We start from the raw sequence: 142,599 nt of genomic DNA on the forward strand, positions 1-142,599 counted from the left end.
GGAGGTTCCTTTTAACAAATGTAGATTTAAGAAAGTCACAAAAATATAATTAAAGCCATATTTATCAAAATCTGGAATCATATTTATACAATTTTATGCTATCTATTTCTTTGCACATGTTCTTTGTCTCAATTTATGGAACACAGTATTTCATGGCTTTGACCTACACTGAATGCAAAATGTAAATATACGAAGGTATATTTTAAGAGTATGAAACCTAAGAAGAAGAGCAGTGTGGGTATATGTGTTTATACACATGTCTTTTGCAGAGTTTAGAAATGTTCAATCAAAACTGGTCATTCCAAAACTTTTGATGAGTTACTAACTAAAAACCTTAGATTCAGAAAGTAAATCTAATTTGTTTACTTTTCATTGAATTCATTTCTCCCATATTTCATGAATCCTTGTTTTGAGATTCTTTCCATGCAGATCCCGTTTTGCTTACTGGCCTGTTAATTATGAAAAATCTATTTTGTGGGGTTTTTTTTAGTTCAAAATTTATGAACTTTACTTATCTGCTCAAGGATTTTAAGAACAGCTTTTATTAAATTTCAAGGAGGTCAGAAATTAGTTTCAAGATGAGATTAATTTCCCCATGAGCATATTAATTTGATCTTGTTTAATATGTTCCATTACTTCCTTCTTTATTTGAGAGGAACACTAAGAGAATCTTTTTTTTCTGATTGTTTCTTTCATTTCTTATAATTGACTTCATCAGGGTTAAACAGTTTATTGTGACAATTGATCAGGAGAAAATCCGGAAATTTCATAAGTGATCGTGTTGCTTAGGCAATTATAAGAAGTGAACAAATACACTGAAGCTGATGGGTGCATGATAGAGTATCTGTAATTAAAAGAAAAATACTTCAGGGGCTTCCCTGGTGGCTCAGTGGTAAAGAATCTGCCTACTAAGGCAAAGAGTCAGACATGACTGAGCAACTGAACAACAAAAACAAGGCAGAAGACACAGGTTCGATCCCTGATCTGGGAAGATCCCTCATCAGTTCAGTTTAGTCCCTCAGTCGTATCCGACTCTTTGCGACCCCGTGAACCTCAGCACGCCAGGCCTCCCTGTCCATCACCAACTCCCGGAGTTCACTCAAACTCATGTCCATTGAGTCGGTGATGCCATCCAACCATCTCATCCTCTGCCGTCCCCTTCTCCTCCTGCTCCCAATCCCTCCCAGCATCAGTCTTTTCAAATGAGTCAGCTCTTCACATCAGGTGGCCAAAGTATTGGAATTTCAGCTTCAACATCAGTCCTTCCAATGAACACCCAAGACTGATCTCCTTTAGGATGGACTGGTTGGATCTCCTTGCAGTCCAAGGGACTCTCAAGAGTCTTCTCCAACACCACAGTTCAAAAGCATCAATTCTTCTGTGCTCAGCTTTCCTTATAGTCCAACTCTCACATCCATACATGACCACTGGAAAAACCATAGCCCTGACTAGACAGACCTTTGTTGACAAAGTAATGTCTCTGCTTTTTAATATGCTATCTAGGTTGGTCATAACTCTCCTTCCAAGGAGTAAGCGTCTTTTAATTTCATGGCTGCAATCACCATCTGCGGTGATTTTGGAGCCCCAGAAAAATAAAGTCAGCCACTGTTTCCACTGTTTCCCCATCTATTTGCCATGAAGTGACGGGACTGGATGCCATGATCTTAGTTTTCTGAATGTTGAGCTTTAAGTCAACTTTTTCACTCTCCTCTTTCACTTTCATCAGGAGGCTCTTTAGTTCTTCATTTTCTGCCATAAGGGTGGTGTCATCTGTATATCTGAGGTTATTGATATTTCTCCTGGCAATCTTGATTCCAGCTTGTGCTTCATCCAGCCCAGTGTTTCTCATGATGTACTCTGCATAGAAGTTAAATAAGCAGGGTGACAATATACAGCCTTGACGTACTCCTTTTCCTATTTGGAACCAGTGCATGCTGCAGAGTAACTAAGCCCGTGCACCACAGCTATAGAACCTGTGGCCAGAGCCCACAAGCCACAACTCCTGAACCCTCTTGCACAACTACTGAAGCCCGCACACCTGGAACCCGTGCTCCCCAACAAGAGATGCCACCACAATGAGAAGCCCGCAACCGCAACCAGAGAGTAGCCCCACCTCACTGCAGCTAGAGAAAAGACCACACAGCAATGCAGACCCAGCACAGCCAAAGATAAATAAATAAAATCAGTTTTGAAAAAGAAAAAGAATTCAATAGATTGAGGCTATAATCTGAAGAGGTAGAAAATACACAGGATGAAGAATTCTTCGTGTGGCGAGAGGGTACCTGCTGTCGTGGGACACAAACTGAGACTCTAAATTTAGGAGAAAAATCTATGTGTTTTATTGCTGAGTTATCTCCAGTTTTTGTATTTTCCTTGTAGGTATTTTTGCTACATGAGTCACATTCATGAGCCTTCCTTGTCTGTGTTATGACTACAGAGTTCTCAGTGTTCTCACACGTGTCATCCGTGCAGGACCTGATAGGATTTTATGAGTGCTTTTGAATTTTTCTCATGCATTGAGAAATTAATTTTAACTGCAGAAATTGATGCCACTTAGGAGATTTGAATGCAACTTTCTGATCCCTTAATTGAGATAAAAGGGGAAGAGCATCAAGTTCTAGAGGTTTCATTCAGGCAGTTACAACTGACCAAGATGTGCAAAAACATCCTTTAGAAAAAAAAAAAAAAAAAATATATATATTTATTTATTTATTTATTTTTGGCTGTGCTTGGTCTTCATTGCTGCGCAGGCTTTTCTGTGGTTGCGGTGAGCAGGGGCTACTCTCTAGTTGCGAAGAGGGGAGCTACTCTTCCTTGAAGTGTGTGGGATTCTCACTGCGGTGGCTTCTCTTGTTGCGGAGCACAGGCTCTAGGGCACACAGCGTTCAGTCGTTGCAGCTCCTGGGCTCAGTAGTTGTGGCTCCTGGGCCCTAGAGCACAGAATCAATAGTTATGGTGCAGGGGTTTAGTTGCTCCAAGGCACGTGGGATTTTCTTGGATCAGGGATCGAACCTGTGCCTCCTGCATTGGCACAAGGATTTTTTTACCCATTGGGCCACCAAGGAAGCCCCAGATGCTGTGTGTGATGCTGTTTTTCTTAGTGAGGAACACACCACCCATTGAGAGCACACATGAGAGCTCTCTGGAAATGCATGGAGGAAACTGCAAGGAAGCTCTCTTTGATCCTTCCAAAGTCTTAGGCTGCTAGTGCAGGGGAGGGGGGGGATGTGTTCTGATGAACAAATGACAGATATGAGAATGTGGCAAACACAGTAGGTTTCTGAGAATCCAGAAAATACAATTCTGTCCTCCTGAGAAGAGAGTTTCTGGGCAGCACAGAACACTAACACCACTAGACAGAGGTTATTATACTTTCCCAGACTTAGATCTGGGAAAAATGGAAACAGTGACAGACTTTCTTTTCTTGGGCTGCAAAATCACTGCAGATAGTTACTGCAGCCATGAAATTAAAAGACACTTGCTCCTTGGAAGAAAAGCTATGACAGTTCAGTTCAGTTGCTCAGTTGTGTCTGACTCTTTGCGACCCCATGAACTGCAGCACACAGGATTCCCCGTCCATCACCAACTCCTGGAGCTTGCTCAAACTCATGTCCATCAAGTCGGTGATGCCATCCACCATCTCATCCTCTGTTGTCGCCTTCTCTTCCCACCTTCAATCTTTCCCAGCATCAGGCTCTTTTCCAATGAGTCAGTTCCTCATATCAGGTAGCCAAAGTATTGAAGTTTCAGCTTCAGCATCAGTCCTTCCAATGAATATTCAGAACTGCTTTCCTTTAGGATGGACTGGTTGGATCTCCTTGCGGTCCAAGGGACTCTCAAGAGTCTTCTCCAACACCACAGTTCAAAAGCATCAATTCTTCGGCACTCAACTTTATGTTCCAACTCTCACATCTGTACATGACTACTGGAAAAACCATAGCTTTGACTAGACAGATGTTTGTTGGCAAAGTAATGTCTCTGTTTTTTAATATGCTGTTTAGATTGGTCATAGCTTTTCTTCCAAGAAGCAAGTGTCTTTTAATTTCATGGCTGCAGTCACAGTCTGCAGTGATTTTGGAGCCCAAGAAAATTAAGTCTGTCACTGTTTCCATTACTTCCCCATCTATTTGCCATGAAGTGATGGAACTGGATGCCACAATCTTAGTCTTTTGAATGTTGAGTTTTAAGCCAGCTTTTTCACCTTCCTCTTTCACTTTCATCAAGAGTCTCTTCAGTTTCTCTTCACTTTCTGCCATAAGGGTGGTGTCATCTATGTATCTGAGGTTATTGTTATTTCTCCCGGCAATCATGAATCCAGCTTGTGCTTCATCCAGCCCTGCATTTTGCATGATGTATTCTGCATATAAGTTAGATAAACAGGGTGACAATGTACAGCCTTGATGTCCTCCTTTCCCAATTTGGAACCAGTCTGTTTTTCCATGTCCAGTTCTAACTGTTGCTTCTTGACCTGCATATAGATTTCGCCGGAGGCAGGTAAGATGGCCTGGTATTCCCATCTTTTTAAGAATCTTCCACAGTTTGTTGTGATCCACACAATCAAAAGAAACATAGCGTATTAAAAAGTGGAGGCACCACTTTGCTGACAAAGGTCTGTATAGTCAAAGCTATGGTTTTTCCAGTAGTCATATACAGATGTGAGAGTTAGACCATAAAGAAGGCTGAGCGCCAAGGAACTGATGCGTTCAAACTGTGGTGCTAGAGAAGACTCTTGAGAGTCTCTTGGACTGCAAGGAGATCAATCGGTCGTAAAGGAAATCAACCCTGAATATTCATTGGAAGAACTGATGTTGAAGCTGAAGCTCCAATATTTGGCTACTTGATGCAAAGAGCCGACTCATTGGAAAAGACCCTGATGCTGGGAAAGATTGAAGTCAGGAGGAGAAGGGGGATGACAGAGGATGAGATGGTTGGATGGCATCACTGATTCAATGGGCATGAGTTTGAGCAAACTCTGAGAGATAGTGAAAGACAAGGAAGGCTGGTGTGCTGCAGTCCATGGGGTTGCAAAGTGTCGGACATGACTGAGAGACTAAACAAGAAAGCACCTGTTAAAACTTACTATTGGGAATACTTTTAGGGGGAGAAATTTATAAATTTCCATCTTTCTGTGGACATTTTTCTATTTAGGCTTTCTGTAACTACCTGGGAATGGGTCCATATTGGTAAAACATATTTTGGTGGAAAACATCTTTATCACCACCTAGACTTCCAAATTAGTTGGCACTGAGTTGGACAAATATATACAATAATTTTTAATATAAAAATTGCTATCATCATGGTCTTCCTTTTAATTATAGGGCTTAGAAATCCTCAGGCAGTTTGGTTCTATTTCTCTGATCATACTTAAGCGATGCTGAAGCTCAGGGGTCAGGAAAGAACTCACTGTTGGGTAGAAAAATTTCTCAGAGGAACAGAGAAGTCAGCACAATACAAGAGTTTCATTGCCAGGCTCTCAGCTGTCAACTCAGCATTTCCTGCTCATTCCATATGAGAATCTATCTGCCTCCCCAAATCGTATAACAGAAAAAGCCTCTCAGAGCACTGCAGTGGTCTCTTTGGGAATGACAAGTTGATTGTAGTTTTTTGGGGGGAGGGTAATTAACAGTTTTTAGAAAGTTAATTAAAAGTTTTACACAACTATCCCCTTGTTCCATGAGCCTACCTTCTCATTGCAGCTAAAAGTGAAAAGATAATCGCAATTCTGAGGGAAGAGGAGGTCGTGGAATCACAAATCCATATCTAGGGGTGTGACAGCCTCCATCTAACACAGGTGCTGATTTTCAAACAGCACACCTCCTCCCACAGTGTCCTGGCAACAGAAAGGAGTCAGATACCCATTTTCTATTTCAGTCTGAGAAGAAGAGTCTGCAGACAAGGAGTATCAGGAACTGGGATAAGTGGTTATTTCAGATAAAAAAGAAATTCTTCAGGGTTCAAATCTAGTCCAGTGCCAAAGCCACACAGAAAGGATTCTGACTCTTGAGCTGGACCAGTAAAGAGAGGCCAGGACTAGAGATCCAACAGCAATCCACGACCGCTCTGAATTTATAGTGTGTAATTTAGTGTAATCCACAATGACCTTGATTCCTGGCATTGAGTGTGAGTGACAATGCAGCTTGACTTTTAATTTTCTTAAGAACTGTAGGGTTTTTTTCTTTTGTTTATTTTTGGCTGCACTGAGTCTCCACTGGTGCATGGGCTTTCTCTAGTCGGGGTGAGCAGGGCCACTCCTTGTGGTGCCCAGGCTTCTCACTGCAGTGGCTCCTCCTGCTGCAGAGCACAGATTCTAGGTGCTCAGTCTTCAGTATTGAAGCATGTGGGCTCAGGAGTTGCAGTGTGCCGCTCTAGAGAGCAGGCTCTAAAGTGCCGGAGCACAGGCTTAGTTGCTCAAGGACATGTGGAATCTTCCTGGACGGACCAAGGATTGAACCTGTGTCCCCTGCACTGGGAGGTGGATTCTTATCCACTGTGCCACCAGGGGAGTCCGTAAGAACTGTAGTTTTGAACTCAGTCTGAAGTTCAGCCTCGTTTACTGAAATCAGACATTAAATTTTGGGGGTTATTGCAGGTGTGCGTGACTATGACCTTCTGCATCTACTAACGAGTAAGATGAATCTACAGGTCACTTAGTCCTGTGCAGAAACGGTGAACCCAAATGTCAGTTCCTGGTATGAAACTGTTTGCTTTATCTCTGAGTATATGAAGTGCTTAATGGAGATAGTAATTGTTACCTCCTGAAAATGTCTTATGTCTGTTAAATTCATGAGACTGTTTTCCCTATTGAAGAAAAGGAATCAGCACATAAGAAAAATGTACATTTATAGTAATGAGTTTCAGATAGCCCCAGTCAGGCTCAAACATACCATGATACTTTCACTCATCTAAAAATATTCTACTATCAATTGTTGCTGTTGTTTAGTTGTAAGTTGTGTCTGACTCTTTGTGACCCCATGGACTATAGCCCACCAGCTTCCTCTGTCATTGGGATTTCCCAGGCAAGAGTACTGGAGTGGGTTGCCGTTTCTTTCTCCAGGGGATCTTCCTGACCTAGGGATTGAACCCATATCTCCTGCATTGGCAGGCAGTTTCTTTACCACTGAGCCACCAGGGAAGCCCGAAATATAATGACACATTACCAAAAGAGCTCAATATCTATTTAAACTTGGGAGAACAGAGCTACCTGGATTTGTCAGATATCACAGTGATTAAATGTGCTAGATTTGTTACGAGCCAAGTCAGGTTTCAGTCCTTTCTTGCCCATGCTGGTTTAGTTGCTAAGTCATGCCAGGCTTCCCTGTCCTTTACCATCTCCCTGAGTTTGCTCAGACTCATGTTCATTGAGTCAGTGATGCCATCCAACCATCTCATCCTCTGTCACCTCCTTCTCCTCCTGCCCTCAATCTTTCCCAACATCAGGTTCTTTTCCAGTTAGTTAGCTCATCACCTCAGGTGGCCAAAGTATTGGAGCTTCAGCTTCAGCATCAGTCCTTCCAATGAATATTCAGGGTTGATTTCCTTTAGGATTGACTGATTTGATCTCCTTGCTGCCCAAGGGACTCTTATGAGTCTTCTCCAGCACCACAGTTTGAAGGCATCGATTCTTTGACACTCAGCCTTTTTTATGGTCCAACTTTCACATCCATACATGATTACTGGAAAAACCATAGCTTTGACTATACAAACCTTTGTCAGTGCTATCTAGACCTTCATAGCAGTGATTCACTCATTTATAAGAGCTCTTTTTTCCAGATTTTTTCTGCTTTTATTTCACTATAGGGTGACTACCAGGATGGGCATTTTTGCCTAATTTGGGGTTAGGAAGTCTGCTGGTGATGATGGCAAGAGGTGGGGCCAGAGCTTTTGGCAGTGGTTACAAAGGGGTTTTTCCAATACTCACATATGGATGTGAGGGTTAGACCGTAAAGAAGGCCGAGTGCCAAAGAATTGATGCCTTCGACCTGTGGTGATAGACAAGACTCTTGAGAGTCCCTTTACAGCAAAGAAATCAAATCAGTCAAGCCTAAAGGAAGTCAACCCTGAATATTCATTGGAAAGACTGATGCTGAAGCTGAAGCTCCAATACTTTGGCCACCTGATGTGAATAGCCAACTCACTGGAAAAGACCCTGATGCTGGAAAAGATTGAGGGCAGGAGCAGAAGGGGGCGACAGTGAATGAGATGGTTGGATGGTATCACCAACTCACTGGATATGAGTTGAGCAAAGTCTGGGAGATACTGAAGGACAGGGAAACCTGGCGTGCTGCAGTCCATGGAGTCGCAAAGAGTCAGACACACCTGAGTGACTGAACAACAACAAGGGGGCTCAGACAGTTCCGGAGATGACCTTGTTTCTGGGCTCCATGACTGTGGCCTTGGGGCAAGACTCCACAGAGCATGGTTGATTTATAATGTTGCAGTAGTTTCTGCAGTACAGCAGAGTGAATCAGTATACATATACATATGTTTAGTCTCTTTTAGATTCTTTTGCAGCATAGATCATTACAGAGTACTGAGTAGAGTCTCCTGTGCTGTGCAGGAGGTCCTTATCACTTGTCTATTTTACATATAGTAGTGTGTATCCGGGGCTTTCCTGGTTGCTCAGACGGTAAAGAATGGGTCGGGAAGATCCCCTGGAGAAGGAAATGTCTACTCACTCCAGTATTCTTGCCTGGAGAGTGCCACGGACAGAGGAGCCTGGCGGGCTACAGTCCATGGGGTCACAAAGAGTCAGACACGACTGACAAGTAACACTTTCACTACTTCAGCGTATGTATATCTATCCCAATTTTCCAATTTATCCCTTCCCCACTTCCCCTCAGTAACTGTGTTTGTTTTCTGCATCTGTGATTCAATTTTTATTTCATATATAGGTTCATTTGTACAATTTTGTTTAGATTCCACATATAAGTGATATCATATGATATATATCAGATCAGATCAGATCAGTTGCTCAGTCATGTCCGACTCTTTGCGACCCTATGAATCGCAGCACGCCAGGCTTCCCTGTCCATCACCAACTCCCGGAGTTCACCCAGACTCACGTCCATCGAGTCAGTGATGCCATCCAGCCATCTCATCCTCTGTCGTCCCCTTCTCCTCTTGCCCCCAATCCCTCCCAGCATCAGAGTCTTTTCCAATGAGTCAACTCTTCACATGAGGTGGCCAAAGGACTGGAGTTTCACCTTTAGCATCATTCCTTCCAAAGAAATCCCAGGGCTGATCTCCTTCAGAATGGACTGGTTGGATCTCCTTGCAGTCAAGAGTCTTCTACAACACCACAGTTCAAAAGCATCAATTCTTCGGCCCTCAGCCTTCTTCACAGTCCAACTCTCACATCCATACATGACCACAGGAAAAACCATAGCCTGGACTAGATGAACCTTTGTTGGTAAAGTGATGTCTCTGCTATTGAATATGCTATCTAGGTTGGTCATAACTTTCCTTCCAAGGAGTAAGCGTCTTTTAATTTCATGGCTGCCGTCACCATCTGCAGTGATTTTGGAGCCCAAAAAAATAAAGTCTGACACTGTTTCCACTGTTTCCCCATCATGGAAACCTCTTAGTAAAATAAAAACAAGAAGGTAATATATCTCTGTGGAAATGAATAATAAGTGGACAAGATTAAATTTCACTTGGTGTAACACATGTGGCCCATGCCTCATTTTTTTGTGCAGGAAACTCTAGCTCAGAAGGCAAATATCCTTCATAGAGAACTGGAAGGATGGCCACCAGAGATTTTGTAATAGAATTGATCTTCCTATCCCAGAATATATTTGGAATCCTGGGAAATTTCTCTCTTCTTTACCATTATCTCTTCCTTCACTTCACCGGATGCAGGCTAAGATCCACAGATCTGATCGTTGAGTATCTGCTTATAGCCAACTCCTTGGTCATGTTCTCTACAGGAACCCCAAGGACAATGGAAGTGTTTGGGTGGAAATATTTTCTCAATGATACTGAATGCAAAATTGTTTACTATATCCAAAGAGTGGCCAGGGGAGTGTCCATTGGTAGCATCTGCCTCTTGAGGGTCTGCCAGGCCATCACCATCAGTCCCAGGAACTCCAGGTGGGGACAGCTTAAAATGAAAGCTCCCAAGTACATTGGATCCACTATTTTCCTCTGCTGGGTTGTGCGCATGCTGATAAATATTCGATTTACTAGGTATGTGAAAGATCAATGGAGTAACAGAAACATCACAAAGAAGAAAGATTTAGGATTGTGTTATGGTTTGATTCATAATAGAATCAAAGTCTTACTGAATGTAGGATGGTTTTTACTTCCTGCTGTTTCATGTCTGGTGTTCATGATCTGGTCCAGTGTCTCCATGGTTTTCATCTTGGACAGCCACAAGCAAAGTGTGCAATACATTCATAGGATCGGCATCTCTTCAAGATTCTCCCTCGAACCTAGAGCCACCCAGAGCATCCTTGTCCTGGTGAGCACCTTTGTGTCTTTGTACAGTGTCTCCTCCATCTTTCACATTTGTTTGGCTCTTTTTAACAATCCCAGCTGGTGGCTGGTGACTCTGCTGCACCCGCTGCACGCTTCCCAACTGTAAGCCCCTACATTCTCATGAGTCATGGTTGCAGAGTACCCAAGCTCTCCTTTCCTTGGATAAAGATGAAATAATCACTTAATCTTACGTTGTTCAGCCACTAAATTGTGTCCGACTCTTTGCAATCCCGTGGACTGCAGCACACCAGGCTCCCCTGTCCTTTACTATCCCCAGGAGTTTGCTCAAATTCATGTCTATTGAATTGGTGATGATATATAACCATGTCATCCTCTGCCACCCCTTTCTCCTTTTGTATTCAGTCAATTTGCATGGCCAAAGTATTGGAGCTTCAGCATCAGTCCTTCCAAAGAATATTCAGGGTTGATTTCCTTTAGGATTGACTGGTTTGATCTCCTTGCAGTCCAAGGGACTGTTAAGAGTCCTCTCTAGCACCACAATTTGAAATCATCAGTTCTTCAGCGCTCAGCCTTCTTTATGGTCCAACTCTCACATCCATACCTGACTACTGGAAAAGCCATAGCTTTGACTAGATGGACCTTTGTTGGCAAAGTAATGTCTCTGCTTTTTAATATGCTGTCTAGGTTGGCCATAGCTTTTCTTCAACAGAGCAAGTGTCTTTTAATTTTGTGGCTGCAGTTGCCATCCACAGTGGTTTTGGAGCCCAGGAAAGTAAAGTCTGTGTCTTGTTAGGGTTCACAAGGGGCTCATAGTGTATAGTTTAAAAATGGCCCATTGTGGTGACCTGACAAACAGGGGATGAAGTCACAGTGACCAAATTGCCCTGGTGGCATCCTGTTTTTTCCTTAAGGTGATATCCTGTTTCCCCCTGCTGGTGCCAGTTTCTCAAGACTATGTGACCCCCCAACCATGAGACCCCTTCAACTCCCTGATAACAAGACCCCAGCTGCGGGCTAAAGATACACTAAGGGCCCCTCCCTTTGGGGCACAATTTCCCATCAATAAGGTATAAGAAGAGTTGGCTGTAAAAAGAGAGAGCACTGGCTTCTCTCTAAAGTCAACCACTTTCTCTTTTCCTATAATAAATCTTTCTCTGCCTGACTGCCCAGCTTGCTCTCTTTGTCTCTATGCTTGTCTTACATCACTGTTTCCTCTTTTTCCCCATCTATTTGCTGTGAAGTGATGGGAGTATGTGTCATGATCTTAGTTTTTTGAATGTTGAGCTTTAAGTAAAAAAAAAAAAAAAGAAACATATCATATATCAACACATATATGTGGAATCTAGAAAAAAAGGTATAGATGATCCTATTTGCAAACTAGAAGCAGAGACAAAGACATAGAGAAGAAATGTATGGACACCAAGGGGGGAAAGGGTATGAGGGAGATGAATCGGGAGATTGGGATTGACACGTATACACTATTGATGCTATGTATAAAAGAGATAACTGATGAGAATGTACTCTATAGTACAAGGAAGTCTACTCAATGCTCTGTGGTGACCTGGGTCAGAAAGAAGCCCCAAGGGGAGAGGGTATATGTATATGTGTGACTGGTTCATTTTGCTGTGCAGTAGAAACAAACCCAACTTTGTAAAGCAAGTGTACTCTAGTAAGAATTAATTTTTAAAATTTCAGTGTTATCCAAGGATTGGCAGAGGTGGGGCTATGAATATTCTGTGTCTAGAGGATTTTCTGGACTGTGAAAACTATTTGTGGAACCTTTTATTTTTTTTACTGGTCAGTTTTTTAATTCAAAGAACTTGAATTCTTAAAGAATAGTCAATAACATGGGTACCAGATGTCTCAAGAAATATTTCAGTCCCTTGAACTCCATGTACCATTGAACTTGGAAGTATTGAAAAGTACATTGAGAAGGGTCTTTGGTTTTCATATTATTAAGTCTGACTACCATAAACCTCTTAGCAAAAAACATAGGCAGAACACTATTTGACATAAATCTCAACAATATCTTTTTTGATCCATCTACTATAGTAATGGAAATAAAAGCAAAAGCAAACAAATTAGACCTGATTTAACTCAAAAGCTTTTGCATAGCAAAGGAAACCACAAATAAAACAAAAAGCCCACAGAATGGGAGAAAATATTTGTGAAGGATGTGACTGACAAGGAATTAGTCTCCAAAATTTACAAAGAGTTCATGTAACTGAGTATCCAAAAAACAAACAATCCAATCAAAAAATGGGCAGAAGACCTAAACAGACATTTCTTCAAAGAAGACATACAGATGGCCAAGAGGCACATGAAAAGATGCTCAGCATCACTAATCATTAGAGAAATGCAAATCAAAACTGCAATGAAATATCACCTTACAACAGAATGCCCATCATCAAAAAATCTACAAATAATAAGTGCTAAAGAGGGTCTGGAGCAAAGAGAAGCCTCCTTGGTGGGAACTCACTGTTAGAAAGAATGTAAACTGGTACAGCCAATGTGGAGAAGAGTATGAAGTTTCCTTTAAAAAAAAAAAACTAAACAAAAATAAATGGAAACCTTTAATAATGGACACATGTCATTATATGTTTCTCCAATGTCACAAACTGTACAACCCTGAAAGTGAGCTACAAGGTAAAGTATGGACTAAAATACTGATGTCACTATAGATTCATCAGTGGTAACAGAAGTACCCCTATGGTGGAAGATAATGATAAAGAAGGAGGTTACACATATGTGGGAATAAGAAGCATATGAAAATTTCTGCACCTTTCTCTGAAATTTGTTGTGAAACTAAACCTTCTCTAAAAAAATCTTTAAACTTAAAAAAATACATTGTTATTGGTTCTATTCACACTTCATAGTTAAAAAGATTTAATGCTGTCAAATAATATTTAGAAAATGGGTATGTTTCCCTTGTTTTATTTTTACCTCAATTAATGCACTTTATAGATGTGATAAAATATCAGGTAAAGAGTAGAGAGAGAACAAACTATAGCCACATAATCCTTTTCTTTTGTAAAAAAATATCTATTTATTTGACTGAATCAGGTTCTAGTTGTGGGAGCATGGGCTTAGTTGCCCTGTGGCATGTGGGAGCCTAGTTCCCTGACCAGGGATCAAACCTGCGTTCTCTGCATTGCAAGGCACATTCTGAACCATTGGCCCACCAGGGAAATCCCTCAAACAATTCCTAAAATGTAGAAACACACATACAATAGGGCAGCAACACCAAAAAAAATTCTCATCTGCTAATTCAGTTACAGTGTACCTTTTTACTTAATATTAATCACTACTTCCTTTGTGTATCATCAAATACACATTTATGGCATCATTTCCAAAGGCTTTCGTCCCTTCCCAACAAACATTTTAATCCTCCATGACTGCCTTTGGTTCATTTTCAAAGAAAGCTATGATGTAAATACCTTCGTGCCCCTGGTCTCTGAAGATGGAGGCCCCCTCACCTGCGGGTAGATGGTCACAAGGCTAATCGTTTTGTGAATGAATGTGGGCCCAGGGGGTCTCCCCAGGTGGCTCAGTGGTAAAGAACCCACCTGCTGATGTTGGAGACCCAGGAGACGCGGGTTCCATCCCTGGGTCAGGAAAATGCCCTGGAGAAAGGAATGGCAACCCACTCCAGTATTCGTGCCTGGGAAATCCCAAGGGCAGAGGAGCCTGGAAGGCTATAGTCCACAGGGTTGCCAAAGACTGGGACACGGCTGAGCTACTGAGAAGGAAAGTACGTGGCCCCAGGGAGGGGAGGGGGAGACAGGACCCAAAGACTCAGGGTAACTTTGGGAAGATCTCGGAGAGCAAGCCTCACCACACCCCACACACACACCCCCCGCAAGGGCATCATGTGACTTTGTGCACCACTCGCCTCCCACCTCCCCTTCCCCAAGCTCAGCTCGAGGCCACGGAGGGCCGCCCCCAGGAAGAGCCCCTCCCCGGGGCATCAGGCGGAGGGAGCCGGTGTTTTCAGAGGTTCCAGCCCCGCGCCCTCACCGGCTCAGGGCTCCCAGGTGTGCTGTGTGGGATGGCTCCAGCTCAGTGCCACGGAAGACAGGTGTTACAGGAGCAGCGACAGCACCCACAGGGGGCTTGTTCAACGTGTCATTTCACGGGTTCCCCTCAAACTGGCTAATTCGTAGCTTCTTAGACTGGGGAGGGTTTGTATCCACTTTAAAGCTGCAGAGAAAATCTTTAGGCAAGCGGTTCTCATCTGGGGTCCCAGGAGGATCCTCTTCGCAAACTCCGGCCCCTGGTCCTGGAGGAGCATCAGCGCTGCTTGTCTTCCTGCTCCAGGCGAGGCCCGGGCTGAACACGGGGCTTCGGGCGCGTCTGTGAGAGCTCAGAGCCAGCTTCAGGCCGGGGCGGGCGGCGGGTTCAGGAGGGGACATCAATGCCGCTCACCTCTCCCGTGTTGGCAGAATCCGGGGAGAGAACACGTGTGGACAGCAAAGGAAAACTTGACGTGCGTCTCAGGGAGGAGCTGATCGTCCTGAGTCTCTCCTGAGACGAAGGGCAGGAGAGGTGGGCCCTCTCAGCTTTTCAAGCTCCTTCTGCCTGTGGGCGTGTTGCGAGCAGGCGAAGACGCTGTGCTGACGCCTTGGAAGGTGTTATCTCATGATGCTGAGGTGATCCTTCCCCATGACCTTGAGGAAAAAACAACCCAGGGCAGGAGGAAATGGCAGCTTCTCCGGTAAATGTCTGTCCTGGATCAGAGGCTATATCTGCTTTTCCTCCTGAAATGCCCTGGATTAACAGTTTACAAACCTTTCATTCTCTACTTCTGATGTTGCCTATTGACATGGTTTTCAACTGCTAATTTTTTCCCCTTTTATTCTGATGATGGTCAAGATCAGGGCTTTAGAATGTTTCTCCCTCACGTCCCAGAGCCTTTTCTCAGGTGTCTGTCAGCATCAAGGCTGCCTGGAGAACTTGAAGCATTCTCACCAAAAAGTAATGACTTTCCTTGTGGCTAAGAATCCTCCTGCCAATGCAGGGGACACGGGTTCCATGCCCGGCCCGGGAAGATCCCACGGGCCGCGGAGCAACTAAGCCCATACCCACAAGTACTGAGCCTGCGCTCTGGAGCCCAGGAGCCGCAGCTACGGAAGTGTGTGCCCTGGAGCCCGCGTGGCACAAGGAGAGAAGCCCCCGTGGCACAACGAAAGAAGCCCCCGCAGTGAAAAGCCCATGCACCACAACTGGAGAAAAGCCCGCACAGCAACCAAGACCCAGCACAGCCAGAAATAAATGAGTAAGTAAAAACAGAAGGGCCTGGGATTTAGGAAGACTGCTGGTGACCAGGGCTGCTGGGGAAGACCTATGAGGAATTTACATTTGCTTATGAACTTGCAGGCTGTTATCTAGCACGTGTGCTTATGAGAATAACTGGTGTCAAAGCAAGGCACCTGTGGGCTTCTGGTCCATACACATGATGCCAAGGCAGCAATATCATGGAGCACTGTAGATAACTCTCAGCAATACTCCTAGGCAATCCATATTGTAACCATCATAATGTCCCAGTAGTTAAAAATGAGGAAATGACACACTGTACCATTTATGGAAAATATGATCTCAAGTTATTTGAGGGTTATGGCCAGTAGAAAAAGGGAATTACTATGAGATGTCATTCTCTGTGCATCCTAAGTCACTTCAGATGTGTCCGACCCTTTGTGACCACATGGACTGTAGCCTGCCAGACTTCTCTGTCCCTGTCTTCTCCAGGGAAGAATATTGGAATGGGTTGCCCTGCCCTCCTCCAGGGGATCTTCTGGACCCAGGGATCGAACCAGCGTCTCTTATGTCTCTTGCACTGGCAGACAAATTCTTTACCACTAGCACTACCTGGGAAGACCCATGAGATGTCATCCTACTGTGTTACAGATACTTTCTAGTCACCATCAGTTAATGACGACTTAAAAAACCCCAGGGGGATGATAATGCTTGTGTTAATGTTAACATTGGTGGTGGAATAGGTATGTGCATACTCAGTTGTGTCTGACTCTTTGCAACCCCATGACTGGAGCCCACCATCCTCCTCTGTCAATGGGATTTCTCATGGCAAAAATACTGGAGTGGGTTGCCATTTCCTTCTCCAGGGTGTCTTCCCTACCCAGGGATCAAACCTACATCTCCTGTGTCTCCTGCATTGGCAGGCAGGTTCTTTACCACTGAACCACCTGTAAGCTTGTTACTGATGAGAACACTTCTTCAAATATACATCAAGTTTAATATAAGAAAAGCCATTCACTTTTATTGATTAACATATAGTAAGTTCACACATAATCTAAATAAAACTTTTCAAAGTTTACTCTAATCTTTGATCAAAATACAGATTACAAGCATTTGGAAACATTCTTGTTCTTGTGATACAGTGGTCAGAGAAATGTGATATTTATGGTTTACAAAACAGAGAGAGCAGTTATTTAGTTAAACAAGGATGTACATTAATTACATGACCTTTCAGGAAAAGGTTACATATATTTTTCTTGGGTATCTGTGAAGATTTCCTGATTGTTACCATGTCAACTAAAATTCATGACTTCTAGTTATTGCTGTTATAAAAATACATCAGGATTTCAGTGAGCTGCCATCTTTATATCCATAAAAAACCATTGGCACAACTATTTAAAATTTCGACTCTGTCTTACTTTAATACAAAGTATTATTCTCTGAACACTTAGCTAGCGGTGACATAGAGGGATGTTTTAAACAATGACAATCATCACCTCCGTTTAGACTTCCACTGTACATTTCACATTAGAGGATCCTTAATAGTACATAAAAAAGTAGATAAAAATTATTTCCACCTATATAGAAGGGTTTTGTTTAACTTTGAGGCAGCAAAGATCAAGAATATTAGTTTTAAAAAAGCATATTCACATACACACTAAAGGTATAGCACGTAGTAATTTGAAAGTTGAGTTATATTAAATTTCACTTTCACATACTGTCAATATGAATAAGGATACAATGATAATAATTATGTTGTCCAACATCTTTTGCCTTGATCCTATGGTCCAAGTAACAAATAATTTTCTAAGTGTTTTAACTTTGGATTATTTTCTATAATATCCTGATTTAAAGTAATACCAGAAAAGGGTTATTGACTGAATGCTATCTTTGATGAATTCTCTGATATTTATGTAGACCTGAGTTTTTAAATTCATTTTGTACATTTTTTACAGCATTAAGCATTCTTCCCAGTATGAACTCTCTGGCATTTTCTGATGTGTGTGCTTAGGACAAACCTCTTTCATCACTTCCTACGTTTGTAGGGTCTCTCTCCAGCACATGCTCTCTGATGCTGAGTGAGGTGACGGCTCACTTCAAGGCTTTGTCCTATTATTTATATCTGTAAGACTACTTGGCAGTATGAATTATTTTATGGCAAGTAAGATTTGAGTGCCAATTAAAAGCTTTGCCTCATTCTTTACATTTGTATGGTTTCTCCCCAGTATGAATTCGCCTATGTCGACTAAGGTTTGAACTCTGATTAAAGGCTTTGCCACATTCTGTACATTTATAAGGCTTCTCTCCTGTATGAATTCGCTGATGTTGAGTAAGTGTTGAGTTTTGATTAAAAGCTTTGCCACATTCTGTACATTTATAAGGCTTCTCTCCAGTATGAATTCGCTGATGTTGAATAAGTGTTGAGTTTTGATTAAAAGCTTTGCCACATTCTGTACATTTATAAGGCTTCTCTCCAGTATGAATTCGCTGATGTTGAGTAAGTGTTGAGTTTTGATTAAAGGCTTTGCCACATTCTGTACATTTATAAGGCTTCTCTCCAGTATGAATTCGCTGGTGTTGAGTAAGTGTTGAGTTTTGGTTAAAGGCTTTGCCACATTCTGTACATTTGTATAGTTTCTTCCCAGCATGAATTCTCTGATGACGGGTAAGGTTTGAGTGATGATTAAAGGCTTTGTTACATTCTGTACATTTATAAGGCTTCTCCCCAGTATGAATTCGCTGATGCACAGTGAGATATGAACAACTATTAAAGGCTTTCCCACATTCTCTGCATGTGTGAGGCTTCTCCCCAGTATGAATTCTCTGATGCTGATTAAGATTTGAGCAACTGATAAAAGCTTTGCCACATTCTTTACACTTGTATGGTTTCTCCCCAGTATGGATTCGCTGATGTTGATTAAGTCTTGCACGTCGGTTAAAGGCTTTCCCACAATTCTGACATTTATATGGTTTCTCCCCAGTATGGATTCGCCTATGTTGATTAAGGTTTGAGCTCTGATTAAAGGCTTTGCCACATTCTGGACATTTGTAAGTCTTCTCTGCAGTATGAACAGTGAGATGTTGAGTAAGGCTTGAGGGCTTGCTGAAGGTTTTGCCACATTCTGCACATTGGTTAGATTTCCCTCCGGTGTGGATTTTCCTGTGTCTATTTAGATTTGATAATTGAGGAAAGACTTTCCCACATTTATTCCACTTGCAGTGTTTCTCCTTAGCATGAATACTCAGATGTTGAGTAAGTTCTGATGACTGGTTAGAAACTTGACCACATTCACTAAATTTGTAATTATTCTCTTCAATATGTATATTCCCATCTGTAATAAGATTTGAGCTTTGATAAAAGACATTTCTACATTCATCACTATGGTTCTCTGAATATAGAGTTCTCTGATGATTCATGAGACCTGAGTCTTGGTCAAAGTGATTCCCAGGTTCAAGGCATGGGTAGATTCTGGCTCCATCATAAATACTGTTGTAATTATTGAAGGTGGAGCTCTGGCTTAAGGCCTCACTCGTGGGATTACACATGGAAGGTTGTTCCGCATTATCTGTACTATGATACCCATTGAATGACGGCAGCTGGACAAAGACTGTCTCATTATTATTGACATTACAGATATTGGAATAGGGAGAAAATGTTTCTTGGTGGAAAAATAATGAGCCTTCACTAAAGGATCTCTCAAACTGATCATAGTGAGATTTTCTTCCTTCATTTTCAAATCTCTGGCTCTCAGACATGTATGACTGACTGTTTAATTCAAACCTATATTTGTACTGGTTTGAGTGATTATTTGTAGCATAGACTAGATGACTTTCCATGTTTTCAAAATTTCACACCAGAGAATATGTTTTTTTTTTTTTAAATCATGTGGGTTCTTGCTTACAAAAACATATGTTTCTGCAGAACTTATTGACTTCAAATGGAATTTTTCCCAATTTGATGCATATCCTCAATTTCTTTTGGCAATCATGTTTTCATCATGAATAATTGTCCCGATTTGGTTACATCTAAAACAACATCCTTTTGGCCCTTCACAGCCCCCCTTACTTTCCCAGTCTTTCATTAAGTACACATTTCCAAGCTGAGAGCTCTCAGAATTTCTGAGCACATTACACATGAATCTCCTATGCACGGCTTCTTTGGGAACAAACCCTGGGTGTCATGAGAAGATATCGCTGAAAGATAACAAATAACGAAGATCCCACTTAGTACCTTGAGTGAATATGCTTTACAGTTGTACACAATATTGACAAACCCTTAGCTATATTAATAAGAGGTGAGATGCAAAGAAGATCAGAAGTATAAATAATGGCACTGTACATGTCACATAGAACAAAAAGCAACTCTACCAGGTTATGATGAATGATACTATACCAAAAAGTTGAATACCTCCAAGGAAGATTCAATTTTGAGAAACACAGAACACCTTAGATGTTAGCATGAGTGAATTAAAAAATTATAACACATCTACAACTATTAATAAGAGTAAAAAAGTAATTAAAAAAATCCCTGGAGTAGTTGAGTTAACTGGAAAATTCCAACAACATTTCAAGAAAAATAAATATCAATTCTCCATAAGGGATCACCATGTACACACTGCTATATTTAAAATGGAGAGCCAACAAGGTCCTACTGTCCTGCACAGGGAGCTCTGCTCAATGTTACGTGGCTGCCTGGATGGGAGGGGAGTTTGGGGGAGAACGGATACATGTGTATGGACGGCTGAGGCCCTCTGCTACCCACCTGAAACTATCACAACATTGTTAACCGGTTATACTCCAATACAAAATAAAAGAACAGTAAAAAATATTTCTGTGAGTTAATAGATATATTAAATGGTTTTAGCACTGATGAGTTGGGGTAAATGCACTTAAAAATGTCTAAAATTTGTTTATAGAAGAAAAAATTGGGAGGTAGAAATTGGGGGTTACATTTTATGATTTCAGGGACTGAGAATGAACTTCAGAGAGCCATGTTTGAAGTTTCCATTGGAAATTAGAAAGCAGGAAGCATATACCTGCTCCAAGTATTTCTGGAATTTTGTCAACTAATCCCAGATCTCCACAACTCTTTTCTGACTTGAGGCAGAGACGGATATTTGGAAAGGCCTTAAGGCAGAGTTTGTCAGAACTGTTAGCAGCTTTTCCTAGGTCCCCCAAAGCAGCGAGAGTATGCAGGTCCTCATAGACCAGGAGGAAGGTTTTGGCTCTCAGTGAAACTGAGGGAAAACCCACTGGAGCTGAAGAAGATGGAGATGAAACAGAAGAAGAACGGGGCCGGTCATGTCCCTCTTTGGCAGACATAAACCCAGGCTTCTCATTCTAGTGAAGCAGGCCTCCCCAAACCATCTGAACATGTCTGGCTTCTTCTGTGGTCTTTGGACCTCTCACCTGTGTCATCCGCTTCATTCATTCACACCTAGCACCGGGATTCTTCCTTTCCTCCAAAGGGGACCTGCTCATTAGAAAAATGAACATAATTAGGACTTTGGGTTTAACATATACACTCTAGTATACACAAAAATAACCAACAAGGATCTGCTGCATAGCACAGGGAACTACTCTCAATATTCGTAATAACCTATAAGCGAAAAGGGTCTGACTTGACTGATGGAAACCTCTCCTTACAAAACTCGGTATCTCTCCTGAACACTGTTGCGTGTTCATATTTCAAAGCCAACTAGCAGCAAAGAGACACTAGGAGGAAATGGAGTTTCCACCTTAGCTGTGTTGGATTGTGCACCTCCCTCACCACATCTTGCCAGGATTTTATTAAAGATAAAGAGACAAAAATGGAACTTGATGGTGTGGGAATCTAGCAGAAAACACCCGAATTGGTGACCATCAGGTGTTATGGGATAAACTGGTGTCACGTGCGAGAAACACTCAAGAAGACAGGTGGTCACTGCTCAGGTACTTTCGGCAAAAATAAGGAAATGTCAATGTATCTTGAAAAAATTTCACTTTTCTGCATTTTTACTCCAAAAATACCTCCCCCGTTCTGCATCCCTAATAGCGCATTTAAATAATAGACCTTTCTTACCAATGCAGAGAATAGTCAGATTTTTGTCAAAAGTCTCTAAGCAACTCTAGACCATTAAGGTCATCCTGTTTCAGTTCATTGCAGTCCCTCTGTCCTGTCTGACTCATTGCGACCCCACCCCATCCCAACAGAAATTCTGCACATCAATGCCTTCCCTTGTCGGTCTTTCGAAAAGGGACTATTTTGAAAAACTGAAAGTTGTTCATTCACACTGGGAATGCTTCATGCCCTGTAGGGAGCCTGGAGGCAGACAAGGAGAAGAGGCTCGTGGAGAGAGAAGAGCCTGATTGTGACCCATAAAAATAAAAGAAAAAACAGTATTTAATAGTCAAAAACCACCTCACCAGGCAAGAATATCAGAAAAAGAGAATTAAAGAGTTGTATGTTTTCAATCCAGGGCATTTAAGGAGGAAAAAGCAGACACAGCCTCTAACCTGGATCAGGACATTCACCTGAGAAGCTGCCATTTCCTCCTCTTCTTCCTGCTGCCCTGGGTCGTTTTCGCATCAAGACTGTGGAGGAATCACCTCAGCGTCATGAGATTACACCTTCAGAGGCCCCAGCACAGCTCATTCGCCTGCTCCCAACACCCTCACAGGCAGAAGGACCTTGAAAAGCGGGAAACGCCAACCTCTCCTGTCCTTTGTCTCAGGAGAGATTCAGGACAATCAGCTCCTCCGTGGAGACCAATCTATCAATTTGTTGTTGTTGTCTACTCTTCTTTCTTCATATAAAGTCCCCCAAATTCTGCTAACATGGGGTGTGTGGGCTGCACTGACTTGCCCCTTTAAAGCTCATGCAGAGCAGAAGTTGTTGCCTCTGCTTGGACTGAAGCCAGGCCTCAGCTCTCACAAATGGACCAGGAGCCACGTCCTTAACCCAGGCCTCCCCTTAGAATCCCCTGGAGCACTTCCTACACGCCACACTGATGCTCCCACAGGACGGAGAGAGAACTCTGTGGGAAGGGCACCGGGGAGGTTATCGCTTACCACTGGTCACGTGACCCTGATGGGAAACAGGTGGAAAACCACTTGGCCAAAGATTCTTTCTGAACCAGTTCAGTGTATACAATCCCATGAGGTCAGAGCCCCACTCTGAGAGGTTATGAATCTGCAGGTCTGAGGTGGGGCCATGAAATGAGTCTTCAGCAAGCTCCCTGTTTGTTCTGATGCTTCTTCCCCAAGACCCACACTCAGGAGCCCTGAGCTTCAGCCCTCACACTCAGCACAGCTGAGACCTCTCAGGAGGGAAGGGTTTAGGTCAGGAATTTCTTGGAGAGGTCAGGCTAGAACCAAGCAGAGATAGCTCCAGTACTTGGGGTTCAGGCCTTTCTAAGGGACCCTGGGTGAAGTGCTGTGGGCTCCCCAGGCTGAGCGTGGATAGGTCCATTCAAACCAAGAGGAGCAGGATTCTGGTGAGCTCTGAGGGTGTCATTGAAGGGGGGTCTGTGCAGTAGACCCTGGGGTTCAGCAAGACTGCTGGTCTCAAGGAACGGGGTCATCTAGTGGAGGTGCTCACAGGACTGGCTGGTGTGAGTTCAAGGACCTGCAGGCTGCCTGGTCCCCAGACAGACACTGAGGCAGCAACAGCACGGAGCAGTCAGGGAGGCTCTCAACAGTACTCTGTATGGTCCTTCTTATTAGAACCGTCACAGCGTCCCTGCAGTTACAGAGAGGGGGCGGGGGAAGGTACATTGTAGAAATTATGGAAAATATGTGACATTATTTGAGGATTAAGGCCAGTAAGGAAACTAATTGTTACAGATGCCATCCCTCTGTGCTACCTAATGGTTTATTGTCACAATCTCTCCCCCGTAGCCTTAAAGAAGGTGGGAGAGGTTAATGGTGGTGGTGCATTAACCATTCATTACACATCAACTTTATCACCAGAAACCATTCAATTTTATTAACTAACATATATGAATATCACATATAGAATAAAACCTGTTACAATCCACTGTGTGACCTTAATTAAAATACAGATTTACAAGCATAGACAACAATATTCATTTGTCTGCTACAATGATCTGAGAATTGTGACTTCTATGGTTACAAAATGGAGGCTAATCATTTAATAAACAAGATGTAACTAGCTACATGACTTTTCTGGGAAGGCTTTCGCATACTATGGTATCAGAGATGTCGTTATCCCAAGCATGTCAACTAATATTCATGACTTCAGTTGATATGATAAAGATACATTAAGATTCCAGTGAACTCTCATTATCTTATCCTTAATAAGCAAATGACATAACTATTGAAAATTTAGAATTTTGTCTTACTTTGATACATAGAATTAGTTCCTGAACACTTACATCATGGTGACCTATAGGGATGTTTCACATGAATGACAAACACCGCCATTTAGATGTTCAGTGTACACATTACATTGCAGTTAATCTTAATGGAGAATAAATATAAATGACTTCTCCCTAGGATAGAAAGGGTTCTTTTATCTTTGAGGCAGCAACCTTCACATACATTAGAAACAAAGCATAGCATGGAATAATTTGAGAGTTGCATTACATTCATTTTGGTTTTCAAATAATCTCAAATCATGTTGATAGAACCAGAATACATTGCTAATAATTATACCTTTCTAAACACCAACCGTCTAGTCAAGGCTATGGTTTTTCCAGTGGTCATGCATGGATTGAGAGTTTACTATAAAGAAAGCTGAGCGTAGAAGAATCGATGCTTTTGAACTGTGGTGTCGGAGAAGACTCTTTGAGAGTCCTTTGGACTGCAAGGAGATCCAACCAGTCCATCCTAAAGGAGATCAGTCTTGGGTGTTCATTGGAAGGACTGATGTTGAAGCTGAAACTCCAATACTTTGGCCACCTGATGCGGAGAGCTGACTTATTTGAAAAGACCCTGATGCTGGGAAAGATTGAGGGCAGGAGGAGAAGGGGACGACAGAGGATGAGATGGTTGGAAGGCATCACCAGCTCAATGGACATGGGTTTGGGTGGACTCCGGGAGTTGGTGATGGACAGGGAGGCCTGGCGTGCTGCGGTTCATGGGGTTGGAAAGAGTTGGACATGACTGAGTGACTGAACTGAACTGAACTGAAACACCAACCTTTTGTCTGGTGATGCAGAGCAACATATCAATTTTCTATCTGTCTTAACTATGGATTACTATCTACAGTAATTCTCCTCCAGGAACTTCAGAAAAGAGGAATTGATGAAATGTTTTCTTATACATTCTTTGATATTTATTTAGATTTGATTAAAAACTTTGTTTTAACATCATTCACTTATCTTTCTTGTATAAACCCTTTCCTGTTTTCTAAACTAAATTTGGGATGAACCTCTTTCATCACTTATTACATTACTAGAGTTTCTCTCCAGTATGTACTCTGCATATACATTAAATAATCAGGGTGATGATATACAGCCTTGACATAGTCCTTTCCCAATTTGGAACCAGTCTGTTGTTCCATGTCCGGTTCTAACTGTTGCTTCTTGACCTGCATACAGGTTTCTCGGGGCAGCTAAGGTGGTCTGGTATTCTCATCTGTTTAAGAATTTTCCACAGTTTGTTGTGATCCACACAGTCAAAGGCTTTAGTGTACTCAATAAAGCAGAAGTGGATGTTTTTCTGGAATTCCCTTTTTCTATGATCCAATGAATGTTGGCAATTTAATCTCTGATTCCTCTGCATTTTCTACATCCAGCTTGTACATCTGGAAGTTCATGGTTCACGTACAGTTGAAGGCTGGCTTGAAGGATTTTGAGCATTACCTTGCTAGCATGTGAAATGAGCACTATTGTGCAGTAGTTTGAGCATTCTTTGGCATTGCCCTTCTTTGGGACTGGAATGAACACTGCCCTTTTCCAGTCCTGTGGCCACTGCTGAGTTTTCCAAATTTGCTGGCATACCTAGTGCAGCACTTTCACAGCAGCATCTTTCAGGATTGAAAAATAGCTCAGCTGGAATTCCATCACCTCCACGAGCTTTGTTGGTAGTAATTCTTCCTAAGGCCCACTTGACTTCACACCCCAGGATGTCTGGCTCTAGGTGAGTGACAACACCATTGTGGTCATCCAGGTCATTAAGACCTTTTTTGTACAGTTCTTCTGTGTATTCTGGCCACCTCTTCTTAATCTCTTCTGCTTCTGTTAGGTCCATGCCATTTCTGTCCTTTATTGAGCCCATCTTTCCATGAAATGTTCCCTTGGTATCTCTAAGTTTCTTGAAGAGACGTCTAGTCTTTCCCATTCTATTGTTTTCTTCTATTTCTTTGCATTGTTCACTTAAGAAGGCTTTCTTATCTCTCCTTGCTAGCTTTGGAACTCTGCATTCAGATGGGTATATCTCTCCTTTTCTCCTTTGCCTTTCACCTCTCTTCTTTTCTCAGCTATTTGTAAGGTTTCCTCAGACAACCATTTTGCCTTTTTGCATTTCTTTTTCTTGGGGCTGGTTTTGGTCACTGCCTCCTGTACAATGTTGTAAACCTCTGTCCATAGTTCTTCAGGCACTCTGTCTATCAGATCTAGTCCCTTGAACCTACTTGTCACTTCCACTGTATAATCATGTTGTTGTTCAGTCGCTCAGCCGTGTCTGACTTTGCAACCCCATGGATTGCACCACACCAGGCTTCCCTGTCCATCACCAACTCTGGAGCTTGCTCAAACATGTCCACTGACTTGGTGATGCTATCCATTATCTTGTTCTCTTTTGTCCCCTTCTCCTCCTGCCCTCAATCTTTCCCAGCATCAGGGTCTTTTCCAATGAGTCAGCTCTTCACATCAGGTGGCCAAAGTATTGGAGTTTCAGCATCAGTCTGTCCAGTGAATATTTGGGGCTGATTTCCTTCAGGAAGGACTGGTTGGATCTCCTTGCAGTCCAAGGGACTCTCAAGAGTCTTCTCCAACACCTCAGTTCAAAAGCATCAATTCTTCGGCGCTCAGCTTTCTTTATAGTCCAACTCTCACATCCATACATGACTACTGGAAAAACCAAAGCTTTGGCTAGACAGACCTTTGTTGGCAAAGTAATGTCTCTGCTTTTTAATATGTTGTCTAGGATGGTCATAACTTTTCATCCAAGGAGCAAGTGTCTTTTAATTTCAGGGCTGCAGTCACCATCTGCAGTGATTCTGGAGCCCCCAAAATTAGTTTAGTTTTTATTTCGTTACTCTAAGAGGTGGATCCAAACAGAGTTGCTGTTTATATCAAAGTGTGTTTTGTCTTTCTGTCTGTCCTACCTATATTTCCCTCAAGAGGTTGAGATTATCAGCCCTCTTTTGAGCTCTTTCATCAATTTGGAGTTTCTTTTTCTGGCTGGGTTCAGGGAGTGTGGTAATTGCATTCTCTTTTCACTTGAGAGACCTCCGCACTGTCCTACAGTCTGGCTGTTAACAATTGACATTGCCAGCATCCAACATGTAGGAGGGGTCCCTTCTCTCTACAACCCTTTCCAGCGTTTATTAGTTTTAGACTTCTTGCCAATGTCCATTCTGACCTGTGTGAGTTTTGATTGGCATTTCTCTTAAGATGTCGCCATGTTGAAATATTTTCATATGATTTTTAAAAAAACAGTGTGGGTAAAACTGACCTCTCGAGGTTGTCCCCTTTGACCGACTGCCCTGTTTCAAATTCTTTTTTTAGGAATTCTTTTTTTAGGATCTCCCCAAGGACATTTGTTGAGAACAGATGTTTTTTCCTTACAGCCCCATGAAAGTGAAGTCGTTCAGTCATATCCGACTCTTTGTGACCCCATGGACTGGGGCCTACCAGGCTCCTCCGTCCATGGGACTTTCAGTCAGGAATACTGGAGTGGGTTGCCAATTCCTTCTCCAGGGTATCTTCCCGACCCAAGGATCAAACCCAGGTCTCCCGCATTGCGGGCAGACGCTTTACTGTCTGAGCTACAGAGCTCTAAGCCCCGCAAACATGGTGAATGTGAAGTGCCCATGAGCACAGGTTTTTCAGTCGTTACCAGAAGTGTCCACAAGGTGGCAGCATTTCTTCCTGCTCCACTGTTGAGTTTTTTGTTGTTTGTTTTTAGTGTTTATTTTCGGTTCGAGTAGAGTTGATTTCCGATGTGTTGTTTTAAGTCTACAGGAACTTGGTTTAGTTATGCATGAACGTATGTCTATTCTCTTTCAGGTTCTTTTCCTATATTGGTTCTCTCGGTGTGTTCAGTAGACTTCCCTGTGCTATTCCGTTATTTTGGATTATCTATCTGATAATAAGCAGTGAGTATGTTAATCCCAACCTCTTAATGTCTTCCTTCCCCTACCTTTAAAAAAAAATCGTGAGTGAGTTTTCTGTGAGCCTGTTTCTGTTTATAAATTAGTTCATTTAATGAATTTATAGATTCCCCCTGTAAGTGATGTATTTCTCTCCTTCTCTAATTGACGTCACTCAGTATAATAAATCTCTCGGTCCATCCATGCTGCTGCCTGTGGCATTTTTTCGTTCTGCTGATGGCTGAGTGTATTCGGTGTACAAATGAACCGTTTTCTCTTCATTTCTCTATTGATGGACATTTTGGTTGATGCTCTGTCTTGGATATTGTCAACAGTGCTGCCCTGAAGAGAGGGGTGCATGTATCATTTTAAATTAATGTTCTTTCCGGATCTAACCAAGGAGTGGGCTTGCCGGATCGTGTACTAAGTCTATAGTTAGTGTTTTAAGGAATGCCCATCCTGTTGTCCTTCGTGGCCGCACCCGCCCATTTCCACTGCTGCCCACAGTGTAGGAGGATTCCCTGTTCCCCTCGCCCTCGGCAGCGTTTAATCCTTGTAGATCTTTGGGGGGATGGCTGTTCCGAGGGGTGTGAGGTGATACCATGGCCCAGTTTTGATTTGCATTTCTCCAATAGTTCGTGATGCTGAGCATCTTTTCAGGTGCTTTATATGGCCACCTGGATGTCTTCTTTGGACAAATGCCCATTTAGATCTTTGGTCCATTTTTGCTAATGGGATGATTTTTTAAATATATATACATTGAGCTGCATGAGCTGTTTTCATATTTTGGAGATAAATTCCTTGTTTCTAAATTCATTTCCAAACTTTTTTTCCCCCATTCCGAGGGTTTCTTTTTTTTAGTTTGGTTTACAGTTTTCCTTCCAGTGCAGAAGTTTTTGAGGTTCGAGAAACTCAACTCAACAAAACCTCAAAAGCTTTTGAGGTTAGAGAAAATCAACTCTTTGGTTGAGTTTTAATTTTTCATTATTCTAAAAGTGGATCCAAAAGAGTTTGCTATGGTTTATGTCAAAGCTTGTTCTTCCTGTAATTTTCTCAAGAGGTTTAGAGTAATTGTCCCTGCATTAAGCTCTTTAATTGGTTTGAAGTTACTTTCTCTGTATGAGGATAGGGAATGTCACAATTTCATTCGCTGTTATCTTGTTGTTATCTTGTTACCCTCTCCTCTGAATGGACTGTTAACAATTTAACTTGGTAGCATCCGTGCAGGAGAATTAATTCCCTTTTCTCCAAAACCTTCCAGCATTTATTGTTTGTAGACTTTTTGACAAAGGTCATTTTTGACCAGTGTGAGGCAATACCTCATAGTTTTGATTTGCATTTTGGTAAGATTGCAGGGTGTGGAGGCTTTTCATGGGATTAAAAAAAAAAAAAAGTGTGAGTAAAACTAATATATCGAGATTGGCCTCTTGACAGTCTGCCCTCTCTTTTGAATTCTTTTTCCAGGACCCACCCGAGGACATTTATTGAAGACGGGTGTTTTTTTTCATTAAATCCCTGCTGCTGCTGCTGCTGCTGCTGCTGCTGCTGCTAAGTCGCTTCAGTCGTGTCCGACTTTGTGCGACCCCAGAGACGGCAGCCCACCAGGCTCCCCCGTCCCTGGGATTCTCCAGGCAAGAACACTGGAGTGGGTTGCCATTTCCTTCTCCAATGCATGAAAGTGAAAAGTCAAAGTGAAGTCGCTCAGTCTTCGCGACCCCGTGGACTGCAGCCTACCAGGCTCCTCCGTCCATGGGATTTTCCAGGCAAGAGTACTGGAGTCGGGTGCCATCGCCTTCTCCGTAAATCCCTGCAAGCCTGGTAAATAACCAAGTGCCCATCCGCCCAGGTTTTTCAGTTGCTGTTACCAGATGTGGCCACAAGGCGGCAGCATTTCTTCATGCTCCGCTTTTGGTTCGACTTTAGTGTTTATTTTCTGCCTGAATACAGTTGATACCTGTTGGGCTTGTTTTAGGTTTACAAGAACTTGATTCAGTTATACATAAATGTATGTCTATTCTCTTATTTTTAGGGGTCTTTTCCCATATAGGTTCTTTCAGTGTTTTCAGTACACTTTCCTGTGCTATTCAGTAGGTTTTTTTGGATTATCTGATAGTAAGTAGTATGTATGTTAATTCCAACTTCTTAATGTCTCCCTACCCTTCCCTTTTTTGAAATAATCATAGGTGAGATTTATTAGTCTGAGTCTATTTCTGTTTATAAATCTGTTCACTTGAAAGAACTTACAGATTGCACCTGTAAGTGATGTAATATTTCTCTTTCCCTGACTTCTCTGAGTAGGATAAACCTCTTGGTCCATCTGTGCGGCAGTTAATGGCATTATTTTTGTTGTTGTTCTTTTTGATGGCTGAGTGTATTCCAGCGTCTAGATGGATCAGTTCCTGTTCATTTCTCTCTATTGATGGACACTTTGGTTGAAGCTCTGTCTTGGAACTTGTGACTAGTGCTGCCATGAAAACAGAGGAGCAGGTATCACTTTAAATTGTGATTTTATCCAGATCTGAGGGAAGGAGTGGGCTTGCTTCATCAGGTGGTAACTATATTTAATGTTTTAAGGAATCTCCATACTGTGTTTCTTGTGGCTGCACCCACCCATTTCCATCCCCGCCCACAGTGTAGGAGGTTTCCCTGTTCCCCTCAGCCTTTGAACCATTGAATCTTTGTAGATCTTTTGGAGGGTGGTCATTCTGAGGAGGTGAACTGATACCTTGTTGCAGTTTGATTGGCATTTCTCTAACAGTGATGCTGAGCATCTTTTCATAGGCTTTGTGGCCATCTCGATGCCACCTTTCAAGATACATCCATTTAGATCTTTGGCCAATTTTTTCTCTTAGGTTGATTGTATTTTGCTGTTGAGCTGCAGGAGCTGTTTGCATGTTTTGGAGATGAATACGTTGCTTTTAAATTCGGTTGCATTTTCCCCCTGATGTTCAGAGTTGTGTTTTTCTTTCGTTTTGAGTTTCCCTTGCTGTGCAAAAGCTTTTGAAGTTAATGAAGTCCCTTTTGTTGAGTCTTATTTTTCATTATCCTAAAAGTGGATCCAAAAACAATTTGCTGCGATTTGTGTCAAACCGTGTTCTGCCTGTATTTTCCTTAAGAGGGTTAGAGTAATCGTCCCTCAGTTTAGTTCTTTAATGGATTTGAAATGTCTTTTTCTGTCAGTGGTTAGGGACTGTGAATTTCATCATTTTTCACTTGTTTAAGGAACCTCCACCCTCTCCTCCACACTGGTTGTTAGCAATTTACTTTGCCAGCATCAGTGTAGAAAGGTTCCCTTTATTCCACAACCGCTCCAGCATTTACTGTTCGTAGACTTTTTGACAAAGGCCATTTAACCAATGTGAGGTGATACTTCCTTGTAGTTTTGATTTGGGTTTTTATAAGATTTCATGATGTGAAGGCCATTCATGTGATTTTTTAAAAAAACCAGTGTGAGTAAAACTGACCTCTCAAAGTTGGCCTCTGGACCGTCTGCTCTGCTTTAAATTCTTTTTCCAGGACCTACTCGAGGGCATTAGTTAAGGACAGGTGTTTTTTCCTTACATCCGAGCAGGCCTGGTGAATATTATTAAGTGCCCATCAGCGCAGGTTTTTCAGTTGATGTTACCTAAAGCGGCCACAAGGTGGCAGCATTTCTTCATGCCCACCAGAGCCTTAGGGCAAGTCCTGTTCCGGGTTGTTAATTAGAATGGATCCACCCAAGGCTGTGTCTCCTTCCTTCTTCTCTCTGAGCCTTTATCCCCCGACAGATCTCAACGATTGCCACACCACTCTGCAGAAGAGCTGTCCTCTCAGTGGGGTGACCCTAAGGAAGGAGGCTGGAGGTGGGAACCCTGCCACCAGGAGACACGGAGCCCAGAGTACTTTGCAAAGCTCTTCCAGCCCAGAGACCCCACCATCCTTTGGGGGCGCTAGGGTTGGCTCTGCTGCAGGAGGGTCCCCTGGATCTGCAGATTGTGGGCTTATGCAGAGGGGAACAGGCAGTCCATGTCCATGGGGGTGGGGGGGTGGGGGGCTGTTTGCCTGGCAAACCCTCCCCAGCGCCCTCAGCCCCAGGACAGTCCCGCCTGGGGACTCAAGCCTGCTCAGACTCCAGGGATGTGACACCAGCCCAGGTCCCCAAGGCCAGAAGGGAACAGAGTCAGCAGTTTTCTCTTTTTTTAAAAAAATGTTTTTGAATTGTAGTTTACAGGTGACTTACATTGTGATGGCTTGTACAGAAACTTGATTCGTTTATTCGTAGAAGTACATATATTCTTTACTGGTTTCTTTTCCCATAGAGGTTATTTCAGAGTTTTGAGAGGGTTTCTTGTGCTCTGTGGTGGGTCCTTGTGGATTATTCTAGAAGTATAAATAGTAGTGTGTTTATGTTATTCTCAACCTGCTAGTTTCTTTCCGCCCCACACATTTCACTTTGGGGACTATAAATTTATTTTCTAAGTCTGTGAAGCCGTTTCTGTTTTGTAAAGAAGTTCACTTGTATCCATGTTTAGGTTCCACCTAGGAGTGGTATTATATGATATATGTTTTTTCCAAATGTAAACAAAGGCCCAGAAGGGCGTCCTGTGTGAGTGATGTAAGTCTCCTCTCACTGGGCTCTCACCCAGGACTCCGGCACTGCTTACCCCGTGTGTGGTACTTAGTCTCTGTCTTAAATAAATAAACTGCTTCTCTGTGTGCTTGCCCAGACATTCTGCCCTGTCCCTAATAGTGAACTTTGTATCTGTTTTTACAGGGTTTGCCTCTTTGAGACATTCTTGCTTTCAAGCAGAGGAAAGACCCAGGGTCACTTTGCTTCTGGCCTCTGGCCCCTGCTGGTCTGGCAGCGAGGACTCCTGGTTCTCATCCAGGCTCCTCACATTCAGTGCAAGACGGCTCACTGCTGCCTGCAAGACCACTTGGTGCTGAAACCCGAAATCCAGGAGTTCAAGGTTTGCATTAAAGCAACACTGGGATGGACATGATCGAAAGGAACATCGATGGACATGAGTTTGAGTAAACTCTGGGAGTTGGTGATGGACAGGGAGGCCGGGCGTGCTGCAGTCCATGGGGTCGCAGAGTAGGACACGACTGAGTGACTGAACTGAACTGAATATTGGGAAGATAATGTTATATGTGGCCAGGACTCTCTAAGACTACACTGAATTTGATTAGGTAAATAAATTTGGTGATTAATAGTAAGCTGTGACCAGACTGGGATTTGGTTTTCTCTCCCTATTAAGAGAATAAAGTTTTCTTAGAATGTGGCTCTTGATAACAGTCTATATAAATTTCTTTGCCTTAAAGTGATTTATATTTGTTTTTAAAATCTTTGGTTACTTTGGTGAACTAAATATTACTTCACAATGATCTATGAAGATTGTGGTACATGTAGATAAAGCTAATTCTGCTTCTACAAAGAATTAACCCCTCGTTGTCAGACTTTTGTTTTCCTGATGTTCTTAGGAGTTGGCAATAGTCTCCGAAATCAAGGAATTTACAGTGGTAAACACACTGTAACTGAGTCAGGGCCACGGGAAATCCAAGACGGCCACTCAGCTCTCCCCAGCTCCCGGACAGACCTCATTTATATTTGAAGGCTTCCAGCCTTTCCTGGGTACATGTTACACGTTTGATGGCCTCACAATGGGAAAAAATAGTTTAAAATGTGTTTTCCACTTGGGGTACATTTGCCACAGTCTCCAGTGATCATGGCACCCACTTCACTGGACACACCGTGCAAGCCTTAACAAAGCTTCCCAAACTTCTCAAAGCCGTCACTGTCATCATCACACTCAGTCATCAGGCAGGGACACAGAACAAAGACTAATTACGTGGGGCTACATCAACTGCTAAACTGATTATAACGTTCATGACCTTTGGGGTGACGCATTACTGGCTTCCACTCTTTTCAGGTATAAAGAAGCTCTTCTCCTCAAGCTACGTAAGACTTACAACAGTTTGGTAATTTACACCTCTGGGTAAAGATTCAAACATTTTTTCTTTTCTCTCTGCCTTGTCCCTCCAGAAATTAGAGACACTTGGGTTCTGAGCAGCCTTATCAGGTAAATGAAAAGACCATCTCCTGACACATACAAGAATCTCAAAGATTTGAGATTTGGGGGACCTTTAGAATAGAGAACGGAGAAGGCGATGGCACCCCACTCCAGTCCTCTTGCCTGGAAAATCCCATGGACGGAGGAGCCTGGTAGGCTGAAGTCCATGGGGTCGCTAGGAGTCGGACACAACTGAGCGACTTCACTTTTACTTTTCACTTTTCTGCACTGGAGAAGGAAATGGCAACCCACTCCAGTGTTCTTGCTTGGACAATCCCAGGGACGGGGGAGCCTGGTGGGCTGCCGTCTATGGGGTCGCACAGAGTTGGACACGACTGAAGCGACTTAGCAACTTAGCAACAAGAGAGAAAAATCCACTTAGTCAAAATCTGATGGCAAGCCTCTGGCATGACTTTCTAGGCCTTGAGAGGCCTTTTGGGAATTTTAGTCCAAGACTCCTGAGGAATTACAGCAGAGACCATGTAGAAGAAGCTGTGTGGTCAGTACACCAAACTTATTTTTAAAACAAATTAGTCTTGGCCTAGTTTAATAAAAATGGGGGTAATTTTAGGAGAAAACTTGTTTCATTAAATATTACATTCTAGTTTTGTTAATTCAGGTCTATGTTTACTAAGACTTTTCCGTCTTAGTAAACGTAGGACCTGGATTACACTGGCTGCACTTCGTCCAGGTTCTCAGATTCTTGCCTGTGACCCTACTAGCACTGCCAGCTGTGTTATTTCTTGTTCTGCCTGCTTTCGAGTTGCTTCTTGCATTACCAAATATACGACTGAGCCTCTGATAACACAATGATATCATATCATTCCTCATGAGCTCAGTGATGGTAGTGGTTTAACCCTAAATATGGAAGAAGCTCCAAATGGGAATGCTTTCATGGGCCACAGAGGCTGGAGAGACAGGTGGCCCAGCGGCTCCCGGCTGCTGCTTTGTGGCCTTGTCCAGTAACGGCGCACTGAGTGGCCTGTCAGTGGAATCTCTGCCAGGCCTGGGAACGAGCGTGCCTAGCACCATGGCTCAAAATGGATGTGAGATGCCACCAAAACCGTCATCAAACCTCCGGCCATGAGGGGGCCATGCTGACAGGAGACTGGCACCGCCGTCTGCTCCTGCGAAGATTGAATCAGGGGCCTCTGCCGTGGTTGGCCTTCAGCACACCCTGAACGGCACTGAGGTGGAGGTCAGGAAGGAGGCCCCGTGCTCTGGGGAAGCCGGCAGAGCAAGCCTTCAGACGGTTAGATGTCTTCAGGAAAGATTCTCATGAGCCCAGATTCCTGCCTCTTCTCATGCCTAGAGAAGCACTAAAGTCAGTAACTGTGACAACTGCTTTGGGTTTTGTGATTTTCTTTGTGTTATTAATAATACCACATCAGACGTTAAACTCTATTTAGATAAATCTAGACAACTGGCTACCAGGCTAAAGGTCTCCTTGAAGTGCCAGGTCTGGACTGGAACTCAGGCTTACTCTCCTGGAAAAAAAAAGATCTATTTTCCTTATTACTGCTCAGGTTGTCACTCCTCCAACGACTTGAAACTGAGCCTGTCACACCCACATCAGTCACTCTGGGCTAATACAGGAGACATCGGAAGTATGTAAGACCACGCAAAGGCTCCGTTCCTTTGGACAGGACACCACCCGTGCTGACTATCTGGACCAGGATCAAAACTGCTGCAAAACATAACCCGATTCTCACTCCTGCTTGGGCCCCTGGTCACAGTAATTCTGTTACCGATCTTCAGCCCCTGCTTTTCTAAATCTCCTTGTTAAATTTGTCTCTTTCAGATTACTACAGTTTCACATCAAGATAAGGGTAATGCAGAGATTCCAGTCCATCCTTGGAACAGATCCTGAGAGATTAACACCAGAAGTCACCCTGGGGCCCCTTCATGAGACAGGGTGAGAGCTCCGTGACCCCAGCAAGGTGGGGTCTACAGTCCCATGCCAGCCTGAAGAAGCTCCAGAAGACAGACCTTTGCCCTTCATATTCCCAATAAACAATTTTATTTTTCATGTTTCTCAGAGGGATTTGAGGTAGGAGATAGAAGGGCCCCCAGGCTGGAAAGCTGGAGTCTGTCAGGTGGAGTAAAGTTGAAGCTCTGTTCTCACCAGACACTCCAAGGACAAAGCTAGTGGCAGAAGCTGAGCCCTGCTGGGGTCAAGAGATAAAATGCCCATTCCTGAGGACAAGCAGAGCTTCCCTCTCTGCACACGCGCAGGAAGGCTGCTTGGAGCTGAGAAGACCATGTGGCCCCATCCCATAACAAGTGTGGACACGCACCGCAGGCCTCTGTGGTGGGATCAGTGTGAGGGAAAAGTTGCACATGCCTGCTGGAGAGGGTCCAGGGACGAGTGGGTGGGGAGGGTGGGACCCTGGGGAGAGGAGGGGAGGGGAGGGGAGGGCGGGACCCTGCGGAGGGGAGGAGAGGAGAGGGGCAGGGGCCCTAGGGAGGGAGGGTGCGGTGGGACCCTGGGCAGGGAAGGAAAGGGGTGGAGAAGCAGGGCGGGGCTGGCCCTGCCAAGGTGGGGCCTCCGGGGAGGGGGTGCGAGGTGGGGCCTTAGTGATTTGGGTCTCAGGCTCTTTGTCCACTACCTTTCAGAGAACAGTTGTTGAGTGTAGGTTTTTGTTTGTTTGTTTAACAGGTGCCCAGGCTTGGTGAGGGCCTTCCCAGGTGGCTCAGCAGTAAAGAATCTGCCTGAGATGCAGAAAAGGCAGGAGACGTCACTGGTTGGTTACCTGGCTCAGGAAGATACCTTGAGGAGGGCCTGGCAACCCATTCCAGAATTCCTACCTGGAGAATCCAACGGACAGAGGAGACTGGTGGGCCACAGTCCATCGGGTCGCCAAGAGTTGGACACGACTGAAGCGACTGAGCACACACGAGGGCTGGTGGGTGTTAACTGCACAGCAGATGTTTACAATTGCTTTACCAGGGTCAGGATTAAGTCAGAACCAGAGTCATACCAGAGTGAGGCCTAAGTACGTACCACAGTCAGGCCTGAGTGTGCACCAGAGTCAGGCCTGAGTGTTTCCAGAGTCAGGCCTCAGTGTGACCAGCGTCAGGCCTGAGTGTGACCAGCATCAGGCCTGAGTGTGACCAGCATCAGGCCTGACTGTTTCCAGAGTGTGGAACCGACTCCTCCTGATATTACTCACTTAGGCCTCACTCTGGTCTACACCAAGGCCTGACTCTTGTACCCACTCAGGCTAGACTCGGGTCCACACTCAGTACAGATTCTGGTCCACACTGAGGCATGGTTCTGGTCCACACTCAGGCCTGACTCTAAACCACTGAAGACCTGACTCTCGTCCACTTTCAGGGCTGACTGGTCCACGTTAAGTCTGACTCTGGCTCACACTGCGGCCTGGCTGTGGTTCTCACTGAGGCCTCATACTGTTCCACACTACAGCCTGACTCCAGTCCACACTTAGGCCTGAGTCTGGTCCTCAATTAGGCCTGACTCTGGTCAAGGCTAAGGCCTGGTTCCACACTAGGGCCTGAATCTGCTGCTCACTAAGGCCCGTACATCATAAATCAGTTCAACCCCAAATAAGTTATAATCAGAGCTGGCATGAGCTTAGTCAGAAACTAACAGAAAATTTCAGAGCTATTATCCAGCAATAAAAAATAAATTAAAAAATCATATATGTGTATAAATTTTCAGTGCTTGGGCTCCATGCCTGCAGAGAGAGCTGGAGAAAAAGTAATATTTTAGAAGACAGCCACACCCCAGCGATATCGGCAGCTCTAGGTTCAATAACCAAGACAGCGAAGCAACCTACGCTTAGAAGGAGAGATGACAGATAGAAAAGATGCAGTGCAGATACACAGGGCGATATTATCTACCACAATATGCAATGAAATCGCGCCTCTTCCAGCCATGGTGACAGAAAACATATGATCGTGATCTCGGGGAGACAGCAGTGAGCGCGCCTGGAGAGGGATCTCGGCTCCCTGCCCGGAGCTGAACCAGGGTGCCCTGGATGAAAAGCAGGACTGCCAGCCATGAGACCGCCGGTGACCAGAGTGTAGAAGCAAAGTGACCCTCGGTCGTTCCCTGGTTTGAACCCAAGAATATTTTAAGGAGGCAAGAAGCATAAATACGTATAGAAGTCCATTATTATTGACACAGCGTAACATCTCGGAGAGCATAGAGAAATGCAGGGTGTTTAAGAGAGAAGCAGCTCAAAGACAAAGAACTGAGAGAAGTGTATGTGTCCTGCGGAGGAGCCCAGGAAGAGGTGATGTAAATCCCTCATTTAGGACCGTCCTTCTGGGTCTTTGGTCACCTTTGAGCAATTACCTTGTCTCTTTTTTCACACCTGACTGGTCCCTGCACCCTCTCCAAGATGTGGGCATGACATTTGCTAAGATTGATCCCCCACAGAGGCCTGTGGGTGCATGTCCACACTTATTATGGGATGGGGCCCCCTCCCTTTTCGGCCATCAAGGAGGCTTCCTGCCCTTGTACAGTGAAGTCTTCTTCAACCTGAGGAGTGGGCACCGTATCTCTTTACTCCCACAGACTTCAGCTTCTGCCACTAGATTTGCCCTTGGAGTTTGTGAGTGAGAACAAAGCTTCAATTTCACTCCAGACAAATACCAGCTGTCCAGCCCAGAGGCCCCTCTATCTCCTATGTCAAATCCTGCTGAGAGACATGAACCCCAAAAACCTTTATTGGGAGGCTGAAGGGCGAAGGTCTGTCTTCTGTAGCTTCTTCAGGCTGGCACGGGGCTCATAGACCTTACCTAGCTGGGGTCATGGAGCTCTCGTCCTGTCTCATTCAGGGGCCCCAGGGTGACCTCTGTTGCTATCCCCACAGGATCTGTTCCGAAGAGTAGCTGGAACCATTGTCTTGATGTGAAACCATTGTAATCCGAAAGAGACAAACATAACAAGTGGATTTAAAAAGTCAGGGGCCAAAGATCTGTGATTAATTATCACAAATTATTGTGAGCAGGAGCTATAGCAGGAGTAAGAACCAGGTTATGTTTTTTAGCAATTTTGATCCTGGTCCAGATCAAGTCAGCACGGGTGGTGCCCTGAGCCTTTGGCGTGGTCTTACATACTTTCGATGTCTTGTATTAGCCCGGAGTGACTGATGAGGGTGTGACAGGCTCAGTTTCCAGTAGTTGGAGGAGTGACAACCTGGACAGTAATGTGAAAAATCAATCACAATTTTTCCCAGGAGAATAAGCTGGATTCCCAGTCTAGACCTGGCAGGCACTTCAAGGAGACCGGTAGCCTGGTAGCCAGTTGTCTAGTTGTGTCTGAGTAGGTTCTAGCTGCTGACGTGGTATTCACATATTAATTCACATATTAGTCAGAGCAGTTGTCACTGTTACTGACTCTAGTGCTCCTCTAGGCATGAGAAGAGGCAAGAATCTGGGCTCGTGAGAACCTTTACTGAGAGCATCTGACTATCTGAAGGCCTGTTCTGCCAGCTTCCCCAGAGCGCAGATGCCCCGTTCCCGATCTCCCCCCTCAGTGCCTTTCAGGGCTGCTCAAGGGCAGCCGCTGCAGCGGGTCCTGATTGAGTCCTAGCAGAGGCAGACGGCAAGTGCTGGTTTTTAGTTGGCACGGCCCCTTCGTGGCAATTTGACCGTGGTTTTGGGGGCGCTTCATGTCCATTTCCTCCCATGGTGCTAGGAATGCTCATTCCTAGATCTGGCAGAGATTCTGCTGACAGGCCCTCAGTGCGGTGTTACGGGACTAACCCAAAAAACAGGAGCCAAGAGACGCTGGATCACCTGTCTCAGCAGCCTCTATGGTCCGTGAAAACATTCCCTCTTGTTGCTTCTTCCCATAGCTACAGTTTCACCGTTACCCTCACTGATCGCATATCATCATTTTATCAGAGGCTCAGCCACACATTTCCTAATGCAAGAAACAATTGTGCAAAGCAGGCAGAAGAGGAAATAATGCAGCTAGCAGTATCAGTAGGACCATAAGAATCTGAGAACCTGTTTTAAGTACAGTTAGTATGTCCCAGGTCCTCTGACTTAGTTTGTTAAATAACTGTAGCCTGGTGTTAATCTCCTGGCTGTAGACCATGGAGATTCTGACCCTTATCCAAAGACTGATTACTGAGATAAGTTTTAGAAATAAACTTAGAGAGCTCCTTAATAATTCAGTTAACTCTCATCAGCATTATAACATAAACGCAAGGAACTATGTCATAAGAGTTTCTTAGTAAATATAGACCTTAATTAACAAAACTGGAATTTAATATTTAGTGAAACTTTTTTTTTTCTAAAATTGCCTCTATTTTCATTAAACTAGGCCAAGACTAATTTGTTTTAAAAATGTTTGGGTGCTGACCACATAGGCTTCTTCTACATGGACTCTGCTGTAATTCCTCAGGAGTCTTAGACTAAATTCCCCAAAGGCCTCTCAAGGCCAAGAACTTATTAATTTGTTCTACTTTCCCCCATTTATAAATGACTGACTAGAGAATAGAATTATCATTACTTTTTTACAACAAAAATGTTTCCAGTCTTTATATCTTCTCTCACTGACAACACATATCCGACTTGCCATACACACTGAAACATTTTCCTTGTCACTTTAGTAGATTTGAGTCCATAATTTTTAATCTTTAAAAAATGAACCCCTAGTGAAAATCAAGAAGAAAGCAATTGTGAACTCTCTGTTGCATTGGCAGTCTCTGATTAGCAAATTCAAGAACATATTTTAGAACCTCTAACAACATGTATTTTTTCAAAGTAGTTTTTCTCAATGTAATACAAGGCATGTGTCTAATAGATATGTGTCTGTGTATAACTGAATGAAGTTCCTGAAAACCAAAAACAAACACAACATCGGAAATCACTCCGGAAGTCTACTCCAACAGAATATAAAAATTTACCAAAATAATAGAGTGGGGCATGAAGAAATGTTGCCACCTTGTGGCCACTTTGGGTAGCAACAATTTAAAACCTGTGAAGATGGGTGCGTAATATCCCCAGGCCTTCAGGGATGCGAGGAAAAAACACCTGTTGTCAACGAACGACCTTAGGTAGATCCTGGAAAAAGAATTCAAAACCTGGCAATTGGTCAAGAAGCCAACCGTACTCACACTCGTTCAAAATAATCACACGAAAAGATTTCAGTATCACTAAAACTTCCTGCTGCTGCTGCTGCTGCTGCTAAGTCGCTTCAGTCGTGTCCGACTCCATGCAACCCCATAGACGGCAGCCCACCAGGCTCCCCCGTCCCTGGGATTCTGCAGGCAAGAATACTGGAGTGGGTTGCCATTGCCTTCTCCACACTAAAACTTACAGAAATTCGAATCAAAACTACAATGAAGGTATCACCTCACTCCGATCAGAATGGCCACTGGCAAAAAGTCTGCAAACAATAAATGTTGGAGAGGGTGTGGGGAAACGGGAACCCTCTTACACTGATGCTGGCAAGGTAAGCTGTTAACCGTCAGCATGGAGGAACAGGGTGGAGGTTCCTCAAACAAGTGAAAAGAGGATGAAATTACTACACTGCTTAACCCCATGCAGAAAAACATACGCCAAATCAATTAGAGATCTAAATGGAGGGATGGATACTATAAAGCTCTTGAGGAAAATATACAGAACATGCCTTGATATAAATCGCAGCCAGTTCTTTTTGGATTCATTCTTAGAATAATACAATAAAATAAACAAATGGGACCTTATTAACTTTAAAAGCATTTGAGCAGCAGGATAAACCATAAATGAAAGAAAAAGAACCCTCAGAATGGGTGGGGAAAAAAGTGTTTGCAAATGGAGATACAAGGAATTCATCTCCAAAACATGAAAACAGTCCATGCAGCTCAATTAAAAAAAAAAACAATCGAAAAGTGGGCCAAAGATCGAAATGGGCGTTTCTCCAAAGAAGGCATCCAGGTGGCCATAAAGTACGCAAAAGATGCTCAGCGTCCCTAATCGTTCAGTTCAAGAGAAATACAAATCAAAAGTTCAATGAGATATCACTTCACACCAGTCAGCATGGCCATCTCAAAAATTCGACAACAATAAATGCTGGAGGGGGTGTGGAGAGAAGGGAACCCTCCTACCCCGGGTGGGAATGTAAATCAGTGCATCGACTCTGGAGAACAGTACGGAGGGGCTTTCAGACACTCAGCAACAAAGTACCACGTACCCCAGCCATCCCATGCCTGGGCATGGATCCTGGGAAAACCAAATCTTCAAGATACTGCACGCCAACAATCATGGCAGCACTGGATACAATCGCCAAGATACAAAAAAACCTAAGTGTAGAAGGACAGGTGAACGGTTAAAGAAGCCGGGGTACAGACACACAAAGCGGCATTACCCAGACACGAAAGGATGACAGAAAGCCACTTCCAGTCACAGGGAAGAGCCAGAGACGTCACACTAGGGGAAGTAAGTGAGACAAAGTATCACCTGTTATCGCTTCTAGGTGGAATCCAAACACGGAAACAAATGAACTTCTTTACAAAACAGTAACAGCTTCATACACTTAGTAAAGAAACGTGTTACCAAAAAGGAAAGGCCGGGTACAGGGAGAAATATTTGTTGAGAATAACATATACACACTATTAGTTATAAAATGCGAAGAGTTGACTCAGTGGAAAAGACTCTGATGCTGGGAGGAATTGGGGGCAGGAGGAGAAGGGGACGACAGAGGATGAGATGGCTGGATGGCGTCACTGACTCGATGGACAAGAGTCTGAGCGAAGTCCGGGAGTTGGTGATGGACAGGGAGGCCTGGCGTGCTGCGATTCATGGGGTCGCAAAGAGTCAGACACGACTGAGCGACTGAACTGAACTGAACTGAATCCATAAGGACCCACTGTAGAGCACAAGGAACCCTACTTTGACTGTAAATAACGTATATGAGAAAAAGAACCCCAAAAGAACATATATACATCTATGTATAAATGAATAATGTTGCTTTACACATTAAAAAAAAAACAAAAACCCACAACAGTGCAAATCACCTATATACTCGAATTTAAAATAAACATAACAGGAAAGAAAGAAAGCCAAAAGAACTGCTGACTCTGTTCCCCTCGGGCCTTGGGACCTGGGCTGGCGTCACACTCCTGGGGCCTGAGCAGGCTGGGTCCCCAGGCGGGGCTGTCCTGGGGCTGAGGGCGCTGGGGAGGATATGCCAGCCAATAAGCCCCCCACCCCGGTGGACATGGACTTCCTGTCCCCCTCTGCATGAGTCCACAGTCTCCAGATCCTGTGGGACCCTCCTGCAGCAGAACTAAATCTAGTGCCCCCAAAGGATGGTGGGGTCTCTGGGCTGGAAGAGCTTTGCAAAGTGCTCTGGGCTCCGTGTCTCCTGGTGGCAGGGTTCCCAGCTCCAGCCTCCTTCCTTAGGGTCACCCCACTGAGAGGACAGGTCCCTCTGCAGAGTGGTGTTGCAATCATTGGGATCGCCTGGGGGATGAAGGCTAAGGGGGAAGAAATAAGGAGACACAAGCCTTAGGGCTTCCCAGGTGGCGCTAGTGGTAAAGAATCCACCTGCCAATGCAGGAGACATAGGAGAAGCGGGTTCAATCCCTGGGTCGGGAAGATCCCCGAGATGGATTCTCATTGACAACCCAGAAACCGGATTTGCCCTAAGGCTCTGGTTGTCCAGGTAACCAGAGCGGGCATGAAGAAATGCTGCCACCTTGTGGTCATTCCCCGTAACAACCACTTGAAAACCGGGGCTGTTGGGCTCGGCTCTAAATGACACCAGCCCTAAAGAAATCTTCCGGGGTAAATCACATGAAGAGAACTCAAAACAGGGCTGACTGTCAAGAAGCCACTTTCCAGAGGTTAACTGTACTCGCCCGTAGAAGGTAAAAAGCCCATGGAAAGATACTCAACATCACTAAGTATTAAAGAAATGCAAATTAAAACTACCATGAGCCATCTTCTCACACGGCTCAGAACGGCCATCCTCAAAAGATCTTCGAAGTTAAAGTGCTGCCGAGGGCGAGGGGAACAGGGAACCCTCCTACACCGTGGGCAGGGTTGTAAATGGGTGGGTGCAGCCACAAAGGAAAATATCTGGAGGCTCCTTGAAACACGAAATAGAGAGTTACCACGTTTTCCAGCAATACCACTCCTTGCTTTGATCTGGAAAAAACTCCTAATTCAAAGGAATATGTACATTTCTATTTTCAGGGCAGCACTACTCACAATAAGCAAGTCAGAGCATTAACCAAAATATCCATCGACAGAAAAATGAAGACGAACTGGCCCATCTATACAGTGGAATACACTCAGAAAAAAAAAAAAAAAACTACCATGAGCAGCAGCATGGATGTACTGAGAGATTATCACACTGAGGTATGAGACCAAAGACAAACATCCTAAAATAGTACTTAAAGCTGGAAGCCAGAAATTCATGCAAATGAAACAATTTGCAAATAGAAACAGACTCAGAGTTAAAAAAAACAACTCATGATTATGTTTTTAAAACGTTGCAGGAGGGATACACTAAGAGGGATTAAAATGCTACATTACTATGCATCAAACAGGTAATCTAAAAGGACCAGCTGAAGAGCTCAGCAAGTTGAAGGAAACACACTGTGATAACCTTCCCGGGAAAAGACCCCCCAAAAGAACAGCGGTACATCTGTTTATGACTGAATCAAGTTCCTGAACACCTAAAACAAACACAGAGTCGGAAATCAACTCTATTAGAAAAAAATTAATTACCAAAAAAAGTGGAGGATGAAAAATGCTGCCGCCTTGTGGCTGCTTTTGGTAACAATAGCTGAAAAACCTGTGCTGACCAGTCCTTCAGGCACGTTAAGTAAATACACCTGTTCTCAACAAATGTCCTGGGGTAGGTCCTGGAAATAGATTTCAAAACAGGGCAGGTGGTCAAGAGGCCAACGTAACTTGTTAATAGCCAGGACAGAGGACAGGGAGGAGGGTCCTTAAACAAGCAAAAAGAGAATCAAATTACAACACTCCCTAACCATTTAAAGAAAAACTCCAAATTAGTTAAAGAACTAAATGGAGAGACAGTTACTCCCTACCATTAGAGGAAAGCATAGGAAAAACAGGCTTTGACATAAATCACAGCAAATTCCCTCTGGATCCACCTCTTAGAATAAGGAAAAAATAGAAATAAGAAAAACTCAGCAAGGGACCTCATTAACCTTAAAAGCACTTACACAGCAAGGGAAACCATAACGAACAAAAATGACAACCCTCAGAGTGGAAAAAAACTTTACAAGCAAATATATCAACAAGTAATTCATCTGCAAAACAAGCAAACAGCGCATGCAGCTCAATTAAAACACACACACACACACACACACACACACCAGAAATGGGCCAAAGATCTAAACGGATATGTTTTCAAAGAATGTATCCAGATCGCTATAAGGCACATGAAAAGATGCTCAGCATCCCTAATGATTGGAGAAATGCAAATCAAAATGACAACGAGGTATCAGCTAAAATCACTGAGAGTGAGTATCCTCCAAAAGGTCTACAAAGATTAAACTCTGCCAGGAGCTTGGGGAAAAGGAATCCTTCTACCCTGGGGATGTAAATAGGTGGGTGTGGCCAAGAAGGAAACCAGCATGGAGATTCCTTAAAACACTAACAGGGAGTTACTAAAGCCCTGGAAGCCAACTCCTTGCCTTAGATCCGGAAAAAATAAAAAATTTAAATGATATGTGCATGTACCCTTATTTTTGCTGCTGCTGCTGCTAAGTCACTTCAGTCGTGTCCGACTCAGTGTGACCCCATAGACAGCGGCCCACCAGGCTCCCCCGTCCCTGGGATTCTCCAGGCAAGAACACTGGAGTGGGTTGCCATTTCCTTCTCCAATGCATGAAAGTGAAAAGTGAAAGTGAAGTCGCTCAGTCATAACTGACTCTTAGCGACCCGGTGGACTGCAGCCTACCAGGCTCCTCCGTCCATGGGATTTTCCAGGCAAGAGTACTGGAGTGGCGTGCCATTGCCTTCTCCGACTTATTTTTAGGACAGCACTATTGACTATATTGAAGACAGAGTGTTAAACAAAATGTCCATCGACACAAAAATGAAGGTAACTGGTCCATCTAGACACCGGAATACATTCAACCAGCAACAGAAGGAGACAGTGGCCTAGATGGACGGAGGGGACGTAAGGAAAACACACCTCTCCTCAACTTGCGTCCTCGGGTGGGTCTCGGGAAAAGAATTCAGAACAGGGCAGACGGTCAAGAGGCCAATCTTGAGAGGCGGGTTTTAATCACAGTTTTGTTTGTTTGTTTGTTTAATCAAATGGAAACCTTTCGATACGAAGTAATTTTAGAGAAATTCAAATAAAAACTACAACTAGGAATGAGCTAGTCCCAGTCAGAATGGCTAGTGTCAAAAACTCTACAAACAGTAAATGCTGGAGGGGTTTTGGAGAAAAAGAAATTCTCCCACATTGATGCTAGTAATGTCAATTGTTAACAGCCAGAGCAGAGGATGGTGTGGGAGGCTCCTGAAACAAGTGAAAAGTGAATGAAATTGCATTTCTCCCTAACCTCATACAGAAAAGAAACTCCAAATCGATTAAAGAACTAAATGGAGGGATGGATACTCTAAACTTCTTGAGGAAAATATGGGCAAGACAGGTTTTGGAATAAATCCCAGCAAGTTCTTGGTTTCCCTCTTAGGATAACAACAACAACAACAACAAAACCTCAACAAAAGTAACCTCATTAATCTCAAAAGCTTTAGCACAGCAAGGACAGCCCTAAATGAAAGAAAAAGACAACTTAAATTGGGAAAAATGGATACACTTGATTTGGAACACGTGTACCCTGTCACGGATTCATTTTGATGTATGGCAAAACCAATACAATATTGTAATTATCTGCCAATTAAAATAAATAAATTTATATTAAAAAATTAAAATAAAAACAATTTATTCATCTCCAAAAACATGCAAACAGTTCATTCAGCTCAACATCAAAAATCAATCAATAGAAAAATAGGCCAAAGATCTAAATAGGCCTTTGTCTTCAGCTTGCATCCAGCTGGCCACAAAAAGCTCATGAAAAGATGATAAACACTACTGTTAAAAAAAATGCCCATCAAAACTGCAACGTGGTATCAACGCACACCCCTCAGAATGGCCATCTTCCAAAAGCTCTACGAAGATTAAATGACGCGGAAGGCGAGGCAAACGCGAAGTCTTCCTACACTGTGGGCGGGGATGTTAATCAGTGGGGGCGGTAACGAAAGAAAGCAGTGTGAAGATTGCTGAAACACACTAAATATAGTTACTGCATGATCCGGCAAGCCCACCCACATTGCCTTAGATCCAGAGAAAACCATAATTTAAAATGATACTTGCAACCCTATTTTCAAGGCAGCAATATTGACAACATTTAATAGCTTCCCCAGTGGCTCAGCTGGTAAAGAATCCACCTGCAATGCGGGAGACCTGGGCTCGATCCCTAGGTTGGGAAGATCCCCTGGAGGAGGGCGTGGGAACCTACTGCGGTATTTTTGCCTGGAGAATCCCCAAGAACAGCAGAGCCTGGCGGGTTACAGTCCATGGGGTCGCAGAGAGTCAGACACGACTGAGCAACTAAGCCCAGCAGAATAAAGAGCATCAGTCGAAATGTCCATCAATAGAGAAGTAAAGTCACTGACCCATCTACACACGGGAATCACTCAGCTGTCAGAAAGAGCGAAAAAATATCATTGTCAGCAGCATGGATGGACCGAGATTTATCATACTGAGTGAAGTCAGTCAGGAAGGGAAAGAAATATATCACTCACGGGTGGAATCTATAAATTCATACGAATCAAAGAATTTATAAAGAGAAACAGACTCTTAGACTTAGAAAACCAATTTATGATTATTAAAAAAAAAAAAAAAAACAGGTACAGGGAGGGAGACAGTAAGAGGTTGGGATTAACATATACTTACAACGTATTGTCAGATAGATAATCCAAAAGAACCTCCTGAATAACACAGAGAAGTCTACCGAACACCCTGAAAGAACCGACCTGGGACAAACCAGAAAAAGAACAGACACAGTTCTATGTAATTCAATCAAGTTCCTGTAAACCTGAAACAAGCACAACAGCGGAAATAACTCTAGTCCAAGAGAAAATAAATATTAATTTAGCCAACGGAACAGCGGAGCGTGATGTGCTGCCGCCTTGTGGCCGCCTTTGGTAACAACAGTGGGAAAACCGCAGACGGGCACTTAACATGCACCAGGACCAAGGGGCTGTAGGATACACCCGTCCTCAACTCATGTCCTCGGTGGGTTGTGGGGAAGATTCAGAACAGGGCCAATGATCACACGGCCGATCTCAAAAGATCAGTTTTACTCACATTGTTTTTAAAAATATCACATGAAAAGCTTTCAACATCGTGAAATGTTCAGTTCAGTTCAGTTCAGTGGCTCAGTCGTGTCTGACTCTTTGCGACCCCATGAATCGCAGCATGCCAGGCCTCCCTGTCCATCACCAACTCCCGGAGTTCACCCAGACTCACGTCCATCGAGTCAGTGATGCCATCCAGCCATCTCATCCTCGGTCGTCCCCTTCTCCTCCTGCCCCCAATCCCTCCCAGCATCAGAGTCTTTTCCAATGAGTCAACTCTTCGCATGAGGTGGCCAAAGTACTGGAGTTTCAGCTTTAGCATCATTCCTTCCAAAGAAATCCCAGGGCTGATCTCCTTCAGAATGGACTGGTTGGATCTCCTTGCAGTCCAAGGGACTCTCAAGAGTCTTCTCCAACACCACAGTTTAAAAGCATCAATTCTTCGGCACTCAGCCTTCTTCACAGTCCAACTCTCTCATCTATACATGACCACAGGAAAAACCATAGCCTTGACTAGACGAACCTTTGTTGGCAAAGTAATGTCTCTGCTTTTGAATATGCTATCTAGGTTGGTCATAACTTTCCTTCCAAGGAGTAAGCGTCTCTTAATTTCATGGCTGCAGTCACCATCTGCAGTGATTTTGGAGCCCAAAAAAAGAAAGTCTGACACTGTTTCCCCATCTATTTCCCATGAAGTGATGGGACCGGATGCCAAGATCTTCGTTTTCTGAATGTTGAGCTTTAAGTCAACTTTTTCACTCTACACTTTCACTTTCATCAAGAGGCTCTTTAGTTCTTCTTCACTTTCTGCCATAAGGGTGGTGTCTTCTGCATATCTGAGGTTATTGAGATTTCTCCCGTCAATCTTGATTCCAGCTTGTGTTTCTTCCAGTCCAGCGTTTCTCATGATGTACTCTGCATATAAGTTAAATAAGCAGGGTGACAATGAAATGTTACAGAAATGTAAATCAAAAAAGTACAAGGAGGTATCAGCTCATAACGGTCAGAACGGCCTTTGTCTATAAGCCTTAAAAACGATAAAGGCTGGAGAGGTTGTGGAGAAAAGGGAGCCCTCCTACGCTGATGGTGGGACTGTAAGTTGCTAACAGCCACGATAGAGGACGGAGTGGAGGTTCCTTCAACTTGTGAACAGTGAAAGAATTTACTCCTCTCCCTAACCGCTTACAGATGAAGGAATTTAAAATCGATTAAAGAATTTTATGTAGGGACGATTCCTCTAAATCTCTTGAGGAAAATATATGCAGAACACACTTTAACATAAATCACAGCAAGTTCTTTTTGGATCTATACTCAGAATTATTGAAAATAAAACTAAACTGAAAAAAAAGGCACCTCATTAACCTAAAAAGGTTTTGCACAGGAAGGGAAACCCTAAAGGAAAGAAAAAGACAACCCTCAGAATGGGAAAATAAATGTTTGCAACCAAAGTTAAAAATAAGGAATTCGTCTCCAAAGATGCAAACTGCTCACGCAGCTCACGATAAAACAAAATTCTGAACCCAGCAGGAATACAGGCAAAGATCTAAACGGACATTTTCCAAAGAAGGCATCCAGATGGCCATAGAGCGAGTGAAAAAATGCTCAGGACCACACTTACAGAAATGTCAATTGAAACTGCAACCAGGTATCACTCACACCTCTCAGACAGCCCCCCCAAACCTACAAAGATTAAATGCTGCCGAGAGCCAAGGGAACAGGGACTCCTCCTACACTGTGGGCGGGGAAGGAAATGGGTGGGTGTGGCCACAGGGAAAACAGTAAGGACATTCCTTAAAACACTGCTGCTGCTGCTGCTACTAAGTCGGTCAGTCGTGTCCGACTCTGCGACCCCAGAGACGGCAGCCCACCAGGCTCCCCCGTCCCTGGGATTCTCCAGGCAAGAACACTGGAGTGGGTTGCCATTTCCTTCTCCAATCTTAAGACACTAATCATAGACTTACTACCTGATCTGGCAAGGCCACCCCTTGCTTTACATCCAGAGAAAATCATAATTGAAAATGACAGTTGCACCCCTGTTTTCAGGGCAGCACTGTTGATTCTCCACCACAGAACATCAGCGAAAGTGTCCATCAATAGAGACGTAAAGAGGAACCTGTCCATCTAAACACCGGAATACACTCAGCCATCGGAACAAATGAAAAAACGTCATTTTCAGGAGCATGGATGGACTGAGAGTTTATGATACTGAATGAAGCCAGTCTGAGCGGGAAAGCAAACTCTTACACACGAGGGGAATCCATAAATTCCTCAAATGAACGAATTCATAAGCAGAAACAGACTCACAGACGTAGAAATACAAGTTTATGATTTTTTTTAAAGGTTGTGGGAGGGAGACAATAAAAGACTGGGATTAACAGATACACACTACTTACTGTCAGATCATCCAAATGAACCTACTGAATAGCACAAGGAAGTACACAACACACTGAAGGAACCTATATGAGAAAATACTCCGGAAAAGAACAGAATAGATGTACCTCTATGTATAACTGAATCAAGTTCCTGTCAACCTAAGACAAACATAGCAGAAATCAACTCTACTTCAATAGAAAATAAAAACAGCAGTAAATAAATTAACGGAAATAAATAATTGTGAAACACAAGGAAATGCTGCCGCCTTGTGGCCGCTTTTGGTACAACAACGGAAAATCCTAGGCTGACGGCACTTCCTATTCCCCAGGACTGAGGGGCTCTACGGAGAAGGCAATGGCACCCCGCTCCAGTCCTCTTGCCTGGAAAACCCCATGGACGGAGGAGCCTGGTAGGCTGCAGTCCATGAGGTCGCTGAGAGTCGGACACGACTGAGCGACTTCACTTTGACTTTTCACTTTCATGCATTGAAGAAGGAAATGGCAACCCACTCCAGTGTTCTTGCCTGGAGAATCCCAGGGACGGGGGAGCCTGCTGGGCTGCCGTTTCTGGGGTCGCACAGAGTCGGACACGACTGCAGCGACTTAGCAAGCAAGAGAGGCTCTAAGGAAGAAACACCTGCCTCAAGAAATGTCCTAGGTGCGTCCGGGAAATTTTTCAAAACAGGGCAAAAGATCAAGAGGCCGATCTCCGAAGCTCGTTTTACTCACACTGTTATTAAAAATATCTCATGAGAAGCTTTCAACATCGTGAAATGTTATAGAAATGTAAATCAAAACTACAGTGAGGCATGGGCTCATACTGGTCAGAATGGAGTCTGTCAAAAAGTCTTAGAAAAAATAAAGGCTGGAGAGATTGTGGAGAAAAGAGAGCCCTCCTATGCTGATGCTGGGAATGTAAGTTGTTAACAGCCAGGATACAGGACGGGGTGGAGGTTCCTTAAACAAGGGGAAAGTGAAAAAATTTACATCTCTGGCTAACCGCTTACAGACAAACTCCAAACCAATTAAAGAGTTAGCTGGAAGGACAATTACTCTAAACCTCTAGAGGAAAATATAGGCAGCACACACTTTACATAAACCACAGCAAGATTTTATATATATATATATGCTCAGAATTATTCAAAATAAAACTTTTAAAAGGCACTTCATTAACCTGAAAAGATTTTGCACAGGAAGGGCAACCCTGAAGGAAAGAAAAAGACAACCCTCAGAATGGGAAAATAAATGTTTGCAACCGAAGTGAAAAACAAGGAATTCATCACCAAAGATGCAAAGTGCTCACACAGTGAAAGTGAAAGTTGCTCAGTTTTGTCCGACTCTCTGTGACCCATGGACTGTACAGCCCATGGAATTCTCCAGGCCAGAATACTGGAATGGGTAGCCTTTCCCTTCTCCAGGGGATCTTCCCAACCCAGGGATCGAACCCAGGTCTCCTGCATTGCAGGCAGATTCTTTACTAGCTGACCAACGAGGGAAGCCCCCCACAGCTTATGATCAAAAAAACAATCAACCCAGTAGAAAAACTGGCAAAAATCTAAATGGACATTTCTCCAAAGAAGGCACGCAGATGTCCATAAAGCACATGAAAAGATGCTCAGGACCACTCTTACAGAAATGCCAATCAAACTGCAATCAGGTATCACTGACACCCCTCAGAAGAGCCATCCTCCAAAAGATCTACAAGGATGAAATGCTACAGAGGGCAAGGAAAACAGGGAATCCTCCTACACTGTGGGCGGGGATGGAAATGGGTGGGTGCAGCCACAGAAGAAAACAGTATAGAGATTCCTTAGAACAGTAAACACAGACTTACCGCATGGTCCAGCAAGCCCACTCCTGGTCTTAGATCGGTAGAAAGTCAAAACTGAAAATGATGGTTGCACCTCTATTTTCAGGGCAGCATTACTGACAATATCCAAGACAGAGCATAAAGCAAAGCGTCCATCAGTAGAGAAATAACGAGGAAACTGTCCATCAAAACACGGCAGTACACTCAGCCATTGAAACGAATGAAAAAAAAGTCGTTTTTAGGGGCATGGATGGGCCGAGAGATTTATCATACTGAGTGAAGCCAGTCAGAGAGGGAAAGCAAAGGATGACATACAAGGAGAATCTATAAATTCCTCACGTGAACTAATTCATAAACTGAGACAGACTCACAGACATAGAAACACGAGTTTACGATTTTTTTTTAAGTTTGGGGAAGGGAAACAATAAGAGATTGGGGCTTACAGATACACACTACTTACTGTCAGATAGATAATTGAAATGGACCTACTGAATAGCACGGGGAAGTCTACTGAACACTCTCAAAGAACCTGTATGGGAAAAGACCCCGAGAAAGAATAGAACAGATGTACCTCTGTGTATAACTGAACCAAGTTCCTGTCAACCGAAAATAAACACAACAGAAATCAACTCTACTTCAATAGAAAAGAAAAGTTAACCATAGTAAATAAATGCATAATTGTGCAGCATAAGGACTGCAAGGAGATCCAACCAGTCCATTCTGAAGGAGATCAGCCCTGGGATTTCTTTGGAAGGAATGATGCTAAAGCTGAAACTCCAGTACTTTGGCCACCTCATGCGAAGAGTTGACTCATTGGAAAAGACTCTGATGCTGGGAGGGAATGGGGGCAGGAGGAGAAGGGGACGACCGAGGATGAGATGGCTGGATGGCATCACCGACTCGATGGACGTGAGTTTGAGTGAACTCCGGGAGTTGGTGATGGACAGGGAGGCCTGGCGTGCTGCGATTCATGGGGTCGCAAAGAGTCGGACACGACTGAGCGACTGAAATGAACTGAAGGAATGTAGACACAAAAGTTTGTCCTTTCCTCCTCCTTGAGAATTCCAGACCCCTCTCTCCTTGGGGACCCCCGGACTTCTTATCAACCTGCCTAGGAACTGACTGTCTCACTCTTGAGTGAAGTCTATGGCCACATCCCGGAATGTCAGCCGTCCCTGAAATACAAAGGACATATGCCATGTGACTGTGGGAAGACTTCCTAATGTGATCCAGGATGAAAACAGAATGTACAGAGAACTAGTTTTTCAATGAGAACAGTGACTGATGTTATACAATAATATACTTTTTTACGTAGTAATATGCTCTACCACATTTCTAACCTGAAGAAAACAGGATGACAGATGATCCACAAAGCCACTTGGGCTTCCCTGGTGGCTCAGATGTTAAGAATATGTCTGCAATGTGGGTGACCTGGATTCGATCCCTAGGTTGGGAAGATCCCCTGGAGAACAGAATGGCAACCCAATCCAGTATTCTTGCCTGGGGAATCTTATGGAGAGAGGAACCTGGCAGGCTATAATCCACAGGGTCACAAAGACTGGGACGTGACTGAACGACTATGATTCATTCATTCATGCATCTGGGAGAAAAATTATTAATGTGATCAACAGAGGCATATTTACTTTTAAGGGTTTTCCTTGTGTTCCACAGGATAAATATCAATCAAAGCAGGAATATTTTTAAAAAGCATATTGTGATTCAAGAGTTCTAGGGTGGGGCCACAGTTTTCCATCTTGAACAAGCTTAGTTTTCACTAAATGTCTGGTTGATAAATGGCCATTGTGAATAGCACAGAGGTAAAAGAGCCATGGCAAATAGCCATGGCATCCAGTCCCATCACTTCATGGCAAATAGATGGGGGAAGAGTGGAAACAGAGAGACTGTATTGTTTTCGGCTCCAAAATCATTGCAGATGGTGACTGCAGCCATGAAATTAAAAGACGCTTGCTCCTTGAAAGAAAAACTATGACCAATCTAGACAGCGTATTAAAAAGCAGAGACATTACTTTGCTGACAGAATTCCACCTAGTCAAAGCTATGGTTTTTCCACTAGTCATGTATGGATGTGAGAGCTGGACTATAAAGAAAGCTGAGCACCAAAGAATTGATGCTTTTGAACTGTGGTGTTGGAAAAGACTCTTGAGAGTCCCTTGAACTGCAAGAAGATCCAACCAGTCCATCCTAAAGGAAATCAGTCCTGAATATCCATTGGAAGGACTGATGCTGAAGCCGAAACTCCAATACTTTGGCCACCTGATGCAAAGCACTGACTCATTGGAAAAGACCCTGATGCTGGGAAAGATTGAGGGCGGGAGAAGGGGACGACAAAGTTTGAGATGGTTGGATAGTGTCACGGACTCAGTGGATACGAGGCTGAGTAAGCTCTGGGAGTTGGTGATTGTCAGATGTCCTGCAGTCCATGGGGTCGCAAAGAGTCGGACACAACTGAGCGACTGAACTGAACTGAAAAGAGCCAGGTACAAATTCATAGTTATTATTGAACTTTATGCACTTTATACAGATTTTACAGGTTTACTAGATTAGTAAGCAGAGAAAACAATCCTTTTGACTATTTCTGAACTATATAACTTTCTAACAGTTTTTTAATTTTTAATCTTGAATGAGCCACATAAATAATTTTAGACAAAAAATATTGTTGTTCAAAATTGTTTGGAATATTTGATCAAATATTCAGAAAATGGTAGAGCTTGGGATTGACTTCAATGGGTCTGAACTCGATTTTATGTAAGAAGAATTAAGTCAACACAGAGACCTGACTGAGTGACTGAACTGAACTGAACGCAGAGACCACCCTAATGGATATTTTACCAGTTGAGGTAACTGGCAAAAATATAAAAAACAGAAAAAATGTCATATACTGTTAACATTTTCACGCACACAAACATACACCAGTTGGGAGACAAATTATTCATGTTTATAAAATCAGGAATAGATTTCTGTGCTTAAATCTTATAATTTATTTGTGGCAATATTCTGTATTTTTTAAATACATTAGGGTGCAAAAACACATAATGACATAACTTAGAGCTCTTGGTTCTGAATCTTTTATTCCTTTGAAAATCTCTATCATTTTTGTTGAATTTTTAGATTTAACAGTTAAACATACATAAATAAAAACATTTTTGTAAATATTGTAGAAAATAGAAAGAAGTGATAAGAATTCTGTCTGGAAAATGAGTGCAGAGTATATTACTAAGAGAAATGATCAGACCTGGGCTTGAGTGATGAAAACCTCCATTCCCAAAATTGCAAGAACCTTACTAAACACAGGTGAGTGTTCATTTTCCAAAGCAAATGGAACTAAGAAGGCACACTTTGCTACATTAATTTCGGTAGTTTATACACGTCACCAAGTCTTTCAAAAATCCTTATTAAAGTAAAAAAGCAGGAATATCACACTTGCAATATCACAGAAGCACCTGAACCAGGGAACGTGAGGTGTAGTGGGATAAATGTTAGCAGTGATCTGAATCCTGAAAAATATCAGTTTTATACAAAATTCACTTCTTATATAACTTCCATGTTCTATATCCTAAGACTACACTTAAGAGTGAGTCCTTCCTACCAATATAGAGAAGGGTCTCATACTTTTCTCCTTCTTTTCCCCAAACTTCCTGGGGAATTCTGGACCACTAAGGTAATTCTATTCATAAGGACAATTTCTTAATGCTGTTCTAAATGTCTGAAGTTGCATATATATGTAAATTCATCATTAATTTCCCCTACTTCTCTAAGATCCCAAGACTGAACCACATGCTAATGGGAATCTCAGAACCTAGGCCTCCCCTTGTTGATCTCTCACAAAGGGAATATTTTCAGCAGTTGAAAGGCACTCATTCAGGTTGAGAATTTTTCATGCTTTATCGGAGAAGGCAATGGCACCCCACTCCAGTACTCCTGCCTGGACAATCCCGTGGATGGAGGAGCCTGGGAGGCTGTGGTCCATGGGGTCGCTGAGGGTCGGACACGACTGAGCGACTTTACTTTCACTTTTCACTTTCATGCATTGGAGAAGGAAATGGCAACCCACTCCAGTGTTCTTGCCTGGAGAATCCCAGGGACGGGGCAGCCTGGTGGGCTGCCGTCTATGGGGTCACACAGAGTCGGACACGACTGAAGTGACTTACCAGCAGCAGCACAGAAAGCCAGGATACAGACAAGGGAGACAAGGTTCTGGGACACAAGGTGGAAGTGACCTAAAGAGCCGGTCCTCACTCTAAGAAAAGGAAAAAAGAAGAAGTTGATAACAAACACCCCAGGCAGAAACTTAGAGGCAGAGAACTAAAGGTTTGCAGGTTCCCTCAGTTCAAGCATTTTAGGGGAAAAGCAGACACAGCCCCAGACCCAGGACAGAACATGTACCTGAGAAGCTGCTCTTTCCTCCTCTTCTTCCTCCTGCTGTGTCTTCTCTGAGGATGTTATGTAGCAAACACACCTCTGCATCTTGGAAAAATACCTTCAAAGGCACAGCTCTTTAACCTGCAACCACCACAACTACAGAGGACCTTGAAAAGCTGAAAAAGACCCACTTCTCCTGTGCTGTCTCAGGAGAGATTCAGGAACAATCTCTTCCTACTTGGAGACCAGACTGTGAACTTATTTCTTGATTGTTCTCAGAGAGAACTCCTAACCCTCTGCTCACACAGACCATGTGAGCTGACTTCCCTGGTCCAAATCCAGCTAGACCAACGCTGCTGCCTCTCCTCAGACTGAAGCTAGGCCTCAGCTCTCACAGATGGACCAGCAGCCACGTCCTTAACCCGCGCCATCCCTTAGAAGCCCCTGGAGCACTTCCCACACACCACACTGATGCTCCCACAGGACCAAGAGAGAACTCTGTGGGGAAGTTATCGCTTAACACTGGTCATGTAATCTTGATAGGAAACCAGGTTGAAACCACTTAAAGATTCTGAACCATTTCAGTGAATATGAATCCCTCAAGGTCAGGTCCCCGCTCTAAGAAGTTATAAATCTGGAGGTCTGAAGAGGGGCCATGAAATGAGTCTTCAGCAAGATCCCTGTTTATTTTGATGCTTCTCCCCCAAGACCCACACTCAGGAGCCCTGAGTTTCAGCCCTCACACTCAGCACACCTGAGACCTCTCAGGAGAGGTTCTAGGGCAGGAATTTCTTAGGTCAAGGTTAGGACCAAGCAGAAAAAGCTCCAGTATTTGAGGTTCAGGCCTTTATAAGAGACTTTGGGTGAAGTGCTGTGGGCTCCCCAGGCTGAGCGTGGATGGGTCCATTCAAACCAAGAGCAGCAGGAATCTGGTGAGCTCTGAGGGTGTCACTGAAGGGGGGGCCTGTGCAGTAGACCCTGGGGTTCAGCAAGGCTGCTGATCTCTAGGTGGGTGGTCATCTAGTGCAGGTGCTCACAGGACTGGCTGGTGTGAGCTCAAGGACCTGCAGGCTGCCTGCTCCCCAGACAGATGCTGAGGCAGCAACAGCACAGAGCAGTCAGGGAGGCTCTCAACAATACTCTGTATAATCCTTATTAGAATCATCACAATGTCCCAGAAGTTACAGAGAGGGGGGGAAAAGTACAATGGAGAAATGATGGGAAATATCCAAATATTTGAGGCTTAAAGGCAGTATGGAAACTAATTGTTACAGATATCATCCCTCTGTGCTAACAAAGAGTTTATTGTTAGGTATTCTTCCCTTCAACCTTAAATCGGTAGGTTGACACTTCATTCCACACCAACTTCCTCACAAGAAACCATCCAGTTTTATTCACATGTAATATCACACAATCAGAATCAAACCTTTTCCAACCCACTGTGTAACTGAATAAAATACAGATTACAAGCATAAACAACAATATTCATTCCTCTGATACAGTGATCTGAGAACGGTTATTTCTACGGTTACAAAATGGAGGCTAATCGTTTATGAAACAAGACATACACTAATTACATGACTTTTCTGGGAGGGGTTTCCATACATTTCTAGGGTATCAGAGATGTCTTTATTTGAAACATGTCAACTAATATTCATGACTTCTGTTGATATTATAAAGATACATCAAGATTTCAGTGAACTGTCATTGTATTTTCCTTAAAAAGCAAGTGACATAACTATTGAAAATGTACATCGTACTTTAATATGTGGAATTACTCCCTGAACACTTACCTCATGGTGACCTATAGGGATATTTGACATGAATGACTAACACCTCCATTTAGATGTACATGTTACATTAGTGTGTCCTTAATCTTCTAATGGAGAATAAATAGAAATGATTTCTCACTAGGATAGAAGGCCTTGTCTTATCTTTGAGGTAGCAACCATCAAAACCATAACTTTGCATACACACTAGAAATGAAGCATAGCAGCATGGAGTAATTTGAGAGTTGAATAACATTTATTTTGGTTTTCAAATAATCACAAACCGTGTCAATATAAACAAAAATATATTGCTAATAATTGTACATTTCTAAATACCAACACGTCCTTGTGATCCATACTAACATATCAGTTTGCTATCTGTTTTAACTATGGATTATTGTCTATAATACTTCTCCTGAAGAGGAACTTCAAAAAACAGGATTGATGAAATGCTTTCTATTGTGCAGGCTTCCCTAATAACTCAGTTGGTAAAGATCTGCCTCCCACTCCAGTATTCTGGCCTGGAGAATTCCATGCACAGTCCATGGGGTTGCAAAGAGTTAGACACGACTGAGAGACTTTCACTTTTTCTAGTGTGCAATTTCTGGTATTTATGTAATTTAATTTTCATTAAATACTTTTCTACATTTTCTCATGCCATTCCTTATCTTTCTTAAATAAATGGTCTTGTATTTTCTCAAGTGTATGTTTAGGACAAACCTCTTCCATCACTTACTTTATTACTAGGGTTTCTCTCCAGTACATGCTGTCTGATGTCTAATGTGGTGAGAGCTCTGATTAAAGCCGTTGCCACTCTCCTTACATTCATAAGGTTTTTCCTCCAATATGAATTCTCTGATGTTGAGTAAGATGTGAGTGCTTGATAAAGGCTTTTCCACATTCTTTACATTTGTAAGGTTTCTCTCCAGTATGAATTCTCTGGTGTTGAATAAGACTTGAGTGGTGACAGAAGGCTTTTCTGCATTCTGTACATTTATAAGGTTTCTCTCCAGTATGAATTCTCTGATGGTAAGTAAGACCTGAGTGCTTGCTAAAGTCTTTGCCACAATCTTTACATTTATAAGGCCTCTCCCCAGTATGAATTCGCTGGTGTTGAGTAAGAGTTGAGTTCTGACTAAAGGATTTCCCGCATTCTGTACATTTATAAGGTTTCTCTCCAGTATGAATTCTCTGATGGTAAGTAAGACCTGAGCACTGGTTAAATTCTTTGCCACAATCCTTACATTTATAAGGCTTCTCTCCAGTATGAATTCGTTGATGTTTAGCAAGAGTTGAGTAGTGACTGAAGGCTTTTCCGCATTCTTTACATTTATAAGATTTCTCTCCAGTATGGATTACTTGATGTTTAGTAAGATATGAGCGTTGTCTAAATGCTTTGCCACAATCCTTACATTTATAAGGCTTCTCTCCAGTATGAATTCTCTGATGGTAAGAAAGACCTGAGCACTGGTTAAATGCTTTGCCACAATCCTTACATTTATAAGGCTTCTCTCCAGTATGAATTCTCTGGTGTTGAGTAAGATTTGACTTCTGATTAAAGGCTTTGCCACACTTTGTACATTTGTATGATTTCTGCTGCATATGAGTTATCTCATGTTGAGTAAGACATAAGCTACAAGGAAACACTTTGCCACATTCTTTACATGTGTTTGGTTTCTCCCCTGCATGAACTCGCTGATGTAGACTGAAATGTGAACACCTAAAAGTGGCTTTGCCACCTTCCTTACCTTTGTAAGGTTTCTGCTCTGTATGGATTCGCTGATGTTGAGTAAGATTTGAGTTCTGATTAAAGGCTTTGCCACACTTTGTACATTTATAAGGCTTCTCCCCAGTGTGAATTCGTTGATGTCGACTAAGATGTGAGCAAGACATAAATGCTTTTCCACATTCCTTACATTCGTAAGGTTTCTTGCCAGTGTGGATTTGCTGATCTTGACTAAGCTTTGAATTCCGATTAGAGGTGTTGCCACACTCTGTACATTTGAAAGGTTTCCATCCTGAATGAATTTTCCTTTGTCTACTTAGACTGGATGAGTTAGTAAAGGCTTTCTCACATTTCTTACACTTGTAACTTTTCTGCGGATTCTGAATACTCTGCTGTTGAGTGAGATTTGAAGACTGATTAGAAACATCACCATATTCACAATTATAAGTCTTCTCTCCAGTATGTGTACTCTCATTTAGTGGAAGACCTGATATTTGATACAAGATATTCCTACATGTACTATTTTTAGAATCTTTGTCTGAAGATTGAGGTCCCTGATGTTTCATAGGGTTAGAGTTTTGTTCAGTTTTATACCCAGTTTCATTGCATGAGTGGTTTCTCACTCCATCATAAATATGCTTGTAATTATTGGGGGTAGAGCTCTTACTTAAGGCGTGACTCGTGTTATTACACGTGAGAAGTTGTTCCGTATTAACCGTATCATGATGTGTATTGAACAATGATGGTGGGATTAACTCTCTTCCATTATAATCAACATGACACATTTTGGAACAGAGAGAAACTGTCTGTTGGTGGAAGCATAATGACCCCTTGCTCACAGATCCCTCAAACTGATTATATTGTGAGTTTTCCCCATCATTTTTAAATTTCTGGTTTTCAGACGTGCTTGAATGTATGTGTAATCGAAGCCCGTGTTCAGAGTAGTTTGAATGAGTATTTGCAGTAGAGACTGGATGACTTTCCAGATTTTCCACATTTCCCTTCAGAGAACGTGTACGTTTCAAAAAATGATTGAAGCCTTTGCTTGAAGAGATACACTTCTCTGCAGATGTTGATAATGGAAACGGGTGTTTTCCACAATTTGACTCACATTGCTCATTTCTTTTGGCAGTAATGTCCACCTTGTGTGAAACTATCTCAGTTTCTTTATGTCCATATGAACATCTTCTAGATCTTTCACATATCCCCGTATATTCCTGGTCTTTCATTAAATGTTCGTTTCCAAGGTGAGCTCTTTGATAAATTCCTAGGTTTGCTTTTTGGATTAAATTTTCTAACCTTGGATTCTTGGACATCAAACCACGGGTGTTGTGAGAAGACACAGCTGAAAGATACCAAATAAAGTTTTCTTATCTACTATTCTTATCTACTGGGGCTGGTGCGAGCTCAGTTGGGACAGAAGGCGAGCCTTCTCTGTGGGAAGAGAACATGGCAACAGTCTGTGGCAGCAGGACAGACTGAGACCTGTACACAGGGTACTGACCCCAGCCCTGCCCACCCAGTCTGAGAGGGTGTCCACCAGTGCAGACAAGGGCTGGGTGCTGGAATGTGGGGTCTGGAGAGCAGACCCAGGCAGAGGACTGCTGTGGGCGGTGAGGAAACGTCCTGAGGGGATGGGACAGAGGGAGGAGTTCTATAAACAGGAACGCTTGTGGAGGAAGCCTGAACCACCATAGCACAGAGCGCCATTGTTGAGTGATGCCCAAAGGGAAGACCCACCATTGCAGCCCCTCTCGCCCTGTGCTGGCCCCTCCTCCCCCAGCACTAGGAAGGGCCACCACCCCAGTGGGCTCTATTGAGCTCCAGCCACAGCCTCCCCCCATGCACCTCCTCCACCATCAGCAGACTCCTGCGCTCTGGGGCAGCCTCTGGAGCAGACACCTGTGGGTGGGCCACACACACAGAAGGAGCTGAAAGCTCAGCTGAGCCCCAGGGTTAAAGGAAGAAAAACTGAAGTCTCTCCTCACGGTTACACAAACCATGCTTTTATACCTGCAATTGGCTTTGTCAACTCAGCCCGTATAGAGCATCTGAATGGACAACCAGGGCTCCCCCAGTCACGGGAGTGCAGCTTTAGCAGCTGTAGACTTTGTGGGGTTGTATACTAGGGGGTGGGGCCAGGCCAGAGTCTGAGCTGCCCCCATAGCACCACAGTGGGTCCAGCTCCATGAGTGCAATTCTGGGACCTGAGTTCACTGGATCTATGCTGGTGTTCCAGTGAAAACAACATCTGAGAGACACCAGAGCAATGTGCCAGCATGCCCATGGTTGAGGGGGAGCCAAGAGCAGTGCCAACATGGGGTCACAGGAGACTCACAGCACGTGAGCACACCCCAAGGTGAACATCCCCAGAGAAGCAATCCTTGGTGGCTTCTCTCCCAGTGGGCGTGCTCCAATCTTAGCTGCCTTGACCACAGATCAGAATCACAGTGAAGAAACAGATCTGGGGGCTCGACTCCACCAACCAGGGAGCAGATCCCACCACAGACAGGGCAGTGACAGCCACAGAGCCAAGGGGAAGCTCCCCTCAATATCCAGGGGAGGCTCGGGTCACAATAACAGCAATCAAAGCCCAGATCAAGGGGTTAATGGTCCAAGCCTGTGGACCAACCTCACCCGCCAGGGGGAAGACAACAGAGCAAGAGGAGCTAGGATCCGGCAGCCTGCAGAACAGACCACAAACCCAGAAAATGTGACAAAATGAGAGGACAAAGAAGTATGGTGTACAGGAAGGAGCAAGACAAAAAGCTACAAGAACCACTAAATGAAGAAGAGACAGGCGGTCTAATGATTACTTTTTGACTTACGTCATCTTGAATGCAGATGCCCCTAGGTGCCCTCTAATTCTTTAGCCCACTTCTTACTTTAGCATGTTCTAGTAGATGTTTCCATCTAAAAATCATAAACCATACTGACGTAGGTCTAATCAGAAAGCGAGGACATATAGGACAAAGTCTGGGGAAGCTGATAACAAGATTAATTAAATAAAGTAGTTGTTCTTGAGAAATTAAGAAATGAGACTTTAAAAATATGGTGGGAACACAGGGAATGCTATCAATGCTCTGTGGAGATCTAATTGGGAAGGAAATCTAAAAAAGAGTAGATATCTATACGTTAAATGGATTCTCTTTGCTGTACAACATTGTAAACCTGTTAGACTCCAATAAGAACATTTTAAAAACAGTATATTATCTAAAAATTGTAATAGTTTGAAACCATTAAAAATATGGTGGAAAATGTTTTAAGCTCTTATGCCAATTTATTTGAAAATTCTTTGAGTTAATTGAATATATTTAAGTCTTTTAGCATTGAGGAATTGGGGCAAATACACTTACTATTTCATATGAGTTCATATGAAGAAAACAGAAACTTTGAAGTAATCCTGAGATATGCATTCTTTCTCTTTAGGGAGGTTTTGGTTTATACAGTGAAGAAATTACTTGAATTTAAAAGTTATAAGATCATATTTGTAGCTTCCAGTGTTTTAGAAATTATAAGTCAGAAAAAAAAACAAAAAACAAAAACAACCCACTGTCCCCAGTATTCCTAGAACTGTGGCAGTATGTCTACAATTCCACTCACATACTGCCACCTAGAGGTAGAAACAAACTTTAATAGGAGCGTCTTAGAGTTTTTCAGAAAAGTGCCATTTTCCTAGGACCCCCAAGAAATGGAATAGTAACAGATTCATTCAGGTTGTCACAGGCCAAGAGCATTTCAGTTCTCACTGCGATTGAGAAAAGTAATCACTGGACATGAATTCAGGAATGATTTAAGAGACAGAATGGGGCAGGTGATATCTGCCTATGACAGCAACAGAGCAACAGAAAGAAACCCAGACTTCTCTAAAATCATTTCCACTGAAGCAGATCTTCCCAAACCACATGACAAAAGATGAATTCCTCACTGATCCTGGGACCTGTCGTTGAGTCATCGGCTCCATCCATTCACACCTACCTGTGTATATGGCTGGTGACTCCAGTCTCCTTACATCCCAGGGATTCTTCATTTGCTCCAGAAAGGTGACCAGGTCCAGCTTAGAGACCACAAGACCTGCTATCAGGAAAAGGAATATTTGTTTTGCTAGAGATTCATCAGTTTCCGATCTAATATGTATTCAAGTGAGAAGAGAAGGCACATGTGCTAAATCGCTCCAGTCATGTCTGACTCTTTGCCACCCTATGGACTGTAGCCTGCCAGGCTCCTCTGTCCATGGGATTCTCCAGACAAAAATACCGGAGTGGGTTGCCACGTCCTCCTCCAGGAGTTCTTCCCAACCCAGGAATCGAACCCACTTCTTTTACGTCTCCTGCATTGGCAGGCGGGTTCTTTACCACTAGTGCCATCTGGGAAGCCCAGAGAAGGCGTGGTAGAATGTCAATACAGCCCAGAAATAAAGTATTTGGGGACATCATTTCCTAGGCTGTATTAACATGCCCTGGTGGCTCAGCTGGAAAAGAAGCCACCTGCAATGTGGGAGACCTGTGTTTGATGCCTGGGTTGGGAAGATCCTCTGGAGAAGGGAACGGCTACCCATCCCAGTATTATGGCCTGGAAAATTCCATAGACTATTTCATGGGGTCGCAAAGAGTCGAACATGACTCTAATCATGACTCTAATCTTGCTCATTACATTATTAACATTCTAGAGAAGGCATGGTTGAATGTTAATATAGCCCAGAAAATTATATCCCCAAATACTTTATCAAAAGCACTTTTATAACTAACAAATACATAAAGAAAAGATCTTGAGATTCTAGTCAAGTACTACTAAGGCCAAAGTAAGTAATAGTAGAAATCTGATTTCTAAAGGAGAATGGCACCCTTTTATACCACAAAACCTACAGAATTACCACTAACCTAGAAGGAGGAGGCAGATTACATCAAGGAAAAGTTAGAATCATAATCAATCATCATGAAGTCTTCTTTCTCAACTCATAAATAATCCATTTTTCCCATAGAAAGCAAGGATCTGAAACTATTATAAGAAGCAGAACATTCTAGGAAACATTCTAGAAATGCAGGAACCAAAACCTTGTGGGTAGATAAGGGATTCTGGAAGGCAGTTATCCTCACCCAAGGAGGCCAGGTTCCTGTAGTTCTCTAACATCACATCCCTGTACAATTCCCGCTGATCGAGGTCCAGGCATTCCCACTCCTCCTGGGTGAAGTCTATGGCCACATCCTGGAATATCAGCCGTTCCTGAAATACAAAGTACAGATGCCTTGTGGCCATGGGAAGACTTCCTAATGTGACCCAAGATGAAACCAACAAGAGAAATGGTTTTGATTTAGGAGAATGTCTGGTGTTACAGCAGCAGCAGCTGGTGTTACACATGAATATAATTTGTACACAGTAATATTTTCTACCACATTTTTAACCCCAAGAAAAGAGGATGAGATACGATCCATCAACCACTACAGAAATTATTCTGATTTGGAAGACAAATTATACAATAATCAGATCAACATTGGCATATTTATTTTTGAGTGCTGTACTCAGTTAACAGAGGATAAACTGTCTATCAAAAGAAACAGGAAATATTTTTTAAAAGCACTTCCTGATCCAAGTGTTCTGGAGTGGACTCAGTGTGCCACGTTTTTAACAAGCTTATTTGAACTAGTAATGTTGAAAATTCTGCTCCATGAGTGACAATGTCTGAACAGCAACGAAGTAGAATAGTAAGGAAAGAATTCATATTTAACTTTGAACTTTAAGTGCTTTACAAATTTTACAGATCTGATAGGATAGTAACCTTGGCGACAACAATCATTTTAACCATCTGGTATATGCTATATATCTTTCTGACAGTTTTTCAGAATCTTGAACAGAAATAATTTAAAATCAATAATGTTGCTGTAGCATCTTTTGGCAAATATTTAACAAACATTCTTTAAACGACAGGTTAAGGGAAGGGGGAGCCTGCTGGACTGCCGTCTATGGGGTCGCACAGAGTTGGACACGACTGGAGCGACTTAGCAGCAGCAGCAGCAGCAACTTTTACTTCAGTTTATGACTCTAGACTTTAATAAAACACAGACAAATGCACAGAGCTAACTCTAATGAAAGTTTATAGAAATTTCTGTATTTGTAAATAATACTAAAAACAAGAAAAGTGTTAGTCACTCAGTCGTGTCCTACTCTTTGCAACCCCAGGGACTGTAGCCTGCCAGGCTTCTCTGTCCATGGGATTCTCAAGGCACGAATACTGGAGTGGGTAGCTATTCCCTGCTTCAGGGAATCTTCAAAAAAGAAAAAAATCAATCCAATGATGTTAACATGTTCATGCATACAGACATACACTAAAATGGGACTATATACTTATTAATTAGTAAGAGAAAAATTGTCATGTCAATAAAATCAGGATAATTTTTAACTGATTGAAAATGTACATAAATATTTGAGGATGATATTATTTTAATGTTTTAAAATAGACTAGGGTACAGACATACACAATGATAAAAAAAATAGACAGCTCTGGTTGTGAATTTTTTAATTTCCTCAAAAATCTACCATTTGCATGGAACTATATTTTAAAATTTAACACAGTTGAACATAGAATAGCACTAATATGATTCTTATAAACATTTTGGAAAATACAGAAATGTGATGAGACTTATCTGTGATGTGAGTGTGGAGTGTACTGGAAATGATCAGACCTGGGCTTGAATGATGAAAATCCACACTCCCAAATCCCAGCATCTCTACTAAACACACATGAGTGTTGTCAACTACAAATCGGCACTTGCCAAGAGCATTGCTGGGGACTCAACAAGGGCGTTCGCCATCTGCCTCTGGGGAGAATGAACCCTATGGTGCTGCAACTGTTGACTTCAATCCCCTCGAGGGAGTTCAGGGTGGACTGAGGCACTCTGCTCCAGGAAAATCTGGTGGGACAGGTCTTTAGAGAGTTAGGTATTTTCAGGAACTGCTTTCATGATCCCAATCCTTGTATCTCTTCATATCTAGAAAAGCACTAAACCACTAAATGATGACTTCAGTTCCTCACGACCCGCAGAAAACGTTTTGTAAAGTAAGTGCTTGATTGCACTGAACTCCCCCTTCACCAAAATCAGACTGACCTTCCCCCACTGTCTCTTTGGAGCAGTTTCTGAGTTATCTGAGGTGCTGTCTCCTGGGCTGCTGTCCTCATTTTGCCCCAAATAAAACTTAATTCACATCTCTCAAATTGTGCATCTGTTTTAGCTGACAGTGTTCATTTTTCAAAGCAAAGAGCAACTAAGAAGATACGGCATTTCCTCTTTAACTGTGATAGGCATATCCATCACTTTTTCTTTCCAAGAGCCTTGTTCAAGACACACAAAAAATAAATTTCATAGTGTGGAAATCTCACAGAAGCACCTGGACCAGTGAACATCAGAGGTCACGGGGTAAGAGTACATGGAAAAATGCATTATCACTGCCAGATATTTGGGCAATATTAGGAATACCATGATCTCAATCTATCATGAAAAATGTCAGTTTTCTGCAAATTCCACCTCCTATATACCTCCCATGATCTGTAGCTTAATAGTCCATTGAATTAGTATATTTTTCTTATCGGTATAGAGGATTGTCTCTGCTACTTTAACTTCTGAAAAATTCTGGAATGCTGAGTTCATTCTATTAACAAGGGTATTTTCTTACTCCTGTTCTAGAGAGCTGAATTGCATCCACATGTAAATTCATCACGGCATTTCCCCAACTTCCTTAAGATCCCAACACCAGACCACATCCCAATGGGAATCTCTGGTACCAGTGCCTCCCTGTGTTGATCGCTCACAAAGGGAATGTATTCAACATTGAAAGTCACTATTTCACGTTGAGAATTCATCATGCTCTATAGAAAGCCAGGATACAAACAATGGAGAAAAGGCTCTGGAACACGAGGGAGACGAAACCTGAAGAGCTGGTTTTCACTATTAAAAAAAGGCGAGGGGGATAAGATGATAACAAGCACTCCAGGCAGAAAAATTAGAAGCAGAGAACTAAAGGTTTGCAGATTCTCAGTTCAGGCATTTCAGGAGGAAAAGCAGACACAGCCCCAGACCCAGGACAGGACAATTACCTGAGAAGCTGCCATTTCCTCCTCTTCTTCCTCCTGCTCTGCGTCTTCTGTGGGGATGTTACGTCTCAAACTCACATCTGCATGTTGAGAAAATACCTTCAAAGGCATCCATATAGCCGTTTAACCTGCAACTGCTGCAGTGAAAAAGAAGAAAGGGTTTTCTTGTTTCTCTCACCCTTTTCTGAGCTCTTTTCTGACTTTCTGTGTTCCTGAGCTGTAGTGGGTAATCAAGACTAACCTGATATGCTAATCACATCCCGGTGCTCCACTCTATTTGCAGATCTTCCCAGATAGTTCCTGTCCTTCCTTTTTGCATTACAGAGAGCAGGCCGCAGAACAATTCACAAGAGACAAAGGACCCTACTTCTTGGCTACCTGACCCAGCCTATGAGGGTTTTGAAGAAATGCAAGAGGAAGACCCCCATTCAGGAGCCCTGAGGGAAACCTCACATTTGGCACAACTGAGACCACAGGAAGGGAGGATTTAGGGGGGGAACTTCCAGAAGCAAAGGTCAACCTGATTCCCTGGGGAGGGGCTCTTTCTAGGCTGGGTGTGGTGGTCCATAACCTGTGCCTGTGTCCTTGGGGGAGGGGAGGGGAGCGGTGAGTGTTTGGTGGGAATCACCTGGGGGTCTTGGGTTCCTGCCAGGCTTTACTTGCAGAATTCTTCCCACAGATCTCCCTTAGTTTTTTTACCCCCCTCTGCAGCCTGGGGACACAGGTTTTCACAAAATGATTTGCATTGTGACCACCTCTCTGCAGGTGTGGCACCTCCAACTTCAGAGACCAGGAGCCTAGAGGTGTTTCCATCAAGGCTTTCTTTGAAAATAAACCAGAGGCAGCCGGAGGCCTGGCGAGCTGCAGTCCATGGGGTCGCAAAAGGTGGGACAGGACTGAGCAGCTGAACTGAACTGAACTGAGCAGGACACGCTAGGTTAACAGTGTGTGTGGGCAGAGACAAATGCCTTTGAAAATGATGCCCTAAATGCTATCTGATGACCAACCAAGGAAATAATGATCGGTGTTGTCATAAGTTACATTACACATGAATTTAGACGTGAGAACGTTGTTGTTCTACTTCCTGTGTGTGTTTTTCTAGGTTTTATGAATCAATTGCTACAGTTTGTTGTCTGCTCCATTTAGAGAACTCTATTTTCTCACATCTTTAAAGTATAATGACTAAGGAAAAATTAAAGATAGAAGCATGTCCATCTTTCTAATATTATATATTCTAAAAAATATTCAGTGTGCATGCACCAGTACCAACTTGGTAGAAGATTTAGTTTCACAGCAGAATTGAGAATAAGGTATAGACGTTTCCCATATACCTCTTGTCCCAACACGTGGACAATTTCCCTACTTACCTTTCCCCACCAGAGTGAGCATTTGTTACCACTGATGAATCTACATGGACGGTAAATAGATAAACTCTTTAGTTTACCCTTATGTTTCTCTTTTAGGGATGTGCACTCCATACCTCTGGTTAAATGTATAATAACATGTGTCCATCACAACAGTTTAACACAAATTATTTCAAGGTCCTGAAAGTTCTCTAGACTTAGGATATTCATAGTCCCTCCTTTGAAACCCATGGCAACCACAGACCTTTTTAATCTCTTCTATATTTCCTACTAGATTCCTAGGTGATTGAGTGGGAAGAAATCTGCCTGCTGATGCAGGACCTCCAGGTGATACTTGGGTCAGGAAGATCCCCTGGAGGAAGAAATGGAAACCCATTCCAGTAACCTTTCCTGGGAAATCTATGGAGAGAGGAGCCTGGCAGGCTACAGCCCCTGGGGTCACAAAGACTCAGACGCAACTGAGCACATATGGACATTTACCTATGCCAAAATGTCATCTTGTAAACTTCCTACTTTTTGTAGCATTTTTGAATGGGCTTCTTTCACTTAGTAAAATGCATGGAATGATTGTCCATGTATTTTATGCCTTGAAAGCTTAACATCCAAAAGCTTAAGAACTACCTCTGCGCCTATATTCCTGCTCAGTAAATAAGTTCATCAACACCATTTTTTTAGATTCCATAAATATCTGTGAAGACAATATTTGCACAAATATAGAGAACAGGTGTGTGGACATGGCAAGAGAAGAAGGGGACAAACTGAAAGAGCCCCACTGACACACATACATACACCACCATGGCTGAAATGCTGGAGAAGACTCTTGCGAGGCCCTTGGACTACACGGAGATCCAGCCGGTCCATCCTAAGGGAGATCAGTCCTGGGTGTTCATTGGAAGGACTGATGCTGAAGCTGAAACTCCAGTACTTTGGCCACCTGATGTGAAGAGCTGACTCATTTGAAAAGCCCCTGATGCTGGGAATGATTGAAGTGGGGAGAAGGGGACGACAGAGGATGAGATGGTTGGATGGCATCACCGACTCAATGGACATGAGTTTGACAAACTCTGCAAGTTGGTGATGGACAGGGAGGCCTGGCGTGCTGCAGTCCATGGGGTCGCAAAGACTTGGACTTGACTGAGCAAGTGAACTGAACTGAACTGATGGTTAAAACAGGTTAGCTAGTGGGAAGCTGCTGTATAACACAGGGAGCTCAGCTTGGTGCTCTATGCTGACCAGAAGGGTGAAATGGAGATCACAGGAGGGACGTTCAAGAGGGAGCAGATTTATGTATACTTACGGCTGCTTGATGATGTCGTACAGCAGACACTAACACAACATTGTAAAGCAATTATATGCCAATGAAAAATATATATGCATCTCAAAAGGAAAAAAGGCTAAACAGACTGGCCACCCAGTGGTGGAGAATCCATCTGACAGTGCAGGGGCCATGGGCTGGATCCCTGGTCCAGGAATACTCCACATGCTTTGGGGCAACTAAGCCTGTGCGCCACAACTGGGTGGGGCAGCTTGCTCTTTTAGAGGGCAAGAGGCAAATGAAAGATGCTCACCAGCGGGAAACAATAGGAAATGCAAACAAAGCTACAATGGTGCATCACCTCATGCCAGTCAGAATAACAATTAGCAAAGAGCCCACTAATAGTATCATATTATAATTCTTAGCATGTTCTCCAGGCTGAAGAGGCCTGGAGATCAGGGAACCTCCTACATGGCTGGAGGGAATGTAAACTGGTGCGGTCACGCGGGAGGACAGTGTGGAAGTTCCTTAAAAAACGGAACCTCCTGACATTCAAGGAAATGAATTCCATGAACAGTAGACAAAACAGATTAATTGACAAACTGACAAGTTTTGCAGTTTTTAGTAAATCCTCTGCAATTCTAAAATGACCAGTTTGGATCTAGCATTTCTAAATTCTCGAAGTTAAATGTGTACGAATACACATACACTCACATATTCCTTCTTGGTTTTCTCACTGCTAACGCGTATACCTTTAGATATTTATATAGTGTAATTAAATGTGCACTATACAAATTATATTCTGTATATATCTTCAGATATTTATATATTGCATTCAAAGTATGCCAAGGCCATGAGAAAACAGTTCCTTTAAGCCTAGACAAGAAACATGTGCTAAGAACTATACAGGGTAAGATTTTATAAATCTTGGTTCAGAACTTTACTATCATGGCTTTTAATTATTCTTTTTGTGACTTTGTTAAATTTACATTTGCTTAAATGAGCCCTTGAAAAGCTTTAGCTAACAGAAGAACAAAAGACAATTGAAGCAGGTGAGTTTCTGACTCTAGGTCCTGAGAGAATTCACAGGAAGCCTTGAGGGCCCCTGAGGAAGGTCAAGGCTAGAACCAGGCAGAGAAAGCTCCAGTACTTGGGGTTCAGGCCTTTATAAAGGACCCTGGGTGAAGTGCTGTGGGCTCCCCAGGCTGAGCGTGGATGGGTCCATTCAAACCAAGAGGAGCAGGATTCTGGTGAGCTCTGAGGGTGTCATTGAAGGGGGGCCTGTGCAGTAGACCCTGGGGTTTGGCAAGACTGCTGATCTCAAAGAAGGGGGTCATCTAGTGAAGGTGCTCACAGGACTGGCTTGTGTGAGTTCAAGGACCTGCAGGCGGCCTTGTCCCCAGACAGACGCTGAGGCAGCAACAGCACGGAGCTGTCAGGGAGGCTCTCAACAGTACTCTGTATGGTCCTTCTTATTAGAACCATCACAATGTCCGAGTAGTTTCAAAATGGGAGAGGAGATACAACATAGAAATGGTGGGAAATATATGAACTTATGAGAGTTTCACGCCAGTAAGGGACTAATTTCTACAGATGCCATGCCCCTGTGCTACAGATAGTTTATTGTAACGTTATCTTTCCTGCAACCTTAAATAGGTGGGAGAGGTTCATGCTGGTGGTGCGTTCACCCTTCATTCATTCCACGTCAGCTGTAACACTAAAAAACCACTCACTTTTATTAATTAACATACATTAATTTTACACAGATGGAATAAAACCTTTTACAACTGTTGTTTGATCCTTGATTAAAAGACAGATTACAAGCTTCTAAAAACTTTCCTGTTTCTCTGATGAAATGATCTGTGAATGTGATTTATATCGTTTACAAAATGGAGGCTAATTTAGTAAATATGGATGGACATTTATTATACTAATATGACTTTTCCAGAAAGAGTTTTCTATACTCACATCAGGTAGCAGAGAAGGTGTCCTTGCTTCAAGCCTGCCAGGTAATATGCATGATTTCTCTATGTTGATGTTATAAAAATACCTTAGATTTTAATGAACAACCCTTGTTTTATGCTTAAAAAGCAAGTGACATAATTACTGAAAACTTAGAGCAAACTTCCGTCTTACTTTGAATTATTCCCTGAACACTTACATCATGGTGACAACACAGATGTTTGACATCAGTGACAAATACCTCCATTTAGAGGTTTGGTGTGCATATAATATTACTGTGTTGTTAATCTTATAAATTGGAGAATAAATATAAATGATTCCCACCTCATATAGAAGGGTTTCTCTTACAATTGAGGCAACAACCATCAGAAACAGAAGTTCATATATACAGTAGAAACAAATCACAGCATAGTAACTTGAGAGTTGAATTACATTCGTTTTGGTTCCTTAATGATCTCAAATAACATTAATATAAACAAGGATACATGAATAATAATTATACCTCTGCAAATATCCACCCCTTCATCTTGTGATCCATACTAACATATCAATTTTGTACGTGTTTTAATTATGGAATACTTGCTACAGTGTTTCTGTTTAGAGTAATTCAACAAAAGTGGTACTAATGAAATGCTTTCTAGTATGAATTCTCTGGCATTGCTTTCCTTTTGCTGTTTGATTAAACACTTGTCTACATTTTTGTATTTCATTCGTGTATCTTTCCAAAGTAAACACTCGTTTTTTCAAAATTGTATATTTAGGACCAAGCTTTTTTTATCACTGATTCATTTCTAGGGTTTCTCTGCAGTATGTATTCTCTGATGGTGAGTGAGGTGATGGCTGTGATGAAATCCTTTGCCACATTCCTTACATTTCTGAGATTTCCCTGCAGTATGAATTCTCTGATGTTGAGAAAGACCTGAACTCCGGGAAAAGGCTTTGCCACATTCTGTACATTTATAAGGTCTCTGCCCAGTATGGATTCGTTGATGCTGAGTAAGAAGTGAATAACGGGTAAAGGCTTTGCCACATTCTGTACATTTATAAGGTCTCTCCCCAGTATGGATTCGTTGATGCTGAGTAAGAAGTGAATAACAGGTAAAGGCTTTGCCACATTCTGTACATTTATAAGGTCTCTCCCCAGTATGGATTCGTTGATGTTGAGTAAGATGTGAACAACAGATAAAGGCTTTGCCACATTCTTTACATTTGTATGGTTTCTCCCCAGTATGAGTTCGCTGATGTACAGTAAGACTCATACGCCAGTTAAAGGTTTTGCCACATTCTGTACATTTATAAGGTCTCTCCCCAGTATGGATTCGTTGATGCTGAGTAAGAGGTGAATAACGGGTAAAGGCTTTGCCACAGTCTGTACATTTATAAGGTCTCTCCCCAGTATGGATTCGTTGATGTCGAGTAAGATTTGAACAAGAGATAAAGGCTTTGCCACATTCTTTACATTTGTATGGTTTCTCCCCAGTATGAGTTCGCTGATGTACAGTAAGACTCAGATGCCACTTAAAGGCTTTGCCACATTCTGTACATTTATAAGGTCTCTCCCCAGTATGGATTCGTTGATGCTCAGTAAGAAGTGAATAACGGGTAAAGGCTTTGCCACATTCTGTACATTTATAAAGTCTCTCCCCAGTATGGATTCGCTGATGTTCAGTTAAAGTTGAACTCTGCTTAAAAGCCTTGCCACATGCTGTACATTTATAAGGTCTCTCCCCAGTATGAATTCGCTGATGTTGAGTAACACGTGAACAATAGATAAAGATTTTGCCACATTCTGTACATTTGTATGGTTTCTCCCCAGCATGGATTCGCTGATGTTCAGTTAAATATGAACTCTGATTAAAGGCTTTGCCGCATGCTGTACATTTGAAACATTTCCTTCCTGTATGAATTTTCCTATGTCTACTTAGATTTGGTGAGTTACTAAAGACTTTCCCACATATATTACACTTGTAATGTTTCTGCTTAGCCTGAATATTCTGCTGTTGAATAACTTTTGAAGACTGGTTAAAAGCTTTAGCATAATCATAACAATTATAAGTCTTCTCTCCAATATCAATACTCTTATACGTATTAATAGTAAGATTTGAGCTTTGATAAAATATATTCTTATACTTATTATGTTTAGAATTGTCTGAAAATTGATGTCCCTGTTGTTTCATGAGATATGAGTCTTGGTCAACATTATGCCCAGTTTCACTGCATGAAGAGCTTCTCATTCCATCATGTATACTCTTGTAATTATTGGGGGTAGAGCTCCTGCTTAAGGCATTACTCATTTTGTTACGCTTGTAAAGTTGTTCCACACTAATTATACCTCCATATGTATTGAACAATGATGGTTGAATAAGGTCTCTCCCATTATTATCCACATTACAGATTTTGGAACAAGGAGAAAATAGTTGTTGGTTGAAGAACAATAAACCCTTGTTAAAGGATCCCTCAAAATGATTATATTGGGAATTTCCCCCCTCATTTTCAAGTTTCTGGTTTCCAGATATGTTTGAATGTATATTTAATAGACACCTATGCTCAGAGTTGTTTGAATGAGTATTTGCAGTAGAGACTAGATGACTTTCCAGATTTTCCACCTTTCGCTTCAGAGAACGTGTATGTTTCAAGAGATGATGTGGGTCTTTGCTGACAAATATACACTTATCTGCGGATGTTAATGACCGAAATTGGTCATCTGAGATTGGTTTTTCCCTATTTGATTCACATCCTTGATTTCTTTTGGCGGTAATGTTTACATTATGGGAATCTGTACCAATTTGGTTTTGTCCATCATAACATGCTCTCTGTTCTTTATGTGCCCTCATATATTCCCAGTCTTTGGTTAAATGTAAATTTCCAAGGTGAAATCTTTCATATATTCCTAGCTTTGCTGTTGGGAATAAATCTTCTAAGCCTGGCTTTTGGGTCCTCAAACCCTGGGTGTCGTGAGAAGACATAGCTGAAAGATACCAAATAATAAGTTATTCTACTTACTATTCTCGGGGAATATGGTTTACAATTTACATACAATTAGCATACACTGGCTAGATTAAGCCTAAAACTGAGATAGAAGAAGTCAAGATGGCAGAGGATTCGGAAGACGTGGAGTTCATCTCTCTCCACAAAAACATCAAGAATACATCTTGAAGTGGAAAAATTCTCACAGAGCCCGGCAGAACACGGGCAGAGGAACTTGGACACCTGGAAGGACAAGAAAGATTCCTGCTGAGCCAGGTAGGACAAAAGAATGAGGGAGGAAAAGGAAGAGGAAAAGAAGCGGGATGGGACACGCAAAACCCTGGGGGGACTGAAGAGAGGAGAGGTCTCCCCATCCAGGGAAGCCCCTCACTGGGGGAAGCCCAGTTGGGACAGAAGGAGAGACTCATTCTCTGTGGGAAGAGAACGCTGCAACCAGTGTGCAGGACAGAGTGAGACCTGTACACAGGCTGCTGAGCCCAGCCCTGCCCACGCAGCCTGAGAGGGTGTCCACCGCTGCACACAAGGGCTGGGTGCTGGAATGTGGGGTTTGGAGAGCAGACCCAGGCAGAGGACTGTGGTTGGCTGTGAGGAGACATCCTGAGGGGACAGGAGGGAGGGAGGAGCTCTGCAAACGGGATGCTTGTGGAGGAAGCCTGAACCACCAGAGAAGCAGAGCAGCGTTGTTGAGTGATGCCCAAAGGGAAGAACCCCATTGCAGCCTCTCTGCCCCTGTGCCTGTCCCTGCCTCTCCAGATACTAGGAATGGCTCCCACCTAGGTGGGTGGGACCTCATGACCCCCACAGCTGCTTCCTCCTCCCCAGCCCCCCTCCCCAGTGGTCTCCAGGGGCACCTTCAGAGCACACGCCTGTGGGTGGTCCCAATGTACAGATGGCACTGAAACCACAGCTGAGCCCCCAGGCCCTACCACTAAGAAAGAAAAGCTGAGATCTCTCCTTGCAGCTATACAAACCATGGTGTTACACCCCACAACTGCCTTTGTAAACTCAGCTCCGACAGAACATCTGGATGGAAACGAGGCTCTGGCAGGCAAGACTAGTCTGGCTTTAGCAATTGTAGAGTTTGTAGGCATTCCCATGAGGCAGTTGGGCCAGGTCGCATCTAAATTGCCCCCATAGCACTGCAGGGGGTCCAGCTCCACAATGAATGTACACCTGGGACATGAGACTACAGTGGATCTATGCTGGTGACCTGGTGAAAACAACATCTGAGAGACACCACGGTCAAGTGCCATCATGCCCATGGTTCAGGTGGGGCCAAGATCAATGCCAACACAGGGTCACATAAGAGCTCGCACAACACATGGAAGATGACCCACAGAGCACGCTCCGAGGTGAACATCCCCCGAGGAGCAATCCTCAGTGGCTTCTCTCCCAGTGGGTGTGCTCCAGTCCCACTGGGTCAGAAGCACCATAGATCAGAAACACAGCTAAGTAGATCTGGGGACTCTACTCCACTAATCAGGGAGCAGACCCCACCCCTGACAGGGCAGTGACAGCCACAGAGGAAAGACGAAGCTCCCCTCAATATTCAGACAGGCTCTGGTCACAATAATAACAATCAACTTCCTATCAAGGGGATAAGGGAACAAGTCTCTGGGCCACCTCACCCACCAGGGGGCAGACACCAGAGCAAGAGGAACTAAGATCTGCAGCCTGTAGAACAGAGACCACAAACACAGACACTGGACAAAATGAGATGACAAAGGAGTATGGTGTAGAGGAGAAGTCAAGACAGAAACCTACAGGAACAGCTAAATGAAGAGCAGTTGGGCAATGTAATGATTAATTTTACCTTTAAGTAATCAAATTTACAAACAAAACATTTTCACAAATACTGCTGCTGCTAAGTTGCTTCAGTCACGTCTGACTCTGTGCGACCCCAGAGACGACAGCCCACCAGGCTCCCCCATCCCTGGGATTCTCCAGGCAAGAACACTGGAGTGGGTTGCCATTTCCTTCTCCACAAATACTAATGCCTACTAATTATTTAACCCACTTCTTACCACTCAAGTTGTTATCTGAGCATGTTCTAATAGAATCTAAAATCGTAAATGATATTGACCTAGAACTAATCAGAAATAGATGGCATAAACAATAAAGTCCTGGGATGTTTCATAAGAAACAAGATAGATTTAATAAGGTAAGAGTTCTTGAGAAATAAAATAAGAAGTGAGACTTGAAAAATATGGTGAGAACATAGGGAACTCTATTCAATGCTCAGTGGTCACCTAAATGGGAAGGAAATCTAATCAAGGAGGGAAATGTGTATATGTATCACTTATTCTTTCTGTACAGCAAACTAACATAACTTTGTAAAATGGCATTATTGGAAGAGAAAAATTTCTTTTTAAAGATTCCTTTATATAATCTATAAGCTTAATAGTGAAGAATAATCAGAAAAAAGCACTGTGGGAAATGTCTTAAATTCTCATGCCAAGAATATATTTAAAAACTCTATGAGTTAAATAAATATATTCAAGTATTTTAGCATTAAGGAATTGGGGTAAATATACTTAACACATTTAATGTTAGTTCATATTAAAAAAAAGAGGAACTTTAAAGTAAAATTCAGGTTTGCATTTTCTCATTTTAGCAAAATGTTTTATGCAGTGAAGAAAGAATTTGAGTATGAAGTTTATAAGGTCATATGTGTAGTTTCTAGTGGGTTGGAAAATATAGGGTAGAAAACAAAAAATATTTGTCCCCAGTATTCCTAGAAGTGTGGCAATTTGTTCACAAGTCCACCCACACACTTCTGACTAGGGACAGAATCAGAACTTTTAAAAGGGCTTAATACAGTTACTCAGAAATGTGCACAGATTTTCCAAAACCTCCCCAAATGGAAGAGCTATCAGGTCATGCAGGTTGTCCCAGGCCAGACAAGTATTTTGGTTCTCACTGTGAATGTGAAAATTAACCACTGGAGAAAAATACATAAACGATAAAAAGAATCAGGAATGGGTCAGGAGATGACCCTCTATGACAGTGACAGAAATAAACACAGGCTAATCCAAAATCATTTCCACAGCAGATCTTCTCAAACCACACCACGAAGTATGACTTCCTCCACAATGCTTGTCCCTCTCACCGGATTTTTCTGCTCCATCCATAGACACATACCTGGGTGCACGGCTGGCGTCTCCATTCTCCGTGTATCCCAGGGATCCTTCATTTGCTCCAGAAATGTGACCAGGTCCGGCTTAGAGATCACAAGACCTGTTCATCAGAAAAAGGAATATGTATTTTCCCAGATATTCATCAATTTCCAATCCAATATGTGTTCAGGTGAGAGAGAAGTCAAGGAAGAAAGTTAAAATAGCCTTAAAAAATGATTTTACCAAATAGTTTATTGGAAGCAGCTTTAAAAGACAAATGCTCAAAATCAGGTTCTGATATTATGCTCAAGTACTACTAAGGCAAAAGCTAGTAGTAGAAATCCGGTTTTAAGAGGAGAGTGGCACTACTTTATACCACAGAACTTATAGAATTACCACTAACCTAGAATGAAGGATATGCAGGTCAAGAAGCAATAGTTAGAACTGCACATGGAACAACTGTACCATTGGGAAAGGAGTACATCAAGGCTGGATATTGCCACCCTGCTTATTTAACTTATATGCAGAGTACATCCTGAGAAATGCTGGGCTGGATGAAGCACAAGCTGGAATCAAGATTGCCGGGAGAAATATCAATACCTCAGATATGCAGATGACACCACCCCTGTGGCAGAAAGTGAAGAAAAACTGAAGAGCCTCTTGATGAAAGTGAAAGAGGAGAGTTAAAAAGTTAGTTTAACTCAACATTCAGAAAACTAAGATCATGGCATCCAGTTCCATCATTTCATAGCAAGTAGATGGGGAAACAATGGAAACAGTGATAGACTTTATTTTGGGGGGTCCAAAATCACTGCAGATTGCGACTGCAGCCATGAAATTAAAAGATGCTTGCCCCTTGGAAGAAAAGCTATGACAAACCTAGACAGCATATTAAAAAGCAGAGACATCACTTTGCCAACAGAGGTCCATCTAGTCAAAGCTTTGGTTTTTCCAGTAGTCACATATGGATGTGATATTTGGAACATAGAGAAAACTGAGCACCAAAGAATTGATGCCTTTGAACTGTGGTGCTGGAGAAGGCTCTTGAGAGTCCCTTGGTCAGCAAGGAGATCACACCAGTCAATCCTAAAGAAATCAACCCTGAATATTTGTTGGAAGGACTGAAACTGAAGCTCCAATAATTTGGCCACCTGATATGAAGAGCAGACTCACTGGAAAAGACCCTGATGCTGGGAAAGACTGAGGGCAGGAGGAGAAGGGGGCGTCAGAGGATGAGATGATTGAATAGCATTATTGACTCAATGGATATGAATTTGAGCAAACTCTGGGAGTTAAGGAAGGATAGGAAACCTGGTTTGCAGCATTCCACGGGATCACAAAGAGCTGGACATGATTTACCGACTGAACAACAAGGAGGCAGATTACATCAAGGAAGAAGAAGGTTAGAATTATAATGACCCATAATGAAGTCTTTCTTTCAAATGTCACAAATACCCTTTTTCCCCTAGAAAGTAGGGATCTGAACCTCTACTGGACAAAGCAGAAAATTCGAGGAGACATTCTAGAATGAACGAACCAAAACCCTGAAGGTACTTAAGGGATTCTGGAAGGCAGTTATCCTCACCCAAGGAGGCCAGGTTCCCGTAGTTCTCTAACATCACGTCCCTGTATAATTCCCGCTGACCGAGGTCCAGGCACTCCCACTCCTCTTGAGTGAAGTCTATGGCCACATCCTGGAATGTCAGCCGTCCCTGAAATACAAAGGACATGAGCCATGTGGACATGGGAAGACTTCCTAATGTGACCCAAGATGAAACCAGCAAGAGAAATGGTTTTGATTTAGGAGAATGTCTGGTGTTACACAAGAATATAATTTTTATACAGCCGTATTTTCCACTGTATTTCTAACCCAGGAAAGGAGAATGAGATATGATCCACAGACCACTATAGAAACTATTCTGATCTGGAAGAGAAATTATAAAACAATCACACCACACTGACCTATCTATTTTTGAGAGTTGTACTCGTGTGACACAAGATAAACTGTCTATCAGGGAAAGTATGTTAGTCACTCAGTCATGTCTGATTCTTTCTGACCCCATGCACTGTAGCACGCCAGGCTTCTGTGTCCATGGGATTTTTCAGGCAAGAATACTGGAGTGAGTTGCCATTTCCTTCTCCAGGGGAATCTTCCCCACCAAGGGATCGCACCCAGGTCTCCCACATTGCAGGCAGACTCTTCACCATCTGAGCCACCGGGGAAGGCCCTTATCAAGGAGACAGGCAATATTTTTAAAAAGCATGCTCTGATCTAAGAGTTCTGGAGTGGGGCCAATGTGCCACATTTTTAACAAGCTTATTTTAACTAGCAATGTTGAAAATTCTGATACATAAATGACCATTATGAATAGCAAAGAAGTAGACTAGTAAGGTAAGAATTTATACTTAACTTTGAATTTTAAGTGTTTTTCAAAATTGATGGGTCTTATAGAATAGTACCCATAGCAGCAATAATCTTTTGAACTATTTAGTATATACTATATGTCTTTCTCGGAGAAGGCACTGGCACCCCAACTCCAGTATTCTTGCCTGGAAAATCCCATGGACAGAGGAGCCTGGTGGGCTGCAGTCCATGGGGTCGCGAAGGGTCAGACACGACTGAGCGACTTCACTTTGACTTTTCACTTTCATGCATTGGAGAAGGAAATGACAACCCACTCCAGTGTTCTTGCCTGGAGAATCCCAGGGACGGGGGAGCCTGGTGGGCTGCCGTCTATGGGGTCGCACAGAGTCGGACACAACTGAATCGACTTAGTAGTAGTAGTAGTATATGTCTTTCTAACAGTTTTTACAGAGTCTTGAATGCACCACATAAATAATATAAAATCAACATTGTTGTTCCACCTTTTTGCAAATATTTTGTCAACCATTACTTAAATGACAGATTTTGAATTTTGCTTCAGTTTATGTGAACTAAAATTTAACTAGTAAAACACAAATACACAGAGACAACACTAAAGAAAGTTTATACAAGTTTTTATAGGGTCTTCCCTGGTAGTCCAAGCTCCCAAGTCAGGGGGCTGGGTTCAGTCCCTTGTTAGAGAACTAGATCCCACACGCCACAGCTAAAATTTGCCTGCTGCAACAGTCTCCCACATGGCTCCAAGATTCTGCAGGCTATAAACAAGACACAACTCAGCCAAACACATAAATATGTGTATTTTTTAAAAAGAACTTTATATACCTGGGGAGAATACCAAAAGAAGAAAAAAAATTTAACATTTTCCTGTATACAGACATATATTAAAATGAGACTATATACCTATTAGGAGTATTAAAGAAAAGCTAACATTCGGAAAACTAAGATCACGGCATCTGATCGTATCACTTCATGGCAAATAGATGGGGAAACAGTGGAAACAGCGGCTGACTTTATTTTTTGGGGCTCCAAAATCACTGCAGATAGTGATTGCAGCCATGAAATTAAAAGATGCTTACTCCTTGGAAGGAAAGTTATGACCAACCTAGACAGCATATTAAAAAGCAGAGACATTACTTTGTCCACAAAGGTCCATCTAGTCAAGGCTATGGTTTTTCCAGTAGCCGTGTATGGATGTGAGAGATGGACTATAAAGAAAGCTGAGCACAGAAGAACTGATGCTTTTGAACTGTGGTGTTGGAGAAGACTCTTGAGAGTCCCTTGGACTGTAAGGAGATCCAACCAGTCCATCCTAAAGGAAATCAGTCCTGGGTGTTCATTGGAAGGACTGATGTTGAAGCTGAAACTCCAATATTTTGGCCACCTGATGCGAAAAGCTGACTTGTTTGAAAAGACCCTGATGTTGGGAAAGATTGAAAGCAGGAGAAGAAGGGGATGACAGAGGATGAGATGGCTGGATGGCATCACCAACTCATTGAACATGAGTTTGGGTAAACTCCAGGTGTTGGTGATGGACAGGGAGGCCTGGCATGCTGTGGTTCATGGGGTTGCAAAGAGTCAGACACGACTGAGGAACTGAACTGAACTGATTCATGTCAATAAAATTGAGATGATTTTTAATGGGTTAAAATATATACATCTACTTGTGGATGATAGTCTTTGCATATTTAAATACACTAGGGTGCAAACATATACAACCGTATAAGATAAATTAGAGCTCTTGGTTCTGAAACTTTGATTTCTTGAAAAACTGTATCATTTTGTTGAGCTGTATCTTAGAAATTCAACATAGGTGAAAACAGATTAGCACCAATATGATTGTTGCAAATATTTTGAAAAAAAATAAGTGAGTAAGAAGACTATGTCTGTGATATGAGCATGGAGTGTACTGGAAAAACCACACCTGGGCTTGAGTGATGAAAACCCCACTCCCAAAACCCAGTGTCTATCATCAACACAGTGAGTGTTCATTTTCCAAAGCAAAGAGAAACCAAGAAGATGCGGAGGAGTTTCTCCATTAACTGTGAGGGTTTTCACACGTTCCTCACTCCATTTTTCCACAACCTTGTTTAAAGACAGAGGGGAAAAAATGAACTTCATAGCCTGATAACCTCAGAGAAATCACCAGAGCCAGTGGACATCATCTGTCATGGTGTAAATGGATCACACGGAAGATGCACAATCAGAGCCTGGGCATTTAGGAAAAATTAAGGAAATTATAAGTTGAACCTAACATAAAAAGATATCAGTTTTATGCAAAATTCAGTTTATATACACTTCCTCTGTTTTGTCACCTAACAATGTGTTTAACTAGTAAGTCTTAGCATTACAGAGGACAGTATCTCCTAGTTTTCTTTTTATTTCTGAGCAGTTTCTGAAAAATTCTGGATCACTGAGTTGATTTAATATATAAGGGCATTTTTTAACTCCTCAAGAGCTGAATTGTATCCACGTGTAAACTCATCATGGCATTTCCCCTACTTGCCTAAGATCCCAACACCGAACCACATCCCAGTGGGAATCTCGGATACCAGTGCCTCTCTGTGTTGATCTCTCACAAAGGGAATATATTCACCAGCTGAAAGTCACTAATTCACTTTGAGAATTCATCATGTTCTATAGAAAGCCAGGATACAGAAACCCAGAGAACAGGCTCTGGGACACAAGGGAGAGGTGGTCTGGAGAGCCGGTCTTCATGATAAGAAGAAAAGGAAAAAATAAGAAGTTGATAACAAATACCCCAGGCAGAAAAATTAGAAGGAAAGAACTAAAGGTTTGCAGATTCTCAATCCAGGCAGTTCAGGAGGAAAAGCAGACACAGCCCCAGGCCCAGAACAGGACATGTACCTGAGAAGCTGCCATTTCCTCCTCTTCTTCCTCCTGCTGTGTCTTCTCTGGGGATGTTATGTAGCAAACACACCTCTGCATCTTGAGAAAATACCTTCAAAGGCATCCGCACAGCTCTTTAACCTGCAACCACTTCACCTACAGACAGAAGGCCCTTGAAAAGCTGAAAAGACCCACCTCCCCTGTCCTGTCTCAGGAGAGATTCAGGAACAATCACTTCCTACCTGGAGACCAGCCTGTGGACTTATTTCTTGATTGTTCTCTCCCCACAGAGAGCTCCTAACCCTCTGCTCACACAGACCATGTGAGCTGACTGACTTCCCCGGTCCAAATCCAGTTAGACCAACCCTGCGGCCTCTCCTTGGACTGAAGCCCGGCCTCAGCTCTCACAGGTAGACCAGGAGCCACGTCTTTAACCCGGGCCTCCCCTTAGAGTCCCCTGGAGCTCTTCCTACACACCACACTGATGCTCCCACAGGACCAAGAGACAACTCTGTGGGGAGGGCACCAGGAGGTCCTTGCCTAACACTGGTCACGTGACCCTGATGGGAAACAGATGGAAATCACTTGGCCAATGAATTTCAGTGAATACGAACCCCTCGAGGTCAGGTCCCCACCGTAAGAAGTTATGAATTTGCAGGTCTGAGGTGAGGTCATTAAATACGTCTTTAGCAAGTTCTCTGTTCTGATGCTTCTTCCCCAAGACCCACACTCAGGAGCCCTGAGCTTGAGCCCTCTCACTCAGCACAGCTGAGACATCTCAGGAGGGGAGGGTTTAGGGTGGGAATTTCTGAGGGAGGTCAGGCTAGAACCAGGCAGAGAAAGTTCCAGTACTTGGGGTTCAGGCCTTTCTAAGGGACCCTGGGTGAAGTGCTGTGGGTTCCCCAGGCTGAGCGTGGATGGGTCCATTCAAACCAAGAGGAGCAGGATTCTGGTGAGCTCTGAGGGTGTCATTGAAGGGGGGGTCTGTGCAGTAGACCCTGGGGTTCAGCAAGACTGCTGGTCTCAAGGAAGGGGGTCACCTAGTGGAGGTGCTCACAGGACTGGCTGGTGTGAGTTCAAGGACCTGCAGGCTGCCTGGTCCCCAGACAGACGCTGAGGCAGCAACAGCATGGAGCAGTCAGGGAAGCTCTCAACAGTACTCTGTATGATCCTTCTTATTAGAACCGTCACCATGTCCCTGCAGTTACAGAGAGGGGGAAAAGTACAATGGATAAATGGTGAGAAATATATGATCAAATTATATGAGGCTTAAGGGCAGTAACAGATGTCATCCCACTGTGCTACCTAATAGTTCACTGTCATGTATTCTTCCCTGCAACCTTAAGTAAGGTGGGAGAGGTTAATGTCCGTGGTAGGTAAACCATTCATCACACATCAACTGTATCACCAGAAACCATTCAGTTTTATTGATGAATATGTATGAATATCACACACACTATATGGAGAAGGAAATGGCACCCCACTCCAGTGTTCTTGCCTGGAGAATCCCAGGGACAGAGGAGCCCGGTGGGCTGCCGTCTATGGGGTTGCACAGAGTCAGACACGACAGAAGCGACTTAGTAGCAGCAGCAGTATGAAGGATGAAGATTATCTCAGTGGAGAGGAAGGTTAAAAATCATAATGAATCATCACGAAGTCTGTCTTTCTCAACTCATGTATTCCCATTACTCCTAGAAAGCAGGGATCTGAAACTCTATTATAAGAAGCAGAAGAATCTAGGAGACATTCTAGAAATGCAGGAACTAAAACCCTGAGGAACCAAAACCAAAATCCCAGGCTGCTGAGCAACTAAGCCTGTGTGCCACAACCACTGGGCCTGTGCTCTAGAGCCCGAGAACCACAACTGAGCCCATGAGCCAGAACTACTGAAGGCCAGGCACCCTAGGTGCTGTGCTCTGCAGCCAGAGGAGCCACCGCAGTGAGAAGCCTGCTCACTGCAACTAGAGAAAAGCCCGCACAGCTATAAAGACTCAGCACAGCCAAAGATAAATAAATAAACAAAATTATATATTAAAAAAAATGTTGTTCGGACGTCCAGAGGAGTCAGGCCTCACAGACCAGTTGCCCTTCACCCTTTCTCCTCATCTGGCCTGAACCGGAACACTCAACTTTCCCGACGGATAGCAAAGGAATCTCCTGAGGATCTGCATTGCCTGCGATCTCTCATCCACCCGGACCCAGGCTAGACTTCCCACCCTCAGCTCCTCCCTTCCTTGCGTCCCCAGCTCTGGCCCTTCCAGCCCCACCTGTGGTCAGATTTTTCCCTCCATCACTGTCTGGATGCTCCTGGCAAGTCACTTCCCCTTCTACTCTTCCCTGAGCCCGTCTCACACTATCATTGCTGGGAAAGGCATACAATGAATGCCTGAGGTTTACTGTGTTCCTGCCTCAATTCAGGACCACGTACCACCCATTCAATGAACATTTTTAGATTTTCCTCTTCCCCATCCCAGTGGACGTGGACTGGGCATTCATCTTAAGCAAAGACTGCTATGCTGATTTCTGAGTGAGAACACCATGAAACTGCCTCACTCTTCATAGAACAGGTCGGACATGTGGTCCATCCAGTGAGATTGTGGGTTGATAAAGGATAGTCATGCTCTTCAAGGTCTCCAATAATGAGGAATCAGTCCTTAGCATTTCCACGTACTTTGCCATTGGAATTGTTTGGGGTTACTGGAGGAAAGGGGTCATTTCCCCCTGAAGAGTTGCCCTTGATCTTGGACTTTCCATCTGGGTTACTTGGGGGGAATGAAGAATTTGCCTGTCTCTCCTCCACCGCTGACCTCCAGATGATTCATTCTCACCACCTGGGGAGACAGGCCATGGAGAGTGATCGACAGATGCTGAAACACTGACTAATCTTGGAACTCCCAGTGTGCTAACTATATTCAGATGGCTCCTGTGCTCGAAGCTCTTCAGACCCCCCTGATGAGCTCCTATCCTTGCCCACACCCCCCTTACCTCCCCAGCCCGGCCAGAATCTGGTCCGCAGATGCTTAACCCACATTGATTCCTTGGTGCCCTACACCCTTGTGTGGCTGCTGCGTTGCATCTGATTCTTTGCCATCCTTTGGACTGTAGCCCACCAGGCTCCACTGTCCCTGGGATTCTCCAGGCAAGAATGCTGGAGTGGTTGTAATTTCCTCCTCCGAGGGATCTTCCTGGCCCAGGGAAGGAACCCAAATCTCCTGCCTTCCAGGTGGATTCTGTACTGCTGGGACATCAGGGAAGCCCACCCTACACCCTTAAGTCCTGTTTTTTCACATCATGGCAGCCCGAGCCACCCCCTGCTCTGGAGCCTCCAGCTTTTCATCTTGTAACTCTCCTCTGTCCACATTCAAATCCTTCTTCAATTTCACAGCTGAGTTCAACGCAGCTTCCTCCACGCAGCCTTTCCTGATTGCCCTACCCAATCAGAAGTGGGTAATCTCACCCTTCCCAGAATTATCAAGTGATTTCCTTTTTAATTTATTTATTTGGCTACGTTGTGTCTCAGTTACAGAAGGCGGGCTACAGGGCATGGAGTTGCTCGGCAGCAGGTGGGATCTCAGTTCCCCGACCAGGGATGGAACCTGTGTTGCCTACACTGGGAGGCGGAGTCTTAACCACTGGACCACCAGGGAAGCCCCTATCAAGTGATGTTATTTGTTCTTTTCTGGAGAAGTGATTTTTCCTCATGATGAGATGCCAGATAGTAACCTACCCTGCTCTTCATTACTCAACAAATTCAACCTGTTTAGGGATGCAATATTGCCCGCTCAAGCACTACTTTGGCCTCCTTTGCAGTTAAGAGGGGACCGTGTGACATTGCTTTAGTGGAAGTGAGCTGGGGATCCTTGGGGAAGTTTTTGCTTTCCTGATACTGTCCTTTCCTCCTTCCCGTCACTTCCTTCCTCTTCTTCCTAGAATATGGATGTCATACTGGAGGTGGAGCAGCAATTTGGCAACCATGAGGTAACCATAAGGGAGAAAGCCACTCATGGTGATTATTCACTTAAGGATGCTTTAGCAGAACAATTCAAGAAGCCTAGTTCCCTGACGGCCTTGGAGAGCTGCTATGCCAACCCTGCACAGCCTAGCTCTGCACATCTTTTTTTCTTTAATTGACGTATAGCTGATTTAATGTTAGTTTCTGCTGTACAGCAAAGAGATTCAATTATACATGTATATATGTATATATATTCTCTTTCATATTCTTTTCCTTTATGGTTTATCACAAGATACTGAAAATAGTTCCCTGTGCTACACAGTAGGGCCTCATTGTTTATCCATTCTGTATTGTAATAGTTTGCATCTGTGAATCCCCAAACTCCCAATCCATCCCTCCCCCACCCAGCTCCCCCTTGACATCCAAACATCAAGCAGACCTCTGTGCCCTGTGCAGAGCTTAGAAATGAACTTGTTTGATAGTCACTGATAAAATGGTCACATCAATTTCACCTTTCTTGAAACTATTCCCCACACACACTTGTTTTTTTTGAAAAGCACCAACTTCAGAGCAGGAGCCCAGGGTTTGAGTGCCGATTATGGCGGCTATGACACTGATTCATTGGGAAACCACAGACAACTGCTTTTCCTCTCTGGGCCATTTCTGCAATAATTCTGCAATAATTCCTGGGAAAGAGGCAGAATGAAGAAATACGTCTGGGCATGACCTTCCTTATTAGCATTTTAATCAAGCATTACCAAAGACATCATGGGTATTTCAGGTTCCAAGGTTATTTTATGTCCTCAGACATTGGGTTGGTCTCAATTGATTTCTGGTAAAATATTCCAGCAGCCACCACTTTGTGGAGCTCATTGGCTTTTGCCATAAACTCCGGTCTGCATAAGGATTCTGAGACTTCTTTCCAGTAATTTTATAGACAGGGGCTAGCAACAATCCCTGATGTAGAATATGTGCGTGTCCCCCAAAATCCAAATAGGCCAATCAGACACTGGGCTTCTAACTTCTTTTTTCCACCAGACATCCTGTGCTTTTCAAATTAACAACCTGTGTGGGTTTGGGCAGTTTTATTGGTTCCCATTTATTATATCCAATCAATTTTGGTTGAAGGGAGGATTTATATGTCTCCTGTTTAATAATACTAGAAAGGGGAAATGTTCCCCAGTCATACAACGTATCTATTTATTAATACATTGAGGTAAAGGAGGAGATTCAATGACTTTCCATGAAATCTGTTTAAACATTCCAATCTTCCTCTAAACTCCCACAGTAATCCCATCAATTCTTAAATTTCCATAGCTTCCCCATTCAACTGTAAGTCCTATTAGGACTGACTAGCATCCAGTCCCATCACTTCATGGCAAATAGGAGGAGAAAAAGTGGAGGCAGTGACAGATTTTATTTTCTTGGGCTCCAAAATCTTTGCAGATGGTGACTGCAGTCATGAAATTAAAAGATGCTTGCCTTTTGGAAGGAAAGTTATGACAAACCTAGACAGCGTATCAAAAAGGCAGAGACATCACTTTGCTGACAAAAGTTTGTATAGTCAAAGCCATGGTTTTTCCAGTAGTCATGTACAGATGGGAGAGTTGGACCATAAAGAAGGCAGAGCACCAAAGAATTGATGCTTTCAAATTGTGGTGCTGGAGAGGACTCTTGAGAGTCCCGTAGACAGCAAAGAGTTCAAACTAGTCAAGGCTAAAGGAAATCAACCCTGAATATTCATTGGAAGGACTGATACTGAAGCTGAAGCTCCAATGCTTTGGCCACATGATGCAAAGAGCTGACTTATTGGAAAAGACCCTGATGCTGGGAAAGACTGAAGGCAAAAGGAGAAAGGGGACGACAGAGGATGAGATGGTTAGATAGCGTCATTGACTCAATGGTCATGAATTTGAGCAAACTCTGAGAGATAGTGAAAGACAGGGGAGCCTGGCATGCTGCAGTTCACGGGGTTCACAAAGAGTAAGACATGACTGAGTGACTAAACAACAAGTTTTAGAATCACAGAGCGTGAGGTTCCCGTGTTAAGGAGTCTCAGAAACATGTCTCCATTTTATTGCTAATGTGCATATGGCTTTGAGTGCCCTGCTGGAAGTGGGGCCAAGGAACCCAGGCCCTTCAATGAATCTTTATCTTGATTAGGTTATGGCACCATCACCTCAGGTAATTTGCAGTCAGATTTCTCATTGTCCTATCTGTCTTGTGGCTTTTTAAATTCCCCCAAACAAGGGTAGATAGAGCAGACTTGACTGAGGTCCTTCAATGCTGGGGGACGATCCAGGGTTCCCACGGGTCCACCCAGTCTCCCAGAGTGCTGCACTGAGACCTTTGTTTTGACCCCATCAATGTCCCATTTATCCCAATTCTTTTTTAAGATTAATGTATTAATTTTTGGCTGGGCTGGGTCTTTGTTGCTGCACGTGGGCTTGCTCTATTTGCAGCACGTGGGTTTCTCATTGCAGTGGCTTCTCGGTTGTGGAACACAGGCTCTAGGTGCACGAGCTTCAGTAGTTACAGCACACAGGCTGAGTTGCCCCTCTGACATGTGGAATCTTCTTGGACCAGGGCTGGAACCCGTGTCCTCTGAACTGTCAGGAGGATTCTTAACCATTGGACCACCAGGGAAGTTCCTATTTATCCCATTTCTTAAGGACTGTTTAAAGATTTCCACCCTGTCAGACTTTGACTCTCCCCTTCGTCTTTCTTCATTTTCTGGTGACTCACTTTAATGTCTTGTGCTCCCTGTGGTTTCACCATAACGCTTCCCTTTAGTAGCAGCAGCCCCGAGGCTAACAGCTTTATCTTGGGCTGGACAGAACCCAAACTGGGCTGTCAGGATCCCGCCCAGCCTTTTCCTCTTCTTTCATGTTAGCTATTACAGATAAAAATAACCCAGGATCATGCATTTAGCTTGTTCTTGTTATGTTGCATTTTCTTATGCATCCAGTGAGTCAACTTCTTGGATGTTGTATCCATCATTAAAAAAAGGTAACCCTTAACCTCCTGTAACTAATTACAGAACAGTTGTATTTCAGGAACCCTTGAGTAACCCTGGGGCCACCCAGGAATCAGAGTCATCATCTCGTGTCCTCATCCTTCCTTTTCCCAAATGGTGTGCTTCAGTGGGTCCTGTTTGCTCTAGTGGATTTCATTTCTATGCCAGCAGCAGCTAGGGAATGGTCTGCAAGATGCCTCATTCCTGACAGTGACTGCAGATTGCAGGGGTCCCTAAAAGCCCCTCGTTTTTGACATCTATTGAAAGTTTGGGGGCCCTCAAGACTACCCTCAGATTTGATAATTCACTGGAAGTACTCCCAGAATTCACAGGACTTCCCTTGTGGTCCAGTGGTTAAGACTCAGCACTTCTGATGCAGGGGTCATGAGTTCAATCCCTTGTCAGGGAACCAAGATCCCACATGCTGCAGGGTTCAGCAAAAAATAGGAAACAAAAGAATCCACTTCCAGAATTCACTGAAAGCTGTTTTAGGTTACTGTTTTTTGCAACTAAAGGACACAGATTAGGATCTGCCAAGAGAAGGAGCACAGAGGGCAGAGTCTGGGAAAGTTCCAGCCAGACAGCTTCCTGTTCTCCTCTCCCCGAGGAGTCAGAGACATTAACAGGCCCAGAGACTGACAACAGGCCCAGAGACTGACAACCAGAGAAGCTCACCCAAACCCCGTGACCAGAGTTTTTATTGGACCTTAATCATGAGGGCATCTGCCCTTTCGGAAGATTTTACTCTCCTGCTCCTTCTGAAGGTGAACTGGTACCACAGGATCCAAAGCCCCCACTGGAAATCACGTTGTTAAACGGTCTTGTGCGGACAGCTCCTGCCGTTAATCACAGCTGAAGACTCTTCAGTGTGACGCCAGGACCTCAGGCAAACAGAGACTCTCCATCAGGCAGGACTTCCCAGGGTTTAGAGATTATACCTCCTGGAATCCAAGGGCAAAGGCCAGACCTCTCTTTGGGCTCCATTAACTTCCTTACTACATAGAATGATGTGTGCTAAATTCAAGGTAGCAGTTATTGCTAGATTTTAGTGGGAGATATGGTTGGGGAAGGGGTACAAAGGGTGAGTGTTTTAAATTTTAAGCTGGATGGTAGGTGCATGCTCTTTTATATACCATTTTTATACAGTTCTGTAAAGAATCTGCCAGCAATGTGGGAGAACCGGGTTCGATCCCTGGGTCAGGAAGATCCCCTGGAGAAGAATGGCAACCCACTCTAGTATTCTTGCCTGGAGAATTCCATGGACAGAGGAGAAATGAAAAATTGATCATTTCATTTATGTAAAAGTTTTATTTATTTATTTTTGTTTTGGCTGCACCTCGTGGGCCTGTGGAATCTTAGTTCCCTGACCAGGGATCCAACTGGCATCTCCTGCATTGCAGGCTGAGCCACTTGGGAAACAGAGATGGATTAGTAAGTGGAAAAAAAGAAAGAATCACCTAATTAGGCCATAATGAGATTTTAAAAACCTTTAACTTCAACTAGTATTTATTGTTTACTATGTATCTGTCAATTTCACATACACATAGTCTCATTTACATCCCCGTCAACAACCTGAGAGACTGAATATACAGAAAAAAGAGCCAGACTACATATGAACCTCAAGTCTCATCAGTATGACATACATGACTCTGGTCCTCAATTACCAGCAACTAGTCCAGGAAACCAAACCACTACTGCCGTGACAGTTAGCCTAGAACAGTCAGAGTCTGGCCCGTAAGTATCAGGTTCCTTATTATTTACCCCTGTTTCCGGCTCAGAACCAACCAAGGAAAACCAAATATGCTTTCCAATTCAACCACAGAAGGTGCTAACCCTCCATCTTTCTCATGATTAAAATCATCTCCCAACACTGCTGACACTCCTTCACTTTTTTCCACTCTAAAGGACTCCCACTGCCTTGCCCGGCTTTGTAGTCTTTGCCGAATGCAAATGGTGGTGGCTGGCTCTCTCACTACAGCAAGCTCTGAATCAACAGCCTGTTTGTTCTCATTTGGGTGGTTTTCATTTATTTCCACAAGCCCTTATGGAATTAAGTGTTATGATTTCCTCTTCACAGAGGAGAAAATGGAAACTCAGACAAATAAGTGATTTTCCCAGAGTCGCTAAGCAAATACAGTTAGAGATGAACTTAAAACTCGTTTCTCTTTTTCCACACCAACTTTCAAGAGTGTAGAGATTATAAGCTCCCCCAAATTCTCTGGCCAACTGGCACTATGGGTACTGTACAAATTACTATTAAATGTTTAAACAGCACTGCCCTATTCTCAGGGCTTCCCAGGTGCTCAGAGGTAAAGAATCCTTCTGCCAATGCAGGAGACGTGGATTTGATCCCTGAATCAGGAAGCTCCACTGGAGAAGGAAATCGCAAGCTACTCCAGTATTCTTACCCAGAGAATCCCATGGACAGAGGAGCCTGGTGGGCTGCAGTACACGGGGTTGAAAAGAGTTGGACAAGACTGAGAACACACGCAGCAACACAGCCCTCATGTCATAAAAAGGAAAAAGTCAATCACCTAAATTTAGGAAATATGTCTCTAAATCAAATAAAATCACGTTCAGGAAGAAATCAAGAATCAAGACCTCAGAGTCCACTTTGACTACTCTTTTATATGTCAGAAAATCCTGTTGGTATTGTTTTCCAAAATATATTCAATTTTGGAATTGAATTGGCCACTTCTAATCAGCTGCACTGCTGCCACTCTGGCCAAAACCACCATCCTCTCACCCAGATGGCTGCGATGATCTTCTCATTGGGTTGGCTGCTTCATCTGTGTCCTGTACATGCTACTCCCCGCATGGCAGCTGGAGGGATTCCATCAACACCTCAGTATCATCCTGCCCCCTTCTCTTCTCAAAACTCTCCAAACGGTTCTCATCTCACTCAAGAGTAAAAGGCAAAGTTCTGCATAACATGGTCCATTCCCTCCATTCCCTTTCCTTGTCTGATCCCATCCCCTACCACTCTACAGAAACTCTACATCAAAGAGCAGTCTTCCCCTTCTCAGGAACCTTTCTCGAGAAGCACACGCCGTTTTTGTTTTTGGCCATGACACACAGCCAGCATGTGGGATCTTAGTTCCCCCAGGAGGGATCAAACCCGGGCCCCCTACATCGGCAGCACAGAGTCCTAACCACTGGACCACCAGAGAAGTCCCAAGGAGCACATGCCTTTGTGATGGCACTCTTCATTCATTCTTTCAGTCAACCAACATGTTTGAGCATCTCCTTTATGCCAGGGACTATTTTAGGGTTTTAGCAGTAAGCAAGAATGACACAATCCCTGTCCTCAAAAATCAAGCTGATGGAGAGCATAACTTGATAACTGTAAATACAATGAAGAAAAAGAACCCAGGACAACATGATAGGAATTATGGGATGGGGGACAATGGGGAAACAGTTTAGATAGGGTGGTCAAAGAAGGCTTCTTGGAGGAAGTGACATTTGAGCAGAAACCTAGAGGAAGGAAAGCCAGGCCACGCTGGGGGAAGGAAAATTGCAGGTTGAGGGAACAGCAACTGCAAAGCTTGAGGAGTTTAGCATGGTTAAGAGAGAGAAAAAAAAAGTGAGCTGCTAAAAGGCAGTGAGGGGTGGGGGAGACTGGCATGAGACAAGGTCAGATACCAGGTGGGCTCAGCTCCTAAAAGGCACAAGGAGGAATATGAATGCAATTCCACTGGAGTGTATTAAGAGGCGTGACTGTAAACTGATTAATTTGGTTTTGAGTTCCCTCTGGCTGCTGTGTGGAAAATGGACCACATCAGGGGCTAGAGCGAAAGCACAGAGACCAGTGGGAGACCATGCAGCCAGTCAGAAAGTGTGATGATGGCTTAGCCCAGGGTGGCAGCTCTGGAGATCCTTACTGTACTGAGGATAGATTCTGGGCTGAAAAGATAGTATTTTCTCTTCTTCACACCCTACAGCCATTCCCTTTTTGCACTGCCATTTTTATTCCCTTTTCCTTTCTCCAATTTAAAACTGCATTTGGGTGTTGGGATGAGCCCTGTCTGGGTCCTGGCCCAGGCTTGGCCAGTAAATCACTAAAGAACCTTGGTCAACTATTTTACCCTCTCTGGTTTTTTTTTCTTTTTTTTAATCTATATTTATCTATTTGACTCCATAGCATGTTAGTTGCGGCTCATGGGATCTAGTTCCCTCACTAGGGATCGAACGGAGCCTCCCTCCATTGGAAGCACAGAGTCTTAGCCACTGGAACACAAGGGAAGTCCCTCCTTTTATTTCTTCATCTATAATATGAGTGAGCTTGATTGTTTGAGATGTAATGATCAGCCAAGCTCTAAAATTGATTTCTTCTTGCTCCTCTCTGCCAGCCTTTAGAGGTGAGTTGAGTGACTCCTCAGGCACCCTCTTTTCCCCTTTCCTTCTATTTCCCTTCATCCATCACCTCTCCTCTCAATTTTACCTTTGTCTCTGGTTCCAAGGGCCCCAGACGGTTCTTTGACCTCAGCACACCTCTGTCTGTATATTTCCGAAGCAGAGTGCAAGAGATGCAGCGACCTTTCCAGACTTGGTAAGGGCGGGACTGACTTTTGGATGACTGACCTACTTAGGAGCCTGGAAAATGAATTTTCAAGAGAAATCAAGGACTGACAGTGAAATCGATTAGCTGGCTTACACGCAGGATAACTGTGTGACTAATGACTGAGTGCCTGGTAGGGGGATTAGCTTATTAGGAAGCTGATTTACAGGGAGCCTAATTGGACTGATTAACAGGGCAGGCTGTGAAGGGGGTGGATTATCCGATTAAATGACTTATGAGGGGACTCACTGCAGACTCATCAGGGCACTAGCCTGATCCTCCGTTGACATAGAGACTGACGGTCTTATTGGCAGATTGGTGATCCTCTGGCTGCTCTTCAGGCTGACCGGGTGACCCACTTGGTGGAAGGCTGACGAATACAGAGACAGGCTGCGGTGAACTGACTGACTAGCTGGTGAGCTGGCTCTCAGGGAGCCTCCCAACCTGATCCAGAATTAGCCCCGGGGGCCTCTCAGGCCGGAGAGTCACCTTGGGAGGCCTCACCCACCTCTGGCCGCCTAACTGTCCAAGGGTCACAGTGACTGACAGAGATGCCCGACTCTCATGGAAGCCCAGTTCGGCCAGTGCCGGCGCAGGTTCTCCACTCAACAACTGACAGGAGAGCCAACAGCCAGAGTGCAGCCCCGTGAGGCCTCGTGAGGCCCCACGACGACCCATGTGTCTACAAAAAGAAGGCTGTGTGGGAACCGCCCTAGATCCTGGCTGCGTGCCTCCTGAGCCTGTGACGTAAGCGTATATCCGGCAGCCAATCAGCGACTGCACCGGCCTGCCTCCCAGCCAATCAGTGACTGAGTGGTTTAGTTTGGTTCCTGAGAGGGAGGGGTGATGCTTAGACAGTGAGGATTATTAGCGATGTACCCTTGTTATGGCAACCCATTCCAGTACTCTTGCCTAGAAAAATCCCATGGACGGAGGAGCCTGGTAGGCTGCAATCCATGGGGTCACGAAGAGTCGGTCACGAAGAGTCGGACACGACTGAGTGACTTTACTTTCACTTTTCATTTTCATGCATTGGACAAGGAAATGACAACCCACTCCCGTGTCCTTGCCTGGAGAATCCCAGGGACCGCGGAGCCTGGTGGGCTGCTGTCTATGGGGTCGCACAAAGTCAGACACGACTGAAGCGACTTAGCAGCAACAGCAGCACCCTTGTTTATAATGAAATAATTTGAAATTATTTGAAAACCAAAATGAATGTCATTCAACTCTCAAATAATCCATACTATGCTTCGTTTCTAGTGTGTATGCAAATGTAGGTTTTTGATGGTTTGTGCTTCAGAGAAGAGAAGCCCTTCTATATTGTGTTGCAACCATTTATATCTATTCTCCATTAGAAGATGGACACCATAATGTAAAATGTACAATGAACATCTAACTGGAGGTGTTATTCCTGTCAAATATCCTTGGACGTCACCATGATGTAAGTGATCATGGAATCTTTTCATGTATTAAAGTAAGACAGATTGGTTCTAAATTTTCAATAGTTATGTCACTTGATTTGTGATGAGAACACAGTGACAGCTAACTAAAATATTTATGTTATGTTTATAATGTCACTAGAATTCATGAACATTAGTTGACAACGTTGAAATAAAACAGCTTCTGTGATAACCTAGAAATGTATGGGAAACCCTTCCTGAAAAAGTCATATAATTAGTGTATGTCTGTTTACTAGCTTCTGTTTTGTCAATCACAGAAATCACAATTCTCAGATTGTTATATCAGGAAAATAAATAGCTTTCTCTACACTTGTAATTTGTATTTTAATCAATGATCACACAGTGAATTGTAAAATGTTTTATTTCAACTATGTGTGAAATTAAGACATGCTAATTAATAAAAAGTGAATGGTTTTTATTTTTTATTTTAATGAAGTGTTAACCCACCACCACCATTAATCTCTCCCACCTTATTAAAGGTTTCAGGGAAGAGATAACAACAATAAACTATTTGGTAGCACAGAGACATGGCATCTGTAGAAATTAGTTTCCTTACTGGCTTTAAATCTCTAGTAACGTCATATATTTTGCACCATTTCTACACTGTATCTTTTTCCCTCTCTGTAACTGAAGGGACATTGTGGTGGTTCTAATAAGAAGGATCATACAGAGTACTGTTGAGAGTTTACCTGAACTGCTCCATGCTGTTGCTGCTTCAGCATCTATCTGGGGAGCAGGCAGCCTGCAGGTCCTTGAACTCACACCAGCCAGTCCTGTGAGCACCTGCAATAGGTGACCCCCTTCCTTGAGATCAGCAGTCTTGCTGAACCCCAGGGTCTACTTCACAGGCCCCCCTTCAATGACACCCTCACAGCGCTCACTAGAATCCTGGTCTTTTTGGTTTGAATGGACCCATCCACGCTTGGCCTGGGGAGCCCACAGCACTTCACTCAGGGTCACTTAGAAAGGCCTGAATCCCAATTACTGCCTCTTTCTGTGCCTGGTTCTTGCCTTGACCTTCCTAAGAAATCCCTTCCCTAAACCCTACCCCACAGAGAAGTCTCAGGTGTGCTGAGTGTAAGGGCTTGACCTCAGGGCTCCTTAATGTGGGTCATGAGGGAGAAATATCAGAACAGGGAATTTGCTAAAGACTCATTTCATGGCCCCACTTCAGACCTGCAGATTCATAACTTCTTAGAGTGGGGACCTGACCTCAAGGGATTGTATACACTGAACTGGTTCAGAAAGAATCTTTATCCAAGTGGTTTCCACCTGGTTTCCTATCAGGATTACGTGACCAGTGTTAAGCAATAACCTCCCCGGTGCCTTCCCTACAGATTTCTTTGTCGGTCCTGTGGGAGCATCAGTGTGGTTTGTAGGAAGTGCTCCAGGGGCTTTTAAAGGGAGGCCTGGGTTAAGGACATGGCTCCTGGTCCATTTTTGAGAGCTGAGGCCCAGCTTCAATCAGGAGAGGCAGCAGGGTTGGTCTAGCTGAATTTGGACCGGGGAAGTCAGTCAGCTCACGTGGTCTGTGTGAGCAGAGGGTTAGGAGCTCTCTGTGGGGAGAGAACAATCAAGAAATAAGTCCACAGGCTGGTCTCCAGGTAGGAAGTGATTGTTCCTGAATCTCTCCTGAGACAGAACAGGAGAGGTGGGTCTTTTCAGCTTTTCAAGGGCCTTCTGTCTGTAGTTGTGGTGGTTGCAGGTTAAAGAGCTGTGCGGATGCCTTTGAAGGTATTTTCTCAAGATGCAGAGGTGTGTTTGCTACATAACATCCTCAGAGAAGACACAGCAGGAGGAAGAAAAGGAGGAAATGGCAGCTTCTCAGGTACATGTCCTGTTCCGGGCCTGGGGTTGTGTCTGCTTTTCCTCCTGAACTGCCTGGATTAAGAATCTGCAAACCTTTAGTTCTCTCCTTCTAATTTTTCTGCCTGGGGTATTTGTTATCAACTTCTTATTTTTTCCTTTTCTTCTTATCGTGAAGACCGGCTCTCTAGACCACCTCTCCCTTGTGTCCCAGAGCCTGTTCTCTGGGTTTCTGTATCCTGGCTTTCTATAGAACATGATGAATTCTCAAAGTGAATTAGTGACTTTCAGCTGGTGAATATATTCCCTTTGTGAGAGATCAACACGGAGAGGCACTGGTATCCGAGATTCCCACTGGGATGTGGTTCGGTGTTGGGATCTTAGGCAAGTAGGGGAAATGCCATGATGAGTTTACACATGGATACAATTCAGCTCTTGAGGAGTTAAAAAATGCCCTTATATATTAAATCAACTCAGTGATCCAGAATTTTTCAGAAACTGCTCAGAAATAAAAAGAAAACTAGGAGATACTGTCCTCTGTAATGCTAAGACTTACTAGTTAAACACATTGTTAGGTGACAAAACAGAGGAAGTGTATATAAACTGAATTTTGCATAAAACTGATATCTTTTTATGTTAGGTTCAACTTATAATTTCCTTAATTTTTCCTAAATGCCCAGGCTCTGATTGTGCATCTTCCGTGTGATCCATTTACACCATGACAGATGATGTCCACTGGCTCTGGTGATTTCTCTGAGGTTATCAGGCTATGAAGTTCATTTTTTCCCCTCTGTCTTTAAACAAGGTTGTGGAAAAATGGAGTGAGGAACGTGTGAAAACCCTCACAGTTAATGGAGAAACTCCGCATCTTCTTGGTTTCTCTTTGCTTTGGAAAATGAACATTCACTGTGTTGATGATAGACACTGGGTTTTGGGAGTGGGGTTTTCATCACTCAAGCCCAGGTGTGGTTTTTCCAGTACACTCCATGCTCATATCACAGACATAGTCTTCTTACTCACTTATTTTTTTTCAAAATATTTGCAACAATCATATTGGTGCTAATCTGTTTTCACCTATGTTGAATTTCTAAGATACAGCTCAACAAAATGATACAGTTTTTCAAGAAATCAAAGTTTCAGAACCAAGAGCTCTAATTTATCTTATACGGTTGTATATGTTTGCACCCTAGTGTATTTAAAATATACAAAGAATATCATCCACAAGTAGATGTATATATTTTAACCCATTAAAAATCATCTCAATTTTATTGACATGAATCAGTTCAGTTCAGTTGCTCAGTCGTGTCTGACTCTTTGCAACCCCATGAACCACAGCACGCCAGGCCTCCCTATCCATCACCAACACCTGGAGTTTACCCAAACTCATGTTCAATGAGTTGGTGATGCCATCCAGCCATCTCATCCTCTGTCATCCCCTTCTTCTCCTGCTTTCAATCTTTCCCAACATCAGGGTCTTTTCAAACAAGTCAGCTTTTCGCATCAGGTGGCCAAAATATTGGAGTTTCAGCTTCAACATCAGTCCTTCCAATGAACACCCAGGACTGATTTCCTTTTGGATGGACTGGTTGGATCTCCTTGCAGTCCAAGGGACTCTCAAGAGTCTTCTCCAACACCACAGTTCAAAAGCATCAGTTCTTCTGTGCTCAGCTTTCTTTATCGTCCAACTCTCACATCCATACATGACTACTGGAAAAACCAAAGCCTTGACTAGATGGACCTTTGTGGACAAAGTAATGTCTCTGCTTTTTAATATGCTGTCTAGGTTGGTCATAACTTTCCTTCCAAGGAGTATGCATCTTTTAATTTCATGGCTGCAATCACTATCTGCAGTGATTTTGGAGCCCCCAAAAATAAAGTCAGCCGCTGTTTCCACTGTTTCCCCATCTATTTGCCATGAAGTGATAGGACCGGATGCCGTGATCTTAGTTTTCTGAATGTTAGCTATTCTTTAATACTCTTAATAAGTGTATAGTCTCATTTTAATATATGTCTGTATGCATGAAAATGTTAATTTTTTTTCTTCTTTTGGTATTCTCCCCAGTTATATAAAGTTCTTTTTAAAAAATACACATATTTATGTGTTTGGCTGAGTTGTGTCTTGTTTACAGCCTGCAGAATCTTGGAGCCATGTGGGAGACTGTTGCAGCAGGCAAACGTTAGCTGTGGCGTGTGGGATCTAGTTCTCTAACAAGGAACTGAACCCAGCCCCCTGACTTGGGAGCTTGGACTACCAGGGAAGACCCTATAAAAACTTGTATAAACTTTCTTTAGTGTTGTCTCTGTGTATTTGTGTTTTACTAGTTAAATTTTAGTTCACATAAACTGAAGCAAAATTCAAAATCTGTCATTTAAGTAATGGTTGACAAAATATTTGCAAAAAGGTGGAACAACAATGTTGATTTTATATTATTTATGTGGTGCATTCAAGACTCTGTAAAAACTGTTAGAAAGACATATACTACTACTACTACTAAGTCGCTTCAGTCGTGTCCGACTCTGTGCGACCCCATAGACAGCAGCCCACCAGGCTCCCCCGTCCCTGGGATTCTCCAGGCAAGAACACTGGAGTGGGTTGTCATTTCCTTCTCCAATGCATGAAAGTGAAAAGTCAAAGTGAAGTCGCTCAGTCTTGTCTGACTCTTTGCAATCCCATGGACTGCAGCCCACCAGGCTCCTCTGTCCATGGGATTTTCCAGGCAAGAGTACTGGAGTGGGGTGCCAGTGCCTTCTCCGAGAAAGACATATAGTATATACTAAATACTTCAAAAGATTATTGCTGCTATGGGTACTATTCTATAAGACCCATCAATTTTGAAAAACACTTAAAATTCAAAGTTACGTATAAATTCTTACCTTACTAGTCTACTTCTTTGCTATTCATAATGGTCATTTATGTATCAGAATTTTCAACATTGCTAGTTAAAATAAGCTTGTTAAAAATGTGGCACATTGGCCCCACTCCAGAACTCTTAGATCAGAGCATGCTTTTTAAAAATATTGCCTGTTTCCTTGATAGGGGCCTTCCCCAGTGGCTCAGATGGTGAAGAGTCTGCCTGCAATGTGGGAGACCTGGGTGCGATCCCTTGGTGGGGAAGATTCCCCTGGAGAAGGAAATGGCAACTCCAGTATTCTTGCCTGAAAAATCCCATGGACACAGAAGCCTGGCGTGCTACAGTCCATGGGGTCAGAAAGAATCAGACATGACTGAGTGACTAACATACTTTCCCTGATAGACAGTTTATCCTGTGTCACACGAGCACAACTCTCAAAAATAGATAGGTCAGTGTGGTGTGATTGTTTTATAATTTCTCTTCCAGATCAGAATAGTTTCTATAGTGGTCTGTGGATCATATCTCATTCTCCTTTCCTGGGTTAGAAATACAGTGGAAAATACGGCTGTATAAAAATTATATTCTTGTGTAACACCAGACATTCTCCTAAATCAAAACCATTTCTCTTGCTGGTTTCATCTCGGGTCACATTAGGAAGTCTTCCCATGTCCACATGGCTCATGTCCTTTGTATTTCAGGGACAGCTGACATTCCAGGATGTGGCCATAGACTTCACTCAAGAGGAGTGGGAGTGCCTGGACCTCGGTCAGCGGGAATTATACCGGGACGTGATGTTAGAGAACTATGGGAACCTGGCCTCCTTGGGTGAGGATAACTGCTTTCCAGAATCCCTTAAGTACATTCAGGGTTTTGGTTCGTTCATTCTAGAATGTCTCCTCGAATTTTCTGCTTTGTCCAGTAGAGGTTCAGATCCCTACTTTCTAGGGGAAAAAGGGTATTTGTGACATTTGAAAGAAAGACTTCATTATGGGTCATTATAATTCTAACCTTCTTCTTCCTTGATGTAATCTGCCTCCTTGTTGTTCAGTCGCTAAATCATGTCCAGCTCTTTGTGATCCCGTGGAATGCTGCAAACCAGGTTTCCTATCCTTCCTTAACTCCCAGAGTTTGCTCAAATTCATATCCATTGAGTCAATAATGCTATTCAATCATCTCATCCTCTGACGCCCCCTTCTCCTCCTGCCCTCAGTCTTTCCCAGCATCAGGGTCTTTTCCAATGAGTCCGCTCTTCACATCAGGTGGCCAAATTATTGGAGCTTCAGTTTCAGTCCTTCCAACAAATATTCAGGGTTGATTTCTTTAGGATTGACTGGTGTGATCTCCTTGCTGACCAAGGGACTCTCAAGAGCCTTCTCCAGCACCACAGTTCAAAGGCATCAATTCTTTGGTACTCAGCTTTCTCTATGTTCCAAATATCACATCCATATGTGACTACTGGAAAAACCATAGCTTTGACTAGATGGACCTCTGTTGGCAAAGTGACGTCTCTGCTTTTTAATATGCTGTCTAGGTTTGTCATAGCTTTTCTTCCAAGGGGCAAGCATCTTTTAATTTCATGGCTGCGGTCGCAATCTGCAGTGATTTTGGACCCCCCAAAATAAAGTCTATCACTGTTTCCATTGTTTCCCCATCTACTTGCTATGAAATGATGGAACTGGATGCCATGATCTTAGTTTTCTGAATATTGAGTTAAACTAACTTTTTAACTCTCCTCTTTCACTTTCATCAAGAGGCTCTTCAGTTTTTCTTCACTTTCTGCTACAGGGGTGGTGTCATCTGCATATCTGAGGTATTGATATTTCTCCCGGCAATCTTGATTCCAGCTTGTGCTTCATCGAGCCCAGCATTTCTCATGAGGTACTCTGCATATAAGTTAAATAAGCAGGGTGGCAATATCCAGCCTTGATGTACTCCTTTCCCAATGGTACAGTTGTTCCATGTACAGTTCTAACTATTGCTTCTTGACCTGCATATCCTTCATTCTAGGTTAGTGGTAATTCTATAAGTTCTGTGGTATAAAATAGTGCCACTCTCCTCTTAAAACCGGATTTCTACTACTAGCTTTTGCCTTAGTAGTACTTGAGCATAATATCAGAACCTGATTTTGAGCATTTGTCTTTTAAAGGTGCTTCCAATAAACTATTTGGTAAAATCATTTTTTAAGGCTATTTTAACTTTCTTCCTTGACTTCTCTCTCACCTGAACACATATTGGATTGGAAATTGATGAATATCTGGGAAAACACATATTCCTTTCTCTGATGAACAGGTCTTGTGATCTCTAAGCCGGACCTGGTCACATTTCTGGAGCAAATGAAGGATCCCTGGGATATACGGAGAATGGAGACGCCAGCCGTGCACCCAGGTATGTGTCTATGGATGGAGCAGAAAAATCTGGTGAGAGGGACAAGCATTGTGGAGGAAGTCATACTTCGTGGTGTGGTTTGAGAAGATCTGCTGTGGAAATGATTTTGGATTAGCCTGGGTTTATTTCTGTCACTGTCATAGAGGGTCATCTCCTGACCCATTCCTGATTCTTTTTATCGTTTATGTATTTTTCTCCAGTGGTTAATTTTCACATTCACAGTGAGAACCAAAATACTTGTCTGGCCTGGGACAACCTGCATGACCTGATAGCTCTTCCATTTGGGGAGGTTTTGGAAAATCTGTGCACATTTCTGAGTAACTGTATTAAGCCCTTTTAAAAGTTCTGATTCTGTCCCTAGTCAGAAGTGTGTGGGTGGACTTGTGAACAAATTGCCACACTTCTAGGAATACTGGGGACAAATATTTTTTGTTTTCTACCCTATATTTTCCAACCCACTAGAAACTACACATATGACCTTATAAACTTCATACTCAAATTCTTTCTTCACTGCATAAAACATTTTGCTAAAATGAGAAAATGCAAACCTGAATTTTACTTTAAAGTTCTCTTTTTTTAATATGAACTAACATTAAATGTGTTAAGTATATTTACCCCAATTCCTTAATGCTAAAATACTTGAATATATTTATTTAACTCATAGAGTTTTTAAATATATTCTTGGCATGAGAATTTAAGACATTTCCCTCCGTGCTTTTTTCTGATTGTTCTTCACTATTAAGCTTATAGATTATATAAAGGAATCTTTAAAAAGAAATTTTTCTCTTCCAATAATGCCATTTTACAAAGTTATGTTAGTTTGCTGTACAGAAAGAATAAGTGATACATATACACATTTCCCTCCTTGATTAGATTTCCTTCCCATTTAGGTGACCACTGAGCATTGAATAGAGTTCCCTATGTTCTCACCGTATTTTTCAAGTCTCACTTCTTATTTTATTTCTCAAGAACTCTTACCTTATTAAATCTATCTTGTTTCTTATGAAACATCCCAGGACTTTATTGTTTATGCCATCTATTTCTGATTAGTTCTAGGTCAATATCATTTACGATTTTAGATTCTATTAGAACATGCTCAGATAACAACTTGAGTGGTAAGAAGTGGGTTAAATAATTAGTAGGCATTAGTATTTGTGGAGAAGGAAATGGCAACCCACTCCAGTGTTCTTGCCTGGAGAATCCCAGGGATGGGGGAGCCTGGTGGGCTGTCGTCTCTGGGGTCGCACAGAGTCAGACGTGACTGAAGCAACTTAGCAGCAGCAGTATTTGTGAAAATGTTTTGTTTGTAAATTTGATTACTTAAAGGTAAAATTAATCATTACATTGCCCAACTGCTCTTCATTTAGCTGTTCCTGTAGGTTTCTGTCTTGACTTCTCCTCTACACCATACTCCTTTGTCATCTCATTTTGTCCAGTGTCTGTGTTTGTGGTCTCTGTCCTACAGGCTGCAGATCTTAGTTCCTCTTGCTCTGGTGTCTGCCCCCTGGTGGGTGAGGTGGCCCAGAGACTTGTTCCCTTATCCCCTTGATAGGGAGTTGATTGTTATTATTGTGACCAGAGCCTGTCTGAATATTGAGGGGAGCTTCGTCTTTCCTCTGTGGCTGTCACTGCCCTGTCAGGGGTGGGGTCTGCTCCCTGATTAGTGGAGTAGAGTCCCCAGATCTACTTAGCTGTGTTTCTGATCTATGGTGCTTCTGACCCAGTGGGACTGGAGCACACCCACTGGGAGAGAAGCCACTGAGGATTGCTTCTCGGGGGATGTTCACCTCGGAGCGTGCTCTGTGGGTCATCTTCCATGTGTTGTGCAAGCTCTCATGTGACCCTGTGTTGGCATTGATCTTGGCCCCACCTGAACCATGGGCATGATGGCACTTGACCGTGGTGTCTCTCAGATGTTGTTTTCACCAGGTCACCAGCATAGATCCACTGTAGTCTCATGTCCCAGGTGTACATTCATTGTGGAGCTGGACCCCCTGCAGTGCTATGGGGGCAATTTAGATGCGACCTGGCCCAACTGCCTCATGGGAATGCCTACAAACTCTACAATTGCTAAAGCCAGACTGGTCTTGCCTGGCAGAGCCTCGTTTCCATCCAGATGTTCTGTCGGAGCTGAGTTTACAAAGGCAGTTGTGGGGTGTAACACCATGGTTTGTATAGCTACAAGGAGAGATCTCAGCTTTTCTTTCTTAGTGGTAGGGCCTCGGGCTCAGCTGTGGTTTCAGTGCCATCTGTACATTGGGACCACCCACAGGCGTGTGCTCTGAAGGTGCCCCTGGAGACCACTGGGGAGGGGGCTGGGGAGGAGGAAGCAGCTGTGGGGGTCGTGAGGTCCCACCCACCTAGGTGGGAGCCATTCCTAGTATCTGGAGAGGCAGGGACAGGCGCAGGGGCAGAGAGGCTGCAATGGGGTTCTTCCCTTTGGGCATCACTCAACAACGCTGCTCTGCTTCCCTGGTGGTTCAGGCTTCCTTCACAAGCATCCCGTTTGCAGAGCTCCTCCCTCCCTCCTGTCCCCTCAGGATGTCTCCTCACAGCCAACCGCAGTCCTCTGCCTGGGTCTGCTCTCCAATCCCCACATTCCAGCACCCAGCCCTTGTGTGCAGCGGTGGACACCCTCTCAGGCTGCGTGGGCAGGGCTGAGCTCAGCAGCCTGTGTGCAGGTCTCACTCTGTCCTGCACACTGGTTGCAGCGTTCTCTTCCCACAGAGAATGAGTCTCTCCTTCTGTCCCAACTGGGCTTCCCCCAGTGAGGGGCTTCCCTGGATGGGGAGACCTCTCCTCTCTTCAGTCCCCCCAGGGTTTTGTGGGTCCCATCCCACTTCTTTTCCTCTTCCTTTTCCTCCCTCATTCTTTTGTCCTACCTGGCTCAGCAGGAATCTTTCTTGTCCTTTCAGGTGTCCAAGTTCCTCTGCCCATGTTCTGCAGGGCTCTGTGAGAATTTTTCCACTTCAAGATGTATTCTTGATGTTTTTGTGGAGAGAGATGAACTCCACGTCTTCCGAATCCTCTGCCATCTTGACTTCTTCTATCTCAGTTTTAGGCTTAATCTAGCCAGTGTATGCTAATTGTATGTAAATTGTAAACCATATTCCCCGAGAATAGTAAGTAGAATAACTTATTATTTGGTATCTTTCAGCTGTGTCTTCTCACGACACCCAGGGTTTGAGGACCCAAAAGCCAGGCTTAGAAGATTTATTCCCAACAGCAAAGCTAGGAATATATGAAAGATTTCACCTTGGAAATTTACATTTAACCAAAGACTGGGAATATATGAGGGCACATAAAGAACAGAGAGCATGTTATGATGGACAAAACCAAATTGGTACAGATTCCCATAATGTAAACATTACCGCCAAAAGAAATCAAGGATGTGAATCAAATAGGGAAAAACCAATCTCAGATGACCAATTTCGGTCATCACCATCCGCAGATGAGTGTATATTTGTCAGCAAAGACCCACATCAACTCTTGAAACATACACGTTCTCTGAAGCGAAAGGTGGAAAATCTGGAAAGTCATCTAGTCTCTACTGCAAAAACTCATTCAAACAACTCTGAGCATAGGTGTCTATTAAATATACATTCAAACATATCTGGAAACCAGAAACTTGAAAATGAGGGGGGAAATTCCCAATATAATCATTTTGAGGGATCCTTTAACAAGGGTTTATTGTTCTTCAACCAACAACTATTTTCTCCTTGTTCCAAAATCTGTAATGTGGATAATAATGGGAGAGACCTTATTCAACCATCATTGTTCAATACATATGGAGGTATAATTAGTGTGGAACAACTTTACAAGCGTAACAACATGAGTAATGCCTTAAGCAGGAGCTCTACCCCCAATAATTACAAGAGTATACATGATGGAATGAGAAGCTCTTCATGCAGTGAAACTGGGCATAATGTTGACCAAGACTCATATCTCATGAAACAACAGGGACATCAATTTTCAGACAATTCTAAACATAGTAAATATAAGAATATATTTTATCAAAGCTCAAATCTTACTATTAATACGTGTAAGAGTATTGATATTGGAGAGAAGACTTATAATTGTTATGATTATGCTAAAGCTTTTAACCAGTCTTCAAAAGTTATTCAACAGCAGAATATTCAGACTAAGCAGAAACATTACAAGTGTAATATATGTGGGAAAGTCTTTAGTAACTCACCAAATCTAAGTAGACATAGGAAAATTCATACAGGAAGGAAATGTTTCAAATGCACAGCATGCGGCAAAGCCTTTAATCAGAGTTCATATTTAACTGAACATCAGCGAATCCATGCTGGGGAGAAACCATACAAATGTACAGAATGTGGCAAAGCCTTTACCCGTTATTCACTTCTTACTGAGCATCAACGAATCCATACTGGGGAGAGACCTTATAAATGTACAGAATGTGGCAAAGCCTTTAACTGGCATCTGAGTCTTACTGTACATCAGCGAACTCATACTGGGGAGAAACCATACAAATGTAAAGAATGTGGCAAAGCCTTTATCTCTTGTTCAAATCTTACTCGACATCAACGAATCCATACTGGGGAGAGACCTTATAAATGTACAGACTGTGGCAAAGCCTTTACCCGTTATTCACCTCTTACTCAGCATCAACGAATCCATACTGGGGAGAGACCTTATAAATGTACAGAATGTGGCAAAGCCTTTAACTGGCGTCTGAGTCTTACTGTACATCAGCGAACTCATACTGGGGAGAAACCATACAAATGTAAAGAATGTGGCAAAGCCTTTATCTGTTGTTCACATCTTACTCAACATCAACGAATCCATACTGGGGAGAGACCTTATAAATGTACAGAATGTGGCAAAGCCTTTATCTGTTGTTCACATCTTACTCAACATCAACGAATCCATACTGGGGAGAGACCTTATAAATGTACAGAATGTGGCAAAGCCTTTACCTGTTATTCACTTCTTACTCAGCATCAACGAATCCATACTGGGGAGAGACCTTATAAATGTACAGAATGTGGCAAAGCCTTTACCCGTTATTCACTTCTTACTCAGCATCAACGAATCCATACTGGGCAGAGACCTTATAAATGTACAGAATGTGGCAAAGCCTTTTCCCGGAGTTCAGGTCTTTCTCAACATCAGAGAATTCATACTGCAGGGAAATCTCAGAAATGTAAGGAATGTGGCAAAGGATTTCATCACAGCCATCACCTCACTCACCATCAGAGAATACATACTGCAGAGAAACCCTAGAAATGAATCAGTGATAAAAAAAGCTTGGTCCTAAATATACAATTTTGAAAAAACGAGTGTTTACTTTGGAAAGATACACGAATGAAATACAAAAATGTAGACAAGTGTTTAATCAAACAGCAAAAGGAAAGCAATGCCAGAGAATTCATACTAGAAAGCATTTCATTAGTACCACTTTTGTTGAATTACTCTAAACAGAAACACTGTAGCAAGTATTCCATAATTAAAACACGTACAAAATTGATATGTTAGTATGGATCACAAGATGAAGGGGTGGATATTTGCAGAGGTATAATTATTATTCATGTATCCTTGTTTATATTAATGTTATTTGAGATCATTAAGGAACCAAAACGAATGTAATTCAACTCTCAAGTTACTATGCTGTGATTTGTTTCTACTGTATATATGAACTTCTGTTTCTGATGGTTGTTGCCTCAATTGTAAGAGAAACCCTTCTATATGAGGTGGGAATCATTTATATTTATTCTCCAATTTATAAGATTAACAACACAGTAATATTATATGCACACCAAACCTCTAAATGGAGGTATTTGTCACTGATGTCAAACATCTGTGTTGTCACCATGATGTAAGTGTTCAGGGAATAATTCAAAGTAAGACGGAAGTTTGCTCTAAGTTTTCAGTAATTATGTCACTTGCTTTTTAAGCATAAAACAAGGGTTGTTCATTAAAATCTAAGGTATTTTTATAACATCAACATAGAGAAATCATGCATATTACCTGGCAGGCTTGAAGCAAGGACACCTTCTCTGCTACCTGATGTGAGTATAGAAAACTCTTTCTGGAAAAGTCATATTAGTATAATAAATGTCCATCCATATTTACTAAATTAGCCTCCATTTTGTAAACGATATAAATCACATTCACAGATCATTTCATCAGAGAAACAGGAAAGTTTTTAGAAGCTTGTAATCTGTCTTTTAATCAAGGATCAAACAACAGTTGTAAAAGGTTTTATTCCATCTGTGTAAAATTAATGTATGTTAATTAATAAAAGTGAGTGGTTTTTTAGTGTTACAGCTGACGTGGAATGAATGAAGGGTGAACGCACCACCAGCATGAACCTCTCCCACCTATTTAAGGTTGCAGGAAAGATAACGTTACAATAAACTATCTGTAGCACAGGGGCATGGCATCTGTAGAAATTAGTCCCTTACTGGCGTGAAACTCTCATAAGTTCATATATTTCCCACCATTTCTATGTTGTATCTCCTCTCCCATTTTGAAACTACTCAGACATTGTGATGGTTCTAATAAGAAGGACCATACAGAGTACTGTTGAGAGCCTCCCTGACAGCTCCGTGCTGTTGCTGCCTCAGCGTCTGTCTGGGGACAAGGCCGCCTGCAGGTCCTTGAACTCACACAAGCCAGTCCTGTGAGCACCTTCACTAGATGACCCCCTTCTTTGAGATCAGCAGTCTTGCCAAACCCCAGGGTCTACTGCACAGGCCCCCCTTCAATGACACCCTCAGAGCTCACCAGAATCCTGCTCCTCTTGGTTTGAATGGACCCATCCACGCTCAGCCTGGGGAGCCCACAGCACTTCACCCAGGGTCCTTTATAAAGGCCTGAACCCCAAGTACTGGAGCTTTCTCTGCCTGGTTCTAGCCTTGACCTTCCTCAGGGGCCCTCAAGGCTTCCTGTGAATTCTCTCAGGACCTAGAGTCAGAAACTCACCTGCTTCAATTGTCTTTTGTTCTTCTGTTAGCTAAAGCTTTTCAAGGGCTCATTTAAGCAAATGTAAATTTAACAAAGTCACAAAAAGAATAATTAAAAGCCATGATAGTAAAGTTCTGAACCAAGATTTATAAAATCTTACCCTGTATAGTTCTTAGCACATGTTTCTTGTCTAGGCTTAAAGGAACTGTTTTCTCATGGCCTTGGCATACTTTGAATGCAATATATAAATATCTGAAGATATATACAGAATATAATTTGTATAGTGCACATTTAATTACACTATATAAATATCTAAAGGTATACGCGTTAGCAGTGAGAAAACCAAGAAGGAATATGTGAGTGTATGTGTATTCGTACACATTTAACTTCGAGAATTTAGAAATGCTAGATCCAAACTGGTCATTTTAGAATTGCAGAGGATTTACTAAAAACTGCAAAACTTGTCAGTTTGTCAATTAATCTGTTTTGTCTACTGTTCATGGAATTCATTTCCTTGAATGTCAGGAGGTTCCGTTTTTTAAGGAACTTCCACACTGTCCTCCCGCGTGACCGCACCAGTTTACATTCCCTCCAGCCATGTAGGAGGTTCCCTGATCTCCAGGCCTCTTCAGCCTGGAGAACATGCTAAGAATTATAATATGATACTATTAGTGGGCTCTTTGCTAATTGTTATTCTGACTGGCATGAGGTGATGCACCATTGTAGCTTTGTTTGCATTTCCTATTGTTTCCCGCTGGTGAGCATCTTTCATTTGCCTCTTGCCCTCTAAAAGAGCAAGCTGCCCCACCCAGTTGTGGCGCACAGGCTTAGTTGCCCCAAAGCATGTGGAGTATTCCTGGACCAGGGATCCAGCCCATGGCCCCTGCACTGTCAGATGGATTCTCCACCACTGGGTGGCCAGTCTGTTTAGCCTTTTTTCCTTTTGAGATGCATATATATTTTTCATTGGCATATAATTGCTTTACAATGTTGTGTTAGTGTCTGCTGTACGACATCATCAAGCAGCCGTAAGTATACATAAATCTGCTCCCTCTTGAACGTCCCTCCTGTGATCTCCATTTCACCCTTCTGGTCAGCATAGAGCACCAAGCTGAGCTCCCTGTGTTATACAGCAGCTTCCCACTAGCTAACCTGTTTTAACCATCAGTTCAGTTCAGTTCACTTGCTCAGTCAAGTCCAAGTCTTTGCGACCCCATGGACTGCAGCACGCCAGGCCTCCCTGTCCATCACCAACTTGCAGAGTTTGTCAAACTCATGTCCATTGAGTCGGTGATGCCATCCAACCATCTCATCCTCTGTCGTCCCCTTCTCCCCACTTCAATCATTCCCAGCATCAGGGGCTTTTCAAATGAGTCAGCTCTTCACATCAGGTGGCCAAAGTACTGGAGTTTCAGCTTCAGCATCAGTCCTTCCAATGAACACCCAGGACTGATCTCCCTTAGGATGGACCGGCTGGATCTCCGTGTAGTCCAAGGGCCTCGCAAGAGTCTTCTCCAGCATTTCAGCCATGGTGGTGTATGTATGTGTGTCAGTGGGGCTCTTTCAGTTTGTCCCCTTCTTCTCTTGCCATGTCCACACACCTGTTCTCTATATTTGTGCAAATATTGTCTTCACAGATATTTATGGAATCTAAAAAAATGGTGTTGATGAACTTATTTACTGAGCAGGAATATAGGCGCAGAGGTAGTTCTTAAGCTTTTGGATGTTAAGCTTTCAAGGCATAAAATACATGGACAATCATTCCATGCATTTTACTAAGTGAAAGAAGCCCATTCAAAAATGCTACAAAAAGTAGGAAGTTTACAAGATGACATTTTGGCATAGGTAAATGTCCATATGTGCTCAGTTGCGTCTGAGTCTTTGTGACCCCAGGGGCTGTAGCCTGCCAGGCTCCTCTCTCCATAGATTTCCCAGGAAAGGTTACTGGAATGGGTTTCCATTTCTTCCTCCAGGGGATCTTCCTGACCCAAGTATCACCTGGAGGTCCTGCATCAGCAGGCAGATTTCTTCCCACTCAATCACCTAGGAATCTAGTAGGAAATATAGAAGAGATTAAAAAGGTCTGTGGTTGCCATGGGTTTCAAAGGAGGGACTATGAATATCCTAAGTCTAGAGAACTTTCAGGACCTTGAAATAATTTGTGTTAAACTGTTGTGATGGACACATGTTATTATACATTTAACCAGAGGTATGGAGTGCACATCCCTAAAAGAGAAACATAAGGGTAAACTAAAGAGTTTATCTATTTACCGTCCATGTAGATTCATCAGTGGTAACAAATGCTCACTCTGGTGGGGAAAGGTAAGTAGGGAAATTGTCCACGTGTTGGGACAAGAGGTATATGGGAAACGTCTATACCTTATTCTCAATTCTGCTGTGAAACTAAATCTTCTACCAAGTTGGTACTGGTGCATGCACACTGAATATTTTTTAGAATATATAATATTAGAAAGATGGACATGCTTCTATCTTTAATTTTTCCTTAGTCATTATACTTTAAAGATGTGAGAAAATAGAGTTCTCTAAATGGAGCAGACAACAAACTGTAGCAATTGATTCATAAAACCTAGAAAAACACACACAGGAAGTAGAACAACAACGTTCTCACGTCTAAATTCATGTGTAATGTAACTTATGACAACACCGATCATTATTTCCTTGGTTGGTCATCAGATAGCATTTAGGGCATCATTTTCAAAGGCATTTGTCTCTGCCCACACACACTGTTAACCTAGCGTGTCCTGCTCAGTTCAGTTCAGTTCAGCTGCTCAGTCCTGTCCCACCTTTTGCGACCCCATGGACTGCAGCTCGCCAGGCCTCCGGCTGCCTCTGGTTTATTTTCAAAGAAAGCCTTGATGGAAACACCTCTAGGCTCCTGGTCTCTGAAGTTGGAGGTGCCACACCTGCAGAGAGGTGGTCACAATGCAAATCATTTTGTGAAAACCTGTGTCCCCAGGCTGCAGAGGGGGGTAAAAAAACTAAGGGAGATCTGTGGGAAGAATTCTGCAAGTAAAGCCTGGCAGGAACCCAAGACCCCCAGGTGATTCCCACCAAACACTCACCGCTCCCCTCCCCTCCCCCAAGGACACAGGCACAGGTTATGGACCACCACACCCAGCCTAGAAAGAGCCCCTCCCCAGGGAATCAGGTTGACCTTTGCTTCTGGAAGTTCCCCCCCTAAATCCTCCCTTCCTGTGGTCTCAGTTGTGCCAAATGTGAGGTTTCCCTCAGGGCTCCTGAATGGGGGTCTTCCTCTTGCATTTCTTCAAAACCCTCATAGGCTGGGTCAGGTAGCCAAGAAGTAGGGTCCTTTGTCTCTTGTGAATTGTTCTGCGGCCTGCTCTCTGTAATGCAAAAAGGAAGGACAGGAACTATCTGGGAAGATCTGCAAATAGAGTGGAGCACCGGGATGTGATTAGCATATCAGGTTAGTCTTGATTACCCACTACAGCTCAGGAACACAGAAAGTCAGAAAAGAGCTCAGAAAAGGGTGAGAGAAACAAGAAAACCCTTTCTTCTTTTTCACTGCAGCAGTTGCAGGTTAAACGGCTATATGGATGCCTTTGAAGGTATTTTCTCAACATGCAGATGTGAGTTTGAGACGTAACATCCCCACAGAAGACGCAGAGCAGGAGGAAGAAGAGGAGGAAATGGCAGCTTCTCAGGTAATTGTCCTGTCCTGGGTCTGGGGCTGTGTCTGCTTTTCCTCCTGAAATGCCTGAACTGAGAATCTGCAAACCTTTAGTTCTCTGCTTCTAATTTTTCTGCCTGGAGTGCTTGTTATCATCTTATCCCCCTCGCCTTTTTTTAATAGTGAAAACCAGCTCTTCAGGTTTCGTCTCCCTCGTGTTCCAGAGCCTTTTCTCCATTGTTTGTATCCTGGCTTTCTATAGAGCATGATGAATTCTCAACGTGAAATAGTGACTTTCAATGTTGAATACATTCCCTTTGTGAGCGATCAACACAGGGAGGCACTGGTACCAGAGATTCCCATTGGGATGTGGTCTGGTGTTGGGATCTTAAGGAAGTTGGGGAAATGCCGTGATGAATTTACATGTGGATGCAATTCAGCTCTCTAGAACAGGAGTAAGAAAATACCCTTGTTAATAGAATGAACTCAGCATTCCAGAATTTTTCAGAAGTTAAAGTAGCAGAGACAATCCTCTATACCGATAAGAAAAATATACTAATTCAATGGACTATTAAGCTACAGATCATGGGAGGTATATAGGAGGTGGAATTTGCAGAAAACTGACATTTTTCATGATAGATTGAGATCATGGTATTCCTAATATTGCCCAAATATCTGGCAGTGATAATGCATTTTTCCATGTACTCTTACCCCGTGACCTCTGATGTTCACTGGTCCAGGTGCTTCTGTGAGATTTCCACACTATGAAATTTATTTTTTGTGTGTCTTGAACAAGGCTCTTGGAAAGAAAAAGTGATGGATATGCCTATCACAGTTAAAGAGGAAATGCCGTATCTTCTTAGTTGCTCTTTGCTTTGAAAAATGAACACTGTCAGCTAAAACAGATGCACAATTTGAGAGATGTGAATTAAGTTTTATTTGGGGCAAAATGAGGACAGCAGCCCAGGAGACAGCACCTCAGATAACTCAGAAACTGCTCCAAAGAGACAGTGGGGGAAGGTCAGTCTGATTTTGGTGAAGGGGGAGTTCAGTGCAATCAAGCACTTACTTTACAAAACGTTTTCTGCGGGTCGTGAGGAACTGAAGTCATCATTTAGTGGTTTAGTGCTTTTCTAGATATGAAGAGATACAAGGATTGGGATCATGAAAGCAGTTCCTGAAAATACCTAACTCTCTAAAGACCTGTCCCACCAGATTTTCCTGGAGCAGAGTGCCTCAGTCCACCCTGAACTCCCTCGAGGGGATTGAAGTCAACAGTTGCAGCACCATAGGGTTCATTCTCCCCAGAGGCAGATGGCGAACGCCCTTGTTGAGTCCCCAGCAATGCTCTTGGCAAGTGCCGATTTGTAGTTGACAACACTCATGTGTGTTTAGTAGAGATGCTGGGATTTGGGAGTGTGGATTTTCATCATTCAAGCCCAGGTCTGATCATTTCCAGTACACTCCACACTCACATCACAGATAAGTCTCATCACATTTCTGTATTTTCCAAAATGTTTATAAGAATCATATTAGTGCTATTCTATGTTCAACTGTGTTAAATTTTAAAATATAGTTCCATGCAAATGGTAGATTTTTGAGGAAATTAAAAAATTCACAACCAGAGCTGTCTATTTTTTTTATCATTGTGTATGTCTGTACCCTAGTCTATTTTAAAACATTAAAATAATATCATCCTCAAATATTTATGTACATTTTCAATCAGTTAAAAATTATCCTGATTTTATTGACATGACAATTTTTCTCTTACTAATTAATAAGTATATAGTCCCATTTTAGTGTATGTCTGTATGCATGAACATGTTAACATCATTGGATTGATTTTTTTCTTTTTTGAAGATTCCCTGAAGCAGGGAATAGCTACCCACTCCAGTATTCGTGCCTTGAGAATCCCATGGACAGAGAAGCCTGGCAGGCTACAGTCCCTGGGGTTGCAAAGAGTAGGACACGACTGAGTGACTAACACTTTTCTTGTTTTTAGTATTATTTACAAATACAGAAATTTCTATAAACTTTCATTAGAGTTAGCTCTGTGCATTTGTCTGTGTTTTATTAAAGTCTAGAGTCATAAACTGAAGTAAAAGTTGCTGCTGCTGCTGCTGCTAAGTCGCTCCAGTCGTGTCCAACTCTGTGCGACCCCATAGACGGCAGTCCAGCAGGCTCCCCCTTCCCTTAACCTGTCGTTTAAAGAATGTTTGTTAAATATTTGCCAAAAGATGCTACAGCAACATTATTGATTTTAAATTATTTCTGTTCAAGATTCTGAAAAACTGTCAGAAAGATATATAGCATATACCAGATGGTTAAAATGATTGTTGTCGCCAAGGTTACTATCCTATCAGATCTGTAAAATTTGTAAAGCACTTAAAGTTCAAAGTTAAATATGAATTCTTTCCTTACTATTCTACTTCGTTGCTGTTCAGACATTGTCACTCATGGAGCAGAATTTTCAACATTACTAGTTCAAATAAGCTTGTTAAAAACGTGGCACACTGAGTCCACTCCAGAACACTTGGATCAGGAAGTGCTTTTAAAAAATATTTCCTGTTTCTTTTGATAGACAGTTTATCCTCTGTTAACTGAGTACAGCACTCAAAAATAAATATGCCAATGTTGATCTGATTATTGTATAATTTGTCTTCCAAATCAGAATAATTTCTGTAGTGGTTGATGGATCGTATCTCATCCTCTTTTCTTGGGGTTAAAAATGTGGTAGAAAATATTACTGTGTACAAATTATATTCATGTGTAACACCAGCTGCTGCTGCTGTAACACCAGACATTCTCCTAAATCAAAACCATTTCTCTTGTTGGTTTCATCTTGGGTCACATTAGGAAGTCTTCCCATGGCCACAAGGCATCTGTACTTTGTATTTCAGGAACGGCTGATATTCCAGGATGTGGCCATAGACTTCACCCAGGAGGAGTGGGAATGCCTGGACCTCGATCAGCGGGAATTGTACAGGGATGTGATGTTAGAGAACTACAGGAACCTGGCCTCCTTGGGTGAGGATAACTGCCTTCCAGAATCCCTTATCTACCCACAAGGTTTTGGTTCCTGCATTTCTAGAATGTTTCCTAGAATGTTCTGCTTCTTATAATAGTTTCAGATCCTTGCTTTCTATGGGAAAAATGGATTATTTATGAGTTGAGAAAGAAGACTTCATGATGATTGATTATGATTCTAACTTTTCCTTGATGTAATCTGCCTCCTCCTTCTAGGTTAGTGGTAATTCTGTAGGTTTTGTGGTATAAAAGGGTGCCATTCTCCTTTAGAAATCAGATTTCTACTATTACTTACTTTGGCCTTAGTAGTACTTGACTAGAATCTCAAGATCTTTTCTTTATGTATTTGTTAGTTATAAAAGTGCTTTTGATAAAGTATTTGGGGATATAATTTTCTGGGCTATATTAACATTCAACCATGCCTTCTCTAGAATGTTAATAATGTAATGAGCAAGATTAGAGTCATGATTAGAGTCATGTTCGACTCTTTGCGACCCCATGAAATAGTCTATGGAATTTTCCAGGCCATAATACTGGGATGGGTAGCCGTTCCCTTCTCCAGAGGATCTTCCCAACCCAGGCATCAAACACAGGTCTCCCACATTGCAGGTGGCTTCTTTTCCAGCTGAGCCACCAGGGCATGTTAATACAGCCTAGGAAATGATGTCCCCAAATACTTTATTTCTGGGCTGTATTGACATTCTACCACGCCTTCTCTGGGCTTCCCAGATGGCACTAGTGGTAAAGAACCCGCCTGCCAATGCAGGAGACGTAAAAGAAGTGGGTTCGATTCCTGGGTTGGGAAGAACTCCTGGAGGAGGACGTGGCAACCCACTCCGGTATTTTTGTCTGGAGAATCCCATGGACAGAGGAGCCTGGCAGGCTACAGTCCATAGGGTGGCAAAGAGTCAGACATGACTGGAGCGATTTAGCACATGTGCCTTCTCTTCTCACTTGAATACATATTAGATCGGAAACTGATGAATCTCTAGCAAAACAAATATTCCTTTTCCTGATAGCAGGTCTTGTGGTCTCTAAGCTGGACCTGGTCACCTTTCTGGAGCAAATGAAGAATCCCTGGGATGTAAGGAGACTGGAGACACCAGCCATATACACAGGTAGGTGTGAATGGATGGAGCCGATGACTCAACGACAGGTCCCAGGATCAGTGAGGAATTCATCTTTTGTCATGTGGTTTGGGAAGATCTGCTTCAGTGGAAATGATTTTAGAGAAGTCTGGGTTTCTTTCTGTTGCTCTGTTGCTGTCATAGGCAGATATCACCTGCCCCATTCTGTCTCTTAAATCATTCCTGAATTCATGTCCAGTGATTACTTTTCTCAATCGCAGTGAGAACTGAAATGCTCTTGGCCTGTGACAACCTGAATGAATCTGTTACTATTCCATTTCTTGGGGGTCCTAGGAAAATGGCACTTTTCTGAAAAACTCTAAGACGCTCCTATTAAAGTTTGTTTCTACCTCTAGGTGGCAGTATGTGAGTGGAATTGTAGACATACTGCCACAGTTCTAGGAATACTGGGGACAGTGGGTTGTTTTTGTTTTTTGTTTTTTTTTCTGACTTATAATTTCTAAAACACTGGAAGCTACAAATATGATCTTATAACTTTTAAATTCAAGTAATTTCTTCACTGTATAAACCAAAACCTCCCTAAAGAGAAAGAATGCATATCTCAGGATTACTTCAAAGTTTCTGTTTTCTTCATATGAACTCATATGAAATAGTAAGTGTATTTGCCCCAATTCCTCAATGCTAAAAGACTTAAATATATTCAATTAACTCAAAGAATTTTCAAATAAATTGGCATAAGAGCTTAAAACATTTTCCACCATATTTTTAATGGTTTCAAACTATTACAATTTTTAGATAATATACTGTTTTTAAAATGTTCTTATTGGAGTCTAACAGGTTTACAATGTTGTACAGCAAAGAGAATCCATTTAACGTATAGATATCTACTCTTTTTTAGATTTCCTTCCCAATTAGATCTCCACAGAGCATTGATAGCATTCCCTGTGTTCCCACCATATTTTTAAAGTCTCATTTCTTAATTTCTCAAGAACAACTACTTTATTTAATTAATCTTGTTATCAGCTTCCCCAGACTTTGTCCTATATGTCCTCGCTTTCTGATTAGACCTACGTCAGTATGGTTTATGATTTTTAGATGGAAACATCTACTAGAACATGCTAAAGTAAGAAGTGGGCTAAAGAATTAGAGGGCACCTAGGGGCATCTGCATTCAAGATGACGTAAGTCAAAAAGTAATCATTAGACCGCCTGTCTCTTCTTCATTTAGTGGTTCTTGTAGCTTTTTGTCTTGCTCCTTCCTGTACACCATACTTCTTTGTCCTCTCATTTTGTCACATTTTCTGGGTTTGTGGTCTGTTCTGCAGGCTGCCGGATCCTAGCTCCTCTTGCTCTGTTGTCTTCCCCCTGGCGGGTGAGGTTGGTCCACAGGCTTGGACCATTAACCCCTTGATCTGGGCTTTGATTGCTGTTATTGTGACCCGAGCCTCCCCTGGATATTGAGGGGAGCTTCCCCTTGGCTCTGTGGCTGTCACTGCCCTGTCTGTGGTGGGATCTGCTCCCTGGTTGGTGGAGTCGAGCCCCCAGATCTGTTTCTTCACTGTGATTCTGATCTGTGGTCAAGGCAGCTAAGATTGGAGCACGCCCACTGGGAGAGAAGCCACCAAGGATTGCTTCTCTGGGGATGTTCACCTTGGGGTGTGCTCACGTGCTGTGAGTCTCCTGTGACCCCATGTTGGCACTGCTCTTGGCTCCCCCTCAACCATGGGCATGCTGGCACATTGCTCTGGTGTCTCTCAGATGTTGTTTTCACTGGAACACCAGCATAGATCCAGTGAACTCAGGTCCCAGAATTGCACTCATGGAGCTGGACCCACTGTGGTGCTATGGGGGCAGCTCAGACTCTGGCCTGGCCCCACCCCCTAGTATACAACCCCACAAAGTCTACAGCTGCTAAAGCTGCACTCCCGTGACTGGGGGAGCCCTGGTTGTCCATTCAGATGCTCTATACGGGCTGAGTTGACAAAGCCAATTGCAGGTATAAAAGCATGGTTTGTGTAACCGTGAGGAGAGACTTCAGTTTTTCTTCCTTTAACCCTGGGGCTCAGCTGAGCTTTCAGCTCCTTCTGTGTGTGTGGCCCACCCACAGGTGTCTGCTCCAGAGGCTGCCCCAGAGCGCAGGAGTCTGCTGATGGTGGAGGAGGTGCATGGGGGGAGGCTGTGGCTGGAGCTCAATAGAGCCCACTGGGGTGGTGGCCCTTCCTAGTGCTGGGGGAGGAGGGGCCAGCACAGGGCGAGAGGGGCTGCAATGGTGGGTCTTCCCTTTGGGCATCACTCAACAATGGCGCTCTGTGCTATGGTGGTTCAGGCTTCCTCCACAAGCGTTCCTGTTTATAGAACTCCTCCCTCTGTCCCATCCCCTCAGGACGTTTCCTCACCGCCCACAGCAGTCCTCTGCCTGGGTCTGCTCTCCAGACCCCACATTCCAGCACCCAGCCCTTGTCTGCACTGGTGGACACCCTCTCAGACTGGGTGGGCAGGGCTGGGGTCAGTACCCTGTGTACAGGTCTCAGTCTGTCCTGCTGCCACAGACTGTTGCCATGTTCTCTTCCCACAGAGAAGGCTCGCCTTCTGTCCCAACTGAGCTCGCACCAGCCCCAGTAGATAAGAATAGTAGATAAGAAAACTTTATTTGGTATCTTTCAGCTGTGTCTTCTCACAACACCCGTGGTTTGATGTCCAAGAATCCAAGGTTAGAAAATTTAATCCAAAAAGCAAACCTAGGAATATATGAAAGAGCTCACCTTGGAAACGAACATTTAATGAAAGACCAGGAATATACGGGGATATGTGAAAGATCTAGAAGATGTTCATATGGACATAAAGAAACTGAGATAGTTTCACACAAGGTGGACATTACTGCCAAAAGAAATGAGCAATGTGAGTCAAATTGTGGAAAACACCCGTTTCCATTATCAACATCTGCAGAGAAGTGTATCTCTTCAAGCAAAGGCTTCAATCATTTTTTGAAACGTACACATTCTCTGAAGGGAAATGTGGAAAATCTGGAAAGTCATCCAGTCTCTACTGCAAATACTCATTCAAACTACTCTGAACACGGGCTTCGATTACACATACATTCAAGCACGTCTGAAAACCAGAAATTTAAAAATGATGGGGAAAACTCACAATATAATCAGTTTGAGGGATCTGTGAGCAAGGGGTCATCATTCTTCCACCAACAGACAGTTTCTCTCTGTTCCAAAATGTGTCATGTTGATTATAATGGAAGAGAGTTAATCCCACCATCATTGTTCAATACACATCATGATACGGTTAATACGGAACAACTTCTCACGTGTAATAACACGAGTCACGCCTTAAGTAAGAGCTCTACCCGCAATAATTACAAGCATATTTACGATGGAGTGAGAAACCACTCATGCAATGAAAATGGGTATAAAACTGAACAAGACTCTAACCCTATGAAACATCAGGGACCTCAATCTTCAGACAAAGATTCTAAAAATAGTACATGTAGGAATATCTTTCATCAAATATCAGGTCTTCCACTAAATGAGAGTACACATACTGGAGAGAAGACTTATAATTGTGAATATGGTGATGTTTCTAATCAGTCTTCAAATCTCACTCAACAGCAGAGTATTCAGAATCCACAGAAAAGTTACAAGTGTAAGAAATGTGAGAAAGCCTTTACTAACTCATCCAGTCTAAGTAGACAAAGGAAAATTCACTCAGGATGGAAACCTTTCAAATGTACAGAGTGTGGCAACACCTCTAATCAGAATTCAAAGCTTGGTCAAGATCGGCAAATCCACACTGGCAAGAAACCTAACGAATGTAAGGAATGTGGAAAAGCATTTATGTCTTGCTCACATCTTAGTCGACATCAGCGAATTCACACTGGGGAGAAGCCTTATAAATGTACAAAGTGTGGCAAAGCCTTTAATCAGAACTCAAATCTTACTCAACATCAGCGAATCCATACAGAGCAGAAACCTTACAAAGGTAAGGAAGGTGGCAAAGCCATGTTTAGGTGTTCACATTTCAGTGTGCATCAGTGAGTTCATGCAGGGGAGAAACCAAACACATGTAAAGAATGTGGCAAGGTGTTTCCTTGTAGCTTACGTCTTACTCAACATCAGATAACTCATATGCAGCAGAAATCATACAAATGTACAAAGTGTGGCAAAGCCTTTAATCAGAAGTCAAATCTTACTCAACACCAGAGAATTCATACTGGAGAGAAGCCTTATAAATGTAAGGATTGTGGCAAAGCATTTAGACAACACTCATATCTTACTAAACATCAAGTAATCCATACTGGAGAGAAATCTTATAAATGTAAAGAATGCTGAAAAGCCTTCAGTCACTACTCAACTCTTGCTAAACATCAACGAATTCATACTGGAGAGAAGCCTTATAAATGTAAGGATTGTGGCAAAGAATTTAACCAGTGCTCAGGTCTTACTTACCATCAGAGAATTCATACTGGAGAGAAACAGTATAAATGTACAGAATGCGGGAAATCCTTTAGTCAGAACTCAACTCTTACTCAACACCAGCGAATTCATACTGGGGAGAGGCCTTATAAATGTAAAGATTGTGGCAAAGACTTTAGCAAGCACTCAGGTCTTACTTACCATCAGAGAATTCATACTGGAGAGAACCTTATAAATGTACAGAATGCGGAAAAGCCTTCTGTCACCACTCAAGTCTTATTCAACGCCAGAGAATTCATACTGGAGAGAAACCTTACAAATGTAAAGAATGTGGAAAAGCCTTTATCAAGCACTCACATCTTACTCAACATCAGAGAATTCATATTGGAGGAAAAACCTTATGAATGTAAGGAACGTGGCAACAGCTTTAATCAGAGCTCTCACCATATTAGACATCAGACAGCATGTACTGGAGAGAAACCCTAGTAATAAAATAAGTGATGGAAGAGGTTTGTCCTAAACATACACTTGAGAAAATACAAGACCATTTATTTAAGAAACATAAGGAATGGCATGAAAAAATGTAGAAAAGTATTTAATGAAAATTAAATTACATAAATACCAGAAATTGCACACTAGAAAAAGTGAAAGTCTTTCAGTCGTGTCCAACTCTTTGCAACCCCATGGACTGTGCATGGAATTCTCCAGGCCAGAATACTGGAGTGGGAGGTGGATCTTTACCAACTGAGTCATTAGGGAAGCCTGCACAATAGAAAGCATTTCATCAATCCTGTTTTTTGAAGTTCCTCTTCAGGAGAAGTATTGTAGACAGTAATCCATAGTTAAAACAGATAGAAAACTGATATTATGGATCACAAGGACGGGTTGGTATTTAGAAATGTACAATTATTAGCAATATATCTTTGTTTGTGATTATTTGAAAACCAAAATAAATGTTATTCAACTCAAATTACTCCATGCTGCTATGCTTCATTTCTAGTGTGTATGCAAAGTTATGGTTTTGATGGTTGCTACCTCAAAGATAAGACAAGGCCTTCTATTCTAGTGAGAAATCATTTCTATTTATTCTCCATTAGAAGATTAAGGACACAGTAATGTAACATGTACATCTAAATGGAGGTGTTAGTCATTCATGTCAAACATCCCTATAGGTCACCATGAGGTAAGTGTTCAGGGAGTAATTCCACATATTAAAGTACGATGTACATTTTCAATAGTTATGTCACTTGCTTTTTAAGGAAAATACAATGACAGTTCACTGAAATCTTGATGTATCTTTATAATATCAACAGAAGTCATGAATATTAGTTGCCATGTTTCAAATAAAGACATCTCTGATACCCTAGAAATGTATGGAAACCCCTCCCAGAAAAGTCATGTAATTAGTGTATGTCTTGTTTCATAAACGATTAGCCTCCATTTTGTAACGGTAGAAATCACCATTCTCAGATCATTGTATCAGAGGAATAAATATTGTTCTTTATGCTTGTAATCTGTATTTTATTCAGTTACACAGTGGGTTGGAAAAGGTTTGATTCTGACTGTGTGATATTACATGTTAATAAAACTGGATGGTTTCTTGTGAGGAAGTTGGTGTGTAATGAAGTGTCAACCTACCGGTTTAAGGTTGAAGGGAAGAATACCTAACAATAAACTCTTTGTTAGCACAGAGAGATGATATCTGTAACAATTAGTTTCCATACTGCCTTTAAGCCTCAAATATTTGGATATTTCCCATCATTTCTCCATTGTACTTTTCCTCCCTCTCTGTAACTTCTGGGACATTGTGATGATTCTAATAAGGATTATACAGAGTATTGTTGAGAGCCTCCCTGACTGCTCCGTGCTGTTGCTGCCTCAGTGTCTGTCTGGGGATCAGGCAGCCTGCAGGTCCTTGAGCTCACACCAGCCAGTCCTATGAGCACCTGCACTAGATGACCACCCACCTAGAGATCAGCAGCCTTGCTGAACCCCAGGGTCTACTGCACAGGCCCCCCCTTCAGTGACACCCTCAGAGCTCACCAGATTCCTGCTGCTCTTGGTTTGAATGGACCCATCCACGCTCAGCCTGGGGAGCCCACAGCACTTCACCCAAAGTCTCTTATAAAGGCCTGAACCTCAAATACTGGAGCTTTTTCTGCTTGATCCTAACCTTGACCTAAAAAATTCCTGCCCTAGAACCTTTCCTGAGAGGTCTCAGGTGTGCTGAGTGTGAGGGCTGAAACTCAGGGCTCCTGAGTGTGGGTCTTGGGGGAGAAGCATCAAAATAAACAGGGAACTTGCTGAAGACTCATTTCATGGCCCCTCTTCAGACCTCCAGATTTATAACTGCTTAGAGTGGGGACCTGACCTCAAGGGATTCATATTCACTGAAATGGTTCAGAAAGAATCTTTAAGTGGTTTCAACCTGGTTTCCTATCAAGATCACATGACCAGTGTTAAGCGATAACCTCCCCACAGAGTTCTCTCTTGGTCCTGTGGGAGCATCAGTGTGGTGTGTAGGAAGTGCTCCAGGGGCTTCTAAGGGATGGCGCGGGTTAAGGACGTGGCTGCTGGTCCATCTGTGAGAGCTGAGGCCTAGCTTCAGTCTGAGGAGAGGCAGCAGCGTTGGTCTAGCTGGATTTGGACCAGGGAAGTCAGCTCACATGGTCTGTGTGAGCAGAGGGTTAGGAGTTCTCTCTGAGAACAATCAAGAAATAAGTTCACAGTCTGGTCTCCAAGTAGGAAGAGATTGTTCCTGAATCTCTCCTGAGACAGCACAGGAGAGGTGGGTCTTTTTCAGCTTTTCAAGGTCCTCTGTAGTTGTGGTGGTTGCAGGTTAAAGAGCTGTGCCTTTGAAGGTATTTTTCCAAGATGCAGAGGTGTGTTTGCTACATAACATCCTCAGAGAAGACACAGCAGGAGGAAGAAGAGGACCAAAGGGCAGCTTCTCAGGTACATGTTCTGTCCTGGGTCTGGGGCTGTGTCTGCTTTTTCCCCTAAAATGCTTGAACTGAGGGAACCTGCAAACCTTTAGTTCTCTGCCTCTAAGTTTCTGCCTGGGGTGTTTGTTATCAACTTCTTCTTTTTTCCTTTTCTTAGAGTGAGGACCGGCTCTTTAGGTCACTTCCACCTTGTGTCCCAGAACCTTGTCTCCCTTGTCTGTATCCTGGCTTTCTATGCTGCTGCTGCTAAGTCACTTCAGTCGTGTCCGACTCTGTGTGACCCCATAGACGGCAGCCCACCAGGCTGCCCCGTCCCTGGGATTCTCCAGGCAAGAACACTGGAGTGGGTTGCCATTTCCTTCTCCAATGCATGAAAGTGAAAAGTGAAAGTAAAGTCACTCAGTCGTGTCCGACCCTCAGCGACCCCATGGACCACAGCCTCCCAGGCTCCTCCATCCACGGGATTGTCCAGGCAGGAGTACTGGAGTGGGGTGCCATTGCCTTCTCCGATAAAGCATGAAAAATTCTCAACCTGAATGAGTGCCTTTCAACTGCTGAAAATATTCCCTTTGTGAGAGATCAACAAGGGGAGGCCTAGGTTCTGAGATTCCCATTAGTATGTGCTTCAGTCTTGGGATCTTAGAGAAGTAGGGGAAATTAATGATGAATTTACATATATATGCAACTTCAGACATTTAGAACAGCATTAAGAAATTGCCCTTATGAATAGAATTAACTTAGTGGTCCAGAATTCCACAGGAAGTTTGGGGAAAAGAAGGAGAAAAGTATGAGACCCTTCTCTATATTGGTAGGAAGGAGTCACTCTTAAGTGTAGTCTTAGGATACAGAACATGGAAGTTATATAAGAAGTGAATTTTGTATAAAACTGATATTTTTCAGGATTCAGATCACTGCTAACATTTATCCCACTACACCTCACGTTCCCTGGTTCAGGTGCTTCTGTGATATTGCAAGTGTGATGTTCCTGCTTTTTTACTTTAATAAGGATTTTTGAAAGACTTGGTGACGTGTATAAACTACCAAAATTAATGTAGCAAAGTGTGCCTTCTTAGTTCCATTTGCTTTGGAAAATGAACACTCACCTGTGTTTAGTAAGGTTGTTGCAATTTTGGGAATGGAGGTTTTCATCACTCAAGCCCAGGTCTGATCATTTCTCTTAGTAATATACTCTGCACTCATTTTCCAGACAGAATTCTTATCACCTCTTTCTATTTTCTACAATATTTACAAAAATGTTATTATTTATGTATGTTTAACTGTTAAATCTAAAATTTAATTCAACAAAAATGATAGAGATTTTCAAAGGAATAAAAGATTCAGAACCAAGAGCTCTAAGTTATGTCATTATGTGTTTTTGCACCCTAATGTATTTAAAAAATACAGAATATTGCCACAAATAAATGATAAGATTTAAGCACAGAAATCTATTCCTGATTTTATAAACATGAATAATTTGTCTCCCAACTGGTGTATGTTTGTGTGCGTGAAAATGTTAACAGTATATGACATTTTTTCTGTTTTTTATATTTTTGCCAGTTTCCTCAACTGGTAAAAATCCATTAGAGTGGTCTCTTCGTTCAGTTCAGTTCAGTCGCTCAGTCAGGTCTCTGTGTTGACTTAATTCTTTTTATATAAATCGAGTTCAGACCCATTGAAGCCAATCCCAAGCTCTACCATTTTCTGAATATTTGATCAAATGTTCCAAACAATTTTGAACAGCAATATTTTTTGTCTAAAATTATTTATGTGGCTCATTCAAGATTAAAAATTAAAAAACTGTTAGAAAGTTATATAGTTCAGAAATAGTCAAAAGGATTGTTTTCTCTGCTTACTAATCTAGTAAACCTGTAAAATCTGTAAAGTGCATAAAGTTCAGTAATAACTATGAATTTGTACCTGGCTCTTTTCAGTTCAGTTCAGTCGCTCGGTTGTGTCCGACTCTTTGCGACCCCATGGGCTGCAGGACATCTGACAATCACCAAGTCCCAGAGCTTACTCAGCCTCGTATCCACTGAGTCCGTGACACTATCCAACCATCTCAACCTTTGTCGTCCCCTTCTCCCGCCCTCAATCTTTCCCAGCATCAGGGTCTTTTCCAGTGAGTCAGTTCTTTGCATCAGGTGGCCAAAGTATTGGAGTTTCGGCTTCAGCATCAGTCCTTCCAATGGATATTCAGGACTGATTTCCTTTAGGATGGACTGGTTGGATCTTCTTGCAGTTCAAGGGACTCTCAAGAGTCTTCTCCAACACCACAGTTCAAAAGCATCAATTCTTTGGTGCTCAGCTTTCTTTATAGTCCAGTTCTCACATCCATACATGACTAGTGGAAAAACCATAGCTTTGACTAGATGGAATTCTGTCAGCAAAGTAATGTCTCTGCTTTTTAATACGCTGTCTAGGTTGGTCATAGTTTTTCTTTCAAGGACCAAGCGTCTTTTAATTTCATGGCTGCAGTCACCATCTGCAGTGATTTTGGAGCCCAAAACAATAAAGTCTCTCACTGTTTCCACTGTTCCCCCATCTATTTGCCATGAAGTGATGGGACTGGATGCCATGGCTATTTGCCATGGCTCTTTTACCTCTGTGCTATTCACAATGGCCATTTATCAACCAGACATTTAGTGGAAACTAAGCTTGTTCAAGACGGAAAACTGTGGCTTCACCCTAGAACTCTTGAATCACAATGTGCTTTTTAAAAATATTCCTGCTTTGATTGATATTTATCCTGAGGAACACAAGGAAAACCCTTAAAAGAAAATATGCCTCTGTTGATCACATTAATAATTTTTCTCCCAGATGCATGAATGAATGAAACATAGTCGTTCAGTCACGTCCCACTCTTTCTGACCCTGTGGACTATAGCCTGCCAGGTTCCTCTCTCCATAAGATTCCCCAGGCAAGAAAACTGGAGTGGGTTGCCATTCTCTTCTCCAGGGGATCTTCCCAACCTAGGGATCGAATCCAGGTCACCCGCATTGCAGACATGTTCTTTACCATCTGAGCCACCAGGGAAGCCTAAGTGGCTTTGTGGATCATCTGTCATCCTGTTTTCTTCAGGTTAGAAATGTGGTAGAGCATATTACTATATAAAAAAGTATATTATTGTATAACATCAGACACTCTTCTCATTGAAAAACTAGTTCTCTGTACGTGCTGTTTTCATCCTGGATCACATTAGGAAGTCTTCCCACAGTCACATGGCATATGTCCTTTGTATTTCAGGGACGGCTGACATTCCAGGATGTGGCCATAGACTTCACTCAAGAGTGAGACAGTCAGTTCCTAGGCAGGTTGATAAGAAGTCCGGGGGTCCCCAAGGAGAGAGGGGTCTGGAATTCTCAAGGAGGAGGAAAGGACAAACTTTTGTGTCTATATTCCTTCAGTTCAGTTCAGTCGCTCAGTCGTGTCCGACTCTTTGCGACCCCATGAATCGCAGCACGCCAGGCCTCCCTGTCCATCACCAACCCCCGGAGTTCACCCAAACTCACGTCCATCGAGTTGGTGATGCCATCCAGCCATCTCATCCTCGGTCGTCCCCTTCTCCTCCTGCCCCCAATCCCTCCCAGCATCAGAGTCTTTTCCAATGAGTCAACTCTTTGCATGAGGTGGCCAAAGTACTGGAGTTTCAGCTTTAGCATCATTCCTTCCAAGGAAATCCCAGGGCTGATCTCCTTCAGAATGGACTGGTTGGATCTCCTTGCAGTCCTTATGCTGCACAATTATGTATTTATTTACTATGGTTAACTTTTCTTTTCTATTGAAGTAGAGTTGATTTCTGTTGTGTTTATTTTAGGTTGACAGGAACTTGGTTCAGTTATACACAGAGGTACATCTGTTCTACTCTTTCTCGGGGTCTTTTCCCATACAGGTTCTTTGAGAGTGTTCAGTAGACTTCCCCGTGCTATTCAGTAGGTCCATTTCAATTATCTATCTGACAGTAAGTAGTGTGTATCTGTAAGCCCCAATCTCTTATTGTTTCCCTTCCCCAAACTTAAAAAAAAATCGTAAACTCGTGTTTCTACGTCTGTGAGTCTGTCTCAGTTTATGAATTAGTTCACGTGAGGAATTTATAGATTCTCCCTGTATGTCATCCTTTGCTTTCCCTCTCTGACTGGCTTCACTCAGTATGATAAATCTCTCGGCCCATCCATGCTCCTAAAAATGACTTTTTTTCATTCGTTTCGATGGCTGAGTGTACTGCCGTGTTTTGATGGACAGTTTCCTCGTTATTTCTCTATTGATGGACGCTTTGGTTTATGCTCTGTCTTGGATATTGTCAATAATGCTGCCCTGAAAATAGGGGTGCAACCATGGTTTTCAGTTTTGACTTTCTACCGATCTAAGACCAGGAGTGGGCTTGCCGGACCATGCGGTAAGTGCATGGTTAGTGTTCAAGGAATCTCCATACTGTTTTCTTCTGTGGCTGCACCCACCCATTTCCATCCGCGCCCACAGTGTAGGAGGATTCCCTGTTTTCCTTGCCCTCTGTAGCATTTCATCCTTGTAGATATTTTGGAGGATGGCTCTTCTGAGGGGTGTCAGTGCTACCTGGTTGCAGTTTGATTGGCATTTCTGTAAGAGTGGTCCTGAGCATCTTTTTATGTGCTTTATGGACATCTGGGTGCCTTCTTTGGAGAAATGTCCATTTAGATTTTTGCCAGTTTTTCTACTGGGTTGATTGTTTTTTTGATCATAAGTTGTGGGGGGCTTCCCTTGTGGCTCAGCTGGTAAAGAATCTGCCTGCAATGCAGGAGACCTGGGTTCGATCCCTGGGTTGGGAAGATCCCCTGGAGAAGGGAAAGGTTACCCACTCCAGTATTCTGGCCTGGAGAATTCCACGGGCTGTACAGTCCATGGGTCACAGAGAGTCGGACACAACTGAACAGCTTTCACTTTCACTGTGTGAGCACTTTGCATCTTTGTTGATGAATTCCTTGTTTTTCACTTCAGTTGCAAACATTTATTTTCCCATTCTGAGGGTTGTCTTTTTCTTTCCTTCAGGGTTGCCCTTCCTGTGCAAAATCTTTTCAGGTTAATGAAGTGCCTTTTAAAAGTTTTATTTTGAATAATTCTGAGCATATATATATATATAAAATCTTGCTGTGGTTTATGTAAAGTGTGTGCTGCCTATATTTTCCTCTAGAGGTTTAGAGTAATTGTCCTTCCAGCTAACTCTAATTGATTTGGAGTTTGTCTGTAAGCGGTTAGCCAGAGATGTAAATTTTTTCACTTTCCCCTTGTTTAAGGAACCTCCACCCCGTCCTGTATCCTGGCTGTTAACAACTTACATTCCCAGCATCAGCGTAGGAGGGCTCTCTTTTCTCCACAATCTCTCCAGCCTTTATTTTTTCTAAGACTTTTTGACAGAGTCCATTCTGACCAGTATGAGCCCATGCCTCACTGTAGTTTTGATTTACATTTCTATAACATTTCACGATGTTGAAAGCTTCTCATGAGATATTTTTAATAACAGTGTGAGTAAAACGAGCTTCGGAGATCGGCCTCTTGATCTTTTGCCCTGTTTTGAAAAATTTCCCGGACGCACCTAGGACATTTCTTGAGGCAGGTGTTTCTTCCTTAGAGCCTCTCTTGCTTGCCAAGTCGCTTCAGTCGTGTCCGACTCTGTGCGACCCCAGAGACGGCAGCCCAGCAGGCTCCCCCGTCCCTGGGATTCTCCAGGCAAGAACACTGGAGTGGGTTGCCATTTCCTTCTTCAATGCATGAAAGTGAAAAGTCAAAGTGAAGTCGCTCAGTCGTGTCCGACTCTCAGCGACCTCATGGACTGCAGCCTACCAGGCTCCTCCGTCCATGGGGTTTTCCAGGCAAGAGGACTGGAGTGGGGTGCCATTGCCTTCTCCGTAGAGCCCCTCAGTCCTGGGGAATAGGAAGTGCCGTCAGCCCGGATTTTCCGTTGTTGTACCAAAAGCGGCCACAAGGCGGCAGCATTTCCTTGTGTTTCACAATTATTTATTTCCGTTAATTTATTTACTGCTGTTAATTTTTATTTTCTATTGAAGTAGAGTTGATTTCTGCTATGTTTGTCTTAGGCTGACAGGAACTTGATTCAGTTATACATAGAGGTACATCTATTCTGTTCTTTTCCGGAGTATTTTCTCATATAGGTTCCTTCAGTGTGTTTTGTACTTTCTTGTGCTATTCAGTAGGTTCATTTGGATGATCTGACAGTAAGTAGTGTGTATCTGTTAATCCCAGTCTTTTATTGTCTCCCTTCCCCAACCTTTAAAAAAAAATCATAAACTTGTATTTCTACGTCTGTGAGTCTGTTTCTGCTTATGAATTCGTTCATTTGAGGAATTTATGGATTCCCCTCGTGTGTAAGAGTTTGCTTTCCCGCTCAGACTGGCTTCATTCAGTATCATAAACTCTCAGTCCATCCATGCTCCTGAAAATGACGTTTTTTCATTTGTTCCGATGGCTGAGTGTATTCCGGTGTTTAGATGGACAGGTTCCTCTTTACGTCTCTATTGATGGACACTTTGGCTGATGTTCTGTCGTGGAGAATCAATAGTGCTGCCCTGAAAACAGGGGTGCAACTGTCATTTTCAATTATGATTTTCTCTGGATGTAAAGCAAGGGGTGGCCTTGCCAGATCAGGTAGTAAGTCTATGATTAGTGTCTTAAGATTGGAGAAGGAAATGGCAACCCACTCCAGTGTTCTTGCCTGGAGAATCCCAGGGACGGGGGAGCCTGGTGGGCTGCCGTCTCTGGGGTCGCACAGTGTCGGACACGACTGATCGACTCAGCAGCAGCAGCAGCAGCAGTGTTTTAAGGAATGTCCTTACTGTTTTCCCTGTGGCCACACCCACCCATTTCCTTCCCCGCCCACAGTGTAGGAGGAGTCCCTGTTCCCTTGGCTCTCGGCAGCATTTAATCTTTGTAGGTTTGGGGGGGCTGTCTGAGAGGTGTGAGTGATACCTGGTTGCGGTTTCAATTGACATTTCTCTAAGTGTGGTCCTGAGCATTTTTTCACTCGCTCTATGGCCATCTGGATGCCTTCTTTGGAAAATGTCCGTTTAGATCTTTGCCTGTATTCCTGCTGGGTTCAGAGTTTTGTTTTATCGTGAGCTGCGTGAGCAGTTTGCATCTTTGGAGACGAATTCCTTATTTTTAACTTCGGTTGCAAACATTGATTTTCCCATTCTGAGGGTTGTCTTTTTCTTTCCTTTAGGGTTTCCCTTCCTGTGCAAAACCTTTTTAGGTTAATGAGGTGCCTTTTTTTTCAGTTTAGTTTTATTTTCAATAATTCTGAGTATAGATCCAAAAAGAACTTGCTGTGATTTATGTTAAAGTGTGTTCTGCATATATTTTCCTCAAGAGATGTAGAGGAATCGTCCCTACATAAAATTCTTCAATCGATTTTAAATTCCTTCATCTGTAAGCGGTTAGGGAGAGGAGTAAATTCTTTCACTGTTCACAAGTTGAAGGAACCTCCACTCCGTCCTCTATCGTGGCTGTTAGCAACTTACAGTCCCACCATCAGCGTAGGAGGGCTCCCGTTTCTCCACAACCTCTCCAGCCTTTATCGTTTTTAAGGCTTATAGACAAAGGCCGTTCTGACCGTTATGAGCTGATACCTCCTTGTACTTTTTTGATTTACATTTCTGTAACATTTCATTGTCACCCTGCTTATTTAACTTATATGCAGAGTACATCATGAGAAACAGTGGACTGGAAGAAACACAAGCTAGAATCAAGATTGACGGGAGAAATCTCAATAACCTCAGATATGCAGAAGACACCACCCTTATGGCAGAAAGTGAAGAACTAAAGAGCCTCTTGATGAAAGTGAAAGTGGAGAGTGAAAAAGTTGACTTAAAGCTCAACATTCAGAAAACGAAGATCATGGCATCCGGTCCCATCACTTCATGGGAAATAGATGGGGAAACAGTGTCAGACTTTCTTTTTTTGGGCTCCAAAATCACTGCAGATGGTGACTGCAGCCATGAAATTAAGAGACGCTTACTCCTTGGAAGGAAAGTTATGACCAACCTAGATAGCATATTCAAAAGCAGAGACATTACTTTGCCAACAAAGGTTCGTCTAGTCAAGGCTATGGTTTTTCCTGTGGTCATGTATAGATGAGAGAGTTGGACTGTGAAGAAGGCTGAGTGCCGAAGAATTGATGCTTTTAAACTGTGGTGTTGGAGAAGACTCTTGAGAGTCCCTTGGACTGCAAGGAGATCCAACCAGTCCATTCTGAAGGAGATCAGCCCTGGGATTTCTTTGGAAGGAATGATGCTAAAGCTGAAACTCCAGTACTTTGGCCACCTCATGCGAAGAGTTGACTCATTGGAAAAGACTCTGATGCTGGGAGGGATTGGGGGCAGGAGGAGAAGGGGACGACCGAGGATGAGATGGCTGGATGGCATCACTGACTCGATGGACGTGAGTCTGGGTGAACTCCGGGAGTTGGTGATGGACAGGGAGGCCTGGCATGCTGCGATTCATGGGGTCGCAAAGAGTCAGACACGACTGAGCCACTGAACTGAACTGAACTGAACATTTCACGATGTTGAAAGCTTTTCATGTGATATTTTTAAAAACAATGTGAGTAAAACTGATCTTTTGAGATCGGCCGTGTGATCATTGGCCCTGTTCTGAATCTTCCCCACAACCCACCGAGGACATGAGTTGAGGACGGGTGTATCCTACAGCCCCTTGGTCCTGGTGCATGTTAAGTGCCCGTCTGCGGTTTTCCCACTGTTGTTACCAAAGGCGGCCACAAGGCGGCAGCACATCACGCTCCGCTGTTCCGTTGGCTAAATTAATATTTATTTTCTCTTGGACTAGAGTTATTTCCGCTGTTGTGCTTGTTTCAGGTTTACAGGAACTTGATTGAATTACATAGAACTGTGTCTGTTCTTTTTCTGGTTTGTCCCAGGTCGGTTCTTTCAGGGTGTTCGGTAGACTTCTCTGTGTTATTCAGGAGGTTCTTTTGGATTATCTATCTGACAATACGTTGTAAGTATATGTTAATCCCAACCTCTTACTGTCTCCCTCCCTGTACCTGTTTTTTTTTTTTTTTTTAATAATCATAAATTGGTTTTCTAAGTCTAAGAGTCTGTTTCTCTTTATAAATTCTTTGATTCGTATGAATTTATAGATTCCACCCGTGAGTGATATATTTCTTTCCCTTCCTGACTGACTTCACTCAGTATGATAAATCTCGGTCCATCCATGCTGCTGACAATGATATTTTTTCGCTCTTTCTGACAGCTGAGTGATTCCCGTGTGTAGATGGGTCAGTGACTTTACTTCTCTATTGATGGACATTTCGACTGATGCTCTTTATTCTGCTGGGCTTAGTCGCTCAGTCGTGTCTGACTCTCTGCGACCCCATGGACTGTAACCCGCCAGGCTCTGCTGTTCTTGGGGATTCTCCAGGCAAAAATACCGCAGTAGGTTCCCACGCCCTCCTCCAGGGGATCTTCCCAACCTAGGGATCGAGCCCAGGTCTCCCGCATTGCAGGTGGATTCTTTACCAGCTGAGCCACTGGGGAAGCTATTAAATGTTGTCAATATTGCTGCCTTGAAAATAGGGTTGCAAGTATCATTTTAAATTATGGTTTTCTCTGGATCTAAGGCAATGTGGGTGGGCTTGCCGGATCATGCAGTAACTATATTTAGTGTGTTTCAGCAATCTTCACACTGCTTTCTTTCGTTACCGCCCCCACTGATTAACATCCCCGCCCACAGTGTAGGAAGACTTCGCGTTTGCCTCGCCTTCCGCGTCATTTAATCTTCGTAGAGCTTTTGGAAGATGGCCATTCTGAGGGGTGTGCGTTGATACCACGTTGCAGTTTTGATGGGCATTTTTTTTAACAGTAGTGTTTATCATCTTTTCATGAGCTTTTTGTGGCCAGCTGGATGCAAGCTGAAGACAAAGGCCTATTTAGATCTTTGGCCTATTTTTCTATTGATTGATTTTTGATGTTGAGCTGAATGAACTGTTTGCATGTTTTTGGAGATGAATAAATTGTTTTTATTTTAATTTTTTAATATAAATTTATTTATTTTAATTGGCAGATAATTACAATATTGTATTGGTTTTGCCATACATCAAAATGAATCCGTGACAGGGTACACGTGTTCCAAATCAAGTGTATCCATTTTTCCCAATTTAAGTTGTCTTTTTCTTTCATTTAGGGCTGTCCTTGCTGTGCTAAAGCTTTTGAGATTAATGAGGTTACTTTTGTTGAGGTTTTGTTGTTGTTGTTGTTGTTATCCTAAGAGGGAAACCAAGAACTTGCTGGGATTTATTCCAAAACCTGTCTTGCCCATATTTTCCTCAAGAAGTTTAGAGTATCCATCCCTCCATTTAGTTCTTTAATCGATTTGGAGTTTCTTTTCTGTATGAGGTTAGGGAGAAATGCAATTTCATTCACTTTTCACTTGTTTCAGGAGCCTCCCACACCATCCTCTGCTCTGGCTGTTAACAATTGACATTACTAGCATCAATGTGGGAGAATTTCTTTTTCTCCAAAACCCCTCCAGCATTTACTGTTTGTAGAGTTTTTGACACTAGCCATTCTGACTGGGACTAGCTCATTCCTAGTTGTAGTTTTTATTTGAATTTCTCTAAAATTACTTCGTATCGAAAGGTTTCCATTTGATTAAACAAACAAACAAACAAAACTGTGATTAAAACCCGCCTCTCAAGATTGGCCTCTTGACCGTCTGCCCTGTTCTGAATTCTTTTCCCGAGACCCACCCGAGGACGCAAGTTGAGGAGAGGTGTGTTTTCCTTACGTCCCCTCCGTCCATCTAGGCCACTGTCTCCTTCTGTTGCTGGTTGAATGTATTCCGGTGTCTAGATGGACCAGTTACCTTCATTTTTGTGTCGATGGACATTTTGTTTAACACTCTGTCTTCAATATAGTCAATAGTGCTGTCCTAAAAATAAGTCGGAGAAGGCAATGGCACGCCACTCCAGTACTCTTGCCTGGAAAATCCCATGGACGGAGGAGCCTGGTAGGCTGCAGTCCACCGGGTCGCTAAGAGTCAGTTATGACTGAGCGACTTCACTTTCACTTTTCACTTTCATGCATTGGAGAAGGAAATGGCAACCCACTCCAGTGTTCTTGCCTGGAGAATCCCAGGGACGGGGGAGCCTGGTGGGCCGCCGTCTATGGGGTCACACTGAGTCGGACACGACTGAAGTGACTTAGCAGCAGCAGCAGCAAAAATAAGGGTACATGCACATATCATTTAAATTTTTTATTTTTTCCGGATCTAAGGCAAGGAGTTGGCTTCCAGGGCTTTAGTAACTCCCTGTTAGTGTTTTAAGGAATCTCCATGCTGGTTTCCTTCTTGGCCACACCCACCTATTTACATCCCCAGGGTAGAAGGATTCCTTTTCCCCAAGCTCCTGGCAGAGTTTAATCTTTGTAGACCTTTTGGAGGATACTCACTCTCAGTGATTTTAGCTGATACCTCGTTGTCATTTTGATTTGCATTTCTCCAATCATTAGGGATGCTGAGCATCTTTTCATGTGCCTTATAGCGATCTGGATACATTCTTTGAAAACATATCCGTTTAGATCTTTGGCCCATTTCTGGTGTGTGTGTGTGTGTGTGTGTGTGTGTTTTAATTGAGCTGCATGCGCTGTTTGCTTGTTTTGCAGATGAATTACTTGTTGATATATTTGCTTGTAAAGTTTTTTTCCACTCTGAGGGTTGTCATTTTTGTTCGTTATGGTTTCCCTTGCTGTGTAAGTGCTTTTAAGGTTAATGAGGTCCCTTGCTGAGTTTTTCTTATTTCTATTTTTTCCTTATTCTAAGAGGTGGATCCAGAGGGAATTTGCTGTGATTTATGTCAAAGCCTGTTTTTCCTATGCTTTCCTCTAATGGTAGGGAGTAACTGTCTCTCCATTTAGTTCTTTAACTAATTTGGAGTTTTTCTTTAAATGGTTAGGGAGTGTTGTAATTTGATTCTCTTTTTGCTTGTTTAAGGACCCTCCTCCCTGTCCTCTGTCCTGGCTATTAACAAGTTACGTTGGCCTCTTGACCACCTGCCCTGTTTTGAAATCTATTTCCAGGACCTACCCCAGGACATTTGTTGAGAACAGGTGTATTTACTTAACGTGCCTGAAGGACTGGTCAGCACAGGTTTTTCAGCTATTGTTACCAAAAGCAGCCACAAGGCGGCAGCATTTTTCATCCTCCACTTTTTTTGGTAATTAATTTTTTTCTAATAGAGTTGATTTCCGACTCTGTGTTTGTTTTAGGTGTTCAGGAACTTGATTCAGTCATAAACAGATGTACCGCTGTTCTTTTGGGGGGTCTTTTCCCGGGAAGGTTATCACAGTGTGTTTCCTTCAACTTGCTGAGCTCTTCAGCTGGTCCTTTTAGATTACCTGTTTGATGCGTAGTAATGTAGCATTTTAATCCCTCTTAGTGTATCCCTCCTGCAACGTTTTAAAAACATAATCATGAGTTGTTTTTTTTAACTCTGAGTCTGTTTCTATTTGCAAATTGTTTCATTTGCATGAATTTCTGGCTTCCAGCTTTAAGTACTATTTTAGGATGTTTGTCTTTGGTCTCATACCTCAGTGTGATAATCTCTCAGTACATCCATGCTGCTGCTCATGGTAGTTTTTTTTTTTTTTTTTTTTTTCCTGAGTGTATTCCACTGTATAGATGGGCCAGTTCGTCTTCATTTTTCTGTCGATGGATATTTTGGTTAATGCTCTGACTTGCTTATTGTGAGTAGTGCTGCCCTGAAAATAGAAATGTACATATTCCTTTGAATTAGGAGTTTTTTCCAGATCAAAGCAAGGAGTGGTATTGCTGGAAAACGTGGTAACTCTCTATTTCGTGTTTCAAGGAGCCTCCAGATATTTTCCTTCGTGGCTGCACCCACCCATTTACAACCCTGCCCACGGTGTAGGAGGGTTCCCTGTTCCCCTCGCCCTCGGCAGCACTTAAACTTCGAAGATCTTTTGAGGATGGCCGTTCTGAGCCGTGTGAGAAGATGGCTCATGGTAGTTTTAATTTGCATTTCTTTAATACTTCGTGATGTTGAGTATCTTTCCATGGGCTTTTTACCTTCTACGGGCGAGTACAGTTAACCTCTGGAAAGTGGCTTCTTGACAGTCAGCCCTGTTTTGAGTTCTCTTCATGTGATTTACCCCGGAAGATTTCTTTAGGGCTGGTGTCATTTAGAGCCGAGCCCAACAGCCCCGGTTTTCAAGTGGTTGTTACGGGGAATGACCACAAGGTGGCAGCATTTCTTCATGCCCGCTCTGGTTACCTGGACAACCAGAGCCTTAGGGCAAATCCGGTTTCTGGGTTGTCAATGAGAATCCATCTCGGGGATCTTCCCGACCCAGGGATTGAACCCGCTTCTCCTATGTCTCCTGCATTGGCAGGTGGATTCTTTACCACTAGCGCCACCTGGGAAGCCCTAAGGCTTGTGTCTCCTTATTTCTTCCCCCTTAGCCTTCATCCCCCAGGCGATCCCAATGATTGCAACACCACTCTGCAGAGGGACCTGTCCTCTCAGTGGGGTGACCCTAAGGAAGGAGGCTGGAGCTGGGAACCCTGCCACCAGGAGACACGGAGCCCAGAGCACTTTGCAAAGCTCTTCCAGCCCAGAGACCCCACCATCCTTTGGGGGCACTAGATTTAGTTCTGCTGCAGGAGGGTCCCACAGGATCTGGAGACTGTGGACTCATGCAGAGGGGTACAGGAAGTCCATGTCCACCGGGGTGGGGGGCTTATTGGCTGGCATATCCTCCCCAGCGCCCTCAGCCCCAGGACAGCCCCGCCTGGGGACCCAGCCTGCTCAGGCCCCAGGAGTGTGACGCCAGCCCAGGTCCCAAGGCCCGAGGGGAACAGAGTCAGCAGTTCTTTTGGCTTTCTTTCTTTCCTGTTATGTTTATTTTAAATTCGAGTATATAGGTGATTTGCACTGTTGTGGGTTTTTGTTTTTTTTTAATGTGTAAAGCAACATTATTCATTTATACATAGATGTATATATGTTCTTTTGGGGTTCTTTTTCTCATATACGTTATTTACAGTCAAAGTAGGGTTCCTTGTGCTCTACAGTGGGTCCTTATGGATTCAGTTCAGTTCAGTTCAGTCGCTCAGTCGTGTCTGACTCTTTGCGACCCCATGAATCGCAGCACGCCAGGCCTCCCTGTCCATCACCAACTCCCGGACTTCGCTCAGACTCTTGTCCATCGAGTCAGTGACGCCATCCAGCCATCTCATCCTCTGTCGTCCTCTTCTCCTCCTGCCCCCAATTCCTCCCAGCATCAGAGTCTTTTCCACTGAGTCAACTCTTCGCATTTTATAACTAATAGTGTGTATATGTTATTCTCAACAAATATTTCTCCCTGTACCCGGCCTTTCCTTTTTGGTAACACGTTTCTTTACTAAGTGTTTGAAGCTGTTACTGTTTTGTAAAGAAGTTCATTGGTTTCCGAGTTTGGATTCCACCTAGAAGCGATAACAGGTGATACTTTGTCTCACTTACTTCCCCTAGTGTGACGTCTCTGGCTCTTCCCTGTGACTGGAAGTGGCTTTCTGTCATCCTTTCGTGTCTGGGTAATGCCGCTTTGTGCGTCTGTACCCCGGCTTCTTTAACCGTTCACCTGTCCTTCTACACTTAGGTTTTTTTGTATCTTGGCGATTGTATCCAGTGCTGCCATGATTGTTGGCGTGCAGTATCTTGAAGATTTGGTTTTCCCAGGATCCATGCCCAGGCATGGGATGGCTGGGGTACGTGGTACTTTGTTGCTGAGTGTCTGAAAGCCCCTCCGTACTGTTCTCCAGAGTCGATGCACTGATTTACATTCCCACCCGGGGTAGGAGGGTTCCCTTCTCTCCACACCCCCTCCAGCATTTATTGTTGTCGAATTTTTGAGATGGCCATGCTGACTGGTGTGAAGTGATATCTCATTGAACTTTTGATTTGTATTTCTCTTGAACTGAACGATTAGGGACGCTGAGCATCTTTTGCGTACTTTATGGCCACCTGGATGCCTTCTTTGGAGAAACGCCCATTTCGATCTTTGGCCCACTTTTCGATTGTTTTTTTTTTTAATTGAGCTGCATGGACTGTTTTCATGTTTTGGAGATGAATTCCTTGTATCTCCATTTGCAAACACTTTTTTCCCCACCCATTCTGAGGGTTCTTTTTCTTTCATTTATGGTTTATCCTGCTGCTCAAATGCTTTTAAAGTTAATAAGGTCCCATTTGTTTATTTTATTGTATTATTCTAAGAATGAATCCAAAAAGAACTGGCTGCGATTTATATCAAGGCATGTTCTGTATATTTTCCTCAAGAGCTTTATAGTATCCATCCCTCCATTTAGATCTCTAATTGATTTGGCGTATGTTTTTCTGCATGGGGTTAAGCAGTGTAGTAATTTCATCCTCTTTTCACTTGTTTGAGGAACCTCCACCCTGTTCCTCCATGCTGACGGTTAACAGCTTACCTTGCCAGCATCAGTGTAAGAGGGTTCCCGTTTCCCCACACCCTCTCCAACATTTATTGTTTGCAGACTTTTTGCCAGTGGCCATTCTGATCGGAGTGAGGTGATACCTTCATTGTAGTTTTGATTCGAATTTCTGTAAGTTTTAGTGTGGAGAAGGCAATGGCAACCCACTCCAGTATTCTTGCCTGCAGAATCCCAGGGACGGGGGAGCCTGGTGGGCTGCCGTCTATGGGGTTGCATGGAGTCGGACACGACTGAAGCGACTTAGCAGCAGCAGCAGCAGCAGCAGGAAGTTTTAGTGATACTGAAATCTTTTCGTGTGATTATTTTGAACGAGTGTGAGTAAGGTTGGCTTCTTGACCAATTGCCAGGTTTTGAATTCTTTTTCCAGGATCTACCTAAGGTCGTTCGTTGACAACAGGTGTTTTTTCCTCGCATCCCTGAAGGCCTGGGGATATTACGCACCCATCTTCACAGGTTTTAAATTGTTGCTACCCAAAGTGGCCACAAGGTGGCAACATTTCTTCATGCCCCACTCTCTATTATTTTGGTAAATTTTTATATTCTGTTGGAGTAGACTTCCGGAGTGATTTCCGATGTTGTGTTTGTTTTTGGTTTTCAGGAACTTCATTCAGTTATACAC

General features: G+C 43.1%; 7 protein-coding genes, 5 long non-coding RNA genes and 1 pseudogene across 15 annotated transcripts in view; 8 read left to right on the forward strand and 5 right to left on the reverse strand.

Annotated features, from left to right (window-relative positions):
* LOC147354333 (zinc finger protein 525-like) overlaps positions 1 to 25 on the forward strand; it is a 10,528-nt gene extending 10,503 nt beyond the window's left edge. The window contains exon 4 of the mRNA XM_086354063.1: positions 1 to 25. This exon is cut by the window's left edge and continues 499 nt beyond it. The gene's annotated coding sequence lies outside the window, so the exon portion shown is untranslated.
* A 9,717-nt stretch (positions 26 to 9,742) lies between these two features.
* Positions 9,743 to 10,582, forward strand: LOC147354334 (vomeronasal type-1 receptor 4-like). The gene has a single exon (XM_086349406.1). It carries the CDS (start codon positions 9,743 to 9,745, stop codon positions 10,580 to 10,582), a length of 840 nt encoding a protein of 279 aa, XP_086205532.1.
* A 6,102-nt stretch (positions 10,583 to 16,684) lies between these two features.
* On the reverse strand, positions 16,685 to 19,665 carry LOC147354335 (uncharacterized). The gene has a single exon (XM_086353858.1). It carries the CDS (start codon positions 19,525 to 19,527, stop codon positions 17,884 to 17,886), a length of 1,644 nt encoding a protein of 547 aa, XP_086209984.1. The 5' UTR covers positions 19,528 to 19,665; the 3' UTR covers positions 16,685 to 17,883.
* Positions 19,666 to 23,033: 3,368 nt separating this feature from the next.
* Positions 23,034 to 29,552, forward strand: LOC147354336 (uncharacterized). The gene is made up of 3 exons (XR_015146373.1): positions 23,034 to 23,165; positions 27,867 to 27,955; positions 29,414 to 29,552. It is a non-coding gene; the product is annotated as an uncharacterized LOC147354336 (long non-coding RNA).
* Positions 29,553 to 33,001: 3,449 nt separating this feature from the next.
* On the forward strand, positions 33,002 to 36,799 carry LOC147354337 (uncharacterized). The gene is made up of 3 exons (XR_015146390.1): positions 33,002 to 33,121; positions 35,804 to 35,917; positions 36,662 to 36,799. It is a non-coding gene; the product is annotated as an uncharacterized LOC147354337 (long non-coding RNA).
* Positions 36,800 to 39,048: 2,249 nt separating this feature from the next.
* Positions 39,049 to 57,042, reverse strand: LOC147354338 (uncharacterized). Of its 2 annotated transcripts, none has more exons than XR_015146396.1 (3): positions 56,905 to 57,042; positions 56,670 to 56,758; positions 39,049 to 39,169 (listed from the first exon to the last, which is right to left on the reverse strand). It is a non-coding gene; the product is annotated as an uncharacterized LOC147354338 (long non-coding RNA). The 2 variants fall into 2 exon arrangements; XR_015146395.1 differs by lacking the exon at positions 39,049 to 39,169 and adding an exon at positions 49,111 to 49,233.
* Positions 57,043 to 58,886: 1,844 nt separating this feature from the next.
* Positions 58,887 to 68,836, reverse strand: LOC147354339 (uncharacterized). Its single transcript, XM_086353751.1, has 5 exons — positions 68,703 to 68,836; positions 68,465 to 68,598; positions 65,472 to 65,598; positions 64,354 to 64,452; positions 58,887 to 61,720 (listed from the first exon to the last, which is right to left on the reverse strand). The coding sequence occupies exons 2-5, from the start codon at positions 68,570 to 68,572 to the stop codon at positions 59,475 to 59,477; spliced, it is 2,580 nt and encodes an 859-aa protein (XP_086209877.1). The 5' UTR covers positions 68,573 to 68,598; positions 68,703 to 68,836; the 3' UTR covers positions 58,887 to 59,474.
* A 3,956-nt stretch (positions 68,837 to 72,792) lies between these two features.
* LOC147354340 (KRAB domain-containing protein 5-like) lies at positions 72,793 to 84,612 on the reverse strand. Of its 2 annotated transcripts, none has more exons than XM_086353755.1 (4): positions 84,395 to 84,612; positions 80,732 to 80,858; positions 79,172 to 79,267; positions 72,793 to 76,010 (listed from the first exon to the last, which is right to left on the reverse strand). In XM_086353755.1, exons 1-4 carry the CDS (start codon positions 84,473 to 84,475, stop codon positions 73,834 to 73,836), a joined length of 2,481 nt encoding a protein of 826 aa, XP_086209881.1. In that variant the 5' UTR covers positions 84,476 to 84,612; the 3' UTR covers positions 72,793 to 73,833. The 2 variants fall into 2 exon arrangements, with proteins under 2 accessions (XP_086209881.1, XP_086209882.1); XM_086353756.1 differs by having other exon boundaries at positions 75,269 to 76,252.
* A 585-nt stretch (positions 84,613 to 85,197) lies between these two features.
* On the forward strand, positions 85,198 to 86,115 carry LOC147354341 (uncharacterized). The gene is made up of 2 exons (XR_015146376.1): positions 85,198 to 85,328; positions 86,072 to 86,115. It is a non-coding gene; the product is annotated as an uncharacterized LOC147354341 (long non-coding RNA).
* Positions 86,116 to 87,030: 915 nt separating this feature from the next.
* Positions 87,031 to 87,541, reverse strand: LOC147354342 (uncharacterized). The gene is made up of 2 exons (XR_015146394.1): positions 87,406 to 87,541; positions 87,031 to 87,207 (listed from the first exon to the last, which is right to left on the reverse strand). It is a non-coding gene; the product is annotated as an uncharacterized LOC147354342 (long non-coding RNA).
* Positions 87,542 to 98,973: 11,432 nt separating this feature from the next.
* Positions 98,974 to 110,697, forward strand: LOC147354343 (uncharacterized). Its single transcript, XM_086353757.1, has 4 exons — positions 98,974 to 99,190; positions 102,719 to 102,845; positions 104,310 to 104,405; positions 107,563 to 110,697. The coding sequence occupies exons 1-4, from the start codon at positions 99,110 to 99,112 to the stop codon at positions 109,653 to 109,655; spliced, it is 2,397 nt and encodes a 798-aa protein (XP_086209883.1). The 5' UTR covers positions 98,974 to 99,109; the 3' UTR covers positions 109,656 to 110,697.
* A 3,955-nt stretch (positions 110,698 to 114,652) lies between these two features.
* LOC147354344 (uncharacterized) lies at positions 114,653 to 124,498 on the forward strand. Of its 2 annotated transcripts, XM_086353848.1 has the most exons (5): positions 114,653 to 114,786; positions 114,891 to 115,024; positions 117,891 to 118,017; positions 119,037 to 119,135; positions 121,769 to 124,498. In XM_086353848.1, the coding sequence occupies exons 2-5, from the start codon at positions 114,917 to 114,919 to the stop codon at positions 123,145 to 123,147; spliced, it is 1,713 nt and encodes a 570-aa protein (XP_086209974.1). In that variant the 5' UTR covers positions 114,653 to 114,786; positions 114,891 to 114,916; the 3' UTR covers positions 123,148 to 124,498. The 2 variants fall into 2 exon arrangements, with proteins under 2 accessions (XP_086209974.1, XP_086209975.1); XM_086353849.1 differs by having other exon boundaries at positions 114,773 to 115,024.
* LOC147354345 (uncharacterized) lies at positions 123,148 to 123,929 on the forward strand (annotated as a pseudogene).
* Positions 124,499 to 142,599: the final 18,101 nt, after the last annotated feature.

This window comes from Bos grunniens, chromosome 18 (genome assembly GCF_055505025.1).
Source record: "Bos grunniens cultivar Pamir isolate PY7600 chromosome 18, Bosgru_T2T1.0, whole genome shotgun sequence".
In the NCBI taxonomy this organism is placed as follows: domain Eukaryota; kingdom Metazoa; phylum Chordata; class Mammalia; order Artiodactyla; family Bovidae; genus Bos; species Bos grunniens.

Excerpts from the sequence above, each read along its gene's own strand:
- LOC147354335 (XM_086353858.1), bottom strand. The coding sequence starts at position 19,527 with ATGGAAAGTCATCTAGTCTATGCTACAAATAATCACTCAAACCAGTAC.
- LOC147354340 (XM_086353755.1), bottom strand. The coding sequence starts at position 84,475 with ATGCAGAGGTGTGTTTGCTACATAACATCCCCAGAGAAGACACAGCAG. Across the intron at positions 80,859-84,394 it reads AGGAAATGGCAGCTTCTCAG|GGACGGCTGACATTCCAGGA; the intron begins GTACATGTCCTG and ends TTTGTATTTCAG. Across the intron at positions 76,011-79,171 it reads GACGCCAGCCGTGCACCCAG|CTATGTCTTCTCACGACACC; the intron begins GTATGTGTCTAT and ends GGTATCTTTCAG.
- LOC147354339 (XM_086353751.1), bottom strand. The coding sequence starts at position 68,572 with ATGCCTTTGAAGGTATTTTCTCAACATGCAGATGTGAGTTTGAGACGT. Across the intron at positions 65,599-68,464 it reads AGGAAATGGCAGCTTCTCAG|GAACGGCTGATATTCCAGGA; the intron begins GTAATTGTCCTG and ends TTTGTATTTCAG. Across the intron at positions 64,453-65,471 it reads CAGGAACCTGGCCTCCTTGG|CAGGTCTTGTGGTCTCTAAG; the intron begins GTGAGGATAACT and ends TTTTCCTGATAG.
- LOC147354334 (XM_086349406.1), top strand. The coding sequence starts at position 9,743 with ATGGCCACCAGAGATTTTGTAATAGAATTGATCTTCCTATCCCAGAAT.
- LOC147354344 (XM_086353848.1), top strand. The coding sequence starts at position 114,917 with ATGCCTTTGAAGGTATTTTCTCAACATGCAGATGTGAGTTTGAGACGT. Across the intron at positions 115,025-117,890 it reads AGGAAATGGCAGCTTCTCAG|GAACGGCTGATATTCCAGGA; the intron begins GTAATTGTCCTG and ends TTTGTATTTCAG. Across the intron at positions 119,136-121,768 it reads GACACCAGCCATATACACAG|CTGTGTCTTCTCACAACACC; the intron begins GTAGGTGTGAAT and ends GGTATCTTTCAG.
- LOC147354343 (XM_086353757.1), top strand. The coding sequence starts at position 99,110 with ATGCAGAGGTGTGTTTGCTACATAACATCCTCAGAGAAGACACAGCAG. Across the intron at positions 99,191-102,718 it reads AGGAAATGGCAGCTTCTCAG|GGACAGCTGACATTCCAGGA; the intron begins GTACATGTCCTG and ends TTTGTATTTCAG. Across the intron at positions 104,406-107,562 it reads GACGCCAGCCGTGCACCCAG|CTGTGTCTTCTCACGACACC; the intron begins GTATGTGTCTAT and ends GGTATCTTTCAG.